The 144,179-nt window shown below is 36.6% G+C and overlaps 4 protein-coding genes across 9 annotated transcripts; 3 read left to right on the top strand and 1 right to left on the bottom strand.

Moving 5' to 3' along the window:
• Positions 1-8,301: 8,301 nt before the first annotated feature.
• Positions 8,302-26,093, top strand: LOC128232194 (excitatory amino acid transporter-like). Its single transcript, XM_052945605.1, has 11 exons — positions 8,302-8,727; positions 13,635-13,709; positions 13,976-14,098; positions 15,885-15,966; positions 16,764-16,806; positions 17,323-17,446; positions 18,364-18,490; positions 20,427-20,660; positions 21,293-21,487; positions 22,541-22,675; positions 25,578-26,093. The coding sequence occupies exons 1-11, from the start codon at positions 8,481-8,483 to the stop codon at positions 25,753-25,755; spliced, it is 1,563 nt and encodes a 520-aa protein (XP_052801565.1). The 5' UTR covers positions 8,302-8,480; the 3' UTR covers positions 25,756-26,093.
• Positions 26,094-51,735: 25,642 nt separating this feature from the next.
• On the top strand, positions 51,736-91,814 carry LOC128230467 (low-density lipoprotein receptor-related protein 6-like). Its single transcript, XM_052942743.1, has 15 exons — positions 51,736-51,916; positions 62,183-62,582; positions 63,586-64,004; positions 69,944-70,090; positions 72,866-73,066; positions 74,175-74,370; positions 76,675-76,925; positions 77,764-77,904; positions 79,823-80,118; positions 80,868-81,094; positions 81,717-81,901; positions 82,686-82,886; positions 83,393-83,739; positions 84,728-84,930; positions 86,264-91,814. Exons 1-15 carry the CDS (start codon positions 51,862-51,864, stop codon positions 87,906-87,908), a joined length of 4,914 nt encoding a protein of 1,637 aa, XP_052798703.1. The 5' UTR covers positions 51,736-51,861; the 3' UTR covers positions 87,909-91,814.
• A 1,770-nt stretch (positions 91,815-93,584) lies between these two features.
• LOC128230471 (uncharacterized protein C12orf29 homolog) lies at positions 93,585-105,878 on the bottom strand. Of its 2 annotated transcripts, none has more exons than XM_052942760.1 (8): positions 105,845-105,878; positions 104,885-105,033; positions 103,653-103,761; positions 103,132-103,295; positions 101,951-102,123; positions 101,222-101,325; positions 100,215-100,378; positions 93,585-99,028 (listed from the first exon to the last, which is right to left on the bottom strand). In XM_052942760.1, exons 2-8 carry the CDS (start codon positions 104,981-104,983, stop codon positions 98,795-98,797), a joined length of 1,047 nt encoding a protein of 348 aa, XP_052798720.1. In that variant the 5' UTR covers positions 104,984-105,033; positions 105,845-105,878; the 3' UTR covers positions 93,585-98,794. The 2 variants fall into 2 exon arrangements, with proteins under 2 accessions (XP_052798720.1, XP_052798721.1); XM_052942761.1 differs by having other exon boundaries at positions 104,905-105,033.
• A 22-nt stretch (positions 105,879-105,900) lies between these two features.
• Positions 105,901-117,580, top strand: LOC128230469 (beta-lactamase domain-containing protein 2-like). Of its 5 annotated transcripts, none has more exons than XM_052942756.1 (10): positions 105,901-105,959; positions 107,113-107,268; positions 107,672-107,863; positions 108,956-109,055; positions 110,116-110,221; positions 111,451-111,573; positions 112,984-113,156; positions 115,106-115,222; positions 115,948-116,088; positions 117,014-117,580. In XM_052942756.1, exons 2-10 carry the CDS (start codon positions 107,123-107,125, stop codon positions 117,281-117,283), a joined length of 1,368 nt encoding a protein of 455 aa, XP_052798716.1. In that variant the 5' UTR covers positions 105,901-105,959; positions 107,113-107,122; the 3' UTR covers positions 117,284-117,580. The 5 variants fall into 5 exon arrangements, with proteins under 5 accessions (XP_052798716.1, XP_052798718.1, XP_052798717.1 ...); XM_052942758.1 differs by having other exon boundaries at positions 105,911-105,954; XM_052942757.1 differs by having other exon boundaries at positions 105,953-105,988.
• The last annotated feature ends 26,599 nt before the right edge of the window (positions 117,581-144,179 follow it).

Below are 144,179 nucleotides of genomic sequence, written 5' to 3'. Positions count from 1 at the left end.
AATGACATCTCAGACATGGACAGGAGCAGTGGTAAGGGGATAGCATCACAGACATGGAAATCAGCAGTGGTAAGGGTAATGATCTCTCAGATATTGACAGAAGCTGTAATAAGGGGTTGCATTTCAGACACAGGCAGCAGCAGTGGCAAGTGGATGACATCACAGACATGGACAGCAGCAGTGGTAAGGGGAATGATATTTCAAACATGGACATCAACAGTGGTAAAGGGATGACATCTCAGACACCGGCAGCAGCAGTGGTAAGGGGAATAATATCACAGTCATAGGAAGCAGAAATGGTATGGGGAGTAACATCTCAGACACGGATAGCAGCAGTGGCATGGGGACTGACATCTCAAACAAGGACATCAGCAGTGTTAAGGGGAATGCCATCTTAGACACGGACAGCAGCAGTGGTAAGGGGAGGACGTCGCAGAAATGGACATCAGCAATACATAGCAGCAATGGAAGTGGGGATGCCATTGTAGGTACGGACAATAGCCGTGGGGACGAATATGATATCGCAGACAGGCACAACAGCGGTGGGAAGGGGATGACATCACAGACATGAAACCAGCATTGTTTACGGTAATGGCACCGCAGACATGGACAACAGTAGGGGGAAGGGGATGGTATCGTAGACATGCACACCGGCGGTGGGGTAGGGGATGACATCGCAGACATGAACAACATCAGTTGGAAAGAGGTAAAATAACATCGCAGGAAGAACAAAAGCATTGGGGACGGGTAAGAAATCGAAAAATTGGACAAGTGTTGTTGGAAGGGGATGACATTACAGATACGGACACCAGCATGGTCGACGGGGATGAAATTAATTATATTGTATGTTCTACTTGTAATTTGTTTCATCAATTAAATGAGAGATTAATTGAAACACCTCATATACAGATGATATAACAATACTCTGTGTACATATGCTCATATTTTATAAAGTAGATTGAATGTTAACAGTATAATTAAGCTTCACTGTATTTGGTAATATGTTACATGTATATCAATATCAAAACAACCTTTCCTAGAACTCTTAAAACATTAATTTGAATAAAATCTAAATGTTTATTACATAATTATTATACTGTGTGGCTTGAGTAAGTTTTACTGAATATATATCCTGAACACTACTGAGATTTGAATTTTCCCGCTCCAAAACTAAGGACGGGCCTCTTAATGTCTTTGTCATGAATTGTATTTGTATAACATTACGCGCAAACTTACGTAACGTGACGTCGCGGCGTATGGACTTAACGTCGACGTCACTTCCGTTGATTAGTATATAGGTTTGTTGAGTAAAAGGATCGAACCTGACACGTCTTACAAAGACATTTTGGTGCCGTGACAAAGCTAACATGCAGCTAACAAAGCTAACTTCAATGCGAGATGGACATAGGAAAGTTGTCGAAAACCTACTTTTGAAGTTTGAGGAGGAAACATCTAATTTCAAGCGCATCAAGTTGCTGGAAATTCTAGCGGAGAAGGCGGAAATTATCTAAGCCTTATGTGAGAAAATCGTAAGTCATGCAGACATTGCTGACTTGGAGACGGAGCTTGTTGAGAGTGAGGAATACTCTATCGACCTTGAATTGAAACTGCTGACACATCGTAGACAAACACAGCATGCATCCGAGAACACAGACTTATCCAAGAGTGACGAAAACAAGAATCGCAATGCAGAGGCGATACGGATAAACGAACCGTCAGCGCCATCAGAAGTGATGCCACAGCTTTATCACAAATTGCCACACCTTTCGCTGCCAAATTTTAATGGTGACATAACCGAATGGCAAACTTTCTGGGATTGCTACGAGTCATCAGTGCATTCGAACCACACCCTATTTGATGTTCAAAAAATTCAGCTATCTGCGATCATTGTTACATGGAAGCGCTGCCTCAAGTATTGCTGGTTTCCCATTAACGAATGCAAATTACGCAAAAGCCGTTGAGCTACTAAAAGAACGTTTTGGCCAGACGTATAAGATCATCAGCTCATATATGCAGTCCTTGCTTGAACTGCCACGGCCGGAGAAAACTCCGCACAGCATACAGACCTTTCGTGATAAAATGGAAACATTCATCAGAGGCCTCAAGTCCTTAGGCCAGTCTCAAGAATCATATGGCGACCATTCGCCGCCCCGGAGTGTCATGAATTGTATTTGTATAACATTACGCGCAAACTTACGGAACGTGACGTCGCGGCGTATGGACTTAACGTCGACGTCACTTGTTGATTAGCTCTCAAAAAGTTTGAATATTTTGCGAAATATCATGAGTTACAACGATAGATACGTTTCCAATTTTGGCGGAAAGTACTTGTAAATTGTTTGGATACATTTAGATAAACCACTCCTAAGGTCGCGGTGTTAATGTGTTTTGTGTAATGTGTTTTGTTCAGTCAAATGAGTGTCGTGGTCTATGAAACGGACCAAATTTTGATTGTTTTCTAACTTAGTTTAGATTATGCATCAATGCAGTCCATATTTAATAGTGTTATATTTAGTAGAGAAATACATTAATACGAGTATATGCCTGCTAAGTTTAACCTACTTCTGTAAAAAAGACCGTGGAATATACTGGTATAAATTAAACACAAATGTAGACCACATACTACAGTAAGTAAGTCGTGAATAAGACGAGCTAGTAAGTCGTGGCCAAGACCTGGTCAATACATAAAACGAATACATGTATTCACATGTTACCCGGGGCTTGATGTTACTGTACGAAATAAGTATGGAAGTAAGCTTCCGCAGCCAAATTTCTGTAAGATTCAATAGCGGGCGCACCCAGCCCCTCCCCTTAAACCTTCAAGTATTCTTTGTAGATTTGAAACAAGTTCTTACAACATTATATTAATCACTGTCTTTGGCACGATGTTACGCAAAAATGTCTTGTGATGTGGGGAAAACCGGAGTACCCGGTGAAAACCCACTTGTCCGGCTTGGTGAACACAAAACAAACTCACATGGGCCCAGGCCGGGAATGTGATATAATGTGATGTGGTGTGGCAGAGAGACTTGCTGGTTGGAATGGTTAAGTGTAGAGTAGCTCATTGTATTTTAGAGAAATATAGTGTACTGTAGCAGAAAAAAAAACATTAAAAAAGAAGCATTGCTTCACCAAAAAAAGTATAAAAAAAACAAATATCAAAAAAAATATTGTAATTATAATACATGTCCATTTGCAAACTTAATGATTATGGCAGTATTACTTTGGCATTTATAAGGTTTGCAAAATAAAACATGTGAACAATTTTCCTTAAAAATAAGCATAGAAATTCGGGATTAAAAAAAGTGTTTGCCTGTACATGTACATGTATATGCTTCAAATAGACAAAAAAAATCAAGTTTATTGTTGGACATCTTTTTCACTATTTTGTTAAATATATTTGTTAAATCTGTTTGCAGATGGATATGTATTGTTTTATTAAATGCCATGTTTTTTGTTTTCAGCTGCATAATGATATCAAGAAAAAATTTCAACACAAAATATTTGAAACACCTCGAAATATCATTTCAAAATGTCTCTAAATGAAAATACACAATATTGCAAAAATACATAAAGTTGCAAAAATGGTGATCAATTTTGGCTGAGGCTTTACACAAAAAACTATTATTTTTCTTCTTATTTGATCAATTATTCTAACCTTCTCTACCTTAAGATTTCTTACTCCTTTCCTGTAAAGCCTTTTAATGCTGCCAAGCTTGCAGACAGACAGCTGGACAGACAGGTCTTCTGTGCTGCCACTAAACAAAGCTGCACGTGAGCTTGAAGGTCCCAAGCCCTTTAAAAAGCAGAGGGAGAGGTAACAAGTAGGCAAGGTATAACAAATTCAAACTGTACTGGGACAAACAAAACACTTTTCGGTTGCCCTTGGATGGTAGATGACCCAGATCCTTTTAGGGTCAAATTTCATTCTCACAGCGAACAATGTTCTGGATTTAATTTCCACACAATAACCAATAGGACCATGAAACTTCACAAATGTGTTTAACTTGACCAGTAAATAACCCCTATTGGTTTCGGGGTCAGAAGGGTATGATCTATGAACTATGAAACTGTATTGGTAGGTTGTTATATATTATTTGAATATTTGTAAAACATATTTCGCACAACAGCTCAGGAACAGTTGTACAATGGATCCTTAATATTCAGCTTTAAGGTTTACTTGACCACTTTTTTCCGAATCTGAATGTATAAGGTCATGGTCATTGAAAAATGTGTTATTAAAACCGTTTTTCTATAATATAGCTCAAGACTGGTTCGACTTGGGATAGTGAAACTTCAGCGGTAGGAATCACATGATAGAACTAGTTTGCCACCATCAACGTGTTCAGTTTCAATAGGTCAAGGTTCACAGCCAATTTTGTTTGGAAGCATTCTCCGTCCAAAAAAAAGGCTTTGACCAGAGAATGGCAGTGAGATACATGACAACATAGAAAATGAGAGTGAGAGATGACAACACAGACACAAAGAATGGCAGTCAGATATGACAAAACAGAAAATGAGAGTGAGAGATGACAACACAGACACAAAGAATGGCAGTGAGATATGACAAAACAGAAAATGAGAGTGAGAGATGACAACACAGACACAAAGAATGACAAAGAGAGATGACAACACAGACACAAAGAATGGCAGTGGGAGATGACAACACAGACACAAAGAATGAAGAGAGATGACAACACTGTACACAGGGACATAAAATGACAGTGGGAGATGACAACACAGGGACATAAAATGACAGTGGGAGATGGCAACACAGGGACATAAAATGACAGTGGGAGATGACAACACAGGGACATAAAACGACAGTGGGAGATGACAACACAGGCACATAAAACGACAGTGGGAGATGACAACACAGGGACATAAAACGACAGTGGGAGATGACAACACAGGCACATAAAATGACAGTTGGAGATGACAATACAGGGACATAAAACAACAGTGGGAGATGACAACACAGGCACATAAAATGACAGTTGGAGATGACAATACAGGGACATAAAACGACAGTGGGAGATGACAACACAGGCACAGAAAATGACAGTTGGAGATGACAACACAGGCACAGAAAATGACAGTGGGAGATGACAACACAGGCACAGAAAATGACAGTTGGAGATGACAACACAGGCACAGAAAATGACAGTAGGAGATGACAACACAGGCACAGAAAATGACAGTTGGAGATGACAACACAGGCACAGAAAATGACAGTTGGAGATGACAACACAGGCACAGAAAATGACAGTGGGAGATGACAACACAGGCACAAAAAATGTCTGTGAGAGATGACAATACAGGCACATAAAATGACAGTGAGAGATGACACCACAGACACAGAAAATGACAGTGGGAGATGAAAACACATGCACAGAAAATGACAGTGAAAGATCACAACACAGACACATAAAATGACAATGAGAGTTGACAACATAGGCACATAAAATGACAGTGGGAGATGACAACACAGACACAGAAAATGACAATGAGAGATGACAACAGAGGCACAGAAAATGACTGTGGGAGATGAAAACACAGGCACAGAAAATGACAATGAGAGATGACCGCACAGACACAGAAAACGACATTGGGAGATGACAACACAAAAACTGACAGTGGGAGATGACAACACAGACACAGAAAATGACAGTGGGAGATGACACCACAGACAAAGACAATAGGAGATGACAATCAGAGACAGAAAACGACAATGGGAGATGACAACAAAGACTCAGAAAACGACGAGGCGACAACACGTACACAGAAATCGACAGTTTGGACGGAGATGACAACACAAAGTCAATGACAATGGGAGATGACAACACAGACCCAGAAAACGATGGTGGATACAAGTCATACACAGAAATCGACTGTGGGGATGGAGATGACAATACGATCACATTCAACGACGGTAAAAACGAAGAAGAGAACACTGGCACAAAAACGGGGTATAAAAGCGGAGCATTGACGGTGAAAGGGCGGAGACGAAAACACAAACACAGAAAATGACTGAATGTAACGGAAACGGAGTACGACGGTGTAGACGGATCGAGATGACAATACGAGTAAAGAAAATGACGGGCGAATGACAATTGAGACACAGTACGACGGTGGAAACGTATCGAGATGACAACACAGACGCACATGATATAGACGGCTGAGACACATACAGCGACAACATGGACGGGGATGACAATACAGGCACAGGCAGACATGGGACACAACGACGGCGAGGTGGAGGTGATAAAACGGATTACAACGATGGTCAAGATACAGGCAGTGAGGATGGAAAAAGCAACGATGATTACAAGAAAACGACAGAAAGGCGGAGATACAGAAACGGAAAGTGAGGGCAGCAACGGAACGGTGAGTACAAGGACTTGACAGTGTTGACGAAGCTGCATATACGGAATGTGAGGACGGAAATGACCACGGTGATTACGGGTAAACAAGTGGGACGTAACTTCAGATACAGAACGTGAGGACAGAAAATATTGGTGATTTGAAGAAAACGACGGTAGAGACGGAGCTACATTTAAGGAAAGTGACGACGGAAATGACAACGGTGATTAGAAAAAAGAGAGCGTGATGGAGAGGACAAAAGTGACGAGAACGCCAACTCCAACAGTGGGTACGGAGATATAGATACGGAAATTGATGACGGGAATGGCAGTTTTAAATACAATTAAACGACAGTAGAGACGGTGATACAGACACGGAAATTGAGGACCAAAATGACAACGGTGACTACGAGAAACCGACAGTAGGGGCGAGGCTACAGATACGAACAGAGAGGACGGAAAGTGGCAACGGTTTCTGCAAGAACATGACAGTGGAGCGGAGATGGCAGAGGGGAATTTTAGAAAACAGTAATTTGGCATTCCGCATTCTGATAACTGACTGTGAAATATTTATAAATAATTTTGCGAGACCGAATTTATCCAAATCCTGGATGCAGCAACGGAGAAAGGTGGATTCCTTTTTCCCTTTATTTATGTTTTTAAATGAATAATTTCAAAATAAACCGACAGCTTATAAATTATTTGTGTTTTTTTAAGGATCTCCAGAGAATATTTGAATTACCTTTATGTATGTACATGTGCATCAATGGGTGAAACAGGAATTGTTATATCTACTCATCATTATTTGCCACTAGCAGGTTTAAAAGAGGAGCTGTCCTCGTCCCATCAAACACCCCTTAATTGTTCTTAATGACATGGTACACCAAAATACACTGTTTAAAGCTGCATGCACTCACACAGATTGACAGTTTTTACTTATCTTTTAATTTTATCTCAGAATCAGTTGATTTGGGCATCAATGTCTTCAACTCATTCTTTTAAGGTAACTCAGAATAGAATAGATCTCAATTGTTTGGAAAACTGCCGAAAAAACGCATTTATCTTAAAGCGTTAGAAACGCTCTTAGCCATAAAGCAGTAGATTTCGCACATGAATATGAAGACTGCGATCTGGGCCGTATTCATTAAGCGTCTTAAGTCGTTTCCTAACTTAAGTTGATATCTTAATGTCTTCATAGTCAATTAAAAAGAAATGTATGAGTGTTTTTAACATTAAAGTATGTTGTTTTTTTCAATAAGGTCAATGATGATTTATTTTGGAAATTCTTTTTTTTCATATGACTTAAGAGATGCTAAAATTAGGAAAGTTGCTTAAGTTAGGACATAACTTAAGAAGTTTTATGAATACAGCCCCTCTGCAGATCTGTGGTCAGAAGTCTCGTATCACCAGTGACCAGACATTTACGCAAAAAATGGCGTATTCCAAGACCAAAAAGAGTTGTCAAAACAGTCAATGTGTGAGAGTGCAGCTTTAGGACTAAATAAGCCCCCACCCCGATATGTTAACAGCATATCTTGGCGGTCCCTGTGGAAGGGGGCGCTTGCCTCCGAATGTGCATCTAAAGGGCGCCCCTCCATCGTCAAATCCTGGGTCCGCCCCTGAATGTCACTTAGAAGTAAGAACATTTTCACTTCAAACCTCGACATTTCCACTTGAACGCAATTAAGTTAAAACAGTATATTTATGTTGTATTTAAAACAGTATATACTGTTTTTTTTTCAAACCTTCAATTCTCTCTCTCTCTCTCTCTCTCTCTCTCTCTCTCTCTTAATCCACATCAAAGTCGGCCTATATAATTTAAAGTAGATAGCACTCACTCACAAGACAGCATTCATTCAAAACAAAAAGCACGTATAATTATGCACTTGAAATTTTTCAGATAGTGCATTCAAACGTAGCAACGGAACATTTCTGCCTACAGGTTATCAGAACTAAGGATGTTTCCGTTTTGAATAGCCTACATATTGCGCGTATAACAACCTTCTGGTACTTGTATTAATAACAGAACGGTACTACAAATCGTATCCGGCTACAAATAATGAGTTTGCAATAATATAACCAACACCAAAAGAAGGAAAACGCGCGTTCATCCTTAGCATGGATAATAAAGAGCGTATATCAAATGTTTTCACGGTGGATGGCTGTGCAAGTCATAAACTAGACAATGATTCAAATATGGATGTTGAGCGTAAGATGGATTCTCGATCGTTTCGTGCGAAATGCCTGGGGCTAGTGCGTCAGAACTTGCTAGTTACGTTAACGTTGGTTGGGGTCGGGTGTGGGTTCCTGATTGGGCTCTTGGTAGAGCCCACTGGACCCTCCGCTAGCACCCTTATGTGGATAGGTGAGTTATTTAAATTTTGCATTGGGATAATGTTGTTGCCATGGAGATGAAAATATTTTTAGTAATGTATTGCCTTTACAGCAATTTGACTCAGTGTTGAGGCTGAAATTAAATTTACGCTCATATTTAAAATCAATACATACACATACATATAACAAATTTTGAGTGATAACCCTTTTACTGCAATGTACAGGTCTACTAAATAATGCATTAATGGAAAATATTAATTACTGATAGCAAGATTGTAACCGTGTATTTAATAGCTGAAAACGCACAAATATTAAATGAATGGCGAGTGCTCAAGGAATTTCAGTGATCAACTAACATATCATAAGGTAGAAATGCCGTGTTTTCTGCACATTTCTTTCAAATTAAACACGGTATCCTTCATAAGAAACATTCGATATGTATTCATCTTTTTCGGTAAATTAAAACATCAGTGTATTAATTGTGGTAAATTTTATTTGGAAGTAAGAGTGCATCTTTAAATATCAAAGTCTTTTTATGATCAAATACCGACAATGAAACAACGATTTTGGACATGCGCCTATCTTGAAACTATCAATTATATTTATGTAATTGTCCAAGGTCAAAGTTACATTATGTACAGGGAAGTCAAACAAGTATGGATTGAGGGAAAACAAACACCGTTTGAATGAAAAACGGGCATTTAATTATATTATATATAGATATTGACCAATCAATAAACATATCGGCTAACTTTGACCAATCGAAATAATTAAGCAGTTTTATACAATTGACTTATTTGATGCAGGCTTTTGTCCGAAATCGTTGTTTTTAAACAATATTTGGTAATACAATACCTTATAGGACCACATTATGGGCTGATGCAATTTGAATGCATTCTAATGTTTAACGCCTTTGAATGTTACTGATCAAAACTGAAAAGAATATGATTTGTGTACATATAAACATACGAGTGATTTTTGGCGCTTTTTTACTGTGTAATCTGTGACCACGTATATGTAGCTATTGATTAGAAAAGACGATTAATGAAGGCCTTTTTTCAACTGTACACAATTCATATGCTTTTTGTTTTGATCATTAAAGCCAAACTAGGGTGACATATTACTGCCATGTTAACGACCTAATTCCGCGGTAATTATCAAGCTTTATTCGCGAACACCTAGCGAATATTAACTAGATATCTAAATAATTATCGCGCAAATTAAGTGGTCAGCATAGAACAATTTTCAAACGTTATATAGTTATTTTAAGGCAGTAAATACCACCATATATATATGAGATCAACAATATAACATTGATTTAACCAGAAACATGTTTTGCACCAACCTTAATACACCGTTTCAGTCCAAAGACTGAGTCAAATTTCTTTGCCATAACATGGATACTACGAGAAATAATGAATTTGAGCTATTACAGTGCATGGCACAGTACGTGTAGATGACTATGAGCTATTATAGTGCATGGTACAGTACGTGTAGATGACTATGAGCTATTATAGTGCATGGTACAGTACGTGTAGATGACTATGAGCTATTATAGTGCATGGTACAGTACGTGTATATGACTATGAACTATTATAGTGCATGGTACAGTACGTGTATATGACTATGAGCTGTTATAGTGCATGGTACAGTACGTGTATATGACTATGAGCTATTATAGTGCATGGTACAGTACGTGTATATGACTATGAGTTATTATAGTGCATGGTACAGTACGTGTATATGACTATGAGTTATTATAGTGCATGGTATAGTACGTGTAGATGACTATGAGCTATAATAGTGCATGACATAGTACGTTTAGATGACAGTGAGCTATTATAGTGCATGGCACATTACTTGTAGATGACTATGAGCTATTATAGTGCATGGTACAGTACTTGTAGATGACTATGGGCCATTATAGTGCATGGCACAATGCCTGTAAATGACTATTAGCTAGCATTCTGCATGGATCATTACGTGAAGATGACTATAAGCTAGCATACTGCATGGCACAGTACGTGTAGATGACTATGAGCTAGCATACTGCATGACACAGTACGTGAAGATGACTATGACCGAGCATACTGCATGACACAGTACGTGTAGATGACTATGAGCTCCCATACTGTATGACACAGTGCGTGTAGATGACTATGAGCTAGCGTATTGCATGGCACAGTGCATGTAGATGACTATGAGCTACCATACTGCATGGCACAGTATGTGTAGATAACTGAGCTAGCGTATTGCATGGCACAGTACATGAAGATGACTATGAGCGAGCGTACTGCATGGTACAGTGTGTGTAGATAACTATATACTTCCATACTGCATGGTTCAGTACGTGTACAGTGTGTGTAGATGACTATGAGCTAACGTACTAAATGGCACAGTGTGTGTAGATGACTATGACCTAGCGTACTGCCTGATACAGTGTGTGTAGATGACTATGAGCTAGATCGCTGCATGACACAGTGCGTGTAGATGACTATGAGCTAGCGTACTAAATGGCACAGTGTGTGTAGATGACTATGAGCTAGCGTACTGCATGACACAGTGCGTGTAGATGACTATGAGCTGGCGTATTGCATGACACAGTGTGTGTAAATGACTGAAATAGCTTGCTGCATGACACAGTAGGTGTAGATGACTATGAGTTAGCGTACTGCATGGCACGGTGTGTGTAGATGACTATGAGCTAGCGCGCTGCATGGCACAGTACGTGTAGATGACTGAGCTAGCGTACTGCATGGCACAGTGTGTGTAGATGACTATGAGCTAGCGCGCTGCATGACAAAGTGCGTGTAGATGACTATGAGCTAGCGTACTGCATGGCACAGTGTGTGTGTGTGTGTGTGTGTGTGCGTGCGTGCGTGCGTGCGTGCGTGCGTGTGTGTGTAGATGACTATGAGCTAGCGCGCTGCATGACACAGTACGTGTACGTGTATATGACTATGAGCTAGCATAATGCATGGCACAGTGCGTGTAGAAGAACATGAGCTAGCGTGCTTTATGGCACAGTACGTGTAGATGACTATGAGCTAGCGTGCTTCATGGCACAGTACGTGTAGATGATTATGAACTAGCATACTGCATGACACAGTACGTGTACGTGTATATGACTATGAGCTAGCATAATGCATGGCACAGTGCGTGTAGAAGAACATGAGCTAGCGTGCTTCATGGCAAAGTACGTGTAGATGACTATGAGCTAGCATGCTGCATGGAGTACTAGAAAATGGATAGTTTATGGATCATGTAGTCAAGTACGGATACTGATTTTTTTTTTCATTTTTATTTTGTTAGAATCATGTGGCTTCAGCAGCGTACTCGTACGCAAACGCGCCTGGTATTAAATTTAGTGCTTTGAGTGTTTGTTACATTAAGTTAAATTTTATTTGTACATCCAATTATTGTTACAGTAATTGGAATGAAAATAGTTTAGTTTGATACTAAAAGTATATGAAATAATGCGAGTGCATGAGAAAAAAATACCTTTAAATATTGCTTTCTTTTGACATTGATAATAATACTGTGAATAACCTATGCGTTACTAGTGACCTGTCCACCTAGTAAGTATAACTGCTGGACCACCTAGTTAGTATAACTACTGGTAGTACTTAACTTCATGATGGATGAATAAAATATGTACTTTTTTTACGATCTGTCAGCATCTCTGGATTTACCATTCAACGATTGTTAGTGTATTTAGAGTGATATATATAGATATGAAACGAAACGATACAAGTTTATCTTCGAAACATCCTTGAAACGTCTCTTGAAATCTCCAGAGACGAGTGTTTTTCAATATTTATAAACATTTCATTGCAAATCTAGGCCAGTTTTTCCGTGCTTTAGAAAGATGTGCCTGAGGGGTTTATATATATATTTTAAAGTATATTTGTCCTTGGTTTAATCATTCTCATTCATCAGAGGTTCGATCGTGATAAATTTAAACATGGAATCTTCACTCTGGTGAACGAGAATGGAGTTAAGCACTGTTATAATGCTACGGTCTTGGTTGAATTACGAAACATATTAAAAGCAATACATTAAGTTGAAATTTAGTACAATACTGTTTGAAAGTATAACAAACCAACATAGGCGTCCCCTGGGAATGTGACCAATATAATGGTATGTGCACAAGTATATTCACTTTTCGAAGTAAATAACCATACACTTGGTGTTGTTGACCGCGCAGTCGCCTTGTAAAAAAAACCCTCCTCGGCCATTTTTATCGAAAACAACCTCGGGTGTATGCCGGTACATCAGTAGAAGTAGTTAGTAAAATTTTGAATTATATTATTAATTAAATGTAGTAGTTTAGCTTATAATTGTTGATATAAGTTTAAATTGATTGCCAGTGAAGTGTATTATTGCAAACATAATTAAGATTACTAGTCATTAAGTTTAACTGCAAAATTAAATTACTACGCAAACTACTGGCATCGGACTTAAACATACATAAATATGGGTATGTAAACCGTCCAAATACATCCGAGGTTGTTTTCGAGAAAAATGGCCGAGGAGCTCCGAACGGTAAAAAAAATACACAAAAACTTTTCATATTTAAATCACGTTTGAGAAATTAACTGGGAACTTTGCACACGATTTATCAATGAAAATATGCAAAAGTGTAGAAAGACCGGTAACTCTGGCTTTAGCATTGTTGAGTTATGGTCCAGTATTGCCTGAAAAAGTTATACAAGCACTTCAAACTTTGCCCAACCTAAAGAAATGTTAAACATATTTATATCAAATTTAGTACGCGTGTTACAAGTGAAGCTATTCACATATAAAGCCAAGATCCGTTACTGCGAGTTAAATGATTTTTTTCAAGTTATGCCATTTGATCGACTGAAAAAAATCAAAACGAATAGTGATATCCTCTTGCGGGCCTCTTGTCACCAAATTTCTGCACGTGTATTTCAGGGATGCCTGGGGAACTGTACATCCGGATGTTGAAGATGATGATCGTCCCGCTTGTCATCTGCAGCGTCATATCCGGTACCTCAAATATATTGGAGCAAAAAAGAATCAAACATATTGGAGCAAAAAAGAAAAACACAAGCCTTTGAAGTATTTGCCATTCCGAAAAAAAAATAATACGCCAAAAGCAACTATACATTTTTACGTTCATATAAGATTTTGACAACAATTTTTTTAACAAAATTTGACTATTTTCTTGTGTTTAACAATTTAACTGTTACAACCAACAATGACTGTTATTGTTTTTCTGTCCAAAAATAAACCTGTCTTACCCCATTATACAGGGACAGCCCGGATGGACCCGCGGTCTAACGGCAAGGTGAGCGGTATCGCCCTGGGTTACATCATGGTCCAGAATCTCCTCGGAACGGTCATAGGAACGGCCATCTGTCTCATTGTCAAACCAGGTAGGTTTTTGTTTTTAATCTTGTGTAGGATAATTAGATGTTGAGATCTCTTAAGGCTTGCCCGGGCCTAGTGACTGCATTTGACCTTGTCCGGGCGTATTGGCTGCATTTGACCTTGCCCGGGCCTATGGCTGCAATTGACCTTGCCCGCGCCTATTGGCTGTGTTTGACCTTGCCCGTGCCTATTGGCTGCATTTGACCTTGCCCGCGCCTATTGGCTGCCTTTGACCTTGCCCGTGTCTAATGGCTGCTTTTGACATTGCCCGCCCCTATTGGCTGCATTTGACCTTGCCCACGCCTATTGGCTGCATTCGACACAGCCCGTTCTTAATGGCTGCTTTTTACCTTGCCCGCACCTATTGGCTGTATTTGACCTTGCCCGCGCCTATTGGCTGCCTTTGACTTTGCCCGTGTCAAATGGCTGCTTTTGATATTTACCTCACCTATTGGCTGCATGTGACCGTTACCGCACCTATAGGCTGCATTTGACCTTTCCCGCACCTTTTGGCTGCATTTGACCCTGCCCGGGCCTATTGGCTGCATTTGACCTTGCCCGCGCCTATTGGCTGATTTTGACCACAACATACCCATGCAGATTTAAGAGGAATTTAGAAGCCGAAAGGGTGAGTTACACTCATGAGCGCCGTTAAAATACGGGGCCTTGTAAGGCCAGAGCCCTTGCGATGCCATAGTTGAACTGATCTCTATTGTGGTAAATGTGGCCTTTATATAGGAACAGCCCGGATTGACACACGCCCTAACGGGACGGTGTATGACATCGCTCTGGGTTGCATCATGGTTTTATCGGAACGGTCAAAGGCACGGCCGTTTGCCTCCTAGTCAAAGCAGGTGGGATTTTATTGGGAGTCCGTCTTAAATTAAAAGCATAAGATAAATTCTACAGAAATTCGGCTATTTAAAAAATCTCAGTTAGGGACGATTCTTAATAGCCCCCACCATCCCCGCCCAAACCCGCGGGTACGAGTCCACCCAGAGACACATTTTGATCGGATAGTATTGTTGACACTAGTCATAGTTTCTAACCAGGAAACGGGCTCTCGTCAGAGTCAAGTGAAAAGAAATTAGTGAGATCTGAAAAGGTGCTGCTTCAGCCATACCGTTGCCTCACCGTCAGACCGGGTTTTCACTGACGATGGCGTCTCCCACTTGTGAAAACAACACGTGTGCGTTGGAGCGCCTTCTTACATGCAAATTTATTCTATGAAAATAACGATGTGATATGTATTAAACATTCGAACAAGATTTCGTTCTGCAGCGGCTGCTTCAGCAAACGTTGAGAGTTGATGTCAGTGTATTAACAGTAAAACTTAACATGATACCTTCGTCACGGTAATAATTGTTAAAGATGCACTCTTACTCCCAAATAAGATTTTCCAAAATTAATAGTATTGTTTTAATATTCCAAAAACGATGAATACATGTAGAAAACAATGGTTCTTATGAAGGGTACCGAGTTTAATTTGAAAGAAATGAGCATAAAACACGTTATTTCTACCTTATGAGACGATAGTAGACCACAGTAAATATTTTAGCATTCACCTATCATTTAATATTTTTGCGTTTTCTGCTATTAAAAACACCGTTACAATTTTGTTATCTGTAATCATTTTTTCCCATAAATGCATTATTTTGTATGTTTTTAAAGGTTTATCAGACACAATTGACGTTTGTTATAAATGTGAATGTATTGATTTTAAACCCTATAGTCTATATATTAGACGTATTCCACAAGCTTGTGACGTGTTTTCTCTTTACCACTTGACAGGAGAGGGTGTAGAGGTGGACGAAGACCTCAAGTTTGAAGGTGACGTCATGAAAACGGAAGACATATTCGCTGATCTCCTCAGGTACAGTTAGAGTGGTAACCATGATTTATGCACCAGTCAATTGTAACCGCGCCCCCAGGTCCGGCGAATAGCGGGGACTTTGACTTTCGGTCCAGCCAATCCCGAGTAAAATCCCCGTCCTGCGGGGACAAACTGCTGGTTAAATCCCCGCCAAATGCCCCAGCACCCCGGGGATATCCTGGGTAAGACCCATTCCCCGCTATTTTCGGCGCGAAAACAAAAACCCCGCCAACTGCCCCAGCACCCCGGGGACATTCTGGGTAAGACCCATTCCCCGCTATATTCGGCGCGAAAACAAAACCGCCGCATTCATTCGGCACTGCGAGGTCACCTGGAAGGCAAAAACACGGCCCGTTCCCCCGCTTTCCCCGCTATACCACCGGACCTGAGGGGGCGTGGTTACAATTGACTGGTGCATTAATTCGACTGATTAAATGCGCAAGGTTTTAAAAGGCAAATTAGCGTCCAACGACGGATTTTGCAGCATGAATTAAATTAAATGCTTAAAGCTATTTACAAATACATCATGTTAATGATAATGCATGATTGTAATTAAGAGCGAAAAAAGTGGGGTTAATGCCCATTTAAATATAATACTGTAAATGGGAATAAATAACGAATTTAATTTCATGTGTTTAAAAACATTGGGTCCGTCTACCAAAGATTTTGTCATATTGAATTAAATTTCGGAAAAAAATAAATTCGTTTACAAAACACAAACGATACATATGTATATAGTACTACTATATACACGTATGATTAACACAAAAAACAACAACGTTTCTTCCTCATTTCAGAAATATTGTGCCTGATAATTTAGTCGCAGCATGTTTTCGGCAGGTAATAAATTTAATGTAACAATTGCAGCCAGATATTAATGTAAGCTGATTTTTTTGAATGAAATAAATAGAAAATAAGGCACGGATTATCTTACATAACATGCTGTTTATCTTTCTGCTAAAAATGCCAATAATTATGACTGCCCAAAAACTGCAAGAAAATGTACTTAAAAAGATCGTCAATATACAGTCGAACCCCGTTGGCTTGAACTTCCAGGAACCGTCAAAAATGCATCGAGCCTTGGGAAATTCGAGACGAGCGGGAATGCTTACCATTAGTATAAAGAAATCGGTCCTTTATATTCAGCTCGAGAAAATCGAGTCAACGGGGTTCGACTGTATTTAATGCAACAGAAAATGTGTTTGATTCTTTAGGGAATTAAACTTATGATTTGTAACACATATATTTCGCGATTTATCCGGTCACAATTAAATAGTTTATAGTCATACATGTTTATAGTTTGTTGTCTTATAATTTATAATTTTCATCGAACGAAAAAATTACACTTTTCTTCAGGCTCAGACCAAGTACGAGTTTGAATCTCACGTTATTCAGCGGGACCTTGCGTTAAACGTCACAGAGACGGTTCGTGAAGTCACACGAAAGTATGTGGGGGCTGCTGATTCCACAAACATTCTGGGTATAGTTAAGAGTTTAATAGTATCAATCCAGATAGACATAGAATAAAACGCAATATTTCAAATCACAAACATCGGTACATCGTATGGCAACGATTATTACTCCGGGTTGCGTCACTCTGAGATACGAGGTACCCCTCAAATTACATTCTATGAGCCACAGTTAATGAATAGTTTTGTTGGCGTTTTCATAAACATATTTTAGCAGTGGGTAGGTAGGTAGGTTATTATTTATTATTATTTGCTTCAAACCCCCTTAAATTCGTACCGAAGAACGAAAAATTAAAAGTATGACCACCGGAAGCGCATAAAAAACTTTTAGGTCATGGGTATTTTTCGTGAGTCCGTCGAGAAACACCAACCAAACGTATACACATATCATTAATTGTAGCCCTGCCTATTTCAATTCTTGAATTTGTGCAATCTATATTACAAATGTATAACAAACAAAAAAAAGAACAACATAATAACCATGACCGTAGTTGAAGCAGAACTCTTGTATTCAGCCTTGCCCTCAGCAATAAGTTGACGCTGATAAAATGTTGCAATTTAATATGTATGTCTTTATTTCCCTCAAATTCCTGGATTAGTCATCGTTTGTTTGACGATCGTGGTGGCGGCCCTAGAGGAACAAGGCGCTCCATTCGTAGCCAAAACTCTCACTTAGTATCAGCTTTCTCTCAGTCTTACGATGACGCCGATAAAAAGGATTCATTTCAATATGTACTTTTTTGTTTCCCTCCAATTGCAGGTTTGATTATCGTGTGTTTGGGGATTGTGGTGGCGGGGGCGGCCCTTGAGGAACAAGGCGCTCCATTCCTAGCCTTAACTCTAACTATCAGCCTTCTCTCAGTCTTACGATGACGCCGATAAAAGATTTTATTTCAACATATGATTCTTTATTTCCCTCCAATTCCAGGTTTGATTATCGTGTGTTCAGCGTTCGGAGTCGCGGCGGCGGCCCTTGAGGAACAAGGCGCGCCATTCCTAGCCTTTTTCCGGTCCGCTACTGAAACCATTGTCAAGATACTTCGGGTTCTAATTTGGTATGTGAGATTATAATATGCGAATCGTGCATAGTCATTTTTTGTGTGATTTTGATCGCAGTATTTAGATCTCTTCAATGGTCCCTTAAAGATGCAGTCTTACTACCAAATTAGATTTACCACAATTAATAAGATTGTTTTAATATTAAAAAAAGGATGAATAAATGTCGAAAACAAGTGTTCTTTTAAAGGATACCGTGTTTAATTTGAAAGAAAAGAGCATAAAACACGGTATGTCTGCCTTATAGTGTTTGAAAATCGATCTCCATTTGCTATCAATAATCGAATCGAATCGGACCAAGCATTTCGATTTACTATCGGACAACAATCGGAAATGCATAATATAAGTAAGTAATACATTGTTTATACAAAGTATCATCATGATCATTTAAATGGTTTAACCTGGAATTAGCACGGGTGATGCTATAGTCAAGCCTTTTTCGTTAGTCTTTAATAATTTAACGAAAAGACATTGAAACACAACACATAATTAATAATTGCACATCAATTTTTAAATGATGCAACGATGCATGATGTCAAGTAAGTTATATTATCATTTTATCCATGTAAAAGCATATTAAACATTTGTGAACCAGCTTAACATTCAATAACCAGTTATATTGAACATTTCTTAAGAATATCTTAATTCCATAAGTTAATTACAAACAAAACCAAGAAAGGTTTCAAAAACAGAAACATCGAGCCAGGATCCCCGGTAATTGCAGATGAGACCAGACCCACTACAGCTTAGCTCTAGAGACAGGTTATTGAAGAAGGTTTTATGAAATAATCATGTATAAACAATTAAAAACAATTTGTAATTTTGGGAGGGTTTGTTAGTTTTTAAGCATAAGTGTTTTTATTCACCGCATTTCACTCGGCCATTTTTATCGAAAACAACCTCAGATGTATGTTTTAGCTTGTATTGATTGATCTAAGTTTAAATTGATTGCCAGTGAAGTGGATAATTGCAAACATAATTAAGAATCCCAAGAGTAAAGTTATTAAGTTTAACTGCTAAAATAACTTACTATGCGATCAACGGAGTATATAAACCGTTCATATACATCCGAGGTTGTTTTCGATAAAATGGCAGAGGACTTCCGAATGACCGCATTAGTGTAAGAGAGTGACCTCACTTGTTAACATGAACTCAACGAGAATTTACCGGAAAGAAAAATTTACGAATTTAGCCACAAAGCAAGAAAATACGTAGTTACCGGAAGTAACATTAGCGACATCGATTTTAGGTAACCACTATCGATTGTCGCCGACAAAGCATTGTCAGCGACGATTTATCGATTTTATTCGATAATCGTTTCATCACTACTGCCTTATGAGACTATTGTAGACCACAATGAATATTTTAGCATTCACCAATCATTTAATATTTTTGCGCTTTCTGTCTTTAAATACACGGTTCCAATCTTGTTATCAGTAATGAATATTTTCCATAAATCCATAATTTAGTAAGTAGTTAAAGGTTTATCAGTCAAAAGTTATGCTTGTTATAAATGTTTATGTATTAATTTTAAATAAGAGTATCACTGTTTTAGTATTGGGGTATAAGCTATATAGAAACAAGTAAACTATATAATATATGGCCCTGTTATTTGTACATCATTGAACAGCCAACTTAAAAAAAATATTCATAAATTCTATGAATATTAAAGTATATTGTACAGTCGAAACCCTTTGCCTTGAACTCGAATTAAAGGGACCGGCGAACCTCGAGCCTCGGAAAAATCGAGAAAAGTTGGAAGGCTTGAGATCTGTCCTTTACAATAAGTTCGAGCCAACGGGGAGTTCGAGCAAAGCGAGTCCTAGCCAACGGGGTTCGATTGACCGATGTTATTTGCATACGTTTAGATCAACACCTAAAATCTAAATTAGAATCTATGCCGATATAAAAAGAAAAGCATCGATATCACTCTAGGACGACGCCAGTGGGCGTGGCCAGCCTGATCGCCAAGACGATTGCAGGCACCAGCAATATGGAGACCGTATTTCAGAAGCTTGGAATCTACTTCGCATGCGTGCTAAGCGGCCTCATCCTGTGGTCTTTCCTCCTTATTCCGCTCATGTTCTTCCTGGTCCGCCGCCAGAATCCCTACCGCTTCCTGGGCTCTATCGTCCCACCCATTATGATGGTGTTTGCAACCGGAAGCACGTGAGTACTCGGGCTCTTCCGGAATAAATATTCTCTATAAGCTAAAAAAGTCTTCTTCCTACATCGTAGTTAGCATTATATTGTATATCACAGCAGGATGCATCATAAAAAATGCCCGATATTTTTACAAGATTTAAAATCGAAGTAATATGAATAAATAATATAATTATTATATTTCACCTCGTGAATACCAAAGGTAAATATAGCTATTTGTGCTCTTTCTGAGAAATATATAACGATCTTACACTGACACAAACAATTATCATCTAGTTCATGAACGTTTGTTCTGGTGGTTGCCTATGAATGCCTGTATTTCAAATCATTATCTCACTTGTTCAGATTTTCGTTGTAGAATTTCCCCTTTTCGTTGTAGATTTTTTTGTTTTAATTCCCCTTTTTTGTTTTGATTTCCCCTCCTCGTTTTAATTCCCCCTTTTTGTTTTTGAATTTCCCCCTTTTTGTTTATGAATTTCCCCCTTTTCGTTCTAAAATTTGCCCTTTTCGTGTTAATTTCCCCTTTTTGTTTATGAATTTCCCCTTTTCGTTCTAGAATTTCCCCTTTTCGCTTTAATTTCCCTTTTAAGTTAATTTTTTCCCCTTTTGTTTCTGAATCTCCCCCCTTTTCGTTCTAGAATGATCGCTCTCCCAGAGAGTTTCATATGTCTGGAGGAAAAGAACGGCGTGGACAGCCGAATATCGCGTTTCGTGGCGCCCCTTGCCGCCACCATCGGCCGCTCCGGAAGTGCCCTCTATATCGCTTCTTCCTGCGTCTTCATCATACAGACGCTTGGCAGGGATGTCAGCGGGGTGGACATAATTCTCGTGATGTATGACGTAGATAATATCTAGAGAGGTTGCGAAATAAACTACTCACAGTGTTACTTCCCTTACTGGCCCAAATGTCTCGAAAGTTTAAGCTTAACAGGCTGAAGTAGCTGGGGCCAGTACAGTTATCTATTTGCTTGTCAGGGGAGATCACTGTGTAGGAGATTGGTTTCGAAACCCCTTGTACTGGTACGTGTGGGCTACTTTTTGTGCACTACGTCAACCAAATTATGTGTATATTGTACAGGTTTAAAAAGGCATGTACGATATCACGAGGGAAGTTTTTCATGAGATCATTTATTAGCAAGACTGCAAGTACAAGCAGCACAAGTTTAAAAATAATTTTCACGAGTTATTAGATATATATATTTATATTTTCCCATTATTGGCTGTATTTTCAGCCGACTGACCCCTCGGTGACTGGAGCCTGCCTGTTCACTTTCCTTATCATTCTTGCCGCCCCGCCCCCTAAAAGCTGTACTGTCACAGATTTACCGTTTTTTACAACTTTTTTATCATTTGTCCTGGAATGATCAATATTTTGCGTAAATATCTGCAGAACAGTGATAAAAGACTGCTGACAAAATATCTGATAGCAGATTTTCATATTTTCGTTCGAAAATTAATGTTTTATGGCTAAACGCGTTACTAACGGTTTAAAAAAATGCATACACATCAATATTTGAACTAAAATATAAGAATCTGCGATCTAATTATTTGTCAGCAATTTTATATGACAAGTTTACATGCATTTTCGCAAAAAAAAAATGGCTCGTTCCAAGACATAAATAAAAAAAAAGTGTCAAAACGTTCATTCTGTGAGAGTGCAGCTTTAACATCTCTGGTGGAGGAGGGAGCCACCTGCTACCAGGCATATTCTCATTACATATATGTACCTTTATTTTCAGCCTGCTGACATGCCGATCTCCGCTCTTGCCATCCCCTCGGTGACTGGAGCCTGGAGACTGCCCCCCTCCCCTAACATTTCTGGTGGAGGGAGGGAGCCATCTGCTACCAGGCATATTCTCTTTACATATATGTACCTTTATTTTCAGCCTGCTGACATGGATCTCAGCTCTTGCCATCCCCTCGGTGACAGGAGCCAGCCTGATTACCGTCCTCGTCCTACTGACGGCCCTCAACATCCCGGGGGAGGCCGCCGCCATGCTGTTTGCCCTGGAGTTCTTCCTGTAAGAAAAGTATCTGGAATGTTTGGTGGTTTTATACCCATGTAAAAAACAGTAGCGTTTTTAAGTCCTTACGGTGAGCTAATTGAAAGATACTATCATAATAAACTATTGATTCCGAAGGCACACACATGTCATTTTTATTACAATAATACTAAGCCTTGAAGACTCGATCATTCTAGCAGCTTAAATATGTAAACTACTGGTATAAGATGTAAATTTGAAAAAGAAAGAGGTGACATATTCTAACATATAGATTGGACAAATTACAATTTCTGTGATAATCACTCAGCATTTTATATCTTCATTCATTGTGCCTTATAACTAAACAAATTATGTGACTTTGGAAGCTCTTGAAATATGCCAAATCGAAGTTTACACTTGCGGAATCGGGGGGGGGGATTCGGCGCCCCCCCCCCCCACACACACACACCCCTCTAAAATCGTCCGAGCTTACTTTTAATTTCAAGGAGAAAAAAGGGAAATTAAAACCGCCCAAAGTGCACCATTTCGGACTAGAAATTGTTAGAAGATGCACTCTTACTCCCAAATTAGATTTATCACTATTAATATTGTTTGAATATACCAAAAAGGATGAATACATGTCGAAAACAATGGTTTCTTAATATCAAGGATACTGTGTTAAATTTGAAAGAAATGAGCAAAAAACATGGCATTTCAACCTTATGAGACGATAGTAGACCATAGTAAATATTTTAGCATTCACCAATCACTTAATGTTTTTGCGTTTTCTGCTAATAAATACACGGTTACAATCTTGTTATCAGTAATTAATATGTTCCATAAATGCATTATTTAGTAAGTAGTTAAAGGTTCATCAGTAAAAATTGATGTTTGTTATACATGTTTATGTATTGATTTGAATAAAAGTGTCACTTTAACATTCCCCCCCCACCCCCCGTCAACACTTTAAAACCATATAATTACGGTTCTGGGGGTGGGGTGCATTTCACAAAGGTTACGCCCCTTAGTTACCCCCCACTCCCCCCCCCCCAACATCCATTTCTGGTTCCTCCCCTGGGGTGTGTGATTAAAACATTAATTTTCGAACGGTAATATGAAAATCTACGATCTGATTTTTTGTCAGCAAACTTATATCATTGGTTTGCAGATATTTACGCAAAAAAAATGCTCTTTCCAAGACAAAAAATAAAAAAGTTGTAAAATTGGTACATCTGTGAGTGTGCAGCTTTAAATAAACTCACAGCATTTTCCCATCGCAATTAAAAATAAAACATACGAGTTATTTTGGAAGTTTACTTTATTTACTCAAAATAGGAGCATTGTGTTATTGCGCCCTAAAACGTAATTAAACATATTTTCGTTATAGAGTGGTTGTGTCATGAATTTCTGTTTCCTGCTAAACAATCAATTGATAATAAATTATATAGTATATGGTCTTCATGCTGTTTCACGGCGTCCTTTGATGCTTTAATTAAGTCAATGAGTTTCAACGACACGATGCACAAAAAAAGATATGTGGTATATTTATGGAAGTTCAACTCTATTTAGAATACAGCATTAGCTGGCATTTCTTTTGTTTCTAAAAGTAATTCTACGTACAGATGAATAACAAAAGGTTTTGTTTAAATGTGAAGAATATTTCGTTACATTGATATGTAATTTGTGTAAAAAACATTCTACGAATTGACGATAGGAGCACAAATTTTCAAAACAATTCATTGAAATGTACAAACCCACACCAATGCTCAATAAAAAGTATTGCATTATATAAGTATAGACAGTTTAAAACTTTAACGAGGTCCGGTGCTTCTGTGGAATAAAGCTGGCAATTGACTTCCCAAGACACGGGCAATGGTATCCCTTAGGTGTATCCCTTAAGGGAGGGGCAACTATCATTAGATAAATACCAACGGGGTTGGTAGATTTGATAGAAAATTCCACAGGAGTGTTATAGATCTTTTAACATCGATGACGAAGGCGAAAAGTTTCTCTTTCTACAATCATTAACCCCTTTCAAATGATACCAACGAATTTTTGGGTCAAGAGAAGCATCCAAAATGCACATAACTGATTATCGGATAATGATGTATTAACGATCAACCTTTAAAAAAAATAATTAGTATACTGATATCTAGGGGCGTAGCCAGCGTTTCGCATTTGCGTTACATCAATTTGATAAATGAAAAAAAAACATGTCCCAAAATGGCATCAAAGTCGAGGGCTAAGCTAAACAATAATACCAGAATAATAGGAAGATCAGCTAAAGTATGCAATGCTTTCTGTGCTAGATAGCTTACTGAGCCGCCTAAAGCAATCACTTAGTAACTACAATGTCGGCGGTTCCGAACCTATAAATCCCTCCAAATACACCTCAGAGCTCAACATGGTAGTTCCATTTTCAATTTTTTCCCTATGGTGTTTCAGGAAAATATTACCCCTTTAGTGCCATAAGTCGGCAGCTGACCTTATCGGAAATATTGGATATATATAGGCCAGAACACCTGGTTCGCTCAACTTTAAGGTCTACAGATAACAACATTGAGCATTTTAAAGAAGTACTTATCTTTGTACTGCCATGAGCAGCAATGCCGAATAGGCTTTAGTTACAGCAAATAGCGTTCAGAGATACTTTTTATTATAAATTTGACATTTCTTATGTATCCCTGTACATTACGCTACAATTGTCTCCCATTTAATAAATACACCGCAAAATGCATCATTTTGGACTAATAATTGCTAAATATTATTAGAGGAGAACTTCTACCCCCCCCCCCCCCCATCAACAATACCAAACAAATAAATTTCGGTTCTGAGGGAGGGGCGCAGGTCAAAAGTTTACGCCCCTAAGTTAATCCCCTCTAACGTCGAATCCTGCATACGCCCCTGGTATATAAAGTTATGCTTCTTAATCATTTTCCAGTGACCGGTCCCGCAGCGTGGGGAACTTAATAGACCAGCTTACATGTGTGATGGTGAACGACCGGTTCTGTGCGGCCTCCTTGGATCCACACCCGGTCGTCACGGAGGAGACCCGCAGCCTCATGGATAAAGCCGGGGCCGCCTCAGAAATACACGCTCACGGAAACATGAAGTTATGAACTAAAGATCGGGTCAAATTCAAAGTGTTCGTGTCAATGGTGACAATGTCCTTTTAACATCATTAATATACAGTCGAACCCCGTTGGCTCGAACTCGCTTGACTCGAGTTTCTCGCTGGCTCGAATTGAATGTTAAGGACCGATCTCTTTACACTGAACGTAAGTTGTCCCGCTTGGCTCGAATTTTCCGAGATCGAGGTATTTTAGCCGGTCACACGGAGTTCGAGCCATCGGGCGTCGACTGTATTATTATGTCATTTTGATTATTGGTGGATGATATATAAATGACACAATTCTAATAAATTAAATATGGTGTACATTATTATATGTATATTATAGTCATGACTTTCTTGACTCCTTTATAGCCTTATTGTGTTTTTATGTTAAGCAGATTTTGGAATATGTTAAAGCTGCACTCTCACAGATACACCGTTTTTACAACTTTTTTTTAATTTTTGTCTTGGAAAGAGCATAATTTTGCGTAAATATCTGCAAACCAATAATATAAGATTGCTGACAAAAAATTAGATCGCAGATTTTCATATTTCCGTTCGAAAATTAATGTTTTATGACTTAAACCGTTACTAACGGACTAAGAAAAAATCACAAAAAAATAATTTTTGAACCTAAATACAAAAATCTGCGATCTAAATTTTTGTCAGCAGTCTTATATCACTTGTTTCCATGGATTTTCGCAAAAGTTGGCTCGTTCCAAGACAAAAAATAAAAAAGTTGTCAAAACCTTCAATCTGTGAGAGTGCAGCTTTAATATGTGCCATCAAAGCTTCACTCTCACAGATTCACAGTTTTGACAGCTTGTTTTTATTTTTTTGTCAAGGAATGAGCAATTTTTTCCGTAAATATCTGCAAACCAGTGATATAAGATTGCTGACAAAAAATCAGATCGCAGATTTCCATATTTCCGTCCGAAAATGTATGTTAATGGCAAAGGCGTTACTAACGGTTTAAGAAAATGCATAAAACATCAATTTTTGAACTTAAATATAAAACTCTGCGATCTCATTTTTTGTCAGCAGTCTTATATGACTGGTTTCCATGCATGTTTGTATGAATTGGCATGTTCCACGACAAAAAAATGTCAAGACGTTCAATCTGTGAGAGTGCAGTTTTTAACTCAGTTTTCTCAACAGTCCTTTACTGGACGGGTGCCTTTGGATATGTGCCATTGGTGTATGGTCCTTCAGCCTGGCTTAAACTAATGCTGTATCGGCGGCCTTAGTTGCCTCAATAATCCTTTACTGGATCGGTGCCTTTGGATATGTGCAATTGGTATATGGTCCTTCAGCCTGGCTTAAACTAATGCTGTATCGGCGGCCTCAGTTTTCTCAACAGTCCATAACTGGATCGGTTCATTTGGATATGTGCCATTGGTGTATGGTCCTTCAGCGTGCTATAAACTAATGCTGTATCGGCGGCCTCAGTTTTCTCAACAGTCCATAACTGGATCGGTTCATTTCGATATGTGCCATTGGTGTATGGTCCTTCAGCGTGCTTTAAACTAATGCTGTATCGGCGGCTTCAGTTTTCTCAACAGTCCATAACTGGATCGGTTCATTTGGATATGTACCATTGGTATATGGTCCTTTAGCGTGCTTTAAACTAATGTTGTATCGGCGGCCTCAGTTTTCTCAACAGTCCATTACTGGATCGGTTCATTTGGATATGTGCCATTGGTGTATGGTCCTTTAGCGTGCTTTAAACTAATGTTGTATCGGCGGCCTCAGTTTTCTCAACAGTCCATAACTGGATCGGTTCATTTGGATATGTACCATTGGTATATGGTCCTTTAGCGTGCTTTAAACTAATGTTGTATCGGCGGCCTCAGTTTTCTCAACAGTCCATAACTGGATCGGTTCATTTGGATATGTGCCATTAGTGTATGGTCCTTCAGCGTGCTTTAAACTAATGCTGTATCGGCGGCCTCAGTTTTCTCAACAGTCCATAACTGGATCGGTTCATTTCGATATGTGCCATTGGTGTATGGTCCTTCAGCGTGCTTTAAACTAATGCTGTATCGGCGGCCTCAGTTTTCTCAACAGTCCATAACTGGATCGGTTCATTTGGATATGTGCCATTGGTGTATGGTCCTTCAGCCTGGCTTAAACTATTGCTGTATCGGCGGCCTTAGTTGCCTCAATAGTCCTTTGCTGGATCGGTGCCTTTGAATATGTGCCATTGGTATATGGTCCTTCAGCCTGGCTTAAACTAATGCTATATCGGCGGCCTCAGTTGCCTGAATAGTCTGTTACTGGATAGGTGCCTTTGGGTAAGTGTCATTCGTGTATGGTCCTTCAGCCTGGCTTAAACTAATGCTGTATTGGCGGCCTCAGTTTTCTCAACAGTCCATAACTGGATCGGTTCCTTTGGATATGTGCCATTGGTATATGGTCCTTCAGCCTGGCTTAAACTAATGCTATATCGGCGGCCTCAGTTGCCTCAATAGTCCTTTAGTGGATCGGTGCCTTTGTGTAAGTGTCATTCGTGAATATTCAGCCTGGCTTAAACTAATGCTGTATTGGTGGCCTAAGTTGCCTGAATAGTCCGTTACTGGATCGGTGCCTTTGAGTAAGTGACATTCGTGTATGGTCCTTCAGCCTGGCTTAAACTAATGCTGTATCGGTGGCCTCAGTTTTCTCAACAGTCCATAACTGGATCGGTTCATTTGGATATGTGCCATTGGTATATGGTCCTTCAGCCTGGCTTAAACTAATGCTGTATCGGTGGCCTCAGTTGCCTGAATAGTCCGTTTCTGGATCGGTGCCTTTGGGTAAGTGTCATTCGTGTATGGTCCTTCAGCCTGGCTTAAACTAATGCTGTATCGGTGGCCTCAATTGCCTGAATAGTCAGTTACTGGATCGGTGCCCTTGGATAAGTGTCATTCGTGTATGGTCCTTCAGCCTGGCTTAAACTAATGCTATATCGGCGGCCTCAGTTGCCTCAATAATCCTTTACTGGATCGGTGCCTTTGGATATGTGCCATTGGTATATGGTCCTTCAGCCTGGCTTAAACTAATGCTGTATATCGGCCTCAGTTTTCTCAACAGTCCATAACTGGATCGGTTCATTTGGATATGTGCCATTGGTGTATGGTCCTTCAGTGTGCTTTAAACTAATGCTGTATCGGCGGCCTCAGTTTTCTCAACAGTCCATAACTGGATTGGTTCATTTGGATATGTGCCATTGGTGTATGGTCCTTCAGCGTGCTATAAACTAATGCTGTATCGGCGGCCTCAGTTTTCTCAACAGTCCATAACTGGATCGGTTCATTTCGATATGTGCCATTGGTGTATGGGTCCTTCAGCGTGCTTTAAACTAATGCTGTATCGGCGGCCTCAGGTTTCTCAACAGTCCATAACTGGGTCGGTTCATTTGGATATGTGCCATTGGTATATGGTCCTTCAGCCTGGCTTAAACTAATGCTATATCGGCGGCCTCAGTTGCCTCAATAGTCCTTTACTGTATCGTTGCCTTTGGATATGTGCCATTGGTATATGGTCGTTCAGCCTGGCTTAAACCAATGCTGTATTGGCGGCCTCAGTTTTCTCAACAGTCCATAACTGGATCGGTTCATTTGGATATGTGCCATTGGTATATGGTCCTTCAGCGTGGCTTAAACTAATGCTATATCGGCGGCCTCAGTTACCTGAATAGTCCTTTACTGGATCGGTGCCTTTGATTAAGTGTCATTCGTGTATGGTCCTCAGCCTGGCTTAAACTAATGCTATATCGGCGGCCTCATTTGCCTGAATAGTCCTTTACTGGATCGGTGCTTTTGGGTAAGTGTCATTCGTGCATGGTCCTTCAGCCTGGCTTAAACTAATGCTGTATCGGTGACCTCAGTTGCTTGAATAGTCCGTTACTGGATCGGTGCCTTTGGGTAAGTGTCATTCGTGTATGGTCCTTCAGCCTAGCTTAAACTAATGCTGTATCGGTGGCCTCAGTTGCCTGAATAGTCCGTTACTGGATCGGTGCCTTTGGGTAAGTGTCATTCGTGTATGGTCCTTCAGCCTGGCTTAAACTAATGCTGTATCGGCGGCCTCAGTTTACTCAACAGTCCATTACTGGATCGGTTCATTTGGATATGTGCCATTGGTGTATGGTCCTTCAGCGTGCTTTAAACTAATGCTGTATCGGCGGCCTCAGTTTTCTCAACAGTCCATAACTGGATCGGTTCATTTGGATATGTGCCATTGGTATATGGTCCTTCAGCCTGGCTTAAACTAATGCTGTATCGGTGGCCTCAGTTGCCTCAATAGCCTGCTACTGGATCGGTGCCTTTGGGTAAGTGTCATTCGTGTATGGTCCTTCAGCCTGGCTTAATCTAATGCTGTATCGGTGGCCTCAGTTGCCTGAATAATCCGTTACTGGATCGGTGCCCTTGGATAAGTGTCATTCGTGTATGGTCCTTCAGCCTGGCTTAAACTAATGCTATATCGGCGGCCTCAGTTGCCTCAATAATCCTTTACTGGATCGGTGCCTTTGGATATGTGCCATTGGTATATGGTCCTTCAGCCTGGCTTAAACTAATGCTGTATCGGCGGCCTCAGTTTTCTCAACAGTCCATAACTGGATCGGTTCATTTGGATATGTGCCATTGGTGTATGGTCCTTCAGCGTGCTTTAAACTAATGCTGTATCGGCGGCCTCAGTTTTCTCAACAGTCCATAACTGGATCGGTTCATTTGGATATGTGCCATTGGTGTATGGTCCTTCAGCGTGCTATAAACTAATGCTGTATCGGCGGCCTCAGTTTTCTCAACAGTCCATAACTGGATCGGTTCATTTGGATATGTGCCATTGGTGTATGGTCCTTCAGCGTGCTATAAACTAATGGTGTATCAGCGGCATCAGTTTTCTCAACAGTCCAAAACTGGATCGGTTCATTTGGATATGTGCCATTGGTATATGGTCCTTCAGCGTGCTTCAAACTAATGCTGTATCGGCGGCCTCAGTTTTCTCAACAGTCCATAACTGGATCGGTTCATTTGGATATGTGCCATTGGTATATGGTCCTTCAGCGTGCTTTAAACTAATGCTGTATCGGCGGCCTCAGTTTTCTCAACAGTCCATTACTGGATCGGTTCATTTGGATATGTGCCATTGGTATATGGTCCTTCAGCCTGGCTTAAACTAATGTTGTATCGGTGGCCTCAGTTGCCTCAATAGTGTGTTACTGGATCGGTGCCTTTGGGTAAGTGTCTTTCGTGTATGGTCCTTCAGCCTGGCTTAATCTAATGCTGTATCGGTGGCCTCAGTTGCCTGAATAGTCCGTTACTGGATCGGTGCCCTTGGATAAGTGTCATTCGTGTATGGTCCTTCAGCCTGGCTTAAACTAATGCTATATCGGCGGCCTCAGTTGCCTCAATAATCATTTACTGGATCGGTGCCTTTGGATATGTGCCATTGGTATATGGTCCTTCAGCCTGGCTTAAACTAATGCTGTATTGGCGGCATCAGTTTTCTCAACAGTCCATAACTGGGTCGGTTCATTTGGATATGTGCCATTGGTATATGGTCCTTTAGCCTGGCTTAAACTAATGCTGTATCGGCGGCCTCAGTTGCCTCAATAGTCCTTTACTGGATCGGTGCCTTTGGATATGTGCCATTGGTATATGGTCGTTCAGCCTGGCTTAAACTAATGCTGTATTGGCGGCCTCAGTTTTCTCAACAGTCCATAACTGGATCGGTTCCTTTGGATATGTGCCATTGGTATATGGTCCTTCAGCGTGGCTTAAACTAATGCTATATCGGCGGCCTCAGTTGCCTGAATAGAATAGTCCTTTACTGGATCGGTGCCTTTGGGTAAGTGTCATTCGTGTATGGTCCTTCAGCCTGGCTTAAACTAATGCTATATCGGCGGCCTCAGTTGCCTGAATAGTCCTTTACTGGATCGGTGCTTTTGGGTAAGTGTCATTCGTGCATGGTCCTTCAGCCTGGCTTAAACTAATGCTGTATCGGTGGCCTCAGTTGCCTGAATAGTCCGTTACTGGATCGGTGCCTTTGGGTAAGTGTCATTCGTGTATGGTCCTTCAGCCTAGCTTAAACTAATGCTGTATCGGTGGTCTCATTTGCCTGAATAGTCCGTTACTGGATCGGTGCCTTTGGGTAAGTGTCATTCCTGTATGGTCCTTCAGCCTGGCTTAAACTAATGCTGTATCGGCGGCCTCAGTTTTCTCAACAGTCCATTACTGGATCGGTTCATTTGGATATGTGCCATTGGTGTATGGTCCTTCAGCGTGCTTTAAACTAATGCTGTATCGGCGGCCTCAGTTTTCTCAACAGTCCATAACTGGACCGGTTCATTTTGATATGTGCCATTGGTGTATGGTCCTTCAGCGTGTTTTAAACTAATGCTGTATCGGCGGCCTCAGTTTTCTCAACAGTCCATAACTGGATCGGTTCATTTGGATATGTGCCATTGGTGTATGGTCCTTCAGCGTGCTTTAAACTAATGCTGTATCGGCGGCCTCGGTTTTCTCAACAGTCCATAACTGGATCGGTTCATTTGGATATGTGCCATTGGTATATGGTCCTTCCGCCTGGCTTAATCTAATGCTGTATCGGTGGCCTCAGTTACCTGAATAGTCCGTTACTGGATCGTTGCCCTTGGATAAGTGTAATTCGTGTATGGTCCTTCAGCCTGGCTTAAACTAATGCTATATCGGCGGCCTCAGTTGCCTCAATAGTCCTTTACTGGATCGGTGCCTTTGGATATGTGCCATTGGTATATGGTCCTTCAGCCTGGCTTAAACTAATGCTGTATCGGCGGCCTCAGTTTTCTCAACAGTCCATAACTGGATCGGTTCATTTGGATATGTGCCATTGGTGTATGGTCCTTCAGCCTGGCTTAAACTATTGCTGTATCGGCGGCCTTAGTTGCCTCAATAGTCCTTTGCTGGATCGGTGCCTTTGAATATGTGCCATTGGTATATGGTCCTTCAGCCTGGCTTAAACTAATGCTATATCGGCGGCCTCAGTTGCCTGAATAGTCTGTTACTGGATAGGTGCCTTTGGGTAAGTGTCATTCGTGTATGGTCCTTCAGCCTGGCTTAAACTAATGCTGTATTGGCGGCCTCAGTTTTCTCAACAGTCCATAACTGGATCGGTTCCTTTGGATATGTGCCATTGGTATATGGTCCTTCAGCCTGGCTTAAACTAATGCTATATCGGCGGCCTCAGTTGCCTCAATAGTCCTTTAGTGGATCGGTGCCTTTGTGTAAGTGTCATTCGTGAATATTCAGCCTGGCTTAAACTAATGCTGTATTGGTGGCCTAATTTGCCTGAATAGTCCGTTACTGGATCGGTGCCTTTGAGTAAGTGACATTCGTGTATGGTCCTTCAGCCTGGCTTAAACTAATGCTGTATCGGTGGCCTCAGTTTTCTCAACAGTCCATAACTGGATCGGTTCATTTGGATATGTGCCATTGGTATATGGTCCTTCAGCCTGGCTTAAACTAATGCTGTATCGGTGGCCTCAGTTGCCTGAATAGTCCGTTTCTGGATCGGTGCCTTTGGGTAAGTGTCATTCGTGTATGGTCCTTCAGCCTGGCTTAAACTAATGCTGTATCGGTGGCCTCAATTGCCTGAATAGTCAGTTACTGGATCAGTGCCCTTGGATAAGTGTCATTCGTGTATGGTCCTTCAGCCTGGCTTAAACTAATGCTATATCGGCGGCCTCAGTTGCCTCAATAATCCTTTACTGGATCGGTGCCTTTGGATATGTGCCATTGGTATATGGTCCTTCAGCCTGGCTTAAACTAATGCTGTATATCGGCCTCAGTTTTCTCAACAGTCCATAACTGGATCGGTTCATTTGGATATGTGCCATTGGTGTATGGTCCTTCAGTGTGCTTTAAACTAATGCTGTATCGGCGGCCTCAGTTTTCTCAACAGTCCATAACTGGATTGGTTCATTTGGATATGTGCCATTGGTGTATGGTCCTTCAGCGTGCTATAAACTAATGCTGTATCGGCGGCCTCAGTTTTCTCAACAGTCCATAACTGGATCGGTTCATTTCGATATGTGCCATTGGTGTATGGGTCCTTCAGCGTGCTTTAAACTAATGCTGTATCGGCGGCCTCAGGTTTCTCAACAGTCCATAACTGGGTCGGTTCATTTGGATATGTGCCATTGGTATATGGTCCTTCAGCCTGGCTTAAACTAATGCTATATCGGCGGCCTCAGTTGCCTCAATAGTCCTTTACTGGATCGTTGCCTTTGGATATGTGCCATTGGTATATGGTCGTTCAGCCTGGCTTAAACCAATGCTGTATTGGCGGCCTCAGTTTTCTCAACAGTCCATAACTGGATCGGTTCATTTGGATATGTGCCATTGGTATATGGTCCTTCAGCGTGGCTTAAACTAATGCTATATCGGCGGCCTCAGTTACCTGAATAGTCCTTTACTGGATCGGTGCCTTTGATTAAGTGTCATTCGTGTATGGTCCTCAGCCTGGCTTAAACTAATGCTATATCGGCGGCCTCATTTGCCTGAATAGTCCTTTACTGGATCGGTGCTTTTGGGTAAGTGTCATTCGTGCATGGTCCTTCAGCCTGGCTTAAACTAATGCTGTATCGGTGACCTCAGTTGCTTGAATAGTCCGTTACTGGATCGGTGCCTTTGGGTAAGTGTCATTCGTGTATGGTCCTTCAGCCTAGCTTAAACTAATGCTCTATCGGTGGCCTCAGTTGCCTGAATAGTCCGTTACTGGATCGGTGCCTTTGGGTAAGTTTCATTCGTGTATGGTCCTTCAGCCTGGCTTAAACTAATGCTGTATCGGCGGCCTCAGATTTCTCAACAGTCCATTACTGGATCGGTTCATTTGGATATGTGCCATTGGTGTATGGTCCTTCAGCGTGCTTTAAACTAATGCTGTATCGGCGGCCTCAGTTTTCTCAACAGTCCATAACTGGATCGGTTCATTTGGATATGTGCCATTGGTATATGGTCCTTCAGCCTGGCTTAAACTAATGCTGTATCGGTGGCCTCAGTTGCCTCAATAGCCTGCTACTGGATCGGTGCCTTTGGGTAAGTGTCATTCGTGTATGGTCCTTCAGCCTGGCTTAATCTAATGCTGTATCGGTGGCCTCAGTTGCCTGAATAATCCGTTACTGGATCGGTGCCCTTGGATAAGTGTCATTCGTGTATGGTCCTTCAGCCTGGCTTAAACTAATGCTATATCGGCGGCCTCAGTTGCCTCAATAATCCTTTACTGGATCGGTGCCTTTGGATATGTGCCATTGGTATATGGTCCTTCAGCCTGGCTTAAACTAATGCTGTATCGGCGGCCTCAGTTTTCTCAACAGTCCATAACTGGATCGGTTCATTTGGATATGTGCCATTGGTGTATGGTCCTTCAGCGTGCTTTAAACTAATGCTGTATCGGCGGCCTCAGTTTTCTCAACAGTCCATAACTGGATCGGTTCATTTGGATATGTGCCATTGGTGTATGGTCCTTCAGCGTGCTATAAACTAATGCTGTATCGGCGGCCTCAGTTTTCTCAACAGTCCATAACTGGATCGGTTCATTTGGATATGTGCCATTGGTGTATGGTCCTTCAGCGTGCTATAAACTAATGGTGTATCAGCGGCATCAGTTTTCTCAACAGTCCAAAACTGGATCGGTTCATTTGGATATGTGCCATTGGTATATGGTCCTTCAGCGTGCTTCAAACTAATGCTGTATCGGCGGCCTCAGTTTTCTCAACAGTCCATAACTGGATCGGTTCATTTGGATATGTGCCATTGGTATATGGTCCTTCAGCGTGCTTTAAACTAATGCTGTATCGGCGGCCTCAGTTTTCTCAACAGTCCATTACTGGATCGGTTCATTTGGATATGTGCCATTGGTATATGGTCCTTCAGCCTGGCTTAAACTAATGTTGTATCGGTGGCCTCAGTTGCCTCAATAGTGTGTTACTGGATCGGTGCCTTTGGGTAAGTGTCTTTCGTGTATGGTCCTTCAGCCTGGCTTAATCTAATGCTGTATCGGTGGCCTCAGTTGCCTGAATAGTCCGTTACTGGATCGGTGCCCTTGGATAAGTGTCATTCGTGTATGGTCCTTCAGCCTGGCTTAAACTAATGCTATATCGGCGGCCTCAGTTGCCTCAATAATCATTTACTGGATCGGTGCCTTTGGATATGTGCCATTGGTATATGGTCCTTCAGCCTGGCTTAAACTAATGCTGTATTGGCGGCATCAGTTTTCTCAACAGTCCATAACTGGGTCGGTTCATTTGGATATGTGCCATTGGTATATGGTCCTTTAGCCTGGCTTAAACTAATGCTGTATCGGCGGCCTCAGTTGCCTCAATAGTCCTTTACTGGATCGGTGCCTTTGGATATGTGCCATTGGTATATGGTCGTTCAGCCTGGCTTAAACTAATGCTGTATTGGCGGCCTCAGTTTTCTCAACAGTCCATAACTGGATCGGTTCCTTTGGATATGTGCCATTGGTATATGGTCCTTCAGCGTGGCTTAAACTAATGCTATATCGGCGGCCTCAGTTGCCTGAATAGAATAGTCCTTTACTGGATCGGTGCCTTTGGGTAAGTGTCATTCGTGTATGGTCCTTCAGCCTGGCTTAAACTAATGCTATATCGGCGGCCTCAGTTGCCTGAATAGTCCTTTACTGGATCGGTGCTTTTGGGTAAGTGTCATTCGTGCATGGTCCTTCAGCCTGGCTTAAACTAATGCTGTATCGGTGGCCTCAGTTGCCTGAATAGTCCGTTACTGGATCGGTGCCTTTGGGTAAGTGTCATTCGTGTATGGTCCTTCAGCCTAGCTTAAACTAATGCTGTATCGGTGGTCTCATTTGCCTGAATAGTCCGTTACTGGATCGGTGCCTTTGGGTAAGTGTCATTCCTGTATGGTCCTTCAGCCTGGCTTAAACTAATGCTGTATCGGCGGCCTCAGTTTTCTCAACAGTCCATTACTGGATCGGTTCATTTGGATATGTGCCATTGGTGTATGGTCCTTCAGCGTGCTTTAAACTAATGCTGTATCGGCGGCCTCAGTTTTCTCAACAGTCCATAACTGGACCGGTTCATTTTGATATGTGCCATTGGTGTATGGTCCTTCAGCGTGTTTTAAACTAATGCTGTATCGGCGGCCTCAGTTTTCTCAACAGTCCATAACTGGATCGGTTCATTTGGATATGTGCCATTGGTGTATGGTCCTTCAGCGTGCTTTAAACTAATGCTGTATCGGCGGCCTCGGTTTTCTCAACAGTCCATAACTGGATCGGTTCATTTGGATATGTGCCATTGGTATATGGTCCTTCCGCCTGGCTTAATCTAATGCTGTATCGGTGGCCTCAGTTACCTGAATAGTCCGTTACTGGATCGTTGCCCTTGGATAAGTGTAATTCGTGTATGGTCCTTCAGCCTGGCTTAAACTAATGCTATATCGGCGGCCTCAGTTGCCTCAATAGTCCTTTACTGGATCGGTGCCTTTGGATATGTGCCATTGGTATATGGTCCTTCAGCCTGGCTTAAACTAATGCTGTATCGGCGGCCTCAGTTTTCTCAACAGTCCATAACTGGATCGGTTCATTTGGATATGTGCCATTGGTGTATGGTCCTTCAGTGTGCTTTAAACTAATGCTGTATCGGCGGCCTCAGTTTTCTCAACAGTCCATAACTGGATCGGTTCATTTGGATATGTGCCATTGGTGTATGGTCCTTCAGCGTGCTATAAACTAATGCTGTATCGGCGGCCTCAGTTTTCTCAACAGTCCATAACTGGATCGGTTCATTTGGATATGTGCCATTGGTATATGGTCCTTCAGCGTGCTTTAAACTAATGCTGTATCGGCGGCTTCAGTTTTCTCAACAGTCCATAACTGGATCGGTTCATTTGGATATGTGCCATTGGTATATGGTCCTTCAGCGTGCTTTAAACTATTGCTGTATCGGCGGCCTCGGTTTTCTCAACAGTCCATAACTGGATCGGTTCATTTGGATATGTGCCATTGGTATATGGTCCTTCAGCCTGGCTTAAACTAATGCTGTATCGGTGGCCTCAGTTGCCTCGATAGTCTGTTACTGGATCGGTGCCTTTGGGTAAGTGTCATTCGTGTATGGTCCTTCAGCCTGGCTTAATCTAATGCTGTATCGGTGGCCTCAGTTGCCTCAATAGTCCGTTACTGGATCGGTGCCCTTGGATAAGTGTCATTCGTGTATGGTCCTTCAGCCTGGCTTAAACTAATGCTATATCGGCGGCCTCAGTTGCCTCAATAATCCTTTACTGGATCGGTGCCTTTGGATATGTGCCATTGGTATATGGTCCTTCAGCCTGGCTTAAACTAATGCTGTATCGGCGGCCTCAGTTTTCTCAACAGTCCATAACTGGACCGGTTCATTTGGATATGTGCCATTGGTATATGGTCCTTCAGCGTGCTTTAAACTAATGCTGTATCGGCGGCCTCAGTTTTCTCAACAGTCCATAACTGGATCGGTTCATTTGGATATGTGCCATTGGTGTATGGTCCTTCAGCGTGCTATAAACTAATGCTGTATCGGCGGCCTCAGTTTTCTCAACAGTCCATAACTGGATCGGTTCATTTGGATATGTGCCATTGGTGTATGGTCCTTCAGCGTGCTATAAACTAATGCTGTATCGGCGGCTTCAGTTTTCTCAACAGTCCATAACTGGATCGGTTCATTTGGATATGTGCCATTGGTGTATGGTCCTTCAGCGTGCTATAAACTAATGCTGTATCGGCGGCCTCAGTTTTCTCAACAGTCCATAACTGGATCGGTTCATTTGGATATGTGCCATTGGTGTATGGTCCTTCAGCGTGCTATAAACTAATGCTGTATCGGCGGCTTCAGTTTTCTCAACAGTCCATAACTGGATCGGTTCATTTGGATATGTGCCATTGGTGTATGGTCCTTCAGCCTGGCTTAAACTAATGCTGTATCGGCGGCCTCAGTTTTCTCAACAGTCCATAACTGGATCGGTTCATTTGGATATGTGCCATTGGTATATGGTCGTTCAGCCTGGCTTAAACTAATGCTATATCGGCGGCCTCAGTTGCCTCAATAGTCCTTTACTGGATCGGTGCCCTTGGATATGTGCCATTGGTATATGGTCGTTTAGCCTGGCTTAAACTAATGCTGTATCGGCGGCCTCAGTTTTCTCAACAGTCCATAACTGGATCGGTTCATTTGGATATGTGCCATTGGTATATGGTCCTTCAGCGTGGCTTAAACTAATGCTATATCGGCGGCCTCAGTTGCCTCAATAGTCCTTTACTGGATAGGTGCCTTTGGATAAGTGGCATTGGTATATGGTCCTTCAGCCTGGCTTAAACTAATGCTATATCGGCGGCCTCAGTTGCCTCAATAGTCCTTTACTGGATCGGTGCCTTTGGATAAGTGGCATTGGTATATGGTCCTTCAGCCTGGCTTTAACTAATGCTATATCGGCGGCCTCAGTTGCCTCAATAGTCCTTTACTGGATCGGTGCCTTTGGATAAGTGGCATTGGTGTATGGTCCTTCAGCGTGGCTTAATTTAATGCTATATCGGCGGCCTCAGTTGCCTCAATAGTCCTTTACTGGACGGGTGCCTTTGGATAAGTGGCATTCGTGTATGGTCCTTCAGCGTGGCTTAAACTAATGCTATATCGGCGGCCTCAGTTGCCTCAATAGTCCTTTACTGGATCGGTGCCTTTGGATAAGTGGCATTCTTGTATGGTCCTTCAGCGTGGCTTAAACTAATGCTGTATCGGTGGCCTCAGTTGCCTGAATAGTCCTTTACTGAGCGGGTGCCTTTGGATATGTGCCATTGGTGTATGGTCCTTCAGCCTGGCTTAAACTAATGCTGTATCGGTGGCCTCAGTTGCCTGAATTGTCCTTTACTGGATCGGTGCCCTTGGATCAGTGCATGCCTACCGCCCCCCCCCCCCCCAATCCTGAAATTTATGAAAAACAATGGTTTAATGTGGTGCATTAAAGGCGTTCTGTGGTGCTTTTTAAAAACTGGAAAAGTGGCAGTGTTAGAATATCGTCAAATAAACCCTTCACTTTCTATATAAAAGCAAACAACTAACTAAGCCCCTGGTTTATGTTAATAACACTCAGATTGTCTAACAGAAGTCTAAGTTTCGGGGGTGGGGGGGGAGGGTTACCATTGTTCTATATAATTGCATTTTCAAAGTCCATATGTCTGTAGCAGCATGTCAAATCAAGTACGAATACTGTATCTTATTTGAATCATTATTTTTTTTTTGTCAGAATCATATAGATTCAGCCGCCTACACGCGTATAGGCAGCTACGCGCCTGGTACATTAGTCTATTGCCCCATCCATTCTTTGGCTGAAAGCACAGTAATCACATTAATCATTGCCACAAATCAAGTACAACCAAGCACAGTTACCAGGTATTTGAAATGCATTTTTGGCCAGTCGAGCTATCTTATTCACAGTGGCTTGATAACCAGTTGACTTGTGTTCAAATCAGTTCAACTGGCCAAAATTATATTTTACACACACTTGAACATGTATATCATCAATATAATACATTGCCTTTAACATAAAATGAGATTTGACAAAATTCAAAAGTACACTATACTGTAATCTTTACTGTGATCTGATTCGAGCGATTCGGTCCCTATGGAGTATCTCTTGAACTGAGAATTATAAAAAAAAACGTGTTCTAGTACTATGATAAACATAATAAACATGTGATCCACTTTTGGTCGTATATCTATACATATTAAATAGTTTAATATTTCATACAATCTTTAATGATAAACCTAGGCATTAGTTAACGGACAGTTTCAATCCAAATACACGTATAAACCCTGCAAAACTGTAACGGGTGAACATAAAATGCATACCATTATTATCTGTTAAAAAACTGGCTGCCTCAGAAAACCTTTCAACACGAAATTAAAACAGTATGCGGTCAAACCATATATATGCTGCTTGTAAACTCGGATAATGAATATCTAATGCGCTCAGTCTGTACAATAGCAATTCTAGTGTGTAATTATGATAAAATCTTGTTTGCATTTTGGCGCATAATGCAACAGTCAATTGTAACCACGCCCCCCAGGTCCGGGGAATAGCGGGGACTTTGACTTTCGGTCCAGCCAAGCCCGGGTAAAATCCCCGCCACGCGGGGACGAACCGCTGGTAAAAATCCCCCTAAATGACCCTTCACCCCAGAGATCCTAGGTAACGCCAACTCGCCGCTATTTTTGGTGCGAAGACAAAACCACCGCATTCCCCTAGCACTGCGGGGCTGTAACGCCGCATAATAGCATCGCTGATTTTCAACGCATAAACGTTTATGCGGCGACGCATAACACATAAAGCAGAAATTGCTTATATGGACGGCAACAAAAACGATTGTGATGACGTTGATGATGATGTTGATGATGATGATGATGATGATAATGATGATGATGATGATGATGATGATGATGATGATGATGATGATGATGATGATGATCAAGATGATGATGATCAAGATGAAGATGATCGAGATGATAATTATGATAGTTATGATGATGCTGGCGTTGGTAATAATGATGGTGTTGGGGATGATGATGATGGTGGTGGTTGTGATTTTGGAGATGATGATGGTGGTTCTGATGATGATGGTGGTTCTGATGATGATGATGGTGGTGGTGGTGGTGGTGGTGGTGCTGCTGCTGCTGATGATGATGATGGTTGTGGGGATGATGATGATAGTGGTGGTTGTGATTGTGGAGATGATGATGGTGGTTCTGATGATGATGGTGGTTCTGATGATGATGATGATGATGATGGTGGTGGTGGTGGTGTTGCTGCTGCTGCTGATGATGATGGTTGTGGGGATGATGATGGTGGTAGTGGTTGTGATTGTGGTGATGATGATGGTGGTTGTGATGATGCTGTTGATTATGGTGATTATTAAGATTAGGGCGTTGCATACTACTGCCATTTTAAGAAAATATGGGAAAAGTTGGCTGGCAAGTTGAGCCAAAATGGAAGTTGAAAAATAAACCTTTGGAGTGTACAAAACTAGAGTCGGGTCACTTTGGGGGGAATTCAGGAAATGACTTAAGTGCTTGTAAAGAGGTTGACGTAATCAGCAGCGCGTTCAGTAAAGATGTTTGCGGCGAACGTTTGCTGTTTGGTTTCCCGCTTAACGTCTATGCGCTGCGTTACAACAGAGATACAAAACAAAACGTTTGCGAGCGTTTTGTAAACGATCGCCTGACTGAACGCAGGGCAGAACCCATCCTAAAACGCGTCATCAGCGACACGCGACCGTCATCCAGTAACGTAACTCAAACGCCACTTCAGAACGACGGTTATTTTCGAACGAACCAATGGACGTCGAGACGTTCGATATGTATTAAGTACAGACGCCTCTTAAGAACAATACGCCAATAGTCATCAACGTATGACGCTACCGACGCTACTCGAAAATGGCGGTTATTTTTTAAACCAACCAATTAACGTCGGTATAGATCGACGGTAAGTACCGACGCCACTTATGACTGTAAATGTATAGAAAACATTTATATGACATATAATATTCGGATTCAGAACGACCTGTAAAAGCTCTGGTTATTTTTTTCAAAACGTCGTGTGTTGTTTGTTTATGTACTATGCACTGGCAGCTACAAACCAGTGCATTTGTAATCAAGTCCAGGATCCGCCCCTGATGTGTGTGTGTGTTGTATGTGTGTTTGCGCGTGCGTGCGAGCAGGTGTGCGTGCAGGCGTGCTTGCGTGCGTGCGTGAGTACGTACGTGCGTTCATCTCCCTAATTTGAGCAAAGATGAGAGGTTTAAAATGTATCTAGTATGATTAAATGAGTCGTGAGTGAGATTCAATGAGAAATTACTGGAGATTTTTTTGTGATGCGACACTGTATGTTTCCTAGGTTGAAGACAAGAATGACGCATTAATGGTTTAGGTGTTTCTAATGACTTGATCGAAGAAAACATACAAACGCACAAACATAAACACACGTTTCATTCACAGAAAACATATGAAAATAATAATATAGCGCATGCATATTATGACAAGATCTGCAAAGATAGACAAAATTTGTCCCAGCCTTGACATTATTAAATATGCAGTTAGAAATTGAACTACAGAATTCCAGTCGAAGACATTTATTTACGGCATTCTTGATGCCAGTTGATGGAGCATACATTTTAGAAGTGTATTCTTATAAGAACGTAAGCTTTTCATTAAGTACAATTATATTAGCTCCGCTTTAAAAACATTCTATTAGTTCCACTTTAAATACACTCATGGATTTCCCATCGCAGTTAAAAATAAATCATGGCACACAAATTATATTGGAAGTTTACTTTATTTACACAAAATAGGATCATTGTGTTATTTAGCTCTTAAATGTTATTAATTAAACATATTTTCGTTATAGGGTGATTGTGTCATGAATTTCTGTTTCCTGCCAATCAATCTATTTATAATAAATGATATAAAATAAATTATGGTCTTAAAGCTGTTTCACGGTGCCCATTGATGTTTTAATTAAATCAATGAGTTTCTACGACACAATGTACATAAATAGATATGACGTATATTTGCAGGTAGTTAAACTATATTTAGAATGAAGTTGCATTAGCTGGCATTTCTTTTGTTTTAAAAGTAATTCTACGTACAGATCAGTTACAAAAGTTTTTGTTTAAATGCGAAGATTTTGTCGTTACATTGATATGTAATTTGTGTAAAAACCATTCTACGAATTGATGATAGAAGCACAATTTTCTAAAACAATGTATATTGAAATGTTCAAACCCACACCAATACTCAATGAAAAGTATTGCATTATATAAGTATAGACCGTTTTCTTCCTTAACGAGGTCCGGTGCTTCTGTGGAATGATAACTATTATATATGTATTGATTACTATGCTACTGTGCACGCGGGAACTGTTTGATGGTATCACGTACAAATCGTGCAAATCCGGTTAACCGCGCGAAGTCGATATTTGGTCGACAGTCGCGGGAACTGGTTGATGGTATCACGTCTACAGCGCAATAACGCTGCCGGTGCGCAATAGTGAGGCTTAGGTCTGACATGTAATGCCGGCTTGCAGAAATCCCAAACGGGAAGGTTGCTATCATACAAGGATAACTCCACTGGATTGTTCGAATGTGATAAAAAATTCCACAGGGGTGTTATAGACCTTTTTATATCGAATGCGACACATACGTGTATCTTTCTAAAATCATTTCAACTCCTTTCAAATGATACCAAATAATTTTTGGGTAAAGAAACATCCAAAATGCACATTTATAACTGATTATCGGATAATGATGTATCAATGCACGAATCAATTGTAACCACGCCCCCACCCATGTCCATAGGTATACCGGTGATAGCCGGGAAAATGGACCGTGTTGTTACCTTCCAGGTGGCCCCGCAGTGCCGAGTGTATGCGGTGGGTTTGTCATCGTGCCAAAAATAGCGGAGAATGGGCCTTACCTAGGGTCTTTGGGGTGCGGGGGCATTGGGCGGGGATTTAACTGCAGTTCGTCCTCACAGGGTGGGGATTTAACCCGGGGTTGGCTGGACTGAAATTCGAAATCCCCGCTATTCCCCGGAACGGGGGGGGGGGGGGGGGGGTGTCTTTGTTTACAATTGAGTGGTGTATACCGATCAACCTTAAATGAATAAGTATGCATCTGATCAGGTAATGGTGTAAAAAGGAATATGATGTATAAACGCAGAAGGGCACACAAGAAAATTACATGAAGCGCATGCGTATCTTGGTATTTGCTAGTTCATAAACGCAAGAAAAAAAATATATTGTCGTACACATATACAAATATCTTCGAACATCTGGTTCGCTCATTTTAACATCTACAAATAAAAACATGAGCATTTTAATTGTTATTATTATCTTTACATTTCTTTTGTATCACTGTACATTACGTTACTACTCTCTCCCATTTAAAGTGACACCAATACAATGTTTTTAAAATCAATACATTTGCACCCCCCCCCAAAAAAAAAAAAAAAATAAATAAAAAAAAAAATAAAAAAAAAAATAAAAAAAAAATAAATAAATAAATAAATAACAACAACAACACATGTCCATATTCAATATAGGAGAAAAAAGTAATAAAATACGCCTGAAATGCCCCGTTTTGGATTAATAATTGTTAAAATGTCTTGGTGAGGTACCCCTAATCCCCCTTACCAACAATACCAAACAAATAGATTTCGGTTCTGAGGGGCGCAAGTCAAAAAGTAACAACCCTAAAATACGCCCCCTCTAACGTCGAATCCTTCTTATCCATTTTCACGAGGCGAGCCATCGGGGTTCGCCTGTGTTATTATGTCCTTTCATGTTAAGGCACTTTTGATTATTGGTGGACGATATATAAATGATATAATTATAATAAATATGGTAAACATCATTATATGTAAATTATAATCATGAATTTCTTGACTCCTTCGTAGCTGTATTGTGTTTTTATATTTGGCAGGCTTTGCAATCTGTAAAGCCTTTGTCAGTTATCGAATGATGGCGTTAATGTATGGTCCTTCTGCGTGGCTTTAAGAGGCCTAGTTTAAGGAATGTTTGGCATGACAATCCCCTGCTGTGCATTTCCTGCTAATTGCACTTGTGTCGCAGTAGGGCCAAATTTCCTGTGTATTTGTTTATTGGCCCAGGGCCGTTTAGAGTCCATTTCTAAAATAAACCTTCAAAACTGCACAGCAGGATACTCAGATCGGAGATATGATATGACAATTATGCAATAAGATTAAGATCAATACACAGAGGTTGTGTACTATACAGTTGTTGTTTCTATTTCTTTTTCTATTTTTTTTTTGGAGGGGTGGGGGTGGGGGTGGGGGGTCACCTATTGAAGGACTAAACTAGACCTTTAAGAGGCACAGTGTAGGTTGGCAATTATTGTTTTTAATGCATTGTAATTTCATGTTTTAATAATTTGACATAAATGCTTAAAACAAAAATGCATATTTAAAAAAAAAGAAATGCGATATTTTGTCGCTTTTTAACTAAGAGGTTTGTAGCCACGTAGCTATTAAATAAAATAAAAAAAAACATTTATAAAGGCTTATATTTTTTATCTGTACTAAATCATAATGCTTTTTTATCGTTTAAGTCAAATAAGTAAACATTATGAATGATGCATTAAAATTTAAAAAAAAAATATAATAGTATCAACCTTTAATGTGCGCCATCGAAGCTGCACTCTAATAGATTCACCGTTTAAACAACTCGTTTTTATTTTTTTGTCTTGGAATGAGCCATATTTGGGTATATATCTGCAAACCAGTGGTAAAAGACTGCTGACAAAAGATCAGATCGCAGATTTTCATATTTCTGTCCGAAAATTATTGTTTTATGGCTAAAGGCGTTACTAACGGTTTAAGAAAAAATTATAAAACATCAATTTTTGAACGTAAATATAAAACTCTGCGATCTATTTTTGTCTGCAGTCTTATATAACTTGTTTCCATGAAGGGCGCTGACTATATTTGATATTACTTTAGAAATATTCCAACTTAGGGACTAGTTCATAAATTGCAGAACAATGCTTTCAATAGTTTCCACGTTGCATGATAAAATTTGAAGTTTAGTATGTTTTATAAAACTTTACACTTTAATTGATAATGAAACCTTAAATTATAATAGCCCTGCATGCTTATCATTTTGAAAATTTTGATTTTAAATACCAACTCAATCATAACAACTCGGCCATCTCCGAGATAGATACAGGCCGAGGTGTTCTGATTGATAACAACTTCCGCCCATATAGATGAAGGTTACACGGTACTATTACAATATCCTTTATGTTTATAAACCTCCTACGCAGTAATCTCCCTTGGTGGCAGCAAAAATGCCGAGTTCTGAAAAATTAACCTTGAGCTTAATTGTTTGTTTTGAAAATATCATTCGAAAGAATGAACTCCAGATAACTCCCTATTGATGTATAGTATTTTTATTCCCGTTCTATATACTCATATGAGTGAAATGTGTTACAAAAACTTATACAGAATATAAAGCAAGGAATTCACATAACATGCCGGTACAAATAAAAGGTGAATTTCATGCTATTGAAATCTATGTATTAGACCATTGACTCTTTTTCTTCCGAAAAATCGTATGTATATTTTTGTTATAATTTAGTTTTAACCGGAGGAATAGCTTGGGAAAAAAAGAATATCTATAATTCCGGGCATAAACTATTGTAACAATATTATTAACCATAATGTCCTTCGAACATATGTATACCCAACATAAAAAAATGTTACCATTGAAATAATAACCGTTGTTCTTCTAATTTCATTGCGCCGACTTGATGCTATGCATAAACTTTTTTCTTGTTATACTTGTATGAATTGGCACGTTCCACGACAAAAAAATGTCAAGACATTCAATCTGTGAGAGTGCAGTTTTAAACTCAGTTTTCTCAACAGTCCTTTACTGGACCGGTGCCTTTGGATAAGTGTCATTCGTGTATGGTCCTTCAGCATGGCCTAAACTAATGCTGTATCGGCGGCCTCAGTTGCCTGATTAGTCCTTTACTGGATCGGTGCCCTTGGATCAGTGATTCCAGTGTATTTTTATATGTGACCAAAGTCGACAATCCTAACAACTTTGGATGTGTTGGCCTAGCCAATAAATCGAATTTCCATTAGAGTTACACTCTTATTCAAAATCGAAACATACACATGTATAACACACATCAGTTTTGACTGATAAACCTTTAACTCGTACATACTAAATAATGCATTTATGGAAAATATTAATTACTGATAACAAGATTGGAACCGTGTATTGAATAGCAGAAAGCGCAAAAACATTAAATGATAGGTGAATGCTATAAGATTTACTGTGGTCTACTACAGTCTCATAAGGTAGAACTACCGTGTTTTATGCTCATTTCTTTCAAATTAAACTAGGTATCCTTCATAAGAACGATTGTTTTCGGAATTTATTATTACTTTTTGTGATATTCAAACAATATTATCAGTGGTTTCTATGAAGGATACCGAGTTTGATTTGAAAGAAAGGTGAAGAAAACACAGTATAAGTAATGAGACGAGAGTAGATCGCAGTAAATCTTTAAGCACTATAGTTTTTTATGTATTCAGTTAAATATACGGTTACAGTCTTGTTATCAGTAATTACTATTTTCCATATTTTCCATAAATGCATTATTTAGGAAGTAGTAAAAGGTTTATTACTCAAAAATTAGTTTTGTTATACATGTGTATGTATTGATTTTAAATAAGAGTGTCACTTTAAACCTTACCTACAGCCACACCTGAGCTACGCCACCGCCGCGGTAGTATATTTTTTTTAAAGATCTATGATGTTATGAGATAAAAAGAGTTGAGTCAGAGACTGAGATTTTATTATTAAAATATGACTATTATGTGGTGAATTGATGTCATCTTTCTTTTTGAGGTCTCTTTTCAATCGGAAATGAGGTTTTTTCTTGAATAAAAATAATGAATATTTTCTTATGCAATTTCAAGGCCAAATGAAGGTCTATGATCTAAAAATCAGTATAAAAAATATTTCTAAAGTATGCTTATTTAAAAAATAAAATAAAAAAAGTTCCAAAACATACTCAGCAAAGTAAATTGAAATGAAAGTGTACTGTACATAATTATAATTCGCCAACTTTAAAAAAATGTTATTTATAAAAATAAAATGTTGTATGGAAAACGATCGTAATGGAATTGCAATTTACATTGTAGGCGAATAGTTTAATTGTACGGACGAAAACCTTGTCCCTAATATTATTACAATAGAGTGAATCAGCCCCCTCCTTGGTTTATATAATATTCTAGATTTAAATTGTGTTCACAGTTGGGTAAATACTCAAGAATGTTCGAGAAACTGGTGTCTGAATTTTAAGCTTTAAAATGAACCTGTACAAAGAAAATAAAATAAATGATCGCTACATTACGATAGAAATAGGACCAAGTCACATCGCACCAAGGTCATGGTTATCGGTAGAGACGCCCCATCAATTTTGTAATATTAAAGATGATTATTGAATATTCTTCTTTCCAGCTAAGTTATTTTTATCTACCCGTGCATACATGTAGAACGGGACTTATTATAGTTTCATCTGCGGCGTACTGGCGCGCGGGCGTTATTCAGTATGTTGTCCAATCCATAGCTATAGGAGTATTTGTCCAATCATCACCAAATGTGGTCAGAATGTGTATGGTAAATAAAACCTCGTAGAAGTTCGTTAACCAGCTATATGACTCGAGTCACTCGTTTCCACATCAAGACTGATCATTACTCCTTAAAGCTACACTCAGATTGAAAGTTTTGACAACTTGTTTTTATTGTTTGTATTGGAACAAGCCAACTTTTGCGAAAATGCATAGAATCGAGTGATAAAAGACTGCTGAAAAAAACATGACGCATTTTTTTCATATTTATGTACAAACATTGATGCTTTATGCATGTTTCTTAAAGGGTTAGTAACGCATTTAGCCATAAAACATTAACTTTTGCACGGAAATATGAAAAACTGCGATGTGGTCTTTTGTCAGCAGACATATTTCACTGGCTTTCAGATATTTACGCCAAAAATGGCTCATTCCAAGACAAAAAAAAAGTTTAAAAAAAGGTGTCAAAACAGTAAATCTGGGAGATTGCAGCTTTAAACACAGGGTGTATAACTATACAGAACAAATGTCACAAACAGTAATCAAGGTCAAGGTAACATTTATGGTTCAAACTGGATCATTTTAGGTCTTCCCTAATTAAAACTACCATCGTAGAACGATTCCGAAAGCACTCAAACTTAGTTACCACATTTAGAACCAATATGACATACAACTAGCGTATAACTTGGCCTTATGACTTAAATGTCAAGGTCACAAACAGTAATCAAGGTCAAATAAATAGTTTTCCTGACCGACCAAGACGCTCTATCCGTTCGTCAACCGCTGAGAAGATTTGGATAAAAAAAGGTTGCACTAAGGTAAGCCTTCCATTATTAGGATGATGAATGTAGCATTGTTATTATTATTATTATTTTGTTTCTTGAGTGTATGGTGTATGGATCTACCTGAAATGATTGATGCCATGCTCTTATCGAATCGATCGATATTTGTATTCGGCACCAAAGGTCTGAACGTCCAATTAAGATTATGGTACCAACATTCATATCCATCTCCACGGCTGTGATTAAGGCGTCAACCAACGGAGCGAGATGTCGTGGGTTCGATCCTTGGTCGCGTCATACCGGCGAAAGACGTTAAAAGTTGGTAAAAAATGACTCCCTTGCTGTCAAGTAGAGTACTGTTCATAAACACTTTTTTCATATAACACCTAGTTTAATAACCAGGCACAGATGTTAAGCACCTAAATGCAATGTGTCGCACACAAGACCCACATCCCTACCCCAAAAGTCAAGGTCACACTTGGAGGCAATTAGAGAAAGATGCAGAAGTACGCATAGAGAAAGGTAGTCCTGGTCCTGGCTGTAATTTGCCATGCAAGGGGAGTTTTGTAATAATAAGGGTGGTGCTTGGAAAATTGATGTATTCAGTATTGGTTTAACTTAAGAAAGTTGTACGCCGTGTATCGATGCTTTACACCGAACACGTAAAAGAACCAAGAAATCTCTTCGAAAAGAGCTGGAGTATTCCACCCGGACTTTCTTGTATCCCACCACTGTCTCTTCCGCGTGCTATCGGCCTTCAGCAACATCTTGCAAAGGACCCCGTTGGAATTAAGTGCTTGTACTTTCACGCGTAATCTTTGACCACAAGGTCTAAAGACAAACATACATTCATGAAATTGGTTTATTGGGTTTCAAAACTTAAAATTATGAATGAATGAATGTACGAATGAATGATGGTAGGCTAGTGCTCGGGAGCGGGAGGTCGCAGGATCGCCCAAAGGCCGAGCAATAGCAAAGAAGTTCAAGATGGTACCGGCACTGGGAGATAAAGAAATCATGTACATGTAATTATCTTTATGCTGATACATGTACCGTGTTTGTTGCAAAAAAGGCTCTTTGAGCTAATGACGGTTTCCGACGCGACGTTTAAATATGTACAATCTTTATCTGGCTTATATATAGATCAATAAATTTCATAAGTACTGCTGCTGCTGCTGCTGCTGCTGCTGCTACTGCTGCTGCTGCTGCTGCTGCTGCTACTGCTACTGCTGCTGCTGCTGCTACTTCTACTACTACTACTACTACTACTACTACTACTACTACTACTACTACTACTACTACTACTACTACTACTACTAATACTACAACTACTACTTCTACTACTACTACTACTACTACTACTACTACTACTACTACTACTACTACTACTACTACTACTACTACTACTACTACTACTACTACTACTACTACTACTACTACTACTACTACTAATACTACAACTACTACTTCTACTACTACTACTACTACTACTGATGTTGCTGCTGCTGCTGCTGCTGCTGCTGCTGCTGCTGCTGCTGCTGCTGATGATGATGATGATGATAAGTGGCGAAGACGGCGACGATGACGATGGTGATGATAATGAGCATGATGATGATGATGATGATCACGATCATGGTGATGATGATCATGATCATGGTGATGATGATCATGATCACCATGATGGTGATCATGATCATTATGAGTGAGCGAATGATTAAATGGTGTGTTGATCGTTGATAATGATAAGGGAGATAATACACGTATTTTTGTAAATTTGAATGACAAATTTTCTTGTGGCTACTTCCCCTTGAATTGCTCTCTTTAACGCGTTGCTGATAAATAAAGTAGTTCCAAACTTGACTAATTTGGGGAATAAATAGGTCTGGTTAAACAATAAAACATATCATATTTCACGTCTGCACTGTCCATTCAAATTATTCTGCGAAAAATCGGATGGAGAGAAACGTAACTTGAAGATGATGCCAAAACAGCGTATGAATGTGAAAATAGTTCCGTGGCCTGAATACACAAAAAGTAATGGCCGAAAAAACATGAACGAAAAGCTAATGATTGGCATTTTGCAGTGAAACAGCCATCGGTGTGCACGATATAGTATGATTTATGTACGGACATCTCAATTAAGTCCCTAAATATGGGATCGTTACTAATTCTTCTTCTATTCTATGGATTAATCACTGCAACACGAGGTTTGTATTTTTCATCAGTCGCACAATGTTTTGGTTGGTAAACTCTTTGAAGTTGCCGACAAAGGTGTGATGTGTATTGATGTTGTTTGTTGTGTATTATTTGGTGATGCTGGAAGATGTAGTGTTGTCTTATGCTTAATACACAACTATAAACAAACTAAAAGACGTTTTGATTTTTATGATTTAGTTATGTTTCAAATAGTTGAAAACGATGTTAATTGGAATTTAATTGAACTATAATTAAATTAATCATATATTTTCTGTGTTTTAGATGCAAAAAAAGCAAAGATTTTTCAACTTCATGGAAAGCAATATTGTAATAATTCATGATATGATCAGAACACAATAAGTTCTGTTTATCGGGTTAATTTATTTAAGTGCAGAAAAGTGCTTGATTTACTGATTATCAGTAGGTTTACGGAACAGTAAATTTACTGACTATTTATTAAAATGTTTGATTTTTACAAATGAAAAACAATCACAAATGGAGGATAACATTTCTTTAATGTTATGACACAATTTCGTACCAAATAAAAACAAATTTGGTGCTATTTTGAAGACTTTGATATTTGGCCAATTTAAGAATTTCAAAGTCAAAATTTTGCTGAAACAACCTATAACACAATTGTAGACAATGTACTGATTATCAGTAAAACTGGCACTTTAGTGGGCCTGTGTAATATATCCAAGACAACTAGGTGATCTGACAATGCAAATCTCATGTGATTTCCTACTTAAAAATACATTTGTAGGTCACTGCATGGTGTGCATAGTTGTAATTTATTTAAAAAAAAAAAGGTTCATTAGTATGGCCCTTTGTGTTACCCAAACTTATATTTTTCCCTAGGTACATGTTCAACCACTGCAGAAAATGAATTTTCCTTATAACAGTAGAGGATTTAGGGTTGGGGGTCGTTATGCACCTGGCCAAAGTTTTCTTGAGAGGGAGGATATCATATCAAGTTAAAGCCATATCGTTTTCAGTTTTAAGGGAGGGGGGCATCCATCCAAAGTTGCACCCCAGAGTTGCAACACCTTTAAACACCAAATCCTTGATCTGTCCCTGGTAAATGCATACTTTCTCCAGGACACCAGTACTGGGTTCTACTCAGGAACCAGACATGAGCATGATTCATATCAGTTAACAGCTGTCTTCACAATCAATGTAAAATAAATAAGTATACAATAAAAATGCATCTTGTAATCAGCATTGTATTTGGTTTTGCAGTCTGTAACACAAATACTGCGTTTCTTATTTAAAGCTGTTTGTAACATTTTCATGAGAATCCCCCTTAGGTAATGCCCTGAGTCAATGTTCTGCATTAACATTGTTAATTACTGTCATCATGTCATGATAAAGTTTGGCTAATATGTTGTGTCAAATGCTGATTTTCACCACAAGAGAAAAAGCATACCTGGCATTTTTTTTTTACCTTTTTCTGCCAGGGTGGGAAAGTACACTGAATTTTGTTTGTAAAAATGGGTGAGACAGAAAAAAAACGTAATCCAGCCTGCCATGGCTGATAAGTATTGAAGGTTAATAAAAGAGAATTGGCATTTGGCAGGTGCCACAACTATATTTATCCTGCCATTTCTGATATACAAAGCAAAGAAAAAGGTCACTTTTGGCACCTTGAAACCTTGCTCTATATATGTCGTTTCATTATTTGTAGTGATGTATATATGTATGGCAAGATTGATATTCAAATATTCTGTAATTCTTTCGATTGAATATTCAATTACCAAAATGGATCTTTTAGAAGTTATAGTGAACTATTTTTTGATATATATATATATAGTTATATCTAGGGGCTTTTTACCATTCTTCGTAGATGTATATGGCTACATTGTCCTTTCCCAATTGACAGACCCTGTTTTCCGAAAATTAAAACAATGCATTTTGAACAAATAAAAAAATAAAACCAAATAATATAAATTCCATTGTGTTTTTATTTGTAAACACGGCAAAGAAATATTGGTGAAGATAAAAAATTCTGGGTTCAATGACGCTATGCGCCAAATGGGCGGGAGGGGGTCGTTAAGTTTACCTCGCAGCCTCGTTCTGGGATTGACCTTTTTTTATAAAAAATTATAACAAAAAAAAAACCCCGAACCAATTCAGGAACTACATGTAGTAAATTAATAAAATAAAACAAACATGGAGTTTGACTCATCTATTCTACCACAATACAGGAAATATATCCTAAAATGCTATAATACTATTCAGTTACATTTTTCATAGCATGAATATCGAAGCATGGTAAACAGTTTATGGCACATAACTTTAACATTTCTTTCATATCATGATGGCAAATTGAGCAATATTGCACAGCTTACCGTATTATATCATGCATAGGACGCACTTTTTTACCCCCAATTCTCGTCTTAAAAATTGACTGCGTCCTTTCTATGCTATTAGAATTTCATCTGTTTTTTTCCAAGTCCATTTCAGGTCGAAAATATCGGACCGGGGAAGAACGCGGTAATAGTAAGTATCTGTACTGCGTCACCGAAAAGAACAACTGATATAGGTAAAATCACGCAAGTTAACACACGCAGAAATATATTGAATGTTTACTTTAAAATGATTTATTGAGAAATAAATTGAAAAAAACACGAGTGTTTACTTTTTTATAAAAGGGACGCTACTCACAAAAACTCGATGTGAGTCAGCACTTTAACTGGATTGAGTTATAACGGTAACGGAAATCGGGAAAGGTGGTAAATATCAATTAATCGTTGTTTATGATTTTAATGTTTCGATATTTTACAAAACATTTTGTATGTAACTGTTTTAAAAAATTGATAAAGGACTGTGCATAACGCAAAGTAGCATTATTGTCACTATCAAATCTTTTCAAATGTGCGAAGGTGTGAAAAACACCCGCTGTCTGTCATTAGAAAAACATCAATAGAACAAACTATTGTGATGGTAATACCTTATGGTTGTTTCTTCGCACTTTACCCGATGTTGCCTTCCGCTGGCAAGGCTAATTACCGACACTTAATTATGCCGACATGCTTTAATCCGCACAGCGACAAGCCTTATCAAAACAATCATCAGTTTTGTTGCGATTGCAACGGTTGCAACGGTTGACTGTCATGCAGAAAGCATGTCGAGACTATTGCAACGGTTGCAACGGTTGACTGTCAGTCGGGACTATTACGGCATTTGTATAAGTCTTATAATATGCGTAAATGTTCTCAAAATGTCAAGACATATATCATTGTTGTGTACGCTAAATTACCAAAATACGACGATAATTATCGAAATACACAAGACAGTTATCAAAATATGCCTTATATACAATTTTTTGTTTGTTTTTTACTTCAATATATATGTTATAAATACTTGACCAACCTCAATTTTTCGGCTCCGATTTTGACATTTTTCCGCTGCGTCCTATCTAATATATTAAGGGGTTTTACCCGTTTTCTCAACTTTTTTTTTGCCTGCGTCCTATCTATGCTAGCGTCCTATACATGATATAATACGGTAATTGGCTTTCAAGACAATACTGGTGTGAAGGCGGATTCCTTAAATCCTTAATTGGCATAGTTATTTAAATACATATACTGAAAATAATGGAAACTTGTTTGATGTCACTCGTCTTGTAAAATTACAGGGACTGTCTTATAATACCTGAAGATGGGTACCTAATTGACATGATGTGCGTGCAGTGTATTGTCAACACATTCACACCAATGGCATAAGGGGCCAATTTTCATGGCATAAGGGGCCAATTGTCATAAAAAAAGACAAACAAATCTTATACATGTATACACAACAACACATTTGCAAGCAAGAGATTTATTATTTTATTTTTTCAACAAAAAACAACAACCAATATTCGAATGCTGATTTTGACATTCAAATACCAAATGTTCGATCGAATATTTGAGTATTCATTTGCATCACAAATTATTTGTAGCAAGGGTTCTTTATACATAGTTTGCAAACGTAATTTGCTATAAAAATGGTAGGGTAGGCACTTATTTTGTAGGTAGGGTTGTGCAACCTGAACTAAATGTACATTCTTTAGGCCTGGTTGTTTCTTGTCAAAAGATGATGAAACACAACTCAGTAAATGGTGTGCTTAGCTATGGATTATTTTTTTTATCTTGTTTGTTTTCGAAAGAAAAAAAGTCCGAGATATTTTGATGGCCTTGGTGTCGTCTTCAGCGCTATTGTCAGCGCCTCGCCTCTTGTTGATTTAATACAGTCAATACATGTTGAAGATGTCTTCTAATCGTTGTACTTGGTACATGTGTTTGATATTAAAAATTTTCAAGGTTAATCATTAGTTTAAAGCTGCACTCTCACAGATTGTCTGTTTTAACACTTTTAAAAACATTTGTTTCAGAATCAGCTGGTTTTGGCATCAATGTCAATAATTCAGTCATTTTAGATAACTCGCAATAGAACAGATCACAGTAGTTTGGTAAACTACAGAAAATTTCATTTTTCTTAAAGCATAAGTAAGGCTTGTAGCCATAAAACATCAATTTTCGAACGTAAATATGTTAAACTGAGATCTGATCTTTTTCAGCAGTCTTATATCACTGGTTTCCAGACATTTAAGCAAAAATTGGATCAGTCATTCAAAGACATAAACTAAAAAAGTTGGCAAAACGATAAATCTGTGAGAGTGCAGCTTTAAGTTAAAACTAACTTACAAAATTGGGGGCTGAAAATAACTTAAAACTTCATTTAGTGACATCCTTACATTTCAAATCCATATATGTCACTAAACGAAAAATGATGGTTCATACGATAATAAGATTAAAATATTAGATTATGCCATAAAATGCAATAATTATTTGCTTCATTAGCTTTTAAGCCCACTAGTGTATGACATGCTGTGAAAGAAATGCGATGAATAGACTAAAAAAAGTTATATCACTCCTATAAAAAGTGTCAACCGTATTGACACCTTTCAAAGTATAGTGTTTTCATTAATTATTTAGTAAGTTAATTGATAAAGTCATTTTTCCATTATCGTTTTACAGACGTCAGAATAAACCTGTGTGAATGTCATGCGGTAACAAATTGTTAAAAAGAATAGTTTTTGTCAAGTTCTGCTCAGGATACGTGAATAATTAATAGGTTTAAGAAGTTAAGTCTAAGTTTAGCCACCAAATGCTGTTGACACGGCTAAAATGCTTTACAAAAAAAAAATCCTCATATTTATAACATGGTGCATTGTATGTTTTTAATCATTTTTGGAGTCAATACTGATGTAGGTTATACTGGACCAAGTTACTAAAGTACATGTACCTTACGAAATTCAATAGTGTATACTACGATTTTTCTTCATTAATCCTTAAACCTCACCGAGTTATGAAATTGCTGTATTGACACCTGTCAGTTTGTGACACTCTGTTGTCTTAGGATTTTAAGAACCCTTGGTGGGTAAACATTACCCGATTACCGTACCTGGGGCGTTTTTACGAGGCCTTTACGGAGCCCGACTCCTAGGGTAAACAATGACATACTTGAATGTAGAGGTTTGACACACAAGGCCATCGTTAATAAAATGTTTGTTTCCAGTGGCCTGACTGACTTTCTGACCCTCAGCTCAGACTTAAGATATTAATCATGATGTTGAGTAAAAAAATACTTTCCAGATATTTAAGCAACCCTAAAAAAAGATAAATATGTTGTTAGGCCTGGCCCGACTGACCAGCAAAAGTTGCGGCAACTCTTAGAAAGTTTTTTAGTCTTTTTGGTGGTCATATTTTTTGTTTCACTTTTCATTACAAAATAGTAGGCATTTTTAGATAAGAAATCAGGCTAAGATAAGCTTAAACATTATGAATTTGACAGAAACTGTTAGAAATTGCGTTAACTTTAAGTAATAATAGGTTTTAACTGCCAAATATGTAAAGTCTCTACATGTTTATGTATAATTATCATATATTTTAATCAGAACAAATAAAATGTTTGACAGTCTTAAGCATTGCATTCTATGAAGGCAAAAGGGTGCCCCATGCTGGTCTCCATGAGGGCAGATGATTGCTACATGTACCAACAAAAAAGGGTGCATCACCCTTCGATAACTCTTCAGCTAGAAGCCAATGAATAATTAACCCAATCTTCACCTCAAAATGTGGAAAGAGTATGGCCAAATACTAAAGTGATTTTTTTTTTAAATGTGGCCTTATGGTGTTTTTTTGTTTAAAAGAGTTTATTGTAAGTCATCATTCCTGTTTTAATAAAGTTTTGTGACATGCCAACCAACTTGTAAAAATTTCGAAACCAAATATTTTTTTAAGGCGGATTGTCAATGTTAAGGTTTGACACGCAAGGTTAGCCTGATCATTTCTACCAAATATACTATACAAATGTCAGAAAACTCCCACTTGGTTTCACATGCTGGGAGGCAAATGAGGTTATTTTTCGCCAAATATATGAAATATTAATCATGTTATACCTACGTAGTTCTTGACACTAGTATTATGTACATTGTATTTGTTGAGTTTTGGCATGTGAAACCACATGTAATGCTTGTTTAGTAAAATAGGTAATAGTTCGAATATATTGAGAAAATTCTTAATGATTAGCTTAAGAAAGGCTAATCAGACAAATCCTTCTAAATCATTAAATTTTTATACAATACATGTATGTTCTGACTTAGATTATTAGAGTTTTTTTTCTGCTGGTGGTGAACTAAATTATGATGTCATCACTAAACTGCAAGTCTCATTATAATGTCAAAGCTAAAATAAGCTCAAAACCATATTGACATGAAAAAGGTATTGGACCCCCCCCCATCCCACCCCATGAAGCCACTAATGAGTACAATCATGTTTATTTACCTTAATTCAGATAAATCTGGACCACTAGTGTAGACTTCTTCCAAATTTTATTGTGTACATGTACATGATCATCACCATGATTGTCAACATGTTATACAAACATAATGTTGATTGAAACATGTATACATGTATATGAACATAGTCATGTTTGAACTTGTATAAATATATATATATAAACTTCAATTTCAGAAAACAAATCTGCTGCTGCAGAATTAAACTTTTTCAAAACTTTATGTTAACAAAAAATGTTTTATCATACATCATAAAAAAACATTTAAGAATTTCTTAATTAAATGATCATGTTAAAGTGCCTTAATTGATTATGTAATTGAAAGTTTTTTCTGACCAATTTTAGGGCAAAGTTCGGCCCAATTGCCATTGCTTAAACATACTTTTTCCTCAAATGTGATAATGGAATTCCCAATTTTATGTTTTAAAAGTAAAAAAAAAAATATATATATAAGATTTGGACCTCCAAACCGTGTTTGAATGAAAGAGAGCTGGTGTATAATTAAAGAAATAAACATTATCTTTTATATTTGTAATACCTGTATTTTCTAAAGCATTCTTGTTAATCTTTAAATAAAATTGGATTGACACATGTTTCCAAAACAGAAAAGATCTGGCCCGATTCCCAAAATGGTGGGAAAAATCAAGAATTTTTTACCTGCGTCCATGTTACCATGACATTTTAACCTATGAAGCAGTAGTAAAACACTTGTATTGCTCCCTGGCAATGATTTTATTGCGTTTGTAATTAAAACGAGCACCCGGTGATAATCAAAACCCATATATCTTGTACCTATAAACAGCATGCAGTGAAATTTTGCCAAAATCACCATTAAACTTGACTTAGATTCTTGTTGTGAAAACAATAATGATTGTTTTTAGCATTGTTCGGTTATAAAACCGCTGTATTAAAATTTTAATGGCGTGTTTAATTGATGCATTAAAACTGGATGTAAAGTACAACTGTACGTAATGCCTTAAATCTTTTTCTCTTTTTGTGTGAAAAAAGGAAACAACAAAACTGAAGAGCATAGTTCTTTGCCTGGATGCATGTGAGTTGGGAAGGTTAGAGTTAGCTGAAGCCTAAAGGTTTATGGGAGTGTGCTGCAGTACCCTGTCCTTGTCCATTTTTGAAAGTACAAATTTACCCTTCTGCCCTCGTGGAGACCAGAATGTGCATCCTCCTGCTTTCAAAGAATTTAATGCTTATGATCAAATATTTCTTTTGTTTTGATTAAAACTTGATATATGATCATGAATGCAAACAAACTCTACATAATTACCCGTAGTTGTTGAAACCTAATAGTACATGTACCTCACAAAAAACATGATTTCTAACAATTTCTACAAAATTTAAAAGGCTTTAATCATTCACTGCCTGATACAGTCAGGGCCCTTTTTGTTGTCCCTCAGACACCCAGTCCCTTTTCTGAAGCACCCTGTCCTAAGTTTAAAAACCTGGCTAAAACCCTTAAGGTGGTGCACCGAGCCGGACAATGGGGTTTTCTCCATATACTTCAGTTTGGCCACAACACAACCCAACAATTTCGTGTAACATTGTGCCAACAAGAGTGACTTATAAGTAAAAGTTATCAAAACTTTCTTCACAATCATTGTAAAATATATGATGTTTAAACTAAGCGTGTAGATTTCACAGTATTTTTAGTAGGACTTAAGGTTTTTATACCTCAGCTCCGACAAGTGTTGGGCAATATTTGAAAGGTTTCACATGTTTTGGACGTAAATATTATGACAAGATATTGATGAAAGGCCTGTGGAAAGATACTGATCTATTGTTGTATGGCAGACCCATACCATTTTTCAAGCCGGTGAGTCTTGAAAAACAAAATTCACCTGTGTTTTTTCAGTAGTTGAGATCCAAGCCGAAAACATATTGGAACTGGGGGCAATGTTTTTCTTTTGATGTTTTATTGTCAGCCCCCCCCCCAAAAAAAAGTAATAAAAAATAAAAATGGTATAGTTAGGGTTACATCTTTTTCTAGATAGGTAGGGGTAGATATTCTAGATAGGTAGGGGTAGGTATTCTAGATAGGTAGGGTTAGGTATTCTAGATAGGTAGGGGTAGGTATTCTAGATAGGTAGGGGTAGGTATTCTAGATAGGTAGGGTTAGGTATTCTAGATAGGTAGGGGTAGGTATTCTAGATAGGTAGGGGTAGGTATTCTAGATAGGTAGGGGTAGGTAGGCCATTTATACTTTTTATTAGGCTTTATATAAGAATGTTATTGTCATCATTGTAGAATGGTTTTAAAGTAATCTTCTGTATAAAGCTTTAAACGTTTTAAACTACATATTAAAATACACAGTTAAAAAAAAACACACAAAAAATCAACAACTGACTATAAAAATGGAAGGGTCAGCACCTATTTCATAGTAAGGGTCAGGTAACCCCGACTTAATAATTTTTTTTAGGCCTAGTAGAGATCAAGCCAAATATATTGGAACAGCGGAGGCAATGATTTTCTTTTGATGTTTTATTGTCAGCCAACTTCCAGAACTGTAAAATGTCTTGAACCAGCTCATTTACACCTGTCTTGTATTATTATCTCTGATTGTAATCCTTGTCAGGGACAACCTATTGTGATGGCTGGCAACTGAAGTTTGGCTAATGTAGTGAGTGCTTTGTATTATCAATGATTACGGAGACTGCCAGTGCCACATTCTTGCTGCATTTCAGTGAATCATTTCTCCTCAATTTTGGAAATAAAGTCAATTATAGAACTCTTACCCTCATTCATGTGTTACATTGTATAGAGCTTCTTTATTTTTGGCACCAATAAGAGTACAATATTAAATCCATCCTCTGTTATTCACTTTTATTAAGTTCATAAAAAAATCCTTCATACTATGAGTATAATTTTTAGGCCAAAAAAATAAATTGTGTGGTTAGGCCGGGTTACATGTTGTCCAAAAACAGTTTTGGTATGTGTTAGGTAGGTTAAAAAATTATTATGCTTAATTTTAGAATGTAATTTTCACCGTTTTAGAATGGTGTATAAGACATCTTCAGCATTAATATATAAAAACTTCTTCTTTTTTTACAAAAAGTTTTTTTTTGTTCAACCAACAGACTATAAAAACGATAGAGCAGGTGTCTATTTCGTTGGTAGGGTTGGGTAATCCGACCAGAAGTGTTTTTGGTTTTGACCTTGGAAGAAGTTTTAAGCACACATAATATTTTATCAGGCCTAGAGTTTCACAGTGGCAGCTTAATGTCAGGGTTATACCATTTTACCAAATTAAGTGTCTATTTATGTATGATACATTAATTATACACATACATGCATATTATAATATTCTTACTTTTACTATTCTCCAAATACTACATCTACCATCATAAGTTACTTGTTAATTTGCAAGTCAATGTTATTTTCATGCTTTGTTTTGTCCTCATGGTCATGACTTTTTCTATTTTTAGGAGATCCGCAGCTCCTTTTGGCAAACAGGAAAGATATTCGACTCGTCAACATTACCGGCCATGGTAAACCAAATGTCTCCGTGATTTTGAACCACCTTGACGATGCACTGGCAGTCGACTTTCTGTACACCGAGGGCTACGTGTTTTGGACCGACATCAACCTGGAAATGATCAAGCGTGCCGTCATCAATCGCACGCAACAGACAACAAGGGGAATTATTACCACCGGAGTTGTGTCCCCTGACGGTCTTGCGTGCGATTGGGTGAGCAAGAAGTTGTACTGGACGGATGCAGAAACGAACCGGATCGAAGTCAGTGACCTTGATGGCAAGTTCCGGAAAGTCCTCTTCTGGCAGCGACTTGATCAACCAAGGGCATTAGCGTTGGATCCCTATCATGGGTGTGTGGTTTGTTTAAGTTATGATCTTATGTCTTTTCTTTGTCTATTATTACAGTCAAAACTCGCTATGTCAAAGTCCTTGGGACCTCAGAAAAAAACCCCTAAGAGATGATGAATATTTGATATATAACCGAAATACAACACATGTCTAATTAAACCCAAAATATTAATCAAAATAAAATCAAGATAACCGAAACATAGATATAACAGAATATTTTACCTTACATAAATGTGTCCCTTCTTTTTATATTTAAAATCGATCGGTTCCTATATCACTGTAGTTTGATAAAAATCCAGTTTTATGACGTCAGCAATTCATATCATATTTTTGGCCGGTCCGGACATCGCCAAAATGTAATATGGGCCGCTGACGTCATACAATTGGTAAGTGTGGATTGCTTTTTTCACAAAGGCAAAAAATGTCGTAAGTAAACATTATAAGCTAAGTTCAATATAAAAACACATCTAAAGTGCTTTAAAATTATTAAATCGTAATATAAAGTTTTCGGTATAATATATTATGAGAAATATTTACACACCACTTCCGGCCATATGGCATTATGAGGACCGGCCAGTCAGTACCCGAAGGTAAATGAACCTCGGCTAACGCCTCAGTCCATATACACCTTCGTTGGCTGACTGGCCGGTCCTTATAATGTCATACGACCCTCAGTGGTGTGTAATATTTCCTAAATATGACATAGTGAGTTTTGACTCAATACACATGTATACTGCATTAACATTGTTTAGTGCATTACTTTAAAGAAACTTGAAATTTCTGCGTCTGTCTGCAATTTGTAAAAATTCTGTTATCTTTCTTAAATCACAAAGCAATATCATTGTACCAGTTAAATTTAAGTTTGCATCAGGCCAGCACAAAGGTGAGCTGTGCTATTCTGACGGTTTGGGAAAAAAACGAAATTTTATAGTTTGTGTTTGACTTAGTTTTCGACAATATTTTTGTAGTAATATTTAATTATAAATGAAATGATTTTGTTTTCAGCTACATGTTCTGGACAGACTGGGGTGAAAGTCCAAAAATAGAACGAGCAGGAATGGACGGAACACTTACCTCTCGAACAGTGATTGTTGACGACAATATCTACTGGCCGAACGGACTAACACTTGATTACGAAGAACTACGAATATACTGGGCTGACGCGAAGCTAAATTACATCCATAGCTGTACGTACGAAGGTCGGGACCGGCGTGTAATTGCAATGAAAGAAGGCAAAGATGATCCATCGTTACCACATCCGTTCGCCATTACGTTGTTTAAAAATGAACTCTTTTGGACCGACTGGTCAACAAAATCGATACATACGTGCGATAAAATAACCGGAATCGAAGGTCGAAAGATACTATCAGACATTCATTCCCCAATGGATATAATTGTATACGACGCCGAACGACAAAAACCAGGTAACGTATATACTGTATTTTGTGTTTCTTCAAAGATTTACATTGTGCTTGTTATTTTTTTCTAAAAAGGATACCACAGTTGAAGTGTAACTGTTAACACTACAAAGGGCACACTGGAACATCTGACATTTCATCTCTTACAAACTTATCCCGTCATTTGTTATTAATTCATAGTACTTATTAAATTTGGTGTGCAAACCTGTCCGTCCTCCACCTGCCCCTCCCCTCCCCTCCCAATTCCCAAATAAACTTACTCTGGTTTAAAGAGTGTCTTTAATCAGAGTGTTTTTTCAGTATTTTGGGAATGAAGGCCTGATGATACTCTTATAATCTCAGAATTTCTGCAGCATGGCACATTTTCCTGCATACAAAAGGTCAGCTTAAGGCATGGCGCCATGGTCAAAAAGCATAGAAGAAACACTAGAATTGTTAATGTCACAGTATGGGGAAAATAGACCTACAATAAGACCCCCAGTGGGTCTATTAGGGCATGCATGTTAAATAGAACATTTACGGTATATCATAATTAAGATGAAAAGAAAAGCTATGCAGTGTGTATTTTTATTGTATGCAGAGTTACCCGAGACCATGTCCAAGTCAGGATCTTTATATTATCTAGTTTTATTCTCAAAATCAAAACAAAATTTATCTCCATAAACCAGTATTTATCTCAATAAAATTGAATAGGTCGAAATAAAATGAACTCCATATATTGATGATTTTAGGTTTTATTTGCACTTTTACTGCAAAAAAGTGCTTTTAAAACTTTAATTTTATTACTTTAAAGAAGCATTAATCTAATAGCTTGTTACGTTATCTAATCAACGCTTTTTATGTAAACAGGTGAAATGGTATTTTATTTGCAACATGTTTATGTTTTTTTGAAGGATGACTATTTTTCATGTGTGTGCATACTCATTTAATTCAGTGAATAACTTCAAATTCTTTAAATACCTAAAGTTCAATGAAAATCAGTAAAATAAATCAGGCCAAAAATAATAAATTTTAGGTTAACATCCCCAGAATTATTAGGAAGGGTAGGTGAGGATTTTTTTATTCCAAATACATTTGGTCAAGATCATTTTCTTGCAAATAGCCTTTTTTCTTGCAAATGTCACTCATATATATTGCTGTTGTTATGGGGCTTTATTCTCTGTCAAAAATTAATAATAGTTTATGTTTAAACAAAAGTGTTTATGGCAGGAGGAACTTTTTTTTTTTTAAACAATACTGGAGTCAGCAGCTTTTATTTAAAAGGTTGGGTTGGGTTACCCGAAACAAACATTTTTTTTATAAGGCCTTATGGAAAGAACATTTTTTATGTCAAACTATGCAATGCATGTGATGTAATGTTAAGGGATTATATCATGTAAACAAGAAATGTCCAAAATCTTTTAAATACATGTGTATTTTGTAGGACCATTAGGGCATCTGAAGTGGTTAATTTTTTTCAAAATCCATTTTTTTTCTTAACCTTATTTTGGGCCGATGAAGGGCCCTATTCACATTTCAATTAGACAACTTTTTCACAAAAGTAGGAACAAAATTCACAAATGTTAAAAATATTGTTTCTTTTCTAGCTTTTTATTTATTTAAAATGGATGTCTTAAAAATTTGGTTTTTGTTACAAATTTGGTCAAAAGGCCCCCATTCCCCTTCGCAAAAAGGTCGAGAAAAAAACTAGTTTGTAACGTTTAATTTCTCCTTTATACTCTGTTTGTCAAAAAGAAAACATTGGTTAAATCCATTTTCTGTTGCAAGCTTCCAGTTTTAACTTGATTTCTAATCTGATTCGGAAGTGCAGTGTTTTAAAGTTATCAGGTGCTCAATGATATGATTATTGATGGGTGAAATACCCCTGTAAAATTTGATGATAATATTAAACTCAAACTTTTGGGCTTGATTCATTAGTGTTATAACCTCAATTTGATCACAATGCGACAGCTTTTTGCAACCTTTTACAGTCCACTTAAAATCTGTTAATAGTGGCAGATTTATGACTGTGTTTGTCTTAAGTGTTTACCATGGTCAAATGTTAAACTTTAAGTTCAATATTAAGACTTCGTAAGTAACTGTTCAACTTCGCCCTGTTTAGGCACATTGATAGTTTATAATAATAGTACTAATATTTTAGCTTAATTGTAAAGACAGCTAGAAGATGTTAGTAACCACTCTCACATTTTTTCCTGGGCAGAAACCAGTAATGGTGTCCTTTTTAAAGAAGCTTTTTTTTTTTTTTCGGGATCAACTCATAAGCTCTTGGGTGAGAGATGGACACCTATACCACTAGACCCCTCTCACCCTTGTTGGCTTTTAACCTTTTACCTCTAGGGAACGAAGCGGACGCAGGTCTATACTTCAAAAGCCCTCTCACCCTTGTGGGGAACAAATCCATTACCTCTTGGTTAAAAGGCGATCACCTAGATACTACTAGACCCCATTCGGCCTGGTGGGGATCGAAATGACAACCTCTTGATCGAGAGGCAGACACATATAGCACTATAGATCCCTCTCACCCTTGTGGGGATCAATTCCATAACCTCTAATTTGGGCGAGAGGCGGACACATAGAGCACTTTAGACAACTCTCACCCTGGTGGGGATCGAACCCATAACCTCTTGGGTGAGAGGTAAACACCCATACCTCTACACCCGTCTTACCCTGGTGGTGATCAAACCCACAACCTCTTGGTCGAGAGGCAGACACATATATAGCACTATATACTAAGACCCTTCTCACCCCAGTGGGGATCACACCCATAACCTCTTGTGTGAGAAGTGAACACATATACCGCTAGACCCCACTTATCCTGGTGGGGATCAAACACATAACCTATAACACCAAACCACTCACCTGCTTTTGTTGATCAGAGCAAGCCTGTCACATGCATCAAAAACAATTCAAATACTGATATTAAGAAAAACAAACTAATTTCTGTGTTCAAACAATTTGATTCTCTTGTACCCATTATAAAAGATTGTCCTCTCGGTAATATCTCCATTTTGTTTCATGTGTCAAAGACATAATGTGCAATATACATGTAGTGTAGGAATTGTTCAAAGACATCTCGAAGCAATTCATGTTCCAATCGCTTTCAAAGGATGAATTTCAAAATTGTCTTACTCTTTGTGAAGCTGCAGGCGCCATACAAGTGAGGATTTTCATTAAACACTGCGTTAAAGTTTGAGATAATTTTTTGAAAAGAAATTACAGAAAGAATTTTCTACCAGCTGAAAATATCTGATATTTGCCAGACAGAAGTGCTGAATGTGATGAAAAAATGATTTACAATATTTTAAAATGCAGTGAGAAATGCATCCATTTGATTTGAAACATTTTCTTGTATTACGGTTTCTGCAGTGGTTTAAGATGCATATCTGGGCTGCCATCATGGTGTGATTTATGGAGAATTTGAGGGGGAAATTTCTATTTCGAGAATGCTGTCTGCATCATGTGTGTGTTTTTTTTCCGGGCCAATTACGTCAATTTGCAAATTCAGACAAAAGTTTTTACACATTCAAATGAAGAAGTTCTAGTTACATTTTGAATCTCTTTGCTTCCTTATTCCCTTAGAACAGGTCTATCTTTTCTTTACTGTTCAATTCATATATAAATATTTTATAACATTGTTTGCCTTTAGAAGAACTGATAAATATGCTGTTCGTCAGTGAAAATTTGATACCCAACTGATGATTCTTTTTTTTTAGAATGCATTTTCATGGGTTATTTTTTCATCTTTTCATCTCTCTTCCAGGAAAAAAAGATAGACTTATAAACGAATACTCATTGGAAGTTTTCTTCTTTCTATGAACAAAAAGAAGACTTAATTCTGTTTCTTTCCGGCCAATTAAGTCTCAATTTAGGCCCTCAATAACAATGCTTAAATGTATTTTTATCTCTGAAAATGGAAAATGATGTTATGAAGTTAGAAATAAATAAATCTTCATTTCATTAATTTAATAATTGGGCAGTCAAACTGCTTTTGTTACAGACAAATGGGTTAATTAAAAAAAAATCTAACAAAAAACTGTATCTCATTCTTATATGTTCTCTTTTTCACTTTTTTTTGCAAAATTTGAATTCCAAACTTTTGTCAAAATGACTCATATTTCCTAATCAGAAAGGCCTAATATTCTAAAAATAGTAGAAAAAACAGTTATGCTGTTTCTCAGCAAAATTTTTATACCTAACCGATGATTTAAATTAAAAATAAATTAAATTTAATATTCATGGGTATTTTCCTTTCCATTTCCTATCAATGAAAAGAGAGCAACTTATTACATGTTAAAAAAAATGAATTGAATTGAATTGATCATGGGTAATTTTCTTCTTCTTTCTTTCTCCTTTCCATGGAAAAAGAGAGCCGACTTATTACATTTTAAAGATAAAGTGAATTGAATTGAATTGAATAATCATGGGTTATTTTCATCTTCTTTCCATGAAAAAAGAGAACGACTTATCACATATTATAAACTATTTAAACTGAATATCCATGGGTATTTATTTTTCTTTCAATCTTCTAGCTGTCCATAAAAAAAGGAGAGAGACTTATAACATCTTAAAGATAATATTAAAACAGACAGACTCCGCCTCATGAGTAACGTTACAGAATACAGCCATAACTCAACAATTTTGTGTGTTTATGTGTTATGTCAAGGCAAATTACAGTTGCAAGTTATAACTGCAGAGAATGGTTCTCTGAAGGTGGTCTCGAGATAATTGCAACCTCCTCCCCTTGGCAGTGATAAACAGCTTTAACGTGAAAGAGCGCCTTAAAAAAATTATGATTATTTGCTGTTTTGTTTTAAAAACGTTGAGAGCAGAAAGCCTTGGATAACTTGATCGTAATGCACAAAAAGAGAAATTGTTTGCGGTTTACATTCAGATGCAACATTATATTTATTAAATGCTCAGAAATGCATTCGTTGCACTATTGTATTATTAATGTTTATCGGTTATTATTTGTAACTGTTTGCATAACGTAAATTGGCAATAAGTGTTAAAATCTATTCTTGTCTGGTGTTAAAAGTTGCTGAATTATCAATATTTTTTTTTATTGCAGGCAAAACAAAACAAACTTGTTTACATATGAAATATATGAGTATTATGCTGAAAACTATTCTATTCAATTAGAGACATTTTAGTCCCAGGGTTTCTATTCAGAATATGAAAGGGGCAGTTTGAACTTCCTTGCCATTATTTATGGAAGTTTTTCACCCTAATAGTAAAGTTCAAGTCTCTCAACACTAAGAATTGTTCCATTATTTTACAAAAACTCTGACATAATATGAAATAATACTCAACTGAAAAATGCTTACTCCACAAAAGTTAAGTGTATTTAATAAATTAATTTATTTAAAGACTTAATGAAGTAGTGGTGGGGGTGGGGTGGGATGGTGTTGGCTTTGATCAAATCTCCCCCCCCCCCCCCCCAAATAAGTGAATACATAAACAGACATAATACTTCACCTAAGTATTAAATTCAAGGCTGCAAGACATTAAAATAGCCCCTGTTTGTGACTATTTTTAACGATTTACAACATTATATTAATCACACTTTGGTTTGCACAATTTTACGAGAGAGTGTGGTCTTGTGTGGTGGGGGAAACTGGAATAGCCAGACCGCTTGGTGACCACAAACCAAACTCAACCCTTTTCAAATTGTTCATTATACTATATTACATTGACCGTGGGCCATAACTCAGACACTTTACCAACTTTGTATGCGGATTTGCAATGCCAATGAGCTTATGACTTACTAGCAAGTCCCATAACTCTGATACAGTTTTTTTTGTTATGCCCCTTGATAAATGGAGGAAAACTGATGAGCATTAATTGGCATTCAATCTTGGTGCACGGTTTTGACAAAAGTTGTGGCTGCGTTTACAGAATGTCTATGTAAGATAATGTTGAACACTCTGTCCCTTGTTTGTTTTTAGGTTACAACCCTTGCGCGGACAACAACGGGGGCTGTTCCCACTTGTGCCTCCTGTCACCAGTGCTTCTTACAGCAGACAAGCCTAACTACTCATGCGCGTGTCCGACCGGTGTACGTTTGCTGGATGATGGAAAGACCTGTGCCGATGGTGGGTTTAATTAACATTTTTGATGTTTTCTTGTTATGTAATTATTTTAATGATGTACTCTTATTCCCAAATAAGATGTATCACAATTAATACAATTGTTTTAATTTACCGAAAATAATGAATATATATGGAAAACAATGTGTTTTTTTATTAAGGATACCGTGTTGAATTTGAAAGAAAGGTGCAGAAAACATCGTATTTCTACCTTATGAGACAATAGTGGATCACTGTAAATCCTTAAGCACAAATCTTTTAGCACTCACCATTTAATGTGTGTTTTCAGCTATTAAATACATGGTTACAATCTTGTCATCAGTAATTAATATATTCCATTAATGCATTATTTAGTAAGTATTTAAAAGGTTTATCACATTAAAATGTATGTTTCTTAGATATGTTAATGTACTGATTTTAAATACGAGTATCACTCTGCGATACTTTGAGTTCAAATTATTGAAATCATTGATTTTAATTGGAAAGAGGGTAGAGGGGTTGGGAACGTTCTTCGAAATAATGCACAATGCTAATGAGTACCAGCCCGCAAGCCCGAAACTGTTAAACAGTCAAAATTTGAAACCAATTAAGCACACCGTGTATGAATTCAGACTCGTTCATCTAAAAGTCATATTTTCATTGACTGCATGGAAAGCTCAGGTCGTGTGTTAAAAGAAAAGATTAATATCAAATAGCTCATGAAAGTAATATTTTTTCTGTCATTGAATGTTTTATGATTAATGTGACAGTTTTCCCCTAATTACATAATAATATGGGAATTAATTTTTATTTATTGGCCTCAACGATTTTTAGTCAAATAATTTGCAAGATTTACTTTAGATTTAACGGCTTCATTTCTGAAACTTATATAATTTGTGTTAAAGATTCACCAATCTGTGAAAAACATCTGGACGGTTGACAACTATTTTGTAACATATGGTTGTTGATTTTATCAGTTTTATAAATGGATTTGTGAAACATTCATTGGTTTTATTGAAAATTTTAGTAAAAAAGTCACATTAATTTTTGGCAACTTGTAATAAATTTCTTGTCTTTCCACAATCTATATTTTGACTTTTTATAAAAGTATTTAAAAAAAAAAGAAGTCTATTAAATAAACTGGTTTTTCATAACATTTGATTTAAGGTATCTGACACACAAATAAACTAGTTCTGACAGTCCCTTTAACCATAATGTTATATTATACCCTCATGTGATTTTGATGCCTGGTGACCTTGTGCATGTAATTAAGATTCCTGATGACCTTGTGTAATTTTAAGGGCCTGGTGACCTTGTGTAATTTTAACGCCTAGTGACCTTGTGTAATTAAGATTCCTGATGACCTTGTGTAATTTTAAGGGCCTGGTGTCCTTGTGTTATAAAGACGCTTAGTGACCTTGTGTAATTTTAAGGTCCTGGTGACCTTGTGTAATTTTTACGCTTGGTGACCTTGTGTAATAAAGACGCCTTGTGACCGTGTGAAATTTCGATGCCTAATGACCTTGTGTAATTTTAAGGGCCTGGTGACCTTGTGTTATAAAGACGCTTAGTGACCTTGTGTAATTTCGATGCCTGATGACCTTGTGTAATTTTAACACCTGGTGACCTTGTGTAATTTTAACACCTGGTGACCTTGTGTAATTTTAACGCCTGGTGACCTTGTGTAATTTTAACGCCTGGTGACCTTGTGTAATTAAGATTCCTGATGACCTTGTGTAATTTTAAGGGCCTGGTGTCCTTGTGTTATAAAGACGCTTAGTGACCTTGTGTAATTTTAAGGTCCTGGTGACCTTGTGTAATTTTTACGCTTGGTGACCTTGTGTAATAAAGACGCCTTGTGACCGTGTGAAATTTCGATGCCTAATGACCTTGTGTAATTTTAAGGGCCTGGTGACCTTGTGTTTTAAAGACGCTTAGTGACCTTGTGTAATTTTGATGCCTGGTGACCTTGTGTAATTTTGACGCCTGGTGACCTTGTGTAATTTTAACGCCTGATGACCTTGTGTAATTTTAACGCCTGGTGACCTTGTGTAATTTTAACGCCTGGTGACCTTGTGTAATTAAGATTCCTGATGACCTTGTGTAATTTTAAGGGCCTGGTGTCCTTGTGTTATAAAGACGCTTAGTGACCTTGTGTAATTTTAAGGTCCTGGTGACCTTGTGTAATTTTTACGCTTGGTGACCTTGTGTAATAAAGACGCCTTGTGACCGTGTGAAATTTCGATGCCTAATGACCTTGTGTAATTTTAAGGGCCTGGTGACCTTGTGTTATAAAGACGCTTAGTGACCTTGTGTAATTTTTATGCCTGGTGGCCTTGTGTAATTTTGGTATTATTTTATATTTTTATCTAATTTTATTCATTTTCTTTTCCTGCATATTGAACACATTGAAATTGTACCAAAACTATATGGGTTGATCAAGCATATTAATATAACTTATTTGTGTGCGGACACCTTATAGCATATTTCTATAAAATATATCGTAATTTATCTATGTGTTCATGTGTTACTAATGCAAACAAAAATAAAAGTAACATCAGATGAAGATAAATTATGATTATGAAGCCTTATATCATTTTCCATAATGCATTAAATAACTGCATATTTACTTACTGGTCCTTTGGAATGTTATTAAAAAAGTACAAATAAATTGTGAATTGTCGATCATGTCCCTTGCTGTATTCAAATTATATCCTTTATATCCTTTTTGAAGATTTCTTTGAAGAAACAAACTGGTGAGGTTAATGTTATGTGTATTAATTAACTTCCATAAATCTTCAGGCGCCCAACAGATGTTATTACTCGCAAGACGAACGGACATCCGGATGATATCGCTGGACATGCAAGACTTTACAGACATCGTCTTGCAGCTGGACAATGTGAAACACTCCATCGCCATCGATTATGATCCGGTAGATGGATATGTTTACTGGACAGACGATGAGGTTAGAGCAATTCGTCGGGCGTTTCTGAACGGCACAGGTGAGAGAACAAGATATTGTAAATGATTTTGTCCATTGTGGTTGTATGTTGTTTTAAAAAGCTTGATGTTGGAGAGGAGTATTTTCAGTTGAAAAGCTCACACAAACTAACATTATGTTAAGTAACATTGTCATTCACCCAAGTCACTGGTGACAGATAGAAGTATCAATGAACTGATTTAGCTCTCGATTTTTCGGAGAAATAAGTAGCAGGGTAGTAGCTGTTTTTAAAGCTTTTGTACTCTTGGTAGTTGTTATAGCCGTGTTTTGTTGGTGGATGTTATAGCTTTTGTGGTGTTTATGGTTGTTATAGCTTCTGTGTTGTTAGTGGTTGTTATAGCTTTTCTTATGTTGGTGGATGTTATAGCTTTTGTGGTGTTTATGGTTGTTATAGCTTCTGTGTTGTAAGTGGTTGTTATAGCTTTTCTTATGTTGGTGGATGTTATAGCTTTTGTGGTGTTTATGGTTGTTATAGCATCTGTGTTGTTAGTGGTTGTTATAGCTTTTCTTATGTTGTTGGATGTTATAGCTTTTCTTATGTTGGTGGATGTTATAGCTTTTGTGTTGTTTATGGTTGTTATAGTTTCTGTGTTGTTGGTGGATGTTATAGCTTTTGTGTTGTTTGTGGTTGTTATAGTTTCTGTGTTGTTGGTGGATGTTATAGCTTTTGTTGTATTTGGTTGTAATCACTTCTGTGTTGTTTGTGGTTGTTATAGCTTTTGTGTTGTTGGTGGTTGTTACAGCTTTTTGTATCATTGATCGTTGTTATAGCTTGTGTGTTGTTAAAGGTTGTTGAAGTTTTTGTTTTGTTGGAAATTGTTGAAGATTCTATATTGTTTGAAATTGTTAAAGTTTTGTGTTGTTGGTGATTGTTCTAGTTTTTACATCATTGATGATTTCTTAAGCTTTTGTATCACTGGTGGCCAATAATTCTCTTTCATATTTATTGAGATACGTCCCTTAACCAACGAGAAAAAACTGACGGTGAAGGGAGTTTAAATATATTTGTGGTTTTCTGTTTACTTTGATAAATACATGTAAATGTGTAGATAGAAAATATTCAACAGTGAATAATGAATTGTGACCAGTATTTTTTTTCTATTTTTTAGGTCAAGAAACAATAGTTGATAAAGAAGTGGACCATCCGGACGGGATAGCTATTGATTGGATCGGTCGGAATATTTACTGGACGGATACCGGAACGGATCGAATCGAGGTTGCACGCCTTAACGGAACTTCACGGAAAATTCTGATCTCAGAAAACCTTGACGAGCCTCGTGCACTATGTCTTGATCCGGAAAGAGGGTAATTTATCTTGGAATTGTTAGCTTATGGACTTCTTTCTCGAAGAAAGTTAGATGTTTATGCCTTTTGTGTCATTTTCAGCTTTGTTGTGGAAAATCTTTCTTTTTTATGTTTTAAGAAAATTGGATATTGAACACATTTAAACAATGACTAATGCTCTTTCTTATATTTGAAGCAAACCATATCACTCTGGCTAAATTGTTTCTCGAGTTATTCCACTTTGGCAATGAAAAATCATAAATAGGGGAGAGACAGCATCTGTATTTGGTGCTTGTGTGTTTGTGTTTGTAAATTTAATCAGAAAACAATTAAACATTTTATCTGTTAGTTCTCTTTGCTTTAACTTGATTGTTCAATTCTGAGATGTTAAATCAATCTGTTCTCTGTAAGGTTTGATTTTTTTGCTTAAAGTTTTTGTTCAATTCTGAGAATTTATATCAATAGTTCTCTATAAGTTTTCTTTGTTGCAAGTTTTTTGTGGCAATTCTGAGAAGATTCAAATGGAGACATTAACAATTTAAACTCCTATTCAAACTCCATGTAGGAAGCCTATTCAGCGCTATCAAATGGCGCATTTGTTAAATGTCATATCTGAATTTCTTCTCATGTGAATATCATGGTGCGGTTTCATTATTCATGATATCATGTCCACCATTTAAAGGGGCTATACACCGTATGATGAAATAGCGAAAAAAAGAAAGGAAATTGTCGAAAACTGACATTAACTTGGTATCGATGTGTACAGAGCATTGAAACTAACTAACTGAAGTACCACATAGTTTACAATTATTTTTTTACAGTATTTTTCCATTAAAAAAGATTACTAGGTAAGAATACCTAGTAGAATTCATTCCTTATGCGTGATTGGCTACTCGATGTTATCACGTGATTTTACCATGTTAGGTATATAGCTTAAATATTCCATGTTAAGGGTAAGCCTTCATTAGCACAGTGGATACAACACTGGACTGCAATTTTGGCGACACCGATTTGAACCAGGTCTCAGACTCGGATTTTTTTTTTACATTTTGGTATTTTTTTTACAATTATGATATCAAAGAGTTAAACATTTTATTAAATAATTGTCCAGGGATTCGTTACAGAAGAAACATTTTTGGTGCCAATCTGGTGTATAGTCCCTTTAATGCCCACTTCTGCATGCGCATAATTATGTGCGCACGACCGCTGATATTTGAGAAACCTTGCTCGAAATGATTTCAAATTTTTTGCTTGGATGAAAACTTAAAAATGTGCTGATTGTAAGAACATGTGCTCGAGAAAATTAAACTAAAAATAAACTGTTTTTCCTTGTAGGAAGCTTTGGTTTTGTAATTTCTCTGCTTTGATCTTTTGAAATTAATGACGTTTTATAGGAAATTGCACCTGCGATCTTTGTTTTTTTGTATCTGAATATGAATTTCTATCTTTTGTGATAGAACATTTTTTGTTCATAAATAATTTAAAAAAAAATTGTATGAATTTTAACATGAAAAATGATGTGCGTATCAGAAATGAATGACCGAAAAAGGCAGATAAAAATTTAATCTAATTTGAATTCTAAATCAACAATGTGATTTTGATAACTGTGGTCGATATTTCGTGTTTGTTCCAGTTATTTTTTATAGACATGAAAAGATAATGAAAATAATAGAACTGACAGATTGCATGAAACAGATTTTAGCAATGTTTTTATAAGGCAATGTTTTAAAAAATATCGTCCAGTTTCACAATTTGTTTTAAATTTTAAATGTTTAAAACCTTTTTAAATTTTGATAATTGAATTTACCATGTAAAGTGTATTTAAACATAGTTTGAAACTTGAAAAAATTTGAATGCTTATTTAAATGAAACCTCTTATTGACATGATGCGAAATTTGATTACGACCCCCCCCCCCCCCCCCCCCCCCTCGATTATTATCTACTTTGTTTAACAAAAAAATATATTGAATCCAGGTCCATGTGCACTTTCTTGTCCAGGGTTATCACGAGACTAGTTCATCTCTGGATTTGTTAAGAGTATGTAATAACCAGTGGTCAAAATTAGCACAAGCCCATAAGCCCCGCACTGATAAGATGCTTTTTGGGCTTTGTCAAATTCTGAATTTTATATAGCAGGCTTTTTTCAAAAATTTGATTCCAAGCAATAATATGAGAATTCAGGCTTGTTCATTCATAAGTCTATATTTGATGACTGTGTTACCAGTAACTAACCTTTGTTTTTTACTCCGAACTGTCCCTCATTTTCAGCCATCTCAGATTATAAACGTTGATTTCTTAATTTTTGTATTTTCTTTTTCTGCGCAGGTACATTTGGTGGACAGACTGGGGAGAAGAACCCAAAATCGAGCGGGCATTTCTGGATGGCACGAATCGCTCCATCGTTATTAACACCAACCTATCTTGGCCAAATGGCATTGTGGTCGATTACAAGGAAGATAAGATTTACTGGTGCGATGCAAAGACTGACGTGATTGAGGTCGCTAACATGGACGGGAGTGGGCGGAGAGTTTTAGTCAAAGATAATCTACCTCATTTATTTGGATTTAGCTTGTTAGGTAATATTGTAGTCTTTCAGGGTACATGTATATTTATTTATTTTCTGGTCTTTTGATATACAGTCGAAACCTGTTGGCTCGATAAACCAGGAACCGGCCAAAATACTTTAAGCGTTGCAAATATCATGCCAAGTGGGAATACTTACATATAGTAAACTAAAATCGGTCCTTTACATCAAGTTCAAGGGAAGGAGCAAATTGAGCCAAGCAATATGGAGCGAAAAGGTTTTGACTGTGATTCAATATGACTAAGTGACGCATAATATTAGAATACTCTTCAAGGCAAAATAACCCCTGAGATTGGATTCTATATCTACTGAAAACAGTTTATACATAGTTTTCATTGTAAAGATGTACAAAATCCATGTTCCGGAGGCCCTATTGAAATTTCTATGTTGATGTCTCATTTTGAATTTAACTGATGAAACCTTCGTTCATTTACAAATAAAAGAAATAAAGAAAAACACCTTGCAGGGCCCCTTATTTGAGACTTGCCGCAAAGCTGGTGCTAAGGGAGCGTTGACTGAGTTGCACCTTTTATTGCTGTCAATGAAGAGTGTTAGTCTTGTTAATTTATTAAAGCAGTCTTATTCATTCCTAGCCAAATTTGATCCCAAATTAACCCGTTTTTCCCTAAGTGAAATGCATCGGCCCCATTCCCCAAAAGGTGTGAAACCCCCCCCAGATTTTATGATGTGTCAAAGTGTGTTTTTTAACCCAAGCTGATACATACTTGAAAACACATTCAGTCTGACAAAAGTTTTTTGACCAGAGTGAGGCAAAAAGTAAAAGATTCATAAAATTCACTAATAACACTGATGCTTGTACTGAATTTCAGGTGACTACTTGTATTGGACAGAGTGGCAGCGTCGATCGGTTGAGAGGGTAAACAAACGTACAGGGGGTAACAGAACACTGATAATCGACCAACTTCCCGACCTCATGGGGCTCAAGGCAACCAATGTGAAAACTGTGACAGGTACGCCCAAAGTTTGTGTTGATTTAGCTCAAAGCTCTTGTTGGGTAGGCTTACGACTCTAGTTCAGTACGCTTAAGACTCTAGTTTGGTAGGTTTAAGACTAAGTTGGTTAAGCTTGAGTCTCTTGTCCTGATTGGCGACCACAAACCAAAATCACATACGCCCAGGGCAGACATCAATCTCGGTCGCCTTGGTGTGAAGCGAGTGCCCTAACCACTGCACCAACAGACGTAGTCATACTTGAAACATGATGTAACGTTACCAGAACGTAAGCCAGTAAAGTACCGGTAAAATTACAAATTGTTATATATACAGATAGCCTTAGACGTTTTTTATGTTTCGGCCAGAATGACATGCCACTTAATATCAAGCAATCATTTGGAAGTGTCATTTTGAAGTGTCACACCAAGTTGTAGAGGATGTGTCGTGTTATTTCCTGTTACTTTGGTGTGGCCCAATTGTTTACCTCTTCAAAATAGCCGCAGTTCAAGTGGTACACAATGGGTTTTCCGCTCATTTTCAAGTAATTAAAGAAGCGCTTATGCGGTAAAATACGAAAATACAATCTTGTGCATGTTACTGGCTGTTGATGCAGTAAGCACTTATATGTATGACTTATGTACCAACTTTTGGTCTTTGACTTAAAAGTTAAGGGACTCTCACATTTTATGTTGGCAAGCTATTTTTTTAAGTTATCGTTAAAGATCGTTAGATTGTACTTTCAAAAAGAAATGGTTTGATGCGACAGTCACATAACCATATATTTTTGTGTAAGTACATGCTATTAATATTTAAGTAGTTAAGTGGTCTAGATTATATTGTGTAAACTATCCATGAACTTGGACAGCCACTGTTTATATCTACTGCTTCACCTGATTGAAATAATAACAGCTGCCTGCAAGTTTAATGAAATAAATGTATTGGGAAACTTATGAAATACTGCCTTCTTATTGGACAAAATATAATAATGACCACTAAACTTGAATTTTGAGTTATTTTGCTTTCTTTAATGAACAAAAACGTAAAACAGCAATTGGCAGATTTTGTAAATCCATACCTTAAATTATTCAATTATAATTAGCATTACGAATGATTTTTGGCAAAAAACAACACAATCACATTTTTATCATTATTTATAATAGAGCTCTTGATGATATTCAATCATTGTAAAAAAAAAAAAAAAAAACTGTTTTAATTTTACAATTATTTTGTTTTTTTCAATGTCTCTCCTATCAAAACATGAATGCTGAAAAAATAATGGAGCAAATTCTGATTTTAGAGATTAAAAGTAGGACTTGCTAGAAAATAGTTCCTTTCTTTTGAAAAGTGTTTTTTAAATTTAGACTATGCAATATAAGCTTACCTTGCAATATAAAGATGACCTTGACCTTGAAGGTGACATTTTACGAGATAAATTATGCCAGAAAATGCTCTTGTTAAAAAACCTAGATTGTTTACTAATCATATTGTACTAAATGAAACACTTTAGCTTTGACTTAAACAATATAATGACTGAACATGCATCTTTATTTTTAACAAGGAATGATTGATTCAAACATTGCATGCACTGGAACCATATTTGTGGCAAACTTCGTTAAGAGCTTATGTTACACAAGAAATAAAAAAAAACCTGTTCAATTTGAGAAATTCAGCTTTGAGGAAGCCATGCAAAGAAGTTTAAATACTCTCTACTTCGATTTTTCCTTTTCTGGGATGGTATTTCATCTGCAACTTATAAGTCAAGCTTATTGGTCATACATCACTCACTCTATTTTTATCGAAAAAAGGTCCATTATTTATATTGAGCAATCCGATTAGCTACATCATTCTGAGATCCAATAAAGACCAATATTGAAAACCAGCCCTTATATAAAGTTTGTTTAATTCTAAAAACTTGTTTTCCGTTTATCTTTTTCAGGTACAAATGACTGTGCAGACAACAATGGCCACTGCAGTCATCTGTGTCTATACACACCCAATGGCGCGCAATGCGCCTGCCCGATGGGGCTCGAACTTATCAACCAGGGGAAAAAATGTATCGTCCCCGAGGCTTTTCTGCTCTTCACACAGGAGGAGGACATTAAGCGCATGTCGTTGTCGACATCGACAGCTCACCGAGTTGTGCCGATTCCGCTTAAGGGGATCAAGAAAGTTTTGTCGATCGATTTTGATATCGGGGATAACAGGATTTACTGGACTGATGGAGGCTCTATGGTAAGTTTGGTCATGTCTTTTGACTTATGAATTTTATTGTTTACAAAATGAGATCTCCCTATTTTGAAAGACATGTGTTTTAATAATGGACCTTTTCTACATACCGGTAATCTGATAAACAAGAAGATTACCCGGAACCCAGGATCAGTATGATCACCAAAATACATAAATAAAATAAACATATGCAACTTAACAGCAGCAGCATTAAAGACATTGATTAAAAAAATATTGATGTCACTTTTATTTTACGACAGTATAAGGTCATTGGACCAATCACAATTGTGCTATTTATTCGCTGTTTCAGAAGTATTCTCTGAAGATGTTGCATTAACGGAATATGAATGTTATAAAATGATATACGTAGAATTCATAGGAATTGCTTAAGGATTGTGAATATAATGTTTTAGCCTTAAATTTTGGATTGGTCTTTGAAATAAAGGCAAGGTTAATGAAGGCATAAGAGTGATCATGTCCAACGCCTTAATCCATACACTCCTTGTAATTTTATAACCTTTATCCTCCTAGAGATTTAATCGTTCACTGTTAGTAGCTGGGGGTGTATGGGTTATGTGTTTTTTTGCCATGCTCGAGCTTCACTCTTGCATGGTATGAAACCACTGAGAGAGTATATCCAGTACACCCCAGCTACTAACAGTGTAACTATTAATACGCCCTATTACTATTAGCAAAAGAAGTCATTTATAGTAATTTATAACCTATTAATGATTTTTTTTTATTGATAATTTTAGTCAATCAGTCGAGCCTTCATGAATGGCAGCTCGATGGAAACGATCATAGACTTCGACATCGCAGGACCGGAAGGTATGGCTGTAGACTGGCTTGCACACAACATCTATTGGGCAGACTCTGAGACGAACAGGATCCAGGTGGCTAGACTAAATGGGTCGTCTAGACGTGTGCTCGTCTGGGAAGACCTTATTCATCCCTCGGCACTCGTGCTAGACCCACCCAATGGGTGAGTATTCAACCAGGTTTTCACCAAGTCAAACTCACCTATTATGGCTATGAAACTGAATGATTTTAGTTACGGTTGACATATTTTTACCAAACTTGGTTTAAAGGAAAAGTTTATTAAGACCTTTCATGGGATTGCGTTTGGGACCCCTAGGGTCGCGGTCAATGTCACTGTTATTGAAAATAGAAAAACAGTTCAAACTGAATATCTATAAACAAAAAAACAGTTCATTTTTTTATAACTAAACCTTTTATCTGTTTCTAAAATACAAACATGTTTTCCACTGCGTCATATTTTACTGTCAATAATTGAAACCCTGCTTTTGTAGCATTGCGGCATTTCTTATTTATTGGTTTGCGTTAAAATATGAAGTGCTTTTTTTTTCAGGATAGTCTCAAATTTCAGTTTGCTATTCGAGAACATAAGCAAAGAACTTGTTGCTATTTAAAAAAATTATGTAATATTTTTTAAGAATAACTACTTGTTATTGAAAATGGAATTACTTCAGGTATATACATGATAGTATGATAAAATATCCTTCTATTCTTTGAGTAAATGCCCTTTAAATACATATTTTTCTACTTTCATTTTCATCTTTTTATCCTGAATGTTCTTTCATCAGGTACATGTACTGGAGTGATTGGGCCCAGCCCCCAAAACTAGAGAGGGCGTGGCTGGATGGTTCCCATCGGGAGGTTATCATCAGTGATGTTGGCCGAGTGGCTGGACTTACCATCGATTATGCGCAAAAACGGCTCTACTGGGCGGACTTTGACAAAAGGACTATAGAGTCTTCAGAAATGGATGGTACAGCACCATTTCTTTACAAAATTCTTTTTGAAGGCGCTTGGAGGTCTGATCATAGAAAAAGTGTGACTGTAAAATGCTTCTTCATTTCAATTTCAATGTTATTTTGTTTTTCATTAAATGTAAAAGAAAGTTAGAATTCAATGAATTTCATGTTATAAGATTGGGTACAACAATATGACAGGGTTTCTGTAAAGAAATTTCTTCATTATGTAATTTATGAATTAGACCTCAGTGGTGAGAATCATCCGTGGATTTTTTTTGCTTCTTTTTTAACAAATTACAGATATTTTTCATGCAAATCTTAGGCTCTTAAAATGCTTTCAACCAAGGATGTTAAAGACATCAACCATTCTTATTCCAACACAAGGGCCCCTTGACCCCCCCAGCATAATGTTCAGGGATTATTGCCTTAAGTCATTCTCACCCTTGATATATTTAAATAATTGGAGCAATATCATATTCACTTGTTTTCCATGTTTTTTTTGGCTGCCCCATTTCCCTTCAGATAAAGTAGTTTTCCTCTGCCCAGCTAAAAAAATCCCTTTAAAAAATTATTTTTTGGGATCATTAAGCAATTGCAGCAATAAAGTGCCATGTATGAATATGTCCATAGGTTTAAAAACAAGTTGAACATTATATGATACATGTTAGTATTATTCCCTTTTTTGCCAAAACAACACAATTTTTCCCCTATCAAAGCTACCATTTCCTTAAAAATGGAATATTTCTAATAAAAACTATTAAAACTAAAAAAGCAGCAAATTTTCTTTGATATTTGTAGGAAGCAATAGAACAACACTCCCTGTCTCGGACATCAACAAACCCATGGCCCTCACACAATACCAGGACTTCTTGTACTGGACGGACTGGGAACTGCAGACAATCGAGAAGGCCAACAAGACGTCAGGCCAGAACAAGACTGTTGTACAGTATGTGGACAGCGTCACTGATCTGCTCATCTTTCATCACAGCAGACAGTCAGGTATGGGACGATAGGATGCAGTTTTTCACTAAATATATAATTTTTACTAAGATGCTTCATGAATACAGCCCCTTGTACATGTTTCGGGTAACCCGACCCTACCTATAAAAATGCGAAGACCCTAACTATTTTTTCCGTTTCTGAGCCAAAAAATATTTGTTAGCGAATAGAGAGATACGAAGGGCGGATAAATGCAGATTTTAATCAGATATATGATAAAACAAAGTCAGGCAATGACAGTAATGTAGGAAAGACTGCCATGTGCAAGAAAACACTCTGAACTTACGACAGATTTTGAAAAAAAACCCCTACCTACCCTACCTAGAAATTTTGGGAAGGTTACCCTAAACAAACAAATTTTATTTTTGGCCTTAGTAGTTTTCATTGATGGAATCTTGTTTAAACACATTCAAATGATAATCCTTTTAAAACATTTGCACGCAAGAATATTTGGAAATTTTTATAGTAAGATTTAAGTGCATTTCAATTACATGTATATATTTCAGGTTGGAATAACTGTATGTATAACAACGGGGACTGTCCATACTTGTGCCTGGCGCTGCCTGAGGATGGGAACCAGACGCAGCGTCACCAATGTGCCTGCCCCACCCACTTCACCTTAAACAACAAAACGTGCGTTCCCCCAAAATCGTTCCTACTCTTCAGTCTGAGGTCCGATATAAGTCGACTTATGGTCCCAGATGAAGGGGAGGAAGCCTCGCCCGATGTGATATTACCGATTAAAGGGTTGGGGAAATTGAAGTCGATCGATTATGATCCTGTGAAGGAATATGTGTACTGGATTGGGGGAAAGTCGAAATCGATAAAACGAGCTAAGGTGGACGGAAGTGATGTAAGTACATGTTTAAGTGTTTTAAGATTTCAGGGATGTGAATTGTCCGCGGATTCACTGATTTCCGCCGATCTAATAGCTCTACAGACAAAAAAAAAATGTAATTTTTTGTAAACTGACGAAAAAAAGATAGCTCACCCAGAACCCATCACTGAAATTGTTTCAGCCCTTCAGCTGCCAGGTCAATCACATCCCTGGATTAAGTCGTACCAAATGGAACAACAATAATGGCTTTTGCAACAGTTACTGCTGAAATTACCATGTAATGTTACGGGAATGCCCTGATTTGATATATTTTCATGTTCATTGTATGTAGTAATAGTGACTGATTCCCTTGAAATAGTATGAAACATCTTCAGATCACTCTACTTGAGTGTTAAATTAATGACTGTATGGAAATCTTTCTTTGTTTTATTAAAGTATATCTCGTGCATGCTAGGTGAACCTTTAACTGAATGAATGTATTTTGTGTAGGCTGTATTTCAGGTAGGCTGTAATTTGTGTAATTTGCGTAGGATGTATTTTGTGTAATTTTGTGTAGGATGTATATTGTGTTATTTTGCGTAGGCTGTATTTTGCGTAGGCTGTATTTTGTGTAGGCTGTATTTTTTTGTGTAGGCTGTATTTTGCGTAGGATGTATATTGTGTTATTTTGCGTAGGCTGTATTTTGCGTAGGCTGTATTTTGCGTAGGATGTATTTTGCGTAGGCTGTATTTTGTGTAGGCTGTATTTTTTTGTGTAGGCTGTATTTTGCGTAGGATGTATATTGTGTTATTTTGCGTAGACTGTATTTTGTGTAGGCTGTATTTTGCGTAGGCTGTATTTTGCGTAGGCTGTTTTTGGTGTAGGCTGTATTTTGCTTAGGCTGTATTTTGTGTAATTATTGTGCAGCAGGATGTATTTGGTGTAGGCTGTATTTTGTTTGTGCAGGTTGTATTTTGTGAAGGATAAGAGTTTATTGAAAACGTTATTGAATATTTTTTTCAGGAACAGGTCGTGATCAGAAAGAATGACGATAACGACATTCGACCGTTTGACCTTGCTATTGACCCATTCTCGCGCGTACTTTTCTACTCGTGCATAGTAAACAACATGATCAACTTCACGCACCTGTATGCAGAGAGGGGTGGGGTCGTGGTCTCTGGGGGTAACTATAGACCGCGGAACCTGGCCCTCAACCCTTGGACAGGGTGAGTACATGTGGATCTGGCCCCAATATCACAAAAAAACTTGAGTCAAATCTCAATCTCAGACTCAACTCATTTTACCACTTAAAAGCATAGTTTTATTCAATTCTTTGCATGTTTTTATTCTTTTTGAAATCATTTTTAATTGAATGTAATTGAGTGTGTTTATAAAAAATTTGCCCATATTTCAGAAATAAAATAATTCTATAGCAAAAAATATACTTGAGTAATTGTTCAAAAATAATTGAATATACTCTAACACTATTTTGTCTGTAGAATATTATTCCATTGGAATCTTGACCAAAAATTTGAATCAACATATTCTTTGATAGAATGCACTCTTAAAAGGTGTTAAAAAATACAATTTTAAATAACTTTTGATGTCATTTGGTAAAATGCATTGAGATTGAGATTTGACTTAAGTATTCTTGTTTTATTTGGGTCTGGTTTGACCTATGATTTTCATTTTATACTGGTGTTAGCATTTGTTGCATCTTATGGAATAATTTATTTTGGAACTACTGTTGAAATCCTTCGGCTTAAACTCCCAGGGACTGGCAAAAATACCTTGAGTCTTGAAAATTTGAGACAAGTGGGAATGCTTACGTTCAATATAAAGAAATTGGTCCTTTAAATCCAGTTCAAGCCAACAAGTTATTGCAGCCAAGTGAGTTCGAGCCAGCAGGGTTCAACTGTATTGGAAATATCACTTCAACTATTTTATATGTTTTTCTTACATGATAAGTTAATTCAGTTTACAACATAAACAATATTTTAATACATTGAGTTTTGAAAATAATTCTTATAAGTTCACTGCTATGTTTTATATATTCTTAAGTTGTTCAATTCCATACTCAGTTTAAGATAAGAAGCAAGCTGTTCTTTATACACATTTATTAGATTTGTTTTGGCCTGACCAAGATGCACTCTCACAGATTGACTGTTTTGACAACTTCTTTATTTTTAGTCTTGGAATGTCTTTAGTCCAATCTAAATATCTTAAAACCAGTGATATTAGCCTGGTGACAAAATATCAACCTGCGGTTTTTAATATTTATGGTTGAAGTTATGTGGCTAAAAGCGTTGCTAATGCTTGAAGAAAAATGAGTTTTTTTGCATAAAATGTAAATTTTTGAACTAAAATATGAAAAACTGTGTTCGGATCCTTTGGCAACAGTATTTTAACACTGGTTCTCAGATGCAAAAATCGGCTCAAGACAAGACAAAAAATAACAAAAAAAACAACGTCAAAACAGTCAACCTGTGAGAGTGCAGCATTAAGAAGTTGAAATAGTGCAAAATGGTTGTAAAATGGAAACTTTTGAAAACATTTCAGGCACTTGTACTGGGCAAACCTTGGAATAGGAGGCCCCTCTACAATTGTTCGGTCCCTGTTTGATGGCACAGAGGCTCTGTCCCTCTTCCATTCAGGGGTATCAAGGCCAGGCCCAATTGCTGTCGACCCACATGAAAACCTGCTATTTTGGGCCGACCTTGAGGCAGAAGTCATTGAGTGCAGTGACCTTTCCGGAGGAAATCGACGGGTGTTGTTAAGCGGAAAGATGTCGGGTAATCTACAGACAGTGTTGGGAATAGCCGTGTATGATAAGTACCTGTACTGGGTTGATAAGGACAAGAAACTAATAGGTAGAATGAATAAGAAAACGGGTAAAGAAGTGACGTTTGTTCAAGGACGTGTTCCGAATTTGAGTGATATTCATGCGGCAATTCACATTGAAGTCGATGAACTAAAGAAGCATCCATGTTTCAAAAACAATGGAAACTGTTCTCATATCTGTATAGCCAAAACGAACGAAAAAGCCCAGTGCTCGTGTCCAAATAATTTAGTGTTAAAAAATGATGAGCGTTCGTGTGCGGAAAAGACTACATGCTCTACGGCTCAGTTTACGTGCACATCGTCTGAGTGTATTCCAAAACAATGGCTCTGTGATGGATCTGATGATTGTTCCGATGGCTCGGATGAAAAAGACTGTCCCGTATGTGGGCCATCTCTGTATCAGTGTGAGGATAAAAAGTGTATTCCGGAAACACAAGTGTGTGACGGAAAATTTCAATGTACAAATGAGGATGATGAAAAGGGGTGTTGCGTTAAAGAATCACAGATTCAGTGTGCTTCGGGGAATAATTGTTACGAGAAATCAGGAAGGTGTGATGGAAAATCGGATTGCGACGATAATTCTGACGAGGCTGGGTGCCCAAATGGCCCCACCACACATACAGCCCAGAATTCGCTGTCTGCTTACGTCATTGTTGCAATTGTCGTGGGAGTTTTTGCACTCATTGTGATAGGTGCCGTAGTATTTGCGTGTCGGCGAAAGTCGCCAGAACCTCAGTTTGAAATGCACCCCGATATTGTACCTCTCAAACCGATTACTGTTGGTGAAACGCCAAATAATTCAATCAAAACGAAACGAAGCAAGAAACATGAACGAAAACCTTTAATACCAACAACATTATCACTAGGTTCAGAAACTGCATATGACAGAAATCATGTGACTGGTGCTTCCTCAAGTAGTTCTGCAGTGACACAATACCCCAAAGAAACGTTGAATCCACCCCCAAGTCCTGTAACGGACAGGTCAGTGTGCGCGGGGGAGTTTTATGACTACACAACCAATAGTCCATTGATTCATTCATACAAAAAGCACCGTCGACGGCACGGTCATGTTCCCCCGCCCCCCACAACGCCCTGCAGCACAGATGTCTGTGAGGACAGTGAACCATATTTCAGACATAATCGCAAAAGTCGTAATAATCGCAACAAGTTCTACAACATCTCTGTTCCAGAGATGGCTTATGACTCAGACCCCTACCCCCCTCCCCCAACCCCAAGGAGTCATTATTTTTCAGATGACGTTACGAGTTGCCCTGATTCGCCCACCACAGAGAGAAGTTATTTCAACCCCTACCCTCCACCACCATCACCAGTGGCGGGCTCTCTTGTAAACTCAGACTGTTAACAGTATAATTTTGAAATAATGTCAAGGGTTTGATGCGAAATTGTATTAAGAGCTTATATAATTATAAGGTTTTACCTAAGAATTATCGAAAGGTACTGTATTTCATTGGTAGCACCCTTCTGCCCTCATTGCGACCAGCATGGGAACCCATCTGCTTTCATAGAAAGAAAAGCTTAAGACTGTCAAATATTTCTCTTTTTTTTAAATCAAGCTTGATAATACGATTATAAATACATTCATACTTTACATATTTGGCAGTTCATTATATTTACATATTAGGCAGTAAATAGTAGGCAGATGAAACCTTATATAATTTTACTTCAGTTAAACACAATTTCTAACTTCGTCTGTCGAATTCATAATGTTTAAGTTCTTTACTGCTAGATAAAATGTTCCTTTTCTCTCCTAGCACCCTGTCCGTTTTAAAACCTGGCTAAAACCCTATAATTACCGGAATATCTGCCATTTTGGTCAATTTTGATCTAGCCCTTGATTTTAAATATAATTCCTATTGCCATTGCAGTGATAATAATTTTAAAAATGCGTGGTAAATGTATTTGATTAAGAATAACTTTTTTACATATATCTGATGTATCATATTGTTGCCAATTTGATACGATTTACCTTAATGTGAAATATTTTTTGTCAAAAATTTCTTGGTATAGAAAAGTGTTGTAGGCACTACTTACATGTGAACTGTTATCAGATTCGTTAGCGAGATTAATATCTGTTAGTTTTCAGTGTCAGTTAAGACTGGAATTATTGTATGCATGTAAAAGTTTTTGTTCAACACAAGAAATAGCCAGTATTCGTGAATTTTACAAGAAAAATTATTTTATGCTCATTCTTCATGTGTAAATATTTCATCTTTTGGACACTCGTGAATAAATCTCCCATTGTGTAGATAAGGGAAATGAATATTGATTATTTCATATGCTTGTCTGAATTTTAAAGAAAAAATGTCGATGTATTGTCAAAGTGGTGGTGTAGTTGTTGTTGTTATTGATGGCTTCACCATCATGCAAACAAAGGGAATTATTAAGTTAAACATTGTTCAAGATATCCATATGAAATTGGTCAACATGTTGAAAGAGACAATACAAACATTTGTAGCAGGGTTGATAACTCTGGCTTTGATAAATATTGAGTTATTTCCCTTGCTAAAATGAAAAAAACACCCAGCAGACAAGGGTTCGATCCTTGAAGCTCTTTTTAATAGTTTTAGTTATGATGTAGTTCACCAGTAGGCATATAAACTGATCTAGGTTTTTATGAACAATTAAGTTTGTCAGATATACTGCCTTTAACATCGGTTTTTATATATATAATGTTTTGTAACATTAATGATATTGGCAGATATTCTGCACAAAATCATTTGTGTATATTTTATTTCACAGGTAATGTATTGTTGATTGATATAAAACAAAACTTAATTGAAAATCCAATTTTTTATTTGAATGTTTTAAAAAATGTCTTTTAAGAACGTTTTTTTGTTGATACATTGTTTTTGAGTTTAGAAAATGTTCCAGGTTTAATATTTAAGATATTTTATTTGAAAATATTTTTTTATGATAGGAAAGAAATTTGATTTTGCACAATATTTAATTAATTTTTTCTTAGTTTACAAAGTTTAAATCTGTTGTTATGGCTACCTCAAACCCTGTGTAAAAGTAGTAATATTATGAGTGGTTGATTTGATGTGGTCAATTTGTGTTTATCGTTTGATTTTGTTAGCTTTACACAATATTTTATACTGGTTCTCGTATATTATGTTCGACTGTCTTTGGGAGTCGCCCTTTTGCATTTGGACTTACAGATTGTAAGAATTTCATGTACATGTAAAATTAAGAAATTGACTTCTGATTGACTGTTGATGTTTTTCTCTTTGGATTCCCATTTTTTCAGGTTCAGTTAAGAAATCATATGGATAGAGTGCTGATTTTACTAAACAATATGTACACAAACGAGCATTTCATTCAGAATCAAGAGCTGTATTTCAATGATGGACCTTCGTGTAACTTCGAAAATCATAAATCTGAAGGAATGTCACAGTCGGCAATACCTTTTTTTTTTAATGCTGCGTTTTCGACTTGAATACTTTCTAAAGTATAATTTTTATACATTAATATCGAGATAATGAAAATATTACCTTAAGAAGTCCTTCTGAGGTCAAACTTATTTTAAACTTGCAAACACCCTTTTATAATTATGTGCTATTTAAGACAGTCTATGCGATGTTTAGCTTTGATCTTTGAATGATATGTTCAAGTTTAGTTGAATGTTTTTTTTATGCATCTTGGTTTACAAATTAGGTTGTATTTTAATATTTTTGATATTATTTAATGTACTATTTTAAGGGCATATAACCATTTTGTGTTTATAAAAATAGCTGTGGTTTGATTTTATAGTCTTATGTGTTTATATATTAGATAAATTTCTTTTTTAATAAGGAGTAAAAATGCTTTCTATTTATAATACTATAAAAAAAGTAAATAAACAGTTCGCAGAAAGAGTATGGTAGAAAATATTTAAAGCTGCACTCTCACATATTGACTGTTTTAACAACTTTTTTTATTTTTTGTCTTGGAATGAGCCAACTTTGCAAAATTGTCTAAAGCAAGATTGCTGACAAAAAATCAAATCACAATTTTTTATATCTGTGTTCAAAAATTGATGTTTTATGCTGATAATCTCATTTTCCAAAAGCGTTAGTAACTCTTTGAGCCATAAAACGATCAGGTTACAACTGTAAATATAAAAAGCTGCGATCTGATTTTTTGTCAGCGGTCTTATATCACTGGTTTCCAGACATGCACAAAAAAATGGCTCATTCCAAGACAAAAAAAAAGAAAAAAAGTCAAAACTGTCAATCTGTCAGAGTGCAGCTTTAAGGCATATGCATGTACTAGTTTATAAATTCTTTATAACTCAATGCTGTTACAAACATGTTCATAATTTTTATTCCATCAAAGTACATATTTCATTTAAAAAATGTGTCAATAACTTGAATACACCAGTGACTTGTGCATGCTTTAGATTTGATTCAATCATGTTAGGTATGAATTAATTACAGAATATATTTTGTACCCTTGAAGGGGCCTCGTGATAGAAGGATTTTTGTTTATTTTTGTGTTTTAATTTTATTCTCGTTGTCCGATTTGTGTTAGATTTTATGTATGAGTGTGTGTTTTTTTCATGATTGAAGGCGATAAGTAGATTTATTTTCTGCATTAGGTTTATGTATCATTCTGTGTATATTCCATACGATATGTGCTAAATATGATGATAAGTGTACTAAATGATGCAAAAAAATCATGAAACGTCTAACAAAGAAAATAATTTGCTATTTAGTCGTAGATTTTGACAAATGCCTAGCTTTTAACTGATCTTTAAGTATTTACCATTTTTATGATCAAATATGATGTCTTATAAAAATCAAGGTAATTACAGAATAAAAATATGTGTTAAGTAACAAAATTTCTGAAGTTATATTTTACTGAAATTATCTTTTCAGTCATATTATTAAATTATTATTATTTTTTTAGAAAAACCAACTTCGGAAAACCCTAATCTTTTTTTCTGATTATAATTTTTGTCAAAAGCAAAGCCAGTATTTTAGGCAGCACTGCGATTTATGTAAATGTTACAAATTACTATGTAATCTCTAACCTTTCCGGTTTTAATACTATTGTTTTTCGATCTCTTTTTAACCATTATGTTTACAGAATTGTCAATGTAAGCTTAGTATTGATAGTCTAATGTTGCCTTATATTTGTTGTAGATATTCTGATATCATACATGTATACTATCATATTTGAACAATTTTATTATTGTAAGTGCTAAATGTTTATATGTACTACAAACATGAACCTTATATTAAAATGCATTGGCAGATGCTAAAACTGACGAGCTAGTTATTTGTTCATCTTACATTCACTGGAGCTGTGTCAATATCCCTGGTACTTCATTATACAATTCTCTATGATACAGTGCTCTGTGCTACAATGATCTTTGCTGAAATGACTGTGCTTAAACACTTTGTGCTACAATGATCTGTGCTACATGGCTCCGTCTTACATTTTTCTGAGCTACAGTGATCTTTGCTGAAATGACTGTGCTTAAACACTTTGTGCTACAATGATCTGTGCTACATGGCTCTGTCTTACATTGCTCTGTGCTACAATGATCTTTGCTGAAATGACTGTGCTTAAACACTTTGTGCTACAATGATCTGTGCTACATGGCTCCGTCTTACATTGCTCTGAGCTACAATGGTCTTTGCTGCAATGACTGTGTTAAAACACTTTGTGCTACAATGATCTGTGCTACATGTCTCCGTCTTACATTGCTCTGAGCTACAATGACTGTATATATGGTGTATATGGTGTATATATATATATACACACCAGTAATGTTTTAGCTTCCATAGGGACACCATAGAGTATTGTTTTATCTGGTCAACACCATTTCATGTTTCAAACAATGAAAAGGGTATAGAAATAACTGATAAGCCAATGCACAGAAATCATATGACCTGCCAACATATCTTCAAGGTCAAGGCCACACTTAAAGGTTTAAAGGTCAGAAATATACTTTTGTGTCCCCTGCATGACTTCAACCAAAGAAAGGATTTTAAAAATTATTTGGCAAAAATGTTAACCACGTGGACCCTATGTACATAGATCAAGTTTGGTCTGCCTAATTTCAAGGTCAAAACCCAACTACACGAAACAACTGATAGTAGGATTGGCATAAATGTTCACAGCAATCAGCACCTTGCAAAGCCCATGTTCCATGATTTGGTTGTCTTGCACTAATGAAAGTAAGGATACATACAGGATTTTATAACAGGAAGCTTTACTGACATACTGATCAGGCGCGTAGCTAGAGTCAATTTGGGATGCCGCAGATTGATGCCTTGGAGGTATGTGTGGGAAGTGGTTGCCCCCTCCCTTCGGTTTTTATTTTAAATTCAGGGGTTTTGGTATGACAAAAACTTCGACCTGTCAAAATATCATTATGCAACTGTGTATTTGTAGTCAGCTACAGGCCTGCTGATTCTCATCGAGCATGGTGTGTGAACATGAATCTGTCAAGATAGATGCATGTTTATACACCAAACGAGATGTGGTACAAAGTGTCAAAAAATATTACTATCATTATATATTTTCTTTTATACCATGGTATGCATCCTATGAAAAATTCTATGTTTTATCACATACCGGTAGGTTGTATTTTTAACCAAAGAAATTGCTTTTAGGTTTTACAAACGGTAACGGTAACATTTTTTTTAAATTTCCATTCGGCGTCAATGGCGTCATAAATCAGTGGCATTAGTGTTACTGCATTTTCTTGAATATAAACACTAACCAGCAGTTGAATTCTTTCACAAGGGATTAGAAAAGAAATAATGTGTAAACGACAGCACCCAACACTCAATACTATGCCAATGTGGGACTGGTCAACGACAGTAGGGTCATATTATTTATATATTTATTTTCCAGAATAGTTTGCTTTATTGTCAGACAAGGATTTAAAAAGGAATACAATTATTTAAGATATTTTCCAAAGGATGATTATTTCAAGAATGGAAAAGCTAGCTTTCCAAGTAGCAATCTTGTTAATTCCTTGAACATGGATTTCTGATTTAAAAACGTCTCATAACAAAATATAAAATATCTTTTCAAGTTTAATACCGTACTGACAAACTCTCCACCACAACAAAATACTACTTTTCGCATAAAACAACATACCGAGTTTAACAAATAGGTTTTTGACATAGAACATATACAAAGTGAAAAAACAGCATCAGAGTTTCTAACAGCTGATAATTTTTAATCCTAAAAAATAGCCAGGGTCTGTTTGAGTATGAGGGATTCATGCCTAAAGCACGGTAAAAGAGTAAAGACCTCTTAAAATTGTTCAAAGTGGTCTAATCCCCTTTGCCTTTCTTAAGGAATAAATCTCTCATACTCAAACAGACCCCTTTTGAATTCGTTTTCCCCAAGTTATTTATATTAATTACAAGGTACTTCCTAATATACTATTTTTAATGCAGACCTCTGAGCAAAAACAACTGTACAATAGTCTGATGTTAAAAGCTCCAATCCCAATTTTAGGATTTATCCTGAACTAAAGAACCTGTAAGTATACTGGTATCATTGGTATGCCTAGCTTAAGTTAAGTCCAAAGACATTTTTTCCCTTCAGAGTCACAAGTTTATTTTTTTAATCCATATAAATATCACAAAAGAAAGAAATTACACAATGGATTGTAATTTTTAAGATCATGATAAAAGGTATAACTGTTCTAATTCAAAGTGGGGAAAATAATTTCAGAACCTTTTTTCAGATTAATGTAAAAAGTTACATCAATCAACTTTACAGTGAACATACGGGCAGATTACCAGAGCACCAATAGTGGATGCCAATGCCTTTTTTAAGCTGAAAAGGGGCATAACTCAACAATTATTAAAGCAAGAAGTTATGGGCCTTGCTTACACAAATGCATACTTTTTCGGGCTGACAATATGTGTTAAACTTTCCATTTGACCATCATTACCAGCTTTTGAGTTCCGGCCAAGGTTTAAGTTTTTGCACACCGATGCTGCTCAAGTTGTCCATGTCAGCTGGGACCAATAACAAATCCTACTCCCAGACGTCAGCAATGCCAAAAAAAGCTATCAAAACACTTTAACTTTTATCTTTGAAAACAACAAAAGACAAGCAAAATATTGAATACAAGTTGTCCATTATCCATTCATAAACAAAACCTCCAAAAACCAACATTCAAGTTAATCTATTTTTAACGCGAGGTTGTTTCCATACCTCAAACATCGAAAGTGTCAAGGACTTATGTCAAGAATACTTTTGTTTTCAAGGACACCTGCACTGGTTTCTGCACGGGAAACAAATTCCAAGATATTCTATAATCTTTCAGCACAATCAAGCTAAAATGTTATAAAACTTAACACTTAAATGTACCCTAAATTTCTGGCCATTATAAACAAGAGGCCCAAAAGGGCCTATGCTCTACTGGCATGGCTTTTGTAGTCATATCAATCCAGAGCATGTATGTATGGGCAAAAGGCAACAGACATATACTTTATGTTTTGTGTTTGGGTTACCTGAAAACGTAGCACGTTCAACATCTGAGCCCAGAAAGTATTGTAAGCAGATTAGTTGCATGAACTATTTTAATATGTGCCAAGTAAAAGTCATCTGACAAAAAAAAAATGCTTTCAAAACTGTACTCATAGTAAAAATTTCTGTAGTTTTAGAAGTTAAAAAAAGTTGGTCAAAAGGTCAAAGTCAAGGGCATCCTAGGACAACATTGATCAATTTGAACAAACATTCACAATCAATTGTGCTGAGATGGATGCACGAACACACAAAAAGATTTTCAAACCTTTCCAGATTTATGTTAACCAAACCTGTGAACCCTGGGTGTGGCCAGTAATGACACCAGGTGCATAACTTAAACATTCACAACCAATTTTGTTAAGATGAATGTGCAAACTACAGAACTTAAAGCTAAAAAATGGCCTTTGGGCTTTCAACAAGAACAAGGCAGAGTAATTCACAAGATCAGCTGCAGAAGCAAAACGCAAATTGTCTCTCAAAATCCTAGACTTGCAAATTGTCTCCCTTAACTCTAGACTTGAATTTACATGTACATGTAAACTTGGCTAAAAATAGAATTCGCTCATGCAGACCTGGCTAAAAATAGAAAGCATTTTTTAAAACTTTCATGGCCCATAACCTAGGCATTTATGGACGGATCTGGCTGGTTTTCGAAAGGAACCGAGCTCTAATGGATATCTATATACTGTACAAGTTTCATCGAGATACAATCAAAACTGAAGACTGTATCGTGTTCACAAGCAATTGTTTACAGACGCACGACTGCATGGACGCACGAACTTTCATGGCCTATAATCTAGGCATTTATGGACGGATCTGGCTGGTTTTCGAAAGGAACCGAGCTCTAATGGATATCTATATACTGTACAAGTTTCATCGAGATACAATCAAAACTGAAGACTGTATCGTGTTCACAAGCAATTGTTTACAGACGCACGACCGCATGGACGCACGACCGCACATACTACGTACACATTACCATCGCATAAGCTCTTCTGGCCTTTGGCCAGTAGAGCTAAAAATCAATGATTTAATATAAGATACACAAATTTATTTTGAAATAGATATCGACATGAAATATCAGCTGTACTTGAAACGAATATGAAATAAATAAATAACATACTAAGCAAAAAATTATATACTGGATTTTTTTTTAAGCATTAACTAGAGCTGTCACAGGAGTGACGAATACCCCCAAATGCCGCCTGGACACAGGAATGGCAAACCATTCCTTTGAAAAGAGGCCATAACTCCAAGGTTACTGCACACTGCATCTTCTTTTATCATGCATGTATTGTTTGTCCAGAAACCGTTTTTCTATTTTCGTAACAGTGCACAAAAACCTTTACTCCACTGGCCCCATTTTCAATCACAAGTATTGTCTTCACAGAGGCTGCCTATACAGCAAGTTTCATCACAATATCTCATGCCCAATTAAAGTTATGAAGCAGAAACCATTTTTCTATTTTTAGTAACAGTGACCTTGACCTTGGCCCCACCAGCCCCAATATCGAACCTGACCTGTATCTTCTGATGTTACACCTGTGTACCAAAAAATGTTCAAATCTGTCAAGCCTTTCATGAGTTATCGTCCGGAAACCGTTTTTCTATTTTTAGTAACAGTGACCTTGACCCCACCAGCCCCAATATCGAACTTGATCTGTATCTTCTGATGTTACACCTGTGTACGAAAAAATTTTCAAATCCGTTTAGCCTTTCATGAGTTATCGTCCAGAAACCGTTTTTCTTTTTTAGTAACAGTGACCTTGACCTTGGCCCCACCAGCCCCAATATCGAACTTGACCTGTATCTTCTGATGTTACACCTGTGTACCAAAAATTTTTCAAATCTGTCAAGCCTTTCATGAGTTATCGTCCGGAAACCGTTTTTCTATTTTTAGTAACAGTGACCTTGACCTTGGCCCCACCAGCCCCAATATCGAACTTGACCTGTATCTTCTGATGTTACACCTGTGTACCAAAAATTGTTCAAATCCGTTTAGCCTTTCATGAGTTATCGTCCAGAAACCGTTTTTCTTTTTTTAGTAACAGTGACCTTGACCTTGGCCCCACCAGCCCCAATATCGAACTTGACCTGTATCTTCTGATGTTACACCTATGTACCAAAAAAATTTCAAATCTGTCAAGCCTTTCATCAGTTATCATCCAGAAACCGCTTTTCTATTTTTAGTAACAGTGACCTTGACCCCACCAGCCCCAATATCGAACTTGACCTGTATCTTCTGATGTTACACCTGTGTACCAAAAATTTTTCAAATCTGTCAAGCCTTTCATGAGTTATCGTCCGGAAACCGTTTTTCTATTTTTAGTAACAGTGACCTTGACCTTGGCCCCACCAGCCCCAATATTGAACTTGACCTGTATCTTCTGATGTTACACCTGTGTACCAAAAAATGTTCAAATCTGTCAAGCCTTTCATGAGTTATCGTCCGGAAACCGTTTTTCTATTTTTAGTAACAGTGACCTTGACCCCACCAGCCCCAATATCGAACTTGACCTGTATCTTCTGATGTTACTACTGTGTACCAAAATTTTTTCAAATCTGTCAAGCCTTTCATGAGTTATCGTCCAGAAACCGTTTTTCTATTTTTAGTAACAGTGACCTTGACCTTGGCCCCACCAGCCCCAATATCATAATTGACCTGTATCTTCTGATGTTACACCGGGGTACCAAAATTTTTTCAAATCTGTCAAGCCTTTCATGAGTTATCATCCGGAAACCGTTTTTCTATTTTTAGTAACAGTGACCTTGACCTTGGCCCCACCAGCCCCAATATCGAACTTGACCTGTATCTTCTGATGTTACACCTGTGTACCAAAATTTTTTCAAATCTGTCCAGCCTTTCATGAGTTATCGTCCGGAAACCGTTTTTCTATTTTTAGTAACAGTGACCTTGACCTTGGCCCCACCAGCCCCAATATCGAACTTGACCTGTATCTTCTGAAGTTACACCTGTGTACCAAAAAATTTTCAAATCTGTCCAGCCTTTCATGAGTTATCGTCCGGAAACCATGAAAACCGACCGACCAACCGACAAGCTCACTCCTATATACCCCCTCAAACTTCGTTTGTGGGGGTATAATGAAAATGAGTTATTTTACATAATAAAAATTATCATGAACAAACACTAAACAGGAACTGGCATACTCATTTAAATTTAATTTAATAAATACAGGCCAAAAATTATTCAATTTTCAATAGCGTTACTTACTTTTTTAGAACATTAACTGTCAACATCTTTGAGAAATTATTAACATGAGACCTCTAACTTGGATTTTTGATGATGCCTCATCATTAAAGCAAGCATTTTCTTTACCTTAAACATAAAATTACAAACAACTTGATGTCTGGCCTTATAGAAAGTGAAATAATCACTTTCAATGTAGAACCCACAAATACCCTTTATGATGAAATTTTGTGTCATGCAAAAAAGCACATGATTATTTAGAAGATCTTAAATGCCATTATAAAATGTACATAAAAGATCAAGAAGAATTGTCTGTACCTAAAACATTAATGTTTTATTTTATATAAGATGCAATGATAATGGTTTATGGTTTATCAATCACAATTTGAAATTTCAGGCAGTAAAAAAGCATCTCTTTCAATAAGATATGGACCCAATTGTAAAGAATGGTTTAATGAAAACTGTGAGAGAATTAAAATAAAGCCATAAAAGCATGTAACTGGACCCAAGTTTCAAGAAAGATCTTGGAAAAAACGCTATGACTTTTCATCATTCTTCTGATCACAATCTCCATCAATATTGTCCAACTCTGACACAATTCTCTCCAGATCTTTCAAGCTGTCACAAGTGTGTCCATTCAGTTTGGCCATGGTTGCTATGAAGTCATTTTCAATATCAAGGTCATTGGTATCCATGGATATTTTCACAGGTCTCAAGGTCAAGGTCGGATCAGAAACTGGCCATTTCAGGGACACATGGTTCCTGTGAACCTGTGCAACAACAAAACATAATTGTTAACCTATGAAATATACAAAACATAATTGTTAGCCTATGAAATATACAAAACATAATTGTTAACCTATGAAATATACAAAACATAATTGTTAACCTATGAAATATACAAAACATAATTATTAACCTGTATGAAATACACTATTGATAAAGGAAAACAATGTTTTTTTTATAAACAGTCAATGCTGCTGGTTTAGTGAGGATATTTTTTAACTGACTTCCAATATATTCATATAATAGAATCTATTTCAGTGCTCCAGCCAGGATTTGAAAAGGGCAGGGTGCTAGATCAGAAAGAGCACTTCTGAACATTGAATGAGCCTTAATGGGGCACTTGCAAGGGCCAATGTTCAATTTTAATTGATTGTTATGAATATCTTTACTTTAATGTCAAGATTATGTCTATTTATTAACAAGCCTAAAATTTATCTTGCCCATTGAAGAAAACTTTAATTTAACCTATAACAATTCGGAAAGGCACACTCATTGATATAAAGTACACAGTTTCTGTTGCACATATATATATATATATATAAATATAATCAAACATTGGCCGGATTGATCAGAACTTTGTAAGAGTTTAAGCTGCACTCTCACGGATTTAACGTTTTGACAGCTTTTTAATTTTTTGTCTTGGAACGAGCCATTTTTTGCGAAAATGCATGAAAACCTGCTATATAAGACTGTTGACAAAAAATGAGACCCCAGATTTGTATATTCAAGTTTAAAAATTGACGTTTTAGGCATTTTCCTTAAACCGTTTATAGTAAAGGTTTAATCCATAAAACATTAATTTTCGAACGGAAATATGAAATTCTGCGTTCTGACCTTTTGTTAGCAATCTTTAATCGTTGATTTGCGGATATTTACGCAAAAATTTGCTTTCTCTAAGACAAAATTTGAAAAAATAAAAAAGTTGTAAAAACGGTATATCTGTGAGAGTGTAGCTTTAACAACATGTGCTCATATATTTAAACAAAATAAGCTAAAACAGTTGTATTAAATCATGTTAGAAATACTGTGTATCATAAGTGCATCCATGAGCTTTCCAGTACAGATTTGAAAGTTTACAACGATGACGTTAACAACATTGTTAACTTAAACAAAGTTCAGAACAAACAGCCCCATGTCCAATGAGAGAATTCTTAAATTAACTTTACCCACCTTGAAAAGTGTCCCGTTGGCACAATGCCAGACGATACCTTCCACCTGCCCCGACCCCTTGAACCATGCCCTAATGTCTTCCAAGGAGATTGGCGGGGCATTCTCTACCTTGATGGTCCCGTGGATTACAAGCAGATGGATTGGGTTCTTCTTTGTGCCTAGACCTGTAAGATTTAAAACCAATTTTTAATTCATACCTCTAGAATTAAGTACATATTGTTCAATTCCATACAACTCTATAATTGATTAACATTTCAAAATTTCAAAATAACGTTCTTTTGACATTTGTAGGTTTAAAATAAAATCAAAGATATAAATATTAAAACAATTTTTACTCTTCAAATGGTGATCTTTCAAAGAAGCATTCATATGAAACAATGGCCGGCTTGTTCAATACTTTGTTAAATTTAACAATGTTGTTATCATCATCGTTGTTAACTAAATCTGTACTACTCTGAAATTTTCACTAGTTATCTGCAGTAATTCTTCCAAATTTTGTAACAACAGTTTCAGCTGTGATTGTGTTATCCAAATATCTTAGCACATCATAGAATAGTTCACCTTTAAAAGTCAACAATAACAAATTTAACCATGTTGCTAAATTTGAAAAAAGTTGTGAACAATCAGCCCTTTGTTTGATAGCTTCAGCCTATTTAGTGTTACAGTCAGATAAAGTATTAAGGTTGTCCGGTTAGCCCAGTGGTTATCGCACTCGCTTCTCACCAAGGCGACCCGAGTTTGACTCCTGGCCTGGGCGCATTTGAATTTGGTTAGTGGTCACCGAGCCAGACAAGTGGGTTTTTCTCCGGGTACTCCGGTTTCCCCCACAACACAAAACCACACTCTCACGCAACATCGTCCAACGAGAGTGACTTAGTATAAGCTATCATAGCTTTCTTCACAATCATTGTAAAATATATAATGTTTAAACTAAACATGTACAATCAAATTAATTTTTGATCAACAGTCATAAACATGGTTGTTTACCCATACAAACACAAACTGACCATATGGATTTCCGTTGATGTTTGTACCTATGAGCTCCGCGGTATGACCAGTCAAGCTGGACAGATTGACGCACTCCACAAACAAACCGCCTCCTAACTCCTCCCTGCAAGTCATATGGTAAGATTTCTGTAAGATTAACAGCAGTCAAAGATAAATTTAACAGCCCATGGCCATCCTTAGTCCTAGAGGCTATGTTTTTCTTATGAGTTCAAAAGTAAATACAAGTGAATACAAACGTATTATCAAGAACTCTGTTCTCCAGCCATATGTTTACACCACCGCAAGAGTTAAACAACCAAGAAACAATTCACATGCATCAAATTTGGTACTTTTTGTGCCTGGCTTTCGGGAAACTATTTCCCATTAAATAACTTGACATAACTTTAATATAGGGTAAGTCTAATTATGCAGCTTGTGAGCATGGGCAAAATAATGGTGCCACAGAGCATTAACTTGACAACTTAACTAAGCCAGAGATATGGGTCTTATGTTTAATATCATTGGCAACATACCAAGTGTCATTTGAAAAATCTTGGATGGAGTTATGGTCAACAGATGGTATTTGAATTATATGGTCAATGTTAAAGTTTTTGCACAACGCAAACCACATCAAGTCTATCATAATACTTCGACCTTTTTTCTTCAAAAAACGAGACAACTATTTTTTTCAGAAAAACAAACAAGCTAAATATTTAAAAGCTGATCTACTGCTACATCCATTACTTTACCGTAGAACCAAAGCCAGGCCAGCCTTCAGGTCCACAGCCTGCAGGTGCCAGCAGTGAGGTCGTGACGATGAAGAGATTGGTACCCAACCTGGCGTGTGGCCGATGTCATCTGGTATAGGGGAACCATCCACAATCTCTACTCCTGAAGCTGGGATCCAGTACTGGGGAGTTTCCTACAAAAAAATAGTATATCAATATAAGATTGGTACCCAGCTTGGCGTTTGACAGATGCTGTCAGGTACAGGGGAACCATCCACAATCTCTACTCCTGAAGCTGGGATCCAGTACTGCAGTTTCCTACAAGAGATAGCATTACCTTGAAATCAACGAGTATGGTACCCAGCCTGATGTGTTGACGATGTTGTCTGGTACAAGGGCACCATTCCCAATATCCAATATAGACATAACATCTGCAATAAAACTAAATTCATAAATATCTTTGCTGTAGATAGAAGTGTGTGTATTCAGAAATTTTTATAAAAAAATCTTGTAATTCTGGATCACCCCTCGTATATACTTTGACCAGATTAAAACTTAAAACCTTTTTGTAAGCTGTTATAAAATCATAAGTCCTTCTATTTAGAGAATTCAATGAAAAATAAACATTGAATTGATTAAAAATGAGAGATGCTATTACATGTACATTGATCAAAACAAGCATAAATCTGGATTTTGTTATACATGTTTATATATTTGGCCTCATGGGTTAGCCTTATAATTATATATGCACATATATATTTTGGGCTTAATCAAGAAAATCTTGAGTGTATACAATTTAAAGCTGGACTCTCACAGATTGAACGTTTTGACAACTTGACCAACCAGCCAATTTTTGCGTAAATACATGGAAAACAGTTATATAGGACTGCTGACAAAAAATTATATCGCAGATTTTTAAATTTAAGTTATTTTTTTTATGTTTTATGCATTTTTTCGTAAACCATTAGTAACGGTTTAAGCCATAAAACATTAATTTTCGAACGGAAATAAGAAAATCTGCTACGGTATCTGATCTTTTGTCAGCAATCTTTTATCTTTGATTTGCAGATATTTACGCAAAAATTTGCTCTTTCCAAGACAAAAAATAAAAACAGTTGTAAAAACAGTTTATCTGTGAGAGTGCAGCTTTAATGAGCCACCAGTAATGACAATACTAAAGAGAGGTAGAAGTTTTAAGCCACCTTAAAGTCTTTTAGAATGTCCCACTTGAATGTAGGTGAAAGGTTACTCGATTCTCCCTCCCCTTGCTTTCCATGTTTCTGTCGTCCTATCTGCCATTTACGGAACTTCTTCTCTGCGCCCTTTGTTGGCTTACGGTCAAATCTAGCCCACAGCCATGGATTTCCTGCAAAGTCAAATTCTTATGAGTATGTTGCTGTAAATCATTGACCATAAAACCATAATAAGGATATTTGATAATTTTAACCATTTAAATATACGAAAGAAAGGGTGTCCATGCTTGTCTTCATGAAGGCAGAAGGTTGTTACCAAAAATGGACAGGGTGCAGCAACCTTCCATAATTCTTTAGCTAAAAGTTCTAACATGTATTGTCGCATAAGAATGTAAAAGTAATATCAGAAACTGTTACATATGTTACTAAAAACACTACTATCAATCATTTTTGCCATGGACCTATAAACCATAGGTCTGTGATTATACTGATTAAGATTTCTGTCCAAAAGAAATAAATTAAATTAATACCTTCAAATTCTGAAATGTAACAACAAGTCCCATCTAACTTTTCTGTTGCAACAGCAGTTTGAATGTCATTTTCCAGAGCTCGAACTTTGATTGTGTTAGTGGCAGCAACCTGCAAAAGCAAATTCATTGACATTAAAATTGATGGGAAAAATATATTGTCTCACTTTGACTATCATGTGGAACAACAAATGATATTTACAAGATTTTTTATTATCTTTCAGGAATTTAGTTTATAAAACTAATTTCTTTTAGCTCCATTGTGATAAAAGCTGACAGCTTAACAGTGATATTTTTTCGTGCAATTTACTGCCTTCTAAAGGCTGTTTCCCCTTGCGAAAAAATGTCCATTTTTCCCAAAATTTTATATTTTTTCCCAATTTGATAAATGTAGATTACGTCAATGAATAAAAAAGCAACAAATTTCTTGAATATAAACATAATCTTGACAATACTTACTCTTTCACAACATAATGTATGTACATAAAAAAGTTAGAACATGTATATTTACCATTATATTAGCTATTTTGGCCTGATTTTGTATTTTTCCCAAAGTCAACTTTTTTTCCCAATTTGCAAGTAAAAATAATTCCAAAAAAAATCACTGCTTATAGAATCAAGCTTGAGTGTGTTTCCTGGGTATAAACCAGTATTGGTGTCCTTTCTTAGAGGTACTGGTGAGGATCGAACCCACAACCTGATGGGCGAGAGGCATACACCTGAAACACTACACCACTCTCAGGGAATCGACTCATGGATTGGTTTGAAAGGTAATTAGTTGTGTGAATAAAAATGCACAATGTGCTTAGATGTCTATTGTGGTTTTTAAAAAAGAAAACAGCCTAACCATTTTGGGCGTATTTTGGGTCTGTCTGAACAAACCCTACTTTCTCTACTGATACTAGTATTAGTGACCAGGTTTTTTGTAAGAAATCTTTGTTTCTGTCAGTAAGATGATTTTAATATAATTTCTGACCAAGTGATGGCTCAAACTCTAATGATTTTATAAGCAATTTTTAACACATATAAAATAATTGCAACTGTTTCATGTGTTTATATTTTTAAGAATGATTATGTCATGACTATAAATTGTGACCAATCAGCATAAAAAGCTGTGGTCATCACAACTATTAGTATCAGTATTCTTGATCAAACCCGAACTGTTACTTTTCATAGATAATATTTTCCTGAGCTTCAGACTGCAAGTGCCTAGAGCTATGCGTTGCTTATCTTACCCGATATGTCTGATGCTCACGTTTAGCTGACGGTTCATCAAATACGGCCGTCTCAAACACACACGAGATTTTCTTCTGGACAGACCCAAGAGCCTCCATGTTCCAAAGAGTTTCAACTTACCAGCTCCAGGGCTATCAATTTAAGGCACCTGGAAACAAAATAGTAAGTGTATGCAAACAAATGCAATGCTGGTGCAATCCGTAGCTACAATAATGAGTGATCAGGGATACTTTTTTTTATTATTTTGACATTTCTTATGTATCCCTGTAACGCTACAACTCTCTACCATTTAACAACGGGCGAAATGATATACTGTAATAATATGCATTGATGTTGAATAATAATGACAAAGTTGTTCAATTTTTATCCGACAGTGATCTGAACTGTATTTAATTTGTCATTAGAGTTGTTATTTTCACATTAATATATTATGGGTCACGAATACCGTTATACATGTACACAACCAGTCAGATTTGTCCCAGATTTACCGATATCGGGATACTCGATAAACAATCGACACTTGTAAGTGTTTTATGATAACTGAACATGTTTTGTGGGCATCCAGTACTGTTATAACTTAATAAGTGTTCAATAGTAGGCAATAATATTTTCGTAGAATTTATAACGGAGATAATTTCAAAATTGTGGCCGCAAGGATTCTCTGCGCAAGGACCGCTTGCTACTTTTTGCTGGGATGGTGGACGTCACGAGTCTGCCATATTAAAAAAATCGTCAAAAGACTCGTTGACGGCCATTTAGGTGGACTAGTGCAATCCGGCCAATGGCAATGTTTTATTAATTTAAAAAATCAAAATTCAAGGAAGTTGAACATGTACTGTATATCTTTTCGAACAAACTTTGACTTAACCATAATTCATTATATTCTTATTATGCGCATGACATAAATATGAGATGAATACAAACAAAAAAAGAATTTAAAACACAATTATTATCATCACCCATGGGCGCAGCCATTTTGAAAAATCATCGTCAAAGGGAGAATACTCTGGAGAAAATTTGTTGAGTGTTGTGTGCTAATTTTTAACCTGAACAAAGATTTGCGAGTACGGTAAGGTAAGGGTTTACCTTTTAATCCTTATATGGTAAGACACTCAAACGACAAAGATTGTTATAAGTTACAATTTATTATTTAATCTGTTCCATGCAGTATTGCTGACGTGTACTCACTGTCAACTTGATACTACAGTAAAATTCTACCTTGCCACAATTTTACTCTACTGTACAGCTATTCAGTTGGCATACTATACACTAATCATTACTGTTTTAGAATACAGTCTACATTTTCAGCCATTGAGATTGCAGATAGGCAACCATTAAGTACTAGACTTAATCATTAAGAATTTCAATGTTCGCGCATGTTTAAAGGTCCGCCTACTGCCAATCATCCGATACACACTCCCTGTGTCGGATTTTGCGTCGACAATGCATCAGCCAATAAGGTTGTATTTTAAGTCAGTTAGATGACATGAAGTGAACTCTTAATGATTAAGAAGGACTCGGTCGCTATGCTTGCTCCGCCCATTCTTAATCATTAAGAATTCACTTCATGTCATCTAACTACATTTGTATTACATACATGTAGATCAAGTCAATTATTTAAGTAATAATTTAAGTGCCTTGTTTTTATGGCTATGAAAATCAGTATGGGGCCAAACGTCTCAACTCAATTTGATTAAGGGGACGAAATGGCAGGGCCGAAATGTCTTAGGGGCCGATTTGGTTGTAGGCTGATTTGGTAAGGGGCCGATTTGTCTCACTCCCGTTTTTATAATAGCAAATAAGTAAAGTTATGCATACTGTTGATATCATACAAAAATGAAAATATTTCCCTGTTATCTAGGACCCATATATAACCATATATATATCAACGACAGTGACCTATAATTCTTTTAAAGGTCTATGCTGTTATAGACATATTTTAGAATTATTTTAATTAACTACATGGACATGGATATGCACATACATGTATATATCCTAAACCTATTTACTGGTTATTGGTCTGTGAACACTAGGGGATCCAGGGGAGTGGGGCTAAACATACCAGTAATACCCAGTTACAGTTTGTTTTGCCTGTACACACTTCACTTTAGACACAGTGCATGTCATTTACTAATAAGATAATAATTTACTGGTACGGTTCAAATCCATATCCATTACACCGCATTGCCGCACTTTCACTTTCACAATTATCTCAATATTTTTTCAGAACCTGCTGTATGGTAGGACAATGGTTAACCCGACACGTGACTAGATTTGCAATCGCTTGGAAGACAAAGTTTAAAAAACCTAACATGGGTAAAGGCAAACTAGTGGTGAATGGGTACACAGCTCCAGGCTTTGAGAAAGTTCGGGAAACATTTAAGTAAGTACATAGTGATTTATGAATGAATGAATGAAATTACATGTGTAATTAGTTTATATTTAATAATCAATCAGCTTTAAACTTATTTTCTACATGGAAGATATTTGAAGGACAGGTTTAAATTTTTTCTTTCCAAAATAAGACAATTTATAAATATTCTTACAAAGCCAGCGGCCCCAGGATTTGACGTAACTTAGGGGCGTAACCTTTTGACTTGCACCAATCCCTCAGAACTGAAATTTATTTGGTTAAAAGTATTAGCAGGGGGGTTTGGAGTAGTAACCCCATGGACAATTTCTTGTCTGAAACTTTGCCACATTTCATGCCTGATCGATTACCTCAAATAATGTGAATATTACGCCTCACAAAATTTAAACAATTTACAGTAATTTCAATCTTTTAGGGCAAACTTGGAGTCAGGGCTGGATCAAGGTGGCAGTTTTGCAGTGTTCTATCATGGAGAGCCCGTGGTAAACTTATGGGGAGGCTACTCTGACTACGACTGCCGACGTATGTGGAAAGAGGACACTCTTTCGACATTTTACTCTTCAACAAAAGCTGTGGCTGCCTTTGTTATAGCTCACTTAGTAGACAGGTACATGTTTGTGAAATTGCTTAAGATTAGCTTAAAGGGATTCGTTCATGTTCAGGCATCCAAAAACAAATAATTTCATCTGAAATGTGAACAAAATGTTTGTAACAATGATAAAACATCATAACTTGTTCAAATTTATAAGAGTTAATTGATAACAGATATTGAAAAATGTGACACGAAATGCTCTATTTTGCTGATAACCATTAGAACCACTACTGAAAAACGAATTATTTTATGCTAAAAATTAAAAAAAAAATGTTTAAATGACTAATGAGTATCAGTCATTAACTTTTTTTTTTAAGCGAATTAGGTAAACTTTATCAAATTAAAAAAATTATGAAATAATTGTGGCCAATATAAAATCTGTGAACAAGTCCCTTTAAGTTATAGTTAGACCATAATATGATCAAGTAATCAGTTTAGTCATCCTATTGACTATAAAGTGTGTTTATTTTTGTCCATAAAGAAAAGCAAAATGCTTTTTGGTGCATTGTTTTATTGACATGATGCCGAACCACCCTGATATAAATGTTCATAAGTGTATTAAACGGATGGAGAGTTTTACTAGTCACATGATAACCCTGGATATACAAATGATTCAATGTATTCATTTGTTGAATCAAGTAGGCAACTTACCGTAATCGAGGGCGATATTAATTCAATTTACCATCATGTCAATTGACAATCAAACCTGACTGCGTTCACACCCTCAATAGGTAATTACAAAATTCATTGAAATTAACTGGGATCCTACCCCAAGATATGAACAAAAGAATCTATTAAATCTAAGTCCACATGATTTTTTGTCCATTTGATGTTTTGAATGCTTTTAATTACTTCAACATTTAGGAATATTGAAATGAGTTTGAAATTGAAAACAGCTTTATGTCAATTGATTGCCTTAGAATAGTCTTTAAAAATGCTTTGATTGGTGGATGGATTATTTTTGTTTTAGGAATGGAGTTGTTATTAATGGGCTTACCAGAAGTGTTCATGATATTTTCAGCTTTCACCTTGTTTAAGGAAAAAATAAACTGAAATGGTTTAACAAGCCAGATGTCAGCAAATTGTACTTGAAATATTTTATTTCAGAGGTTTGCTTGATTACCAGAAGCCAGTCAGTCGATATTGGCCAGAATTTGCACAAAAAGGGAAGGGGGCAGTAACTGTGGAACAACTTATTTCAAACCAGGTAAGATTTCAATATACGTGATATTTCAGATTCTTAAAAAGCATAACTTCTATTTTAAATCTTAGTTCACTACAAAAATGATAATATATAGTCATCAGAGTGTCTCATAAAACTAAATGCATTAAAAAATCCATTATCTACATTAGATGTAGATATAATGAATATGATGCTCGTGCAAAAGCGATAATTGTTAATTGAAGAAAATTCCCTGGTCTGATGTCAAATTCCCCTGGAATTCTGAACAAAAAGTTAAAAATCCCCTAAAAAGGTCTCCAGAAATAACGCATGTATGCTAACTATTCATGCTATGAAATAGTATACATATTATTAGCTGAAATTTGACCTCATTCCCAATGAAAAAACGTGAACTTTTTACCAGAAAATGAAATCAAATATTTTGAAAAAAAAAATGAATTAAAATAATTTTGGCAAGAAAATTGACCCCTATTAAGTTTTTTGGGTGAAGAAAAATCCATGTGTTCCTGAAGTCTCTCACTTTTATCTATCTTATTATTGTTAATTTCTATGACAAATGGGAGTTTTCAAATTAAGTCAACAATGCATGTTCCCAATCAGAAAAGCCCTGACTCCCTTTCCATAGTGGTTAAAATAAACACCAGGAGAACTTCATATCTTAAGAATTACTTTCCCAACTAACAACCCATTCATTGACACTATCAAGTTGCACTCTCACAGATCGGCATTTTTGTCTCTGAATCAGCTGATTCTGGCATAAACGCCTTCAATTCAGTCATATAAAGTAACTCACAATAGAACAGATCTCAATTGTTTGAGAGACGGCCGTAAAAACGGCCATAAATACCAATTTATTAAAGCGTTAAGAACGCTTTTAGCTATAAAACAGGATTTTTTACCATAAATATGAAAAACTGCAATCTAATCTGTAGTCTGCCTTCTTGTATCATTGGTTTCCAGATATGCACGTGAAAACTGGCTCATTCCAGGACACAAAACAACAACAAAAGCATCGTCAATTCAGTCAAACTGTGAGATTGCAGCTTTAAAGGAGAACTCTCCAAGTTTTGTCTCTATCTTTCAGGCGGGGTTGATCACTCTGGACCAGCCATTCTGGTTGTCAGAGTTACGTGATGATCCAGTCAAACTTGGCAGGAAGCTTGCAGAACAAGAGCCGTTTTGGAAGCCAGGTAATAGTTTTAACAGTTTATTTGTATGCCTTCCAGCACTGTTACAAATGCTCTTTGGCTACAATAAAGATTGTAAGTTTAAGACCACAAGGCCAATATAATTTAATTGCTAGATTTTTGTCCAATTATTTTTTCTTAGATGACTGTTTCACTGTTAAATATGTGCTGAGGCTCTTTCTTATTGCATAAGGGGCCATACACATGTGTTTCTAGACATATTGTTTCATGATGAAAAACAAGATATAGAAAAAATAAAGATTAATTCTGTATTTTAGGATCAAAGGAGTTGGAAAACAACCTCTGGGTTTGTTTGTGTGTGTGTTTATTGTCAGGTTGTCTGTTTTTCAAAAAAAAAAAGTTGATTGTCATAGCGTTAGTGTCTTCCCTGGTGAGTGGTGATGTTGTGCATAGATATAAATATTGACCATAACTCAAACATGCATTCAAGATGTCATAAGAAACTTAGGACCAAATCTTGCCAGAGACAATATTCTCATAACTAAGGCTAAGTTAACTTATGTCCCTTGTTCGCCTTAAAAAAACCCTCTGCGTAATGTCCCTTGTTTGCCTGAAAAAAAACACCCCGAGTATATCGATTACTTTCTTCTTAATCACACGTATATGGCAGTTTATAAAACTGTATAATAAAAATGTATAATAATGTTATTATGTCTGTCAAGATAAGACCTCCCCTTAGCTAAAATTTATTATTCATCATTGTGTTAGCCCTCTCCACCATTGCGTACAAATAACTTTTTATTTATCCGAATTCTACATACATCATACAGATAATATTTAACAATTGAAAACATGGGTATTACAAATTTCCTAATATTGATTTTTTCGCCGAAAAATGAAAGTATTTGAGCTTCTGGAATTTATGATTTTCTCTCTTGAGTCTGGAGTACTCCTTAAAAACATAGCCCCCCCAGGCTTGGGATTGCCGGGGAAATGGTCCATGCTTTTACCTTCCAGATGGCCCCGCAGTGCCGGGTGAATGCGGTGGGATTGTCTTTGCGCCAAAAATAGCGGGGAATGGGCCTTACCTATGGTCCCTGGGGTGCACGAGTGTTTGGCGGGGATTTTACCAGCAGTTCAACCGCGCAGGGAAGGGATTTTACTAGGGCTTGGCTGGACCGAAAGTCTTAAAGTCCCCACTATTCCCCAGACATGGGGGGCCGTGGTTACAATTGACTGGTGCATTATGACCGCCACACTGTTTGTTACAGGGGAGAAGCACGGTTACCATCCACTAACATTTGGACTCTACCTGGACCAGGTTGTAAGGCACGCAGACCCTCAACACCGATCGCTTGCTCAGTACTTTAACGATGAAATCGCGAAACCATTTGGTGAGCATTATTAGCTAGCTACTATAGCTCCATTAGTAACTGTAGGTCCAGGCCTGCGCATGATGTCATATTTTTTTAGAAAAAAAATGTGTTTTTTATCTTAGATATAAAAAAAAGATGTTAAACATCTGTTTTGCATGTCTTATGTTGGAAGAGAAATTCATGACTAGGGATTGTCATACTCAGAGCCTTGTTGTTGTTGCCAAAAATGTTTTAATGTTAGTCAGGCCAAAACTGGGAAACAAGTTTAGTGGGTTTAATATGAAACTTTGTACAAGTAACCACAATAATATTTTGACAACTTTTTAACCAGGTTTTTACAAAGTGAAACCTGGTTATTAGAATGACGAGCGTCGTTGTTCGGGCGGGCGGGCGAGCGGGCGGCAGCATCAAACTCACCTATGAAACTGAATAATTTCAGTAAGGGTCGACATATCTTGACCAAACTTGGTCTATAGGAAGAGTATATGAATACCTTTCATGGGATTGCATTTGGGGTCCCTAGGGTCAAGGTCACTGTTACTAAAAATAGAAAAACGGTTCAAACTGAATAACTTTAGTTAGGGTTCACATATCTTGACCAAACTTGGTATAAAGGAAGAGTTTATGGATACCTTACATGGGATGGCATTTGAGGTCCATAGGGTCAAGGTCACTGTTACTAAAAAAAGAAAATAAACAGTTGAAACTGAATAACTAGTCAGGGTCCACATATCTTGACCAAACTTGGTATAAAGGAAGAGTTTATGGAGACCTGTCATGGGCTTGTGTTTTGGTTCCCTAGGATCAAGGTCACTGTTACTAAAAAAAAGGAGAATGGTTGAAACTGAATAATTTTAGTCAGGGTTCACATTTCTTGACCAAACTTGGTCTATAGGAAGAGTTTATGAATACCTTTCATGGGATTGCGTTTGGGATATCTAGAGCCAAGGCCAAGGTCACTTTACTAAAAAGAGAAAAATGGTTGAAACTGAATAACTTTAGTTAGGGTTGACATATCTTGACCCAACTTGGTATAAAGGAAGAGTTTATGGATACCTTTCATGTGATTGCGTTTGGGGTCCCTATGGCCAAGGTCACTGTTACTAAAAATAGAAAAACAGATACAGGCTGAAGTTCTACTGTCAATCATTGAAAACCTGGTTTCGTTGCATTGCGTTGAGAAATTAATGATTTATGACTAAAAGCATTGCATAAAACTTTTTTTTTTAAATAAATATGAAAACCAACTTTATTATTTTTGTCAAAAAATATCACTGGTTTCCATGTATTTGCAAAAAACTGTCTCTTTCCAAGACAAAATATAAAAAAAAAGTTGTCAAAATGTTGTGAGAGTGTAGCTTTAAGAACACTTTATTATTCTTATGTTTAAGCGACCTGTTTACTGAATATTTCTACATTGTTTGCCAGACATAGAAATGTACATTATTTTGCCTAAAAATCTGAATCATCGGGCCGCCAGAGTAAGGCTTGCACGTCCGTACACACGAGATGATTACGCCGTGGAGCATGGTCAACATTTCAAAGGAGATATGGCACTCTTCCAGGCCACAAATGATAAGACCGCTCTTGACTTTAAGACTGTGAGTTATGGGGATGGAAAACCTCAAAGAGGCTTAACATCATACAACAAGCATTGCAAGAAACAGCTGGAGAGATTTCTGTATTAAAAAGAAATATACTGTGATTAATCACTTAAATCATTGGTCATCAAGTGTACATTTCTTTTATTTTAAGAAAACTTGAGCCATGCAAACTGTTTATGATGTTAAGTTTCTAGATGATTTGAATACATGGACTATCCTGAAAATATTTTGTTGATTGTGGAGTACCTGTATTCTGTTACAAATGTACTTTGACATTGTGTTTCCGTACTTCATATATATAATATGAAATGTTAATTAAAAATAAAAATCTGACCACAATTTAAAGATTACATGGACATCCACATGACAAAAATGTTTCAGGATAGTTAAGAATAATAATCAGAGACTCAATTATTATACATAGTATGTACCTGTACTTACAGGCATAGAACTTTACATTGGCCTTCCCAAATCTCTCTACCACCGAGCAACAAGGGTGGTGTTTCCAAGACCTCTAGACCAATCCGAGATGCTAAAAAAGTTCAGGGGTGATTTGAATCTGTTAATGAAAACAGCCAATAACCCTCAGGATTTCAAAACTGTGAGTGGCTTATAAGTAAATTCTGTGGTTTGCTTTAATTTTCGTGAGGGGTTAATATTTGTGATTTTCAGTGAATTATTTCAGTTGGTGAATTTGAAGCCTAAACAAACATTCAATTGACTGATGTTTACCAATGATTTAAAGGGACTGTACACCAGATTGGCACCAAAAAGTTTTTTTCTGTAACAAATCTCAGGACAATTATCTAATAGAATGTGTTACGCTTTGATATCACAAAAAAGTACCAGAATGTAAAAAAAAAAATGTGTCGGAGATCGGGTTCGAACCCGTGTCGCCAAAATTGCAATCGAGCGTCGTATCCACTGAGCTACGAAAGCTTACTCTAATTGGGTGACATAATTAAGCTATACACCTACCTCGGTAATATCACGTGATAACACCGACTAGCCAATCACGCATTGAATGAATTCTACCTGGTAGACATACCCAGTAATCTTTTATTAATGGTAAAATACGAAATAACTGCTAAACTTAAATAAATTGTAAACTATGTGGTACTTCAGTTAGTAAGTTTCAATGCATTGTACATATTGATGCCAAGTTTATGTCAGTTTTCTACAATTTTCTCTTTTTTTCCCCTATTTTATCATACGTGAGACAACCTATCATGTGGAGTACAGCCCTTTTAATATAAGCGCCACAAATTTAATTCCACCCGCAATTGGTCAATTCAAAAGAATAAAAAAACAACACCATACAGAATTTAAATGATCTGCAGAAATATAATCAAATGTATCTTATAGGAAGAAAATATTTGAAACCATGGTAATGGATGATGAACTATATGTTTAAGTATATTTTTCTTCATCCTTCTTCTTAATTGCTTGTGAAATGACCACTCTTGTTTTGGTTATTATACACTACATCATCTGCAAAAATGAGTCATGCAGGGGAAAAATTGCATTTTCATTTTGGCAAATTATTGTGTGTCAAAAGCGGGCAATCATTGCTATCTCTGATTTAAATTTTGCACATAGTTTAAAGTTTATTTTTATTTTCCGATTGCTTGTCTGAATTTGTCTTGTGATGATAGAATGAATGCCTCTACAGAACTTTATTTTGCAGCCTGCCTTAAAAGTGAAAACAGAAACACCAGAGTTATTAGTACCTGTTACATTCCATAATGATAGAAGTTTAATTGCCCTTAACGCTGGTATAACTTTAAGAATCATAAATGATATCAAACCAGGTTAATTATGCTTACAAAAACAACATAAAAATGACAAAAGTGGCACATAAGACATGCATAAAGAATTTGTTTGGTGTTTTTGTAATCAAGTTAGCTTCACTGCAACTTTAACTGTTCACTTTTACCATTTTTCAGACATTAAAGATGAATGACCCTGACATTCGTGAGTTGCCCTGTCCCTCCACGCATGGCCATGCCACGGCAGCAAACATGGCCAAGCTGTTTGGTATTGTGGCTAATGGCGGTACAAAGGTAATTGATTCATTGATATGCTTTTGATGTATAATATTACCAGATGTTGAAAATGTATGGCCCTGACATTTGTTAATTGCCTTCTTCGATGCAAAGCTATGCCACAGCAGCCATTTGTAAGTTGCCCTCTTCCTCGACGCACTTCCTCCGCAGCAGCCATTTTGGTATTGTGGCCAATGGTGACACAAAGTTAAAACCTTTAATGAAATGTTTTGATGTTGGTTATGAACCTTATCAGTAGAGGTTAAAGATGAACAAACCCCTTTTTCAGATTACATCGTATCTTATTTTTCCATAGAAAGACTTGACACAGCCTTCAACGTGGCCAAAATGTTTTATTGTTTGTTATCTCTAAGACATTGATATCTGTAGAAATAAAAGATGAGTGAACCAGGTGTACAGGAGGGACATGAAACAACAACAGCAGCAACAACAACAACAACTTTTTATGCATTCAGGCAATTATGCCTATAGTATAGCATACAAACAATTTACGAGCAAAAAGGTAAAATAATCGAGAAGCATAATAAAAAAATGTGAACACAAGATGAATGATGGTTAAGTAGTAGTGAAGTATTTTGCAGAAAAAGGTAAATCTAGGATCCTGTCTTTTCATAGGTCACAGCAGCAAACATTGCTGTTACTGTTATGAGTATAACACTTCTGGGGCTGTATTCATGAGCATATATGTGAACAATTTCAACTTAGTTCCTTTATCTCTTTAGGATGGCAAGGCGTTACTCTCTCAAGAGGCTACAGAGAGGTTCACTAAGCCCCTTGTCGCGGGAATAGACTGCAGTTTCGGTATGGACGCGGCTTGGAGTGTGGGAACACACCTCATAACCATGGTGACAGGAAGCCAACCCGTATGTGAATATGTGGCATTTTGTTATATTTACCTTCGCCTAGTCCTTTGTATAGATGAAACTTGACTTTCATATCGTTTAACACGCAAGAAGTTATGACGTCATTGTTTATTTCAATATTGCGCTCTGATTGGATTAGCCTGATATAAGTATTGATCACATTTTTTATGCGTTAATTAATGATTGAATTGCGGGTTTGATGTCATTATTGGGGTATGAACGCAATTGGGCTGGTCAAAGTGTATGGAGTCCGAAGGACTCCACGCGTACTTTCATTCCTTATATTTACACCAATAGCTCCTTATTTTATTCAAGGATTGTTAAAAAATACCTCATTTCATTCAGTAATCCTTTCTTACCCATTCTGTAAATAGAACGACCCGACTATAACCGGTAACATTTTTTTCAAATGACGTCACAATAACGCGGGAAAAGATCAACCATGTTGAGTCACTTTTAAATGTAAAATTGAAACACTAACAATACATTTAAAATATAATAAATTAACACTTTCTAAAATGTTGATTTATATTTTACGGGACCTGCTGACACAATACAAACAACAAGATCAATAGTTTTCATGTATATTGTTATGCAATGAATTGCGATCCGGACATATCCAAAGATGTTGCCTTCATCGATTGATAAACGCAATTGCAAAAAGGCAGTTCATTTAAGAAATGGAAGTTGAGGTGTAAATATTGCTGTATGAATGCAGTAGGGCACACAAGCACACTCCATAAAAAAAAGTAAATTTTGAAATAACTATTTTACAATAACATATCGGCAATATGTTTGCTAACAGTAGTAACTGGTTTGTTTCTTTTAACAAGAGCATAGTTGTTTTGGCTGCTGGGATGGTCCCTGTAATTTCTTGTAGTATGGTATGTTGAGATCATATATATTTGCATGTCATTCTTTTCAGCCAAACCACATATTTGGCCATGGAGGATATGGTGGCCAATACGCGGCCTGTGATATACGCCACAAGATAGGTTTTGCCTACACGACCTGCTTTCTCGATCCCTTCACCTCATACAGTGATAACGGTGATGAGAGAATGTATTCCCTTGTAAACGTGATGTACCAGTGTGTATTCGACAAGGAAAATATGAAGCAAGAATGGCGATTGTTTCCGTTTCATTCCAAGTTTAAAAGCTACATGGATCAGAATCAAATGACAAGCAAACTTTGATTAAAAGAGGATTGACGAGTATAATAACTTACTCAGGTTTATCTATAGACAGCATTCTGTGATTCACACCATTATTTAAGCATTCTTAATTATTGTATGATTGTGATTTCAATTTGATGCTTGATATAATAATAGGTTTTAATTTTTGTATCAGGATAATGTTTGACAATAAAGAGAGTCTGTGGAGTCGGAGACATGTGATTTCCACTAGGACTCCAACAGTTTGGCATTAGGAGTCCGTAAGACTGCTAGTACATGCAAAGGAAAACTTTGATAATAAATGCTATTTTGCATGCATGAGTGTTGATTTCAGTTTCTGGAAATAATCTACTATCGCCAGACCCCTAATTTTGACCTTCACTCTTACATTTGTAAGAAGTTGTCTGGCGGATTCCTGTGCAAAAAAGAAGCGGTTAATGTCTTAGACTTTAGTAATTGCTAGAAAATGAATGATAATTTTGTGGTTGAAAATCTTTTGAGGGCAATCTAATTTACTGAAAAATGTGATTCTTGATACTACTAACTTGCTATTTGCATGCCCCTGAAGTGTTTTATTTGTCTGTCCTTCTGTCACAACAGTTTACAACTCAAACTTGGTAGGCAGGTTGGTTTTGACCAGCATATGAACCCTATTGATTTCAAGGCCGGTAGGTCTAAGGATAATGTCTTGGTGACCTTAAGCTGATTATCCGTTTCCTATCATTAACTATAGAATGCTTAGGCCCAGGGACCTAAATAAGAAAACAGGTTGGTAATGACCAGCAGATGACGCCTATTGATTTTGAGGTCAGTGGGTCAAAGGTCAATGTTATGGTGACTTTAAGGTGAAAATTTAGCATTTCCAATCAATAACTTAAGAAAGTTAAGGCCCAGAGATGATTGACAGCACTCCATCTTGCAGTGACTTATCATTTCCATGTACATACTGTGCTGTTTATAACTGTTTGAGATCATTATTTCCAAATTTCATTGGAACATATAGTTCATACTCAAGGCTATCTGTCCATTCAGGCTATTTCTCTTATGAGGCCTTTCAGGTTCCTGTGACAGCTCTTGTTTGACTTTTTTTGTATATCTTTATTGTAAAAGTGTTTCAGATGTTAGGCAATTTTTTATTTTTAATTGGATAAAGGATTTATTTTGAAAAAGTGTCGGATGAGTGGTGGGGAAAAAAGTAATCCAGACAAGTTAATTAGTTTTTATAAATATGTGTATTTATCATAGTGTTGGTGGCAAAACCCGAAACCCAAATGTCAACAAACTGAAAAGACATGTTCAAAAACACATATGAATGACATTTGAAATGAACACAATGTCTGCAATGCCTCATAACTATATGGTAATAAATAATGATATGTTCAAATGCTAACTTTGTCATAAACATGGGTTTTGCTTTACAGTCCAATGTTCCCACCTACCAATTTCAGATTTAAATTTATGTAATCATTATATAAGCATTTTATTCACTTCACCTTGAAATAATTTCACATAAAATCAATATCATTACACAATTTCAGTTTTAGAGTCACTTTTTGTTGTTTATTTGAAGAGTATTCCTGACTGCAATAGTTTTCCCATTTGCAACACAGTTGCCACATACCAGCATAACAATGAAATATGCCTGTGTCTGACCAGCTATTGGCTTCTTATTGCTGGGCACTATTTCTTCAACTCCACAGAAAAAGCACACTGGAGCAAATTTCACTGACACACCTGCAGTATTAAAAATATTATTTATAAACTTCACTTTGCACCCAGACTCAATTATTTTTTGAATGGATCAAGAAAATGTAATTAATGAAAATGAATTTATATTCAGCAATGCATTTTTGAAGTTAGATATTTTTCTACAGCTTTAGCAAAATTTAACTAAACCAAGATTTTGATTACTTGAATAGTAGGTGATCTCCATATATGTTCAACAATTAATGTCCTCTCAGACAAACAACGTGTCATGGCATGGTCTTCAACACCAACCAGCATCTCGAATGGTTCATGTTGAGGTGATGCTGACAACAAACAACCTTTTCCCATATTTGGAACAGAGAGTGAAGCTTTAAACCTATTAAAGAACAGATTTATACAAAGAAAGAAGTAATAAAATGCCACTTAATTGCCACAAGACTTTAAAAGTTAAAAGTGGGATAAACACAATATAAAAACATTTAAGGTTAGTTACAGGTGTCTTCAGTCTATACAGAGGTTACCTGGGCTACACAACCAGCACATTCCTTGGCTTCACTTAACTTGAATCAAATCACAATAGCGACTGTAGCCAGCAGACCACGGGTTCGAACCTGGGACCTTTGAATTGGTATTCTAGCATTTTACCAACTGCACTAACTGGGCCGGCGTAGAACTGTTATAACTGTTAGGGTTAATATACAAATATATACATGTACAATGTATCTCTCTCTCTCTCTCTCTCTCTCTCTCTCTCTCTCTCTCTCTCTCTCTCTATATATATATATATAATTTGTATATCTTTTTGTTTTATACTTTGTATTGCTTTTTTGTTAATCTAGCATTGAAATGATCATTTATGTGTACAAGCTTTAGGCTTTTTAAATAAATTAACCAAAAATGTACGTTATTTGTGGTCGCCTTAATAATTTGTCAGTATGTTGCAGGTTTTAAGGAGACAGGTATATATATGTTGAAGGGTTTATGGAGACCAGTGTATATATTATATTATTTTTAAGGCATTAAGGGGACCATGCATATTTTATGGCATTAGGGGGACAAATTATATATATCTTTCTTTTGACACTGAAAGCTCCCATAACCTTCAGATACAACTTAAAATGGTATGCTTTCATGATTGTTTGTAATGAATCCCTAAACACTGACCAGTCAAAACGGGAGGGCTGCAAATTTCATAGGATATTTATCGGTAATCTTTAACCAACCAGCTAGTTCATTGAATGCAAGTTAGCTTCTGTCACTTGGTCTGTGTATTTTGGTAAACCAAATGTCTAATGTCTAGGCACGGATCCAGAAATTGACGTTAGAGGGGGCATAAATTAGGGGTGCAACCTTTTGACATGCACCTCTCCCTCTGAACCGAAAGTACATGACATAAATTGATTGCATGTGGATTTGGGGTTACTCAATCAAGAAAATTTTAACAGTTTGTAGTCAGAAATGATGCATTATGGGCATATTTTATTATTTCATCTCCAATATTGACAAGAAAAGTAAACTTGAACAATTTTAGAAGGGGCATGCGCCGGCTGCGCTCCCTTTAATTCTGTTAGTGATTGTGACTAAGTATTTGATATATTATGGTTAAAAATAACTTTTAGTTGAATAACAAAGAAACTGCAAATGCTAAAATCTAATTTTGTGTTTGTTAAAAAAGAAGAAGTTTCCTCTGCACACAATGTTGTTCATAGTGTTACATGTTTCAATTGTGACCCATGGATATAAATGATTTCAAAGTGTGGATCAAAATTCGGCAAAGTGATAAACATTAAATAGAAAAAATACTTCCTAAAGTACCCTATGGGCATTAAAAACAATAGCAGTTATCTACTTGTCAATATCAACATACTACCAAGTTTGAGGACACTATGCCTGACCATTCATCAGTTTTTGTTTGGACATGTTTTTGTTTACAGGCAGAAATGGTTATTTGAAAGTAACAAAGGGCCATAACTATACATAATTATATCGATTTTGACGGCATTTGACATGCATCATTCCCATTCCTGTATACTACCCTATGGAAAGTGACCAACCAGTATTAAGATATGGCTCTTTGTGTAAATTTTCCTTTAAGAAATAGCTATTATTAAGTTCCAAAGGGCCATAATTCTGCTATACATTAGTGGAATGTGAAAGCTCTCTTAACAAATCATTTCCCTTACCATTTATACACTCATACAAAGTTTCAACAATTTTTTAAAAACTAGTATGCATTGGATCAGAATCCAATTTTTTTTTCATTGAGAAATTTTCAAAGGTAGCAAACCTTAACAAGTGGAATGAAGAGCAAAACTGCCTTCAATTCTGTTTAACATTACCGCGTGAAGCTGAGACGGGGTACTGTTCACTGGAACAAAATAGTAAAGACAGTTTTGAGGACTTAAGTAATGCTTTTGTTTCCCGATTTGAAGGAAACGAAACTAGGACAAACATTTATTCAAAATTTGTTGCTAGTAAGCAGAACAATGAAAATATGATCGAATACAGAGAGAAAGTTATGGAACTAGGAAAAAAGATGAATAAGACAGAAACAGAGATTGTTGACCAGATCATTCATGGAATGGATGGAGATCATAAGCAGCTCGTTATGATGAAAGAGCCAACAACTGTGCAAGAAGTCATCAGAGTTGCTAAGCTTGTTCAAGAAACTGATGCAGGTACACGAACAGGACGATCCATTAATGCAGCAACTCTAAATGGACATACATCAAGGCCATTTGCAGGATATGCACAGAGGAATGGGTACGCACAAAGGAACGGGTATATGCAGAGTGGACCACAACGTCGCCCATGGAGGAATGCCAGAAATCAATGTGCCGCGTGTGGTAAGTACAATCCCATTACCTCTGATTGTTGGTTTAAAGGTGCCAAATGCAACAAATGTGGAGAAATAGGGCATATTGCGAGAACACACTTTCAGGGTAATTCTAATAAATAGGGGCACGCGCCTGTTTCACAAATTTTGGGGGATGAGCGAAAACGTGATAAAACTTCTACAAATAAGGAACAAATAGGTAAATCTTACAAAGTGGGTGATGAGAAAAATCTTATTGATGTGAGAATAGGGAATTTTTCTGTAGCTGCAATGATAGATAGTGGGGCATCAATTTCATGTATGACTTATGACATTTACAAAAGAAGTGATTTACATAATGAATATGGGATGCAAGATTCGGAAATCAAGATTGCTCAAACAGTTGATAGGACAGATGTGCGAATCATTGGTAAAATCATTATTCCAATAACAATAAGTAGACTGACCTTAACGCAAACTTTTTATGTCTTTAAAAAGCTAAATCAGTCAGTTTTCTTAGGTCGTGATTTTCTTAAAGATCAAAAGGCATGGGCTGATTTTGGAAATAATGTCATTGAGATACAGGGTGGTATTGTCATAACACAAATGTTATCTTCCCCACACAAATCCAGTTTAGCAAGATTAGTTAATAGGATAAGTGTTCCTCCTCAATCAGTTACTGTTGCTAAAATCAAAATTAAAGGTCAAAATGAAAGTAACATATCAGTTATAGAGCCTATTAGAACTTTGCCAAGTGCAAACAATGTAATTGGGGCTAGAGCTATAGCTAAAATTGAGAAAGGAACTAGTTGCATGCAAATAATGAATCCAAATGATGTATGGATACATTTAGACCAGAATGAACCTGTAGCAAGGGTAGAGAGACTTGATAGTGATAGTGTTTTGAAAGAGAGCGAGTTTGAAAGCAATGTTGAGAATGCTGAAGATGAGAATGTAGTAAAGGTTGATGTTTTGGCAACTGAAGATGAGTTTGTTCAAATTGCAAAGTCTTTAGTTATTGATTTAACGAACTCAAATTTGAGTGAAGAACACAAATATAAATTGATAATATTTCTCGGCAAAAATCGAGATGTATTTGCTACAAGTACTGCTGAATTAGGTCATACTCAATATTTTCCTCACAAAATAGAGACTGGAGATGCTGCTCCAATTAGACGCCGTCCTTATAGGGTTACTCCTGAACAAAGACTAGAAATTGAGAGTCAAACTGATGATTTAGAAGAATATGGAATAATCAGTAAATCAAATACCTTATGACAAAGTCCTGTTGTTTTAGTTAAGAAGAAAAATGGTGATTACAGATTTGCTATACATTTCAGGGGTGTGAATAAAGTAAAAAGACCTATGAATTTCCCAATTACACATTTTCAAGATGTAGTAGACTCTTTGGGACAGTCAACATCTAGCTTCTATTCAGTACTGGACAATGGCTCAAGGTTTTTTTTCAAATTTCCTGAAACTAAGGATCCTGAAACAAAGGACCGCATAGGCTTTGTAACACATCAAGGGGTATATGCATTTAATAGACTTCTATTTGGTTTGATGAATAGTAGTTCTGCTTTTAGTATGTTCATGAATGAAGTTCTTCGTGGAGTCAATTACAAATATGCCCTTGTGTACATTGATGATTGCTTCATTTTCAGTCAAACATTTGACGAACATTTGCAGCACTTATCTGAAATATTTGAAAGATTCCGAAGGGCAAATCTACGTTTGAAACCAAGCAAACGTATGTTCGCTGCAAATGAAGTAACGTTCTTAGGTCATATTTTCACAGAACAGGGTTTGTCTGTAGACTTGGAATAGGTCTCTGCTGTAACAGAATACCCTCGTTCTCAAAACCAGACTGATGTTTGGTCATTTTTAGGACTTGCTAATTATAACAGGCGTTTCATTAAAGACTTTGCTAAAATAGCTAGACCCTTGAATAATCTTTTAAGGAAGGATGTTGTATTCGAGTGGAGCGAGTCGTGCGAGAAAGCTTTTGAAATGTTGAAGCAGAAGTTAACCATGGCTCCAATTTTGGCATTTCAAAATTTTGACAGAGAGTTTATTCTCTACACAGATGCTAGTCAGCAAGCTATCTCATTTATTTTGGGTCAGAAGGATGAGAATGGTAAAGAAAGAGTGATATCACATGGTGGTAGAGCTTTGCGACCTGCTGAGAGAAATGGGGGAATAAGTGACTTGGAAGGTTTAGCTTTAGTTGAAGGGATAAGAAATTATCATACTTATTAGGCTAATCGTAAGTTTACAGTTGTAACTGGTCATATTGCTTTAAGAACTTTACAAGACAATAGAGCAAGTGGTAGACTAGGTAGATGGGCTGTATTTCTGCAAGGTTATCAGTATGATGTAGTGTACAAGTCTGGAAAGCTCCACACCAATGCAGATTCATTATCTAGAACAGAGTATGAGGCTAAGACCACAGCTGATATGGATGGTGATGATGTGGTAATTGACCCTCAATTATGCTCAGTTCAAGCAGAATCATTAGTGATTGAGTACAATCTAGAGTACACTGAAACTTTAGTACCAAAGATTAATTCATTAGCAAGCGAATGTAAAACTGACAAATTGTCAGAAATGATTTGTGCTATTGATGCCTATATGATATTAGATCCAACTAAACATATGTTAGAAATTAGTGATTTGACAATAGAAAAACTCAGAGAAGCACAATTGAATGATGAGAGATTTAGCCCTTTATTTGACTATAAAGAAAAAGGTTTAGTGGCTGAGGCGCAGTTCTATGAAATAGATAATGGTATCTTGCATCATTTGTATCATCCTAGGACTAAAGGTCACAAATGGGAAAATGTTAAGAAACAATTGGCAAATACCATTTAAGTATAGAGATGGTGTATTGAAATCGTATCATGATGCTTTAAGTGGTGGTCATTACGGCATAGAAAGAACATATGAGGCTATAAGGTTAAAATTCTTTTGGCCAGCGATGTACAGAGATATAAAAATCTATTGCCAATCATGTGAATCTTGTCAACAGGTCAAGCGTCATATTCACCATAAGAAAGCTCTTTTACAGCCATTGCCAATAGGTGATATTTTGACTAGAATCCATGTTGACATATTAGGTCCTCTACCACAAACAGAAGAAGGGTATAAATATGTGCTGTTAGTGGTAGATTCATTCTCAAAAGGGTTAGTTCAAGCATAGATTCAACAGGGTACTCGCCCTACTGTATACTGTTTGGTAGAAAATGTAGGCTGCCTTTAGATACTGCATTAATACCAACTTCAACTGCAGGTACAAGTCATGAAGTGCATTTAAGGCGAATTATTGAAAACCAAACAGTATGTAGAAAACTTGTAAAAGAAAATGTTGCCAAGGCACAAGCAAAATACAAGAAAAACTTTGACAAGCATACTAAAATGACTGAATATCAATTACATGACAATGTCTGGCTTTTCAATCCAAGAACACAGCCGGGTCTATCACCAAAGCTGGCAAAGCGGTGGAGTGGTCCATTTTATATTGCTGAGAAAATAGAGAAAGTGAACTACAAGCTCAGAGATTAAGAAACTCATTCGGCCATTAAGAATGTAGTACATGCAAATAGGTTAAAACCCTACTACAATCCCAATTTAAGACCCACTAATGTCCCAGTGGAATTAGAGGGAAGTGCTGTAGAGCATTTAGGAATTGAACAAGTTGATCAAATGCAAGAAAATGTTCTAGAACAAGTTAATCAAGAACAAGGGAGCAATGTTGGTCAAAGTGATGAAGAGTAATTACTGGTTTGGGATTTTGAGAAAATTTTGAAAGCGGCACAGCACAAAGGCCGCCTTGTGCATAGTTAGATATAAAGATGATGGTAAGACCAGGACAAATGGCAATATGGGGATGAACTACCTGAAGATGCACGAAAAGATTTTCATATTAAGTACACATTCTCAGGAAAGGTGCGAAAACGCCAACAAATGTAAAATGTGTATCCAGTGTATTGATATACATATGACTTCCAGATTAGTTTATATTGATTGATAAAAGGCTGCATAGGGGTGTGTTTGTCATAAAATATCTATCAACATATATTAAGTCTGAATGAATTCATTTGTAAGTGAAAAATGAATATGAAAATGAATTACCACAGCGCTAACCTGAGACATTGTGCTAAATATTTAAAATTTGGTTTTTCTTATTGAGATGCAATTATACAGATAATTTAAAAATTTATAAAGCGTCGCTATTTGAACTTATTTGGGGGGAATGGGAAAGTATATGCATTTAATTTTTTTTATTAAAACCTTACTTAAGTGTATTTTCAACAATTGTTGTCTGTGCTTTATGGATATTAGTAAAAGCAATGAGAACTTATATTGTTAATTCCATTTATATATTGACTATTATAAGTATATTGATTCTCTGAACTTGCAGACACTGGTACTGGCTTAATTATAATTGCGTATATTTGATGTGAATATAAAAAAGGACATATAATGAAGTAGATGTTTTGAAGTTCAAAGACAGTCCTAAAGAGTGTATGTTTTTGCTAGATGAAAAGACATTGGTGTTTGTATATATGTAAAACACAATCATTTTAAATTTATCTTTTGAAATTATTTGTGTTGGCACTTTTAAGCTTACAACCAAAACTGTGGCTGTACTTACATATTTATGTTATATGTTGTGTGATGGAATTTGTGAATACATTATAGTTACAGAATGAAATACTGTTGCAAATATTAAAATTGCGCAGAACAGGTAAATTGTCACAGATAAATTGGACTCATTTAAATTTACAGAAATGACACTGATGAAATGTTACATACATATATTTTCAATGAAATACATGAAACTTTCTTATAAATATATTATCATGTGCATGATTTGTATTTCATGCTTTATTATATGTAACTTGCTATTGAATGTCTTATGCATCTATGTTTATTAGTTCATAATTGATACAAAAATGTGAAGTTGTTTGCATATTGATAAGCATTTACAGAGTTATAAAACAGCTTATAACTGTTTATCAAAATTGATTATTAATATTTGTCTTGTCAATCTTAATGCTTCGCTAAGAAAACGTTCTCAGTGATTTAAAAAAAACTGAGGCCTGTAGGTCAAGGTTACTTAGAGGTAAACATATCGAACCTGTGAGATACCATGTAGGGAGAATAAATATGTAATGAATTCCATTTAGCGGCAATAAATCAATTTCCATTCCCAAACGCACCCTTTTCCACCGCCCCTAAAATTTTATTGACTCAACTAAAATGTTGACCTGGGATCTGTATTTGCGTATCGGTCCAGTAGGACCAGTACTGTCCTGGAACGGCGTTTATTCATACCAGTGGGTGTCAAAGTAAACATTAACATCTAAAAAAGGGAGAATTAAAACTATGGTGTTCGTGGTAGGTGCCATCTCTGATACACAAGACCTCATATAAAAATAATTTGGATGAAAACCTAACAATTAATGCATATTGGACGAACACTTATGTGTAAAGGGTGGGTGTGAAGCTTATTGCATTTACCTCGAGGATGATTGGCAGGTTTTCTATTGGCTGAGAGCTAAACAAAGTGTTGATTGTGTATGAGTCATAAAACAACACTGTTGTGAGATTAATTCAAAACATCGGGAGTTATAATGACTGCTTACAGTCACACCCACCCTCCAAGCCAAATACACATGTAGGGTCCCAGACTTTCAAATTATCATTTAAAAATTAAAATCAATTAAGAAAGAAAATGAAATACTGTTAATATAATTTATTCCATATATAAGGCATTTATTAAACATACAGGTTCATAATTAAAATCAAAGTGTGAAGGAAGTACGCCTATCTTTGAGGCTTTTGTTCCATATTTTTCAAAGAGACTGCAAACAGAAAAGATAATAGACATGGCCAAAAATAAATTGCATACGTTTCATGGTAGATGGATCCTAGTACTTAACAAGCTTAATTTTTGAATACCGCAAGTTTACACAAATGTAAGAATGTAAATGTCATCCACATTGCTTTGTTGCCTTCTTCTATGTAACATTTCTTACTTTTTTAACTAACACCCAAAAAACAGAAAAACCCAAATATTTTTTGCATGATTGAATTTGGTACACGACTTTTGTATACTTTATGAATATATGTATGATATATATGTATATTTGAGAAAATAAAATTGAAAAAAATGATGAAAATGACTAAAATGCAAAATTATTTAACAGCACCATTAAATTATCCATATGACGTCTAAAACACTTTATTTCATAAAGGAATACTAAAAAATGTGGAAAAATCCTTTCGTTTTTTTGGCAATTTCTTTGTTTAAGTGACAAAACTCGTATTGTTCTGTAAATAGGTTTTTTCCTCAAACTTGTTCATCCACAATACAATGAATGATTGTCACTTGATTTTGACAGTAACATTATCCATTTATGATAATTTAATTATCATTCATTTTATAGCACACATTACCCGGTTTAGCACAGAAGTCAATCTGACTACCGACTAACTAATTGAGGACAAAAAGCTACAAAAAGGCATATATGTCCATACGAAAGTAACATAAACAAAATTAAATTTTGAATCCCTTTTCCCGGTACCAAAACCAACACTCATGGATTCAGCGTAACATTATCAGTGTTCTTTTGCATGAACAAGCAGTCTGACGGACTCCGGAGTGCCAAACTGTTAGAGTTTTAGTTAGAATGACGAGTCTCGAACTCCCGGACTCTCTGAAGTGTCAGGCTTGACACATAAAATAAAGCTTAAAATCAATCATCAGCATAATATTTGAACAATACGGTTATTAAGAATGCTTTAATCTTATGAACCACATAATTACCAGGAATATATAGTCCTGAGAAGGTTTAAAATTGTTCTCATACACGCCAGTACTCTTTTCAATGTTTGCTTGTCATTTGATTCTGATCCATGTAGCTTTTAAACTCGGAATAAAACGGGAACGGTCGCCAGGTATGCTTCATATTTTCCTTGTCGAACACACACTGGTACATCGCGTTCACAAGGGAGTGCATTCGCTCGTCACCGTTATCACTGTATGAGTTGAAGGGATCAAGAAAGGTTGTCGTGCCGCGTACTGACCACCATATATGTGGTTTGGCGGGAAACGATGACAGGTACATATATGCAACTACAGCGACCCCCTCCCCACACACACCCACCCCTGAACCCGCTAGTGCATACCGAATGATTTGCTGACAAAATGGTAGGCATGTGTGTTCCTACACTCCAAGCATGGTCATACCGAAACTGCAGTCTATACCAGCGAGAAGGGGCTTTGTGAACCTTTATGTGGCCTCCCTCGATAGAGAGAGAGTAAGAGAGTAAGAGAGTAATGTCTTTCCATCCTTAAGTGTCAAAAAACTAAATATGTACTAGATATCACATACAGATTGATTTTTCTGTCACCATGGTGGTGGTGTTGCGACATTCCAGGCAGTGCCCATAACGAAACTTAAGTCAATACCTGCTACAAAAGGCTTTGTTTGTGGTGGAACACGGCTACTCCCGAACGTCTAGGTTGTTTATTTATAACGTCTTCAGATAAAATACATTTTAATTAATAAGTCTCATTAAAGTGTTACTGTAAATTGACCATGTCGCCTTACTTGGCATGCCTGTGTGTGGAGGGACATGGTAATTCCTGAATGTCAGGATATTTTAGGAGCATATGTACTCCATTGCAAATAGTTTAAATCTTAATCGGTTTGGAGAGACTTCCAATGTTTTATTCCCTTTATAAGATCTTAAATAAACATGTCCGAAAAAAGGGAATTGAAAGCACCTTAGAAACAACTACAAAACAACTGAAACACTTACATACAGGTACTCATACCACCATATTTCAGTTGTATTTGGTTTGTTATTTTGATTGAGCCCGTGCCTGCGTGCGTTTGTATGTGTGTTTCTTAAGCAAAGCATTACGAAATAAAAACATCCAATTCTGCTCCCTAATTTGAGCAGAGATATGAGATTTTGAATATGTGGTAAAATGGTTTGAGATTGGGCGATTACTGGAGTATTTTTGCGAATTTGTGGCCTCTCTGCCACATTGGTTGTTTCATAGGCTCAGGACTCGAATGACTAATCAATGGTTAAGGTGTTTCACATGACAAAATCGAAGCATCAGACAAACACAAGCAGTGATACATGTGGCATACAAACAAGGTACAGGTGAAAAGAAATATGATGATAAATGAAAATAAAGCTAAATAAAGGGAACCGTTCAACTTCTGGTGTTCGCGTGGTGAACAGATGCATTATTGATTATTGCCGCCATATTGTATTTCTTTTCTGTTCATATAAGGCCATTAAAAAGAACTTATTTGTTTCCGATAAAATTTCGTTCATGACGGAACATGCTAACACACCAACAAAGTTTACTACGCAGCACAAAGTTGTGCAATGTAAGGCATTATATATTACAAGGCGCGATATGCTTTGTTGTAACACATAAATTTTGAAATATGTGCATCAATACTACTGCGGTATACATATCTTCAAGTCTGCGTATTTGATCTTGGCGGATAATAGGAAGCCGTTTATAAAAAACGATCAAGCGCAAAGGGTTTACGGAATATTAAATTGTTCACATTCCCTTGTTACAAGCTAGTACGTCGACCGCTGTTATATAAACACGCAGGAGTTATTGAAATTGAATGCAAGGCAATATGTGGTCAAGCTGTAAAAATATCGTTTATATGGACATTCTATATTAAAAACAATGGACTTAAGTTATTTAATACGAAAGGAAATATTTATGTGTTTTTTTTCAAAACTGTACATTGTATGTGAAATTCAAGGTGTTATTCTTAGCACAGTTTCGTCATATGTTAAAGTTATCATGATACAGGGCTTATCAGCTAATACATGTAAGTGAGTGGATTTACAAGTGCTCTTTGTCAATTGTAGAAACCAGCGAGATGTTGACCAGTTATCAAAAGTTCCCCTGTTCTGGTGATCTGTTAAAATAGCTTATACGACTGCCCAATAACTGGGTCAGTCGATGCATGTGTATTTTTAGATTGTGGTGAGGTCAGGTTAATAAAAGCAAACACATTTCCCACTTGCAAATTTTAGTATATAAGAAGCTTTGAAATAACAATTGATATAATTATGGTGGCAGCGAGAAAATAGAAGAACAATAAATTGTTCCGACTTATTTAGCCATGTAAAAATAAATGAAGACACACCAAACTTGGCCATTACACATGCGAGTAGGAACAAGAATAAAGAGTGGCTATACTCGCTGCACGAAACGCGAGAAAATTCATTAAGCGCCGGCCTGAACACCTGATTCGCTCATATTTAATGTCTACAGATTACAAAGATGGGGAGCATCTTAATGAAGCCCTTACCTTTGTATTGCCATTAGCAGCAATACCGAACGGTGTGGCCATGCTGATTGCTGTGTCATGTATGTATGTATGTTTATGGAAGGACAAGATAAAAGCCCTTACCTTTGTATTGCCATTAGCAGCAATACCGAACGGTGTGGCCATGCTGATTGCTGTGTCATGTATGTTTATGGAAGGACAAGATAACATGTAGGTCTCGAACAACTGCTTCGTTCATGTAATTGAGCTCTTACATGCAAATAAAACATATTTTCGCTACAGAATTCGCATTCCCTTACTTCTGTTTCTTGTATGCCGATGCATGATATGTAAATATCATGGTGTATAATAAGCTGTTACGCGAAATCAATGGTTTTCTTGCTAAACGATAAAATGCACAAAAATAGATATGAGCTATATGTGCATGTAGTTAAACTATATTTAGAAAGTAGTTGCATTAGTTGTCATTTCTTTTGTTTTTAAAATTAATTCTATATAACAATGAATAACAAAAGGTCTTGATTAATTGAGAAGGATTTGTCAATAAAATGATCCCTAATGTGTGTTAAATCCGGAATGCGAAATGATGATAGAGAGACGAATTTCCATAATCAACGTTTATTGAAATGTTCAAACCTTAGCCAGTGCTTGGTAATAAATAATGTTTTCTATAAATACTGATAAATTTTCCATTATTAAGGTCCAGTACATCTGTGGACTAAAGACTCATAACTAAGGCCATATCATCGTGGGGATGCCATAATGAATCAAATACAGGAATAAGACACATGTGCATGCACAAATTTGACATGTGCAACTGTAAACGGCCATGACATGTGTATCATTGATGGTAGCATGTTAGTATGAAGCTAAACTACGATACACTCTAGAACTACCGGCTGCGCACCGGTCGAGCAGGCTCACTTTAGAAATACATGTTGTTGCTTAGCTGCTCCTTATGCACCATATTCTGTAAACCTGTCTCCATCGTTAATGGTGCAAAAAAAAGAAGATCAGAGATATGGTGGTTACAACCCAAGGGCAAGGCAACTGAAAACTATCCAAAAAAGTTTACAGGCGTGTTATCGACCTTTTTATATATATGGCTAAGGTCGATTTAAAGCATCGATATATAAATACCCTAGTTTGTAGGAGACAATAATCATTTACATCTTCAAAAGCATACTTGATATTGATAATGGTCTGGCCGAAAACAACAATGCCAAATTTTAAGATTGTACCATCGTTGTGTGGTTATTTAGACAAAACATTTCATATCAAACATCAAATTATTAAACCGAACTTACGATGTCAGTTGTTTACGTGGCGAACGTATAAGGTATGCAATGCTTGTTGAATCACAATGCGTCTCAAACAACATACTCAATCGAGCTCTTATTGCTCGGTTGGAAAAAAAATAAAGTAAACAGCTGTGTTAAAATTAAGCGTATTTATTATTCAAGATACACCCAAGAACATGAAGACGACAACTTCATGGTAGTCAGTACCGCTAACACACGATCCCAACGTTCAACCATTGTCAGACCGGACAGATGCACTGGTTCTACGTTGTTTTACTCAGACTGAAAGTCAACTTAGGTATCGTAGAAACCATGAATATCCTCACGCATTTTGTATTAGAAGCACTATTTACGCTTAATTCAGGGAACTGGTCTAATGTTCGCCGCCTACACATGAAGATTTTTGTATAAAAGAAGGTTTATTTTCACACCCATAAGCCATACTGTCAACGACAAACACAATATTAACATTGTTTTACAATCGTACATACACAATTATTATTATTATTATTATTATTATTATTATTATTATTATTATTATTATACATCAGACTTGAATTTATAAAAAGTATATAAATCGATTTACATATCAAACCATGTAAGGACAAAAAGTGTGTCCATGACATTTTACATGATGACATTCAAATAAATATACACAATTTTCACATGGCGTAATAAATACAACGATGAAAATGCACAATATTTACATAACATTACAAATTCATCAAAACTCTTATAAACCCGTCATATTGTATTTACCTAGTGTTCTTATTATAACAATATTAGAGATCTTTAAATAAGAACATTGCATACAGCTATATCACTATATATTAAATCAGTAGTATAATTCTGCATACGCTCTATCATCAAATGGAACATTGTATACGACACAATAAGTTCCAGCCTTGACATTATATGCAATAGATAGAATTTAAATATAAACTACGGTAGAATCCCAGTAGTGGAATGTATTTACGGAATACTTAATGGAGAATATAGCAGTGTATGTTAATAAGAATGACAACCGATTTCAAAATGTGTTTAATCATTTAAAAAACAAGTTTACTTATGACAGTTGTATCAATACCACTTTGAATACGCTCTCAGCAATTTCCCATTGCAGTTAAAAAAATAAAGACACTCGACATATTTTGGAAACGTATTTTATTAACACAAGCACAAATTTTAAATTGAGCTCTTTAATGTTATTAAAAAGACATTTCGCATTTTCGCTACATTATGAATTCCACTTATTTCAATTTCTTGCTAAACAATCTATTAATAATATGTAATACATTACCAGCTCTTTCACGGCGCCTGATTCATTGAAACAATGGTTTTCATGCTAATCGATAAAATGCACAATAATAGACATGATTTATATTTGCAGGTAGTTACACTCTATTTAAAATACATGTGCATATTAGTCGTCATTTTTTTGGTTTTAAAAGGAATTCTGCATATTAATAAAAAACAAAAGGTTTTGTGTAAATACTAAATATTTGTTCGATAAAATATATGCACTTTGTGTATAAACCACTATACGAATAAATGATAGAAGCACCAATATCCAAAACAATGGTTATTGAAATGTTCAAATCAACGCCAATGCTCAAAACAAATATGGAAGTATATAAACACAGACCGATTTTAGAATTATTGAGGTCCGATGCGACTGTGGTCTTGCCATGAGAAAAGAAATGAGGAAAACGTCAGCATGATATAAATTACAACAATTTACGTGCTCACTCAGCCACCGGTTTCAAGTAGGTTCATTTACTGGTGCTGCTGAACACCTAACTATGTGTTCTACGCATAGTCTGCCAAAGGTACGTCAAGACAATGAACCTAAGGGTAGAATGTTTCCTAGCGATACAAAAGTCCATTGGCGTGTTATAGACCTTTTCATATCGAAGGCGGAAAGTCTCTCTAGGACGAGGGTGAAAGTGGTCATGGTGACCGTTCCTCACCAAATAACTCGTGAATGTTCTATTGACCATTCGAAGAGGGATTGTTGCTATACATAATACACATGAACCCCTTTCAAATGATGCCAAAATAATTTGGGGGCACTTGGCACTGGGTTCTGCATGGGACCAATACTCGAAGGTTCTGCTTAATGGGAAAACGTTTCTAAATGTTGACCGTAGAAGTAAAAATTCTGTTCATTACTTAGTGACGTACTACCTCTTTACAGCGTGGAATGTTTATAAACTTAATAGTTTGGGCCCTATCACAACACTATTCTCCCTACATGGTATCTCGCAGATTTGTTATTTTTACCTCTACGTTACCTTGACCTACGGGCCTCAGTGGGTTTTTTTTAAATCACTGAGAACGCTTTCTTAATCCCGTGTATATTGTAAACAATAAGTAATTATTTCTGTCATTCGTAAATTCTGCTAATTATTTTGCCTTTGTTAGTAATTAAGAAAACAAAAGTGTTTTTTATCTGAAAAACGTCATTAAGGCTTGGCACAGCCGATACATTTGAACTTTAAATATTAAAATTTAAAGTAACATGTCGCGTTTTAAAGTTCAAATGTATCGGCTGTGCCATGCTTAAATGATGACGTTTTCAAATAGAAAACATTTTTGTTTCCTTAATTACTAACAAGGCAAAAAAAAATAGCAGAATTTACGAGATACCATGTAAGGAGAATAGTTATGTAATGAATTCCAATAAGCGACAATAAATCAATTTCCATTCCCAACCGCTTCCTTTTCCCACCGCTCATAAAATTGCATTGACTCAACTAAAATGTTGACCTGGGATCTGTATTTGCGTATCGGTCCAGTAGGACCAGTACTGTCTTGGAACGGCGTTTAATCATACCAGTGGGTGTCAAAGTAAACATTAACATATAAAAAAAGGGAGAATTAAAACTATGATAAAAAGAATTTGGATGAAAACCTAACAATTAATGCATATTGGACAAACACTTATATGTAAAGGGTGGTGTGAAGTTTATTGCTTTTACCTCGAGGATGATTGGCAGGTTTTCTATTGGCTGAGAGCTAAACAAAGTGTTGATTGTGTATGAGTCATAAAACAACACTGTTGTGAGATTAATTCAAAACATCGGGAGTTATAATGACTGCTTACAGTCACACCCACTCTCCAAGCCATATACACATGTAGGGTCCTGACAGACCGGTATTTCACTGAAACAATTCTCAGAGTTATCATTTAAAAATTAAAATTAATTAAGAAAGAAAATGAAATACTGTTAATATAATTTATTCCATATATAAGGCATTTATTAAACATACAGGTTCATGATTAAAATGACTAAAATGCAAATTTATTTAACAGCACCATTCAATTATCAACATGACGTCTAAAACACTTAACTTCATTAAGGAATACTAAACTATGTGGAAAAATCCTTTTGTTTTTGGCAAGTTCTTAGATTCAGTGACAAACATCGCATATTGTTTAGTAAATAGGTTTTTTCCTCAAAAATGTTCATCCATATTACAATGAATGATTGGCACTCGATTTTGACAGTATTTTTTTTATTTATTTATTTATGATAATTTAATAATCATTCATTTTATAGCACACTTTACCCGGTTTAGCACAGATGTCCACCTGACTATTTTCTATCTAATTGAGGACAAAAAGCTACACAAAAAGGCATATATTTTCATACCAAGGTAACATAAACAAAATTAAATTTTGAATTCCTTTTCCAGATACCAAAACAAACACTCATGGATGCAGCATAGCATTATCAGTGTTCTTTTGCATGAACAAGCAGTCTGGCGGACTTCGAAATGCCAAACTGTAAGAGTCCTAGTTAGAATTACTATTCTCGGACTCCCGGACTCTCTGAAGTGTCAGACTTGACACAAAAATGAAACTTCAAATCAATCATCAGCATTTTATTTTAACAATACGGTTAATAAGAACGCTTTAATCACAGAATGCTAGGCTTGTATAAGCCTGTGTGTGTTTTAAAATTGCTACCATGCACATCAATCCTCTTTTATCCATACTACTTAAATTACGCTCTCATCATTTTCCCATTGAAGTAAAAGAATAAAGTTAGTCGACTTAAAAATTATGGAAATGTATTTTATAAACACAAAAACAGGAAAAAGAAACTGGGAAATTTATGAAATTGAGCTCCTGCATGTTAATTTTAAACATTCTTTCTTTCCGAAGCTAGCCAGAGATGTATGAGTTGCTACGATTGGATCATTTCTTGTTAACCGATAATATGCATAATATTTATTAAAAAATATGAATAGGACGTAAATATTCAGGTCGTTAGACTATTTTTGAAACACAGTTGTATTAACTGTTATTTCTATTGTTTCTAAAAGTAATTCTGAATATAGATGAATGATAAAAAGGTTTTGTTTAAATGCGATTTTAAAAGATTTTGTGGTTAAAATCTGTATTTTGTGTAAAAACCGATAAACGAATTTGATGATAGAAGCAAGCAATTCGAAAACAATGTTCATTGAAATGTTCAAACCCACGCCGATGCTTGAGAATAAATAATGTATTAAATAAATACAGATAAATTTAACATTATTGAGGTACGATGCGTCTGTGGACTATAGCCTTATCACGATCATGTCAACCAGTACATATAGGTCGTCAAACGCATCATCCGTACCACGTAAGGATGCCAGTGCTATGCCATAAACAGATGCCTTAAACAGGATATGTCACATGTGCAACACAGGTTTGACATGTGCAACTGTACACATGTATGTAATTGATGCTAGAATTGAACTTCTACGATACACTGTACAGCTGCCGGCTGCGCGCCGGACCAGCAACTACACATGTACAACGCAGTTGCTGCTCCTAATTAGTGTTGGGAATCGAACAGAAAAAAATATTCGGTAATCGGTTGATGAAACCGATCAATGATCGATTATTAATCGATTTAATTATTACTTAATCGTCTTTAATCATCATATTACGGCATACACATACAGAACATGCACAAGTTTTAAGCACTAATGTTCTCTAACAATATTGTTTGTACATTTTTCTGTATAAATTACATTATTTATTCAGAACGTGTCTATCTTTTAGTGTGTACACGTTACTATAACAGAACATGAGACCACAGGCTCTACATTTAGTATTATATACATGTGTAAAATAAACACAAAGAAAGATATCTTTTTAATTTATTTTTAATAATCAGTCAGTAACAAGTACAACAAGCAGTTGAATATTCTATATGATTTACAAGAACATTTTCTTTCAGAAAACTGAGAAAACTAAATTCTTACATGGTAAGAAGTAAAAGGTAACATGTTTTAAAAATTACTTTTAAACCTCAAACATGAGAAGTTAAGAATCAATTTTTTAGCAGTTGAATTTCATAGTAACTTAACATAGTAACACCTTAACATTTCAACATGAACTCTAGCATTAACCAGAACAAAAAAATTAGTCGGTAGCAGTTACGTCCCTTGTTTCTATAATCTATTGTTCAAATTTTACTATCGATTGTCGCTGACGTAGACCTTTCCGATCAATTGTCGATTATTATCGATCATCGGCACAACAATACTCCTAATGCACTTTATTGTAACCCTGTCTGAGTCATATCCGTAGCAATACTGACACCTGACATGACTGCTACCAGTCCCCCAAGGGCAAAGGCAACTAGTAATCCAACCAGAAAACTCCATAGGCGTGTTATAGACCTTTTTATATCAAAGGCGAAGGTCGATTTAAAAGGATGGGAGTGTCAAGGGGGAGGATGTAATTTCGTTTCATGCAAACATTAAGTGAGAAAAAAAATCATGGCAAACAAAATGGCGGATTTAGAATGGTAAGTACCGATTCTGGTACCAACTTTTGCCTGGTAAGTGGACTTTTTCTTTAAAATTTGAAAAATGTATGCGTCCAGTATGTGGCGAAAAACATATTCTTCGATCGACATCTTAGTTTGGTATCATAACTTTAAAGATAAAAAGTTATTGAAGAGACTGTGGCTTAGGAGGCAATGTTTACAAATAACATGTTGATTTTATCCACAATTTTCGTATTTTCTCGGCAAATATGGCATATCTGTGCATGTTATAACTGTGCTTGCATATATATATTTCTATTCGACTGTACATGTTTCAAGGCCGATTTTTTTGTACCTTAACCCCCCACTATGTTTATTGCATGCACATTACCCACTTTTTGGTGAAATGCAAACAAACTTGTGCACAAATTTTTAGCCTTGAGAGGATACGTTTTTAGTTCAGAGAATCGCTTATGTTCATGAGTCTTTCAGTTTGGTATGTGATGTGTATCATAATTTAAAGTCAACGACGTTTTCACTTAAGAAACGGACAGGAATTTCACCATGGCCCGATTTAGAAGGCGAACGAGCCTCACGTTATACAGAAAATCACACAAGATCGCAGTGACAAAGATCTCCGTCAATGTAACAAAAGAAAATCCCTTGTTTATTGCACTGGGGTCACAGCAGAGGAAAAATTCATCATTTTCATGTTTATTTGTTTATTGGCACAGGGCTATTTTGAGTTGACACTTTCAAAGTAGATAATCTCATTGTCTCACTAATACATAACCAATTTTTGTATATACAACTTGCATAGCCAATGTTTTTTTTTAAATTTGATCGATGAGAAATAAATAAAAAAAACATATAAGAGTAATAAGTGATGTTTTAATAGTTATATAACTTATATTTTTCAATCCACTTTAAATACATGGTCACCATTGTAATATCCAAATTGAGAAGCATCATGGTTAAAACATATTAATGGGCTAGCTATTATATACATGTATATCATATAACATTACTCTTATTCTTATATAGACATCCAGGCTAGTTTTTTTCTGTTCATGTATTGACGGATTTCTTTGTCACTGCGTTCTTGTGTGATTTTCTGTGTTTTTTTCGTTCGTTCGCCTGCTAAATCGGGCCATGGTGAAGTTCAACCATTAAATATATGTATCTCTCGTAATACCAAAATCCAATCCATAGATCTTTTTTCCAATTTACATCCTGGAAAACAATGTTCCATTTAGCCTGACAGGTTGGTGTGTCGTTATTTTTTATCTATTCATTAATACTAAAAGTAATTTTACATGTTTTCATGTAGGTTTTAACAACTCTTATTAAACCTTCAAACAACATTAAATTTATATTTGTCCCTGTACAATTCTCTAAGTATCTCTTTGTTACAAATGTGTCTGTTTCATAAACAATATCTTTAATAAGACTTTTGACAAAGATGCCTTGGCTACCAATCTTCAAATGATGGTTGTAAATCAAAGGTCTATCTAATATTTCTCCCACCTCAGATAAGTTGATTTGACCATGCTAGAAATTCTTATCTGGCCCACGGGCAAAGATAAAACAAGTACCCGTATGGAACTCCCTTTTTATTGTCATCACACAGTTACCTCCCTTGTTGAAGACCGTCGTCTGTAGCATCATGGAAACCTTATCTTGTGGCAATATTTAGAATCCTAGTTAATTAGTTATCGCTTCTAATGGCACCATTTCACCCTACGCTCCGAAACGCCACATAGCAGCATCGCCGCATAAACGAGAATTTTGTCGTTTATGCTGTAATTTTCAACGCATAAAGCAAAACTTGCTCACATGGCGCGCAACTGTGCCTTTTTGCCACATAAAGAGGATTAGCTTAACCATTTATTATAAAGCTAAAAAATAGATTTCTAATATTTGAACAAAAACGATGATGATGACGATGATGAGGATAATTATGATGATGATGGTTGTGGGGATGATGATGGTGGTGGTGGTGGTGGTGGTGGTGGTTGTGATTGTGGTGATGCTGATGGTGGTTGTAATGATGTTGTTGATTATAATGATGATTAAGATCAGGGCGTGGCATATTAGTCATTTTGAAAAAATACGGGAAAAGTAGGCAGTTAAATTGGTCAAATTTAAGGTAATATTTTAAAGTTGAGCTAAATTTGAAATAAATTATAACTCCCCTTGGAGTGTTCACATCGACATTTTCTTGGTTACAAATGACTAGTGCATAAAAACACAATCAAAGAAAGAAAGACGTCCATGATGACCCTTTATCAGTCCTCTTGTTCAAGTGCCCGAAACTAATGTTGTGTTGATTTGTTTTGGAAACAATATAATCTTCAAAGTTTTCCTTTCGTTGCCCTGGTAACCAGAGATATACGTTGATGACCTAGACGTGAATAAATTTCACAATCGCACATTACCAGTGGTTCTTGACAAGGAAATAATTCTTAGCTCATCTGAGCACAAAAAGCACTTGTGGAGTTGTGAGGGTTGTTTGATTTCTGTTGTTTGTCCGTCAATAACAATTGACTTTTCTAGAAACGTTTGAAATGACGTTGAAAGTGCTCATTGTCAAGGGTACATGCCCGTCATGCTCATTGTCAAGGGTACATGCCCGTCAGTCTGACAAAAGGGCGAGAATATATGCTACTTCATACGACGATTCAATTTTCTGATTGTCCCAAATGACGGTGTTGTGCGTTGTCGTAACATATATTTCCACCTTTAGCCGGATCAAACGTCATTTCAAACGTTTTTGCAGAAAGATCAATTAATTTGGTTCACATTTAAACCGTTCTTACTAAATCTTTGTCAGAATTTACGTCTCTAAAAGTCTAGTTCAAAGCTTGGTTAAGTGGACACAAAAAACTAAGTCCGATCTTGATGAAACTTGATCAACCACTATTGTACTAGTATGTGTTTTAATTGTTTTTATGCGGCGAAGGGGTACCTTTTCTCAAATAAGAGAGTCATATTTATGCGTTGAAAATCACTGCATAAACGTGGTCGATTTCTTGTATGCGGTGATGCTGTTATGCGTCGTTACAACCAACGCTCGGGTTGGGATAAACCTATCTTACGTTCTCGGCCATGGAAGACACTTGTAATCTTCAACAGTATCAGTGGATTTTTTTTATCAATGTAACTATTAAATATGCTTCATTCATTTTTTTTAATTTTCTTTAGAATACTTTCAGCAAACAATTTTCCTGCATTAAGTAGTGTACAAACATCAAACATTGAGTTCATTAATACATAACGTTTTCCTCTTTATTTTATCTTACGGGCTCCATCCCAAATGAAATCATAAAACATATTTATGATTTTATTGAACACATGTACTAGGGTTTGGCAATGACATAAAAAGATGTGTTAATATGGGAAGTAACAATGACTTTACAACAGTGATTTTTCCAAATCAAGTTAACTTCCTTCTTTTCCAATAACTGATATATTTTTTCATCTTTTCAAGTTTGCTTGTAAAATTTAACTCCACCATTTTGCTAAGATCTATATCAAATATCAAACCTTATAATCTAAACTGTGTAGCTGATTGTTACTTTTTACAATAATACAAAAAAAATTAAATTGATAAAATATTAAATGTGAGAGCCTATGTCCGTGTTTTTTTCATACTTGCTCCTCTGCGATATTACGCGATTTTCAATGATGACTGTAAGACAATGTTACCATATTTTTCACCTTAGAAATTAAGATCCAACCACACTTTCATTAAATGGTGTTTCAACACACGTACGCCTTGGAGTTTTTTTTCAAAGTGAGTTAGTCACTGTTAGTTTTCGGATGGAACGAACCGACGAAACCGCTTCCGCTCAAAAACCAGTTTCGTTTTACGTAAATCAAACGATAAAACTGGTTTTCAATTTGTTAAAATTGTCACAACAAGTACACAGTTCGTGAACATTACCAAAATAGACGCGACATGCCTCTGTCGAGGCTTTAGAGAGCCGGATTTGTTTACATTCCCATTAAATGCACATAAATAGATATGACATATATGTGCATGTAGTTCGACTATATTTAAAATGTGATTGCATTAGTTGTCATTTCTTTTGTTTTTAAAAATAATTATACATATTAATGAATAACAAAAGGTCAAGTTAAAATGAGAAGAATTTTTCAAAAAATGATTCGCTATGTGTGTTAAATCCGGGATACGAAATGATGATAGAAAGACGAATTTCCTAATCAACGTTTATTGAATTGTCCCAACCTTAGCCAATGTTTGATAATAAATGTTGTAGTATATAAGTGCAGACACATTAGATTAAATGTAGGTCCGATTCGTCTTTGGATATAACACACAGAATTTTTTTTAATTTTCAAATTTCAGCAGAATACTGCCCAAGAGTCTACTGGATTTAATCCAAAATAGCCAAAGGCGTAAACTAGACCTTTTGATCTCAAAGGCAAAGGTCGATTTAACAATTGGTCATTGTAAAACATCTCACACAAGTGTTAGTTGGATCGACCGTTCATTTGACCTTCCGAAAGGGTCTGGAATCATAAGTCACAAATTTTATGGGGTTTTTTTCCCCATATAATCAAAGCACTGAAAGTGCTGAGGGACAGTGCCTCTGGTGTATGTGCAGAAAAATATACAGGGAGAGCTGCCTGCTTTCAAAATCGTCGTTGTTATCAACTATTGACAGTTTAGTTATTTCAAGAGCCAACTTTCGTCATGCATAACTATTTTTTATGAATGCATGTTCAATCGGAACTCCTCGGCTAGTATCAAGATATGGCCTCGGATATAATACGGGTCGTGAGAAAATAGTCCATCATGGCCGACCAAGAAGATGTTCAAACAACCAAGAGATATGTTAGTCCAAAGACAGAATGAGGAGCGAACTTTTACCACTTATTTGTGTGTAAGTGTTATTTTTATACTTATTGTATTTTATTAAAATACAAAAAATGGGTTTAAAAGAGCCCTCATGAGAAATTAAATGGAAATGTCATTAATTCTTAGTGGGTGGGGTAAAGTCTTCTTTTGACAGATTCTAATATAGTTAATAACAATTTTGAAGCTCCAGTGATCAGTGGCAAAAATTAAGAAAACAAATACTCTATTTGATTTTTTTAATAACAAATAAGTCTGAATCTGACTTTACTTAAATCGATAATAGGTTAGACTTTCTTTCTCAGTGTATTTATCTCATACATTTCATATCATTAACTTTAATTTTTTTATAATTAAAATTTACATTCTTTTAACTAAGGATGTATGGTTTATATGTCCGTGAGTGTTGGTATCGAACAACTTAATGTAATGGCACAATTAAATGCCTCGGCCCTGTTCACTAATATAGTTCTCTAAATAAAATAGATCTTCATTCTAGTGGTTTAGCAAAATGAGTTTGAACGCATAAACCAGCACACATTTCTTTCAAGACTAAATTCTATGATATCCATCAGTGGTGGTGATGCAGAAACATTGAAAAATGCTGACATTTTTACTGTGCCAATGAAATGCAGACATTTAAATTTTAATCTTATTGTCATTTTCAGAGAAGAGTATGGTACCAGGGGTGCAGCTGACTCTGATTCCCGGCTTGTTCTAATGAAAAAAGGCAGATAAGGTAATGGTTGTGCTATTTTCGAAATTCGGACAATAATTTTAACAGTCAAGTATCCTATTGGTTTAAGCCCAAAAGTACCTGCATGTTTGTACAATTAATCAACAAGGATTGACAGTATTAAAATATCAACACTGTAGATGAATTTAAACATGATAACAATTTCATTTCATATTTTTTAATTTACCAGTAGTCCAGAGCTAAAAGCTGCCCTCTCACAGATTGACTGTTCTTCTTGGTCATTCTTAAAAAGCCCAAAGGAGTAATTAAATTAAATTTACACATATAATTAATTATATGGCTTAAAGCAATAGTAACAAAAAATATTTTCCAAACAATTGAAATCTGGCCCCAATAT

The sequence above is a fragment of the Mya arenaria genome, chromosome 4 (assembly GCF_026914265.1).
Source record: "Mya arenaria isolate MELC-2E11 chromosome 4, ASM2691426v1".
Taxonomy (NCBI): domain Eukaryota; kingdom Metazoa; phylum Mollusca; class Bivalvia; order Myida; family Myidae; genus Mya; species Mya arenaria.
This window is presented reverse-complemented; position numbering and strand designations above follow the sequence as displayed.

Excerpts from the sequence above, each read along its gene's own strand:
- LOC128232194 (XM_052945605.1), top strand. The coding sequence starts at position 8,481 with ATGGATAATAAAGAGCGTATATCAAATGTTTTCACGGTGGATGGCTGT. Across the intron at positions 13,710-13,975 it reads CATCTGCAGCGTCATATCCG|GGACAGCCCGGATGGACCCG; the intron begins GTACCTCAAATA and ends CCCATTATACAG. Across the intron at positions 14,099-15,884 it reads CTGTCTCATTGTCAAACCAG|GAGAGGGTGTAGAGGTGGAC; the intron begins GTAGGTTTTTGT and ends ACCACTTGACAG.
- LOC128230467 (XM_052942743.1), top strand. The coding sequence starts at position 51,862 with ATGGGATCGTTACTAATTCTTCTTCTATTCTATGGATTAATCACTGCA. Across the intron at positions 73,067-74,174 it reads GGCGTTTCTGAACGGCACAG|GTCAAGAAACAATAGTTGAT; the intron begins GTGAGAGAACAA and ends TCTATTTTTTAG. Across the intron at positions 83,740-84,727 it reads CTAAGGTGGACGGAAGTGAT|GAACAGGTCGTGATCAGAAA; the intron begins GTAAGTACATGT and ends TATTTTTTTCAG.
- LOC128230471 (XM_052942760.1), bottom strand. The coding sequence starts at position 104,983 with ATGGAGGCTCTTGGGTCTGTCCAGAAGAAAATCTCGTGTGTGTTTGAG. Across the intron at positions 103,296-103,652 it reads TTACATTTCAGAATTTGAAG|GAAATCCATGGCTGTGGGCT; the intron begins GTATTAATTTAA and ends TTGACTTTGCAG. Across the intron at positions 102,124-103,131 it reads ACATTCTAAAAGACTTTAAG|GAAACTCCCCAGTACTGGAT; the intron begins GTGGCTTAAAAC and ends ATTTTTTTGTAG.
- LOC128230469 (XM_052942754.1), top strand. Across the intron at positions 107,269-107,671 it reads AAAGTTCGGGAAACATTTAA|GGCAAACTTGGAGTCAGGGC; the intron begins GTAAGTACATAG and ends TCAATCTTTTAG. Across the intron at positions 113,157-115,105 it reads CCGCTCTTGACTTTAAGACT|ACATTAAAGATGAATGACCC; the intron begins GTGAGTTATGGG and ends ACCATTTTTCAG.